Genomic DNA, 144179 nt, shown 5'->3' on the forward strand with positions numbered 1-144179 from the left:
AAATTTCTATCCGTTGCTTACGGCGTCTCTTATACTTAGTTCTCAAATTCCATCTATACCGTGTTAGACAAGATCTGCAAGCTTTAACTTCATAAAGCAATAAGGCAATGCTTGCCATTCAAGTTTGCAGGATAGATAGATATTGTTGTTCAGAATTGTCTCAGCTACCTCCCATTTTTGGCTCCTACGCGACTTTTGGGACACCCTGTATATAGTGGCATAGATACTTACAGTCCAAATAAAGTTAGTGTATTATCTGACAATATGATTCGTATTGTCGACGTTCTCTTTAGAATTAGTCAATCAGTAAGAATATTTTTGTTACAATTTTTGATGACAATTACTGGACTAGCAGTTACGTTAACGATTTAACATAACTGATCAATTTATTTGTTCTTTTCACGTTTAATTTCGAAGATATGATTAATAGCTATGCATGGTCCTTTGTGGTACCAGTGTTAATAAACATTTCGATCTTCGATTTAGATCTTCTTTGGTATCTATCGATAGGTCATATCAGATGGTTAGATAAATGTTTTTCAACACATCTAATTTCCAGTTCAAAAAGTTTTGCATTCAAGTCAGAGGCAATTGTGTTAAAAAATTGTGAATAATCTGTAGTAATAATTGTGTTAGAAATTTAATTGGTTGGAGATAACCTAACTTTATAATTAGCTTATTAGAAACTATTCTAGTTTTCATTATGCACAAATCTATTATAGAATAGAAAAAACAATTAAAGTAATATATATATATATTTAATTTGTATATTTAATACATGTTTTTAATATATAGTCGTCACGGATGTTTCAAGCGTAAAAAACACTAATTGTTTATGTAATATTATTTATATATTGTAAGAGACACTTTTAATTAATATATCTTTTGATAAGTTATTTATCAGAATTTTTGATAAACTTGAACAATACAATCGTAACACATAAAGGGAGCTTCCTAAGTCAAATTCAAGAATATTTTAAACACTTTATTGTTAATACTTAATCCACATAAATCTCATGTAACCAAATTTCACAGAAAAATAGAATATGTATCCATACGTCTTTATCATGGAACGTAACTAACTGGAATAAACAAAGACATTCGCTAATTTCCAAATTCGTTTTAATAAACGAATGTTTACTTCGTTGTATAAACATTCTATTCCAAAATATGATAATTAACCCATTAATAAATTACGACTTTTGTAATTAAGGTATTGTTCAGATACCATTCGTTATATTTCGACTATTTTGAACCTATTCTCCAGTAATTAAACACACGTGTGCTGTCTTTGATTCAGAAGGGTAGTAGTGCATATCCATTTCTAAGTCATTAACATTTATTACTAACATTCTCAGTGAACAAGTATATATTGTCGAATGCCTCTTTCACCTTAATTATAGCACGAATAATAGACCTCAAGAAATTGAATACACGTGGGGTATGGTTTTCCAAGCACCTTTCGTCGAGGGTAGTTTATTACCGGGTATCGAGTCATCGATTTCGTTGTCTAAGGTCCTTATGCCGTCAGACCTTACGTCGCCTAGATTTATGGTTATTTTTCTGGTCATCCTCAGGGGGTGAAACATGTTCTTAATCAGTGGAAACGTATTGCACGGAATAACCGTGGAGCCATATAAACGGGAGCGAGGACGTTCGCAGAAGGGTTGGCTTTGCCCGATTTCCAGCGAAACGTCGTAAATTTGGGTCAGTCTTACCTGCCGCCGTGCGATACTTAATGCAGAGAACGAAGCGGGCGTCGCTATAAAAATATTCGACGGTCGTAAAACTGTGCCTCGAGTTCTATGAATGCGTCTCCACGGAATTAAAAGGGTGGGTTTTCCTCCAGGAAGCGCAGCCGCGGACGTCGTTTATTGTCCCGGTTAATCCGCCTTAATCCCCACCGCGGCTGTAAAACATCGGGATACAGGATAATTAGGGCAACCTTTTCAACGGACAAACGCGTAAACAAGTTTTGGAAACGGATCGAGTTACACGGAGAAACTTGACGAGCTCCCGTCTAACGATTCCTGTCCGTTAGAACGACGAACGGAGAACGTTATAATTATTCGTTCCGCGTTCGTGAGTCTAATTGCGCCGATTACACGCAATTATCGGTAATTATCGCCGCGAGACGACTTCTCGCGCAAGTGTCGAGATGCGCAGAGTCGATGCTAGAGATATCAGCATCAAGATGCAACTTCCAATTTGAGTACTCATTCTAAATTCGATTTTTAGCTTGGCGAAAAAATAGTTTCGTTTCATAGGTGTTAATTTTGAAATTATAAACGATTATAAACGTTAATGAAAAACATATAATATTTGTTATCAATATGTACCTAAAGAGCAATCTACGCTTTTAAGTGATACATAAGAGTATATTATTTTACTATAATTTTAAATACTTTACATTAGATTGGTGCAAAAGTAACACCGCTTCAACTGTTAATCGTGAAATGTCATAATTCAGATAAAAATAAAGTGTACATTAGTAAAAGACGCACAATATCTGTTGCCAAAATATAGAGCGGAAACTGCGCTTTTAAATGTTAAATAATATGATTTCAATATATAAGAATTTATGACGTCTAGTAGTAAACTTGAACAATACAAAGACAGAAATTGTTTCTGTACCAATTAAAAATAAATGCTTCCTGAGTTATTCAGTTCCGAATAGTATACATGGAAGATGATGCAACACTTTGTTACGTGAGAAAATGATTGTACAGTCGTGATTTGTTTTAAAAATTTACTTTCCTGGCTTTGAGAACAAAAATAATTCATAAATAATTTCAGAGGTCTCCACTTTTGTAGTTTGTATAGAAGAGTACTTATTAGGGTTGCTTGGATAGCTATTCATACATCTAGTAGACCCATGATTATAGGATTTTGAAGAATTTAGTGACAAAAGCAAGCATGAGTTACATTCGAACGATAAAACTGTCGGTGATGATGGGGTGGAATGATAAAATGATAAGAGGTTTGGAATTGTTATTAAATGTAATGCTAAGGACACCATCCAATTCAAGCACTCGAATAATCAAAATAATAGTACAGTACCTTATAGGCAAAGTAAGAGCAGTTACAAATTATGGTGAATACTGCAATTAAATTTGTCAAAAGCAGTATAAAGTTAGATGATTTCTAATCTCTTCGTGTTGTCAATATTTAATTTCGTGTACTAAAGCCAAATACAGCATTGATTAAATAGCAAGCATATCTAATGTTTCGTTATACAATTTCGATATTAACTAAGAAGTCATAAACGTTAATTGTGATTTCATAGAAGTTCATAGTCTTCTCAAGTAGGCGTTCATGTGTATTTTGTATGTCCAATTTTGATGCGCGTAATTTTGACTTGTTCTATTCTGTTGAGGTGTCCTGTGGATGATTGTCCAAGAAAGTCATCTGACATTTCATGGATTTGTAGTATCTATTCTTTTTCCAAACGTTGTTCCACTTGAAAATAATAAAATACTAGAAAATAATAAAAATTACAAAATATGTTTTGAAATATCAATATTGTAAATATGTAGTCTATAAAATAAAAAGTTCCTCATAATTTGTTCATAACCAGGAATAGAATTTGAAGTGACCGGAATTCACGTCAGCAGTCGCGAATGTGTTAATTTTAATATCAATAACAAATTTCAAATTCCATATTTTACGTTTCTTCATAGTGTGATATCTCCGAAAGCAGTCTTCCAAACATATTCTAGGTTTATTAGAGAAAATGTCTCCTTTGGAATATACTATGCAATCTCTCTTAAAACCTTTTCTTACCGTAACAGTTTTGATAAAAACCAAAGGAAATATTTAGGTGATCTCCTTAACCTGTGGCAGCTTACAGGTATATTACGGACGAATGAAAAATAAAAATTAAAAAAGAAGAGAAACTAAAAATCGTTCGCGAGACACTGTCCCCTACCAGGATGAAGATTTTGGCAGATCTCGCAACACAAAGGCAGAAATTTCCGTCGCGTTTCGGAGTGCACGCTCCCGTCCCAATTAGTACGATTATGCCAGTCCGTCGCTAATTATAATCGTAGCGGATTTTTCGCGTCGCTTTGTCGCCGGTAAACTTCCCGCGAGAGGCGTTCACGGCACGCAAGGGATCTGGGATCAGTCCCGCGGTTCTAAAAAAGGGACTCGCATGCACAGGTGTACAAATAAATTGCGCGGGAATCCGATTGGCTCGCCTCCGGTTCTGGCTGCATCATTCTCCCTGATTGCTAAACGACGCGCGTGCAACTGGCCGCAAGCCGAGCGCAACCCGTTCACCTACGATTATGCGCGTCCGCGCAAATCAGAATCTCATTGCGCTGTCATCGGCTCGCATACACGCACCGCGCGCGACTCGTTCCTGACGACGTAATCTCCCCTGCCACGTTGCGTTTCTTTTTTTTCCGTCGATTTTCTCCTTTTCTTTTCGCGAGCACGTTCGAAATTTATGCCTCGCCGAGATTGAAATCACCAGACGTTTCAACGTGTCGTTCGGCCAATTTAACGATCATTCATCGACGCGAGCCCGCGCCGCGGCCTGCCGATGCCGGCGCGGCTATTTCGTGGTAACCCGCTTCGAAGGATGCTGACGTTGTAATTAAGTCAATGACAGTACTGTCGAGCTAGCTCGAGCGTGGCTGGCGTCGAGGAAAATTTCAAAGATTTCTCGCTTTGAGATCTCTTAGCGCGTTACTTTGTAAGTGGCGATCGAGACGAACGAGGATCATTATCGTTCTTATTACAAATGGGTGACAAAGGCCTTTCCAGCGCTGGCTCGGTTCATCGCGGTCTTTCCCAAGAATTAACATTTATGTGAGCGATTTATCAAGTAACCGACAGGTGTACAGGCTGATTCTAAAAACTGGGACAGGCTACACCTATGAACTCGAAACGGACCAAGTTCCATTTTTAACTGACTTCGAAAAAGAGGAGGTTACTCAATTCGACATGTACTTTTTTTTTTTAAGGTATGTTTGATACCGTGTGATTATTGTTAAATCACTTAAATGAATCTTAGCACGTTGTACTAGCACACGTATGTATCTACAAATATATGCAATAAGTGTGTTTGTACTAACTGCATGCGATCAAAAATAATATTGACACACACTGGATGAGATTTAATTTAAAAAAAACTGTTCATTTTTGAGATCACTTATGCTGCTAGTGTTACGGACACTGTTAGCTTCTTATGCACTTCATACGTCAAGTTCTATTTATACATTATTTTATTAAAAAAAATTCTTATCAATGTTAACACTAACCCTACCACGATCGGTCAAATGGCCGTCTTCAAGCTTTTGTATGCAGTTCTTATTTACAATACATAAACTATATACAATTGTTTCATGCATTATTTAATTTAGTACCAGGTGAAATATTTTTGCATTTAGTTAAAAAAGTGTTTTTAAGACTAGGTAGGTAGGTTTAGTGTAAATAGGATTACACATGAAATAGTCTTCTTTAACAAATTTAAAAAGCTATAATCAACTGAATATTAGTGAATATTTTAATAACTTTCGAGAAGTCATAGTAGTGACAAATATTTTTTACAGACTTTTAGCTGCAACGTCTCTCGCATGATATCTCGTATGATCTTTTCCCAAATAATTGTGTAACAACTTAAATTATAATATTTAACATAAATTCATCAGGAGTACATAGTTCTACATAGTTCTTTTGCTTTCTTCAATATATGTACTTTCTTTGATAAATTGTCTACATATTAAACTGCTTCTCGAGGACTAAAAAATATAATTATCTTTAGATTAAAAAACATCCTACATTTATTTTAATGCTTTTAGCTCACCAATTCTGTTCGTATTAAAATATGTTCCAATATATTATCGTAAACTGATAAAGAACACTCCAACGGTTGCGAATATATTAACTCTTTGGGTTTAAGTGTGTTTAATCATTTACTTAACTTTGATATTTAATTTAAAGTTTTCCATTCAGTTACCAATGCTATGAGCTAACGATAAATGTTAAATACTTAAAAACAATAATTTCTACAAGTCAAGATACATAAATAAGTTATTGTCACTGTTTCTCTGTGCAGCTTGAGTTTTATTTTTATTTTAAATCATGCGTCTCAAACGGTTGAAGTCGCGAAGCAATTTTTTTCAAATCAGTCTACGTCGCATGACACTTACATAAAAGAATGCGCCCCACCGCAGATTCGACGCAGGCCAATTTTCCATTTCGAACCATCCGAGTCTCGACGCGATGGGAAATCCCTTTCGTTCCTGCGTTTAATGTTATACTTAATCCGTGACCTGTCATCGACGACGCCTAGGACACGATCCCTTTCTCCTGATGCATACGATTTCGAGAGATTCGTTCTGCACCCCGAATGTTGCCTAACAGATGCCCTAACCTCGTAGAAAATAATCGTGGGGTGTGCAAGCACTTTGACATCGACCAAATACGAACCACTCTCATTTTATTTGCATTTCTCTACGAAGATGCGTCAAGTCTCGCAAAACGTCGTCGCTGGTCGACGAAAGAAAACGTTCGAGGAATTTTCATCGTGCGGAAACGATGCATATATAAAACCAACGTACAACAATTTAATCGCGCCATTTATTCGATAGAATAGCTGCAATTTTCTTTATCCATTGTGAAGTATTTTACTGTATAATATAAATACCGATTTGTTTTCACGAAGTCATAGATAGACGATTTGGATAAATTGTTTACTTTTAATTCATTATTAGAAATATTCATCTATGTTTCACTGCAACAAGTGTCACGTTTACCATGTAATATGGCAATGCCGAATGGTCAATTGCAATAGAAATAACATTATTCAATTGTTACTAATTGTATTTAAATTTCTAAAATCTTGTAGTTTATCGTCGTAAGTCATGTATTGTTCCTAATTTACTATTATGTAATACCGTACTTATTTAGTAAGTGTATCAACGTTTAAATTCTGTGTAATACTGTAATTTGTACTGTTTAATTTAATTATAATTTAATTGCTAATATGCTCAGTAATGAGCATGTTGCTAATAACTCTGTAGGGGGTTTAACCCTTTGCATACGAGGCCTTTTTTTCTGGTATCCAATAGCAACTCGAGATGCTTCCTTAACATCATTTCCTTCCGACAATCATTTTATCGACACTTCGAGTTCCATAGAAATTAAACCTAAATAAACATTACTGTTTATCGATTTACTGTGTCAAACCTAGTGGTGACCGAGAGTCATCTCCCAAGTGCAAAAGATTAATAGTTTAATAAAAAGAAAAGCTTCAAGTTTCCAGTGTAAGTGAAAAATAAGACGACGGTTTCAATCTTAATTGGAAGCTTAAATTATATTGAACTCTTACCTCTTCGATTGAAGTTGCTTCCAAATCACTATAAAAGTCAAATATATAAATTAACAATGTGATTAATCAAAAAGCGACTAATGTAAACTTAATGTAAACCTCTCGGTTCGTAACGGCGGTAGAATACAAGCTTCTAATAAAACTGAAACTATTAATATTTTTTTTCCAGATAAGAATTTTCTTGTCTTACTCTGGCTTCGACTGCGATTCCCACGTTCCTGTAATGCTTCCAGGAGGAAGTTGAGAGCCTCTGAGGGGGGGTCAGGCCCCGTATTTCGCAAACTTCCCCCTCGGTACAACCAGACCCAATAGGTTTGCTCCACATAGTTGAGGCTCGCCTTCGAGGTAGACCGTGAAGACGAGGGTTCCGAGAACGGTGGATGGAAACCAGCCACCAGAAGGGCGAAGGGGGCGGCCCCCCCCGGTTTGATATTTATTGCGGGGATGCGTGCCAGGCAGATATTATTATTTGTACCGCAGGCATAATTCAAGCGGGTCGTTAAAATTATTTTATTACGTGTACTACACTCGCCGCTCACAGATTCCGCGTTGTCACCCTACTGTAGGAGTCCTCTTAACGCCTTTGGAATGGAACCCTGCGAATCTCACTTCTTCTCCCCGCGACTCCTGTGAATTCTAGCTCCGTTACCCACCCGTAATTTGCCTAACGGATCCTATCTTGATCCTAATTTGAAAGAAGAACGAAAGTCAAACTGTTACTAATCAAACTGTTTACAAAAAAGAAATTATTTTCTTTTGTAGTTGAAAAAAGTCACATGCTTGTGCAAAATAACGAAATGTACGTGTAAGATATAGAATTTTGAGTACACTACTAGAAAACTTTTAGTATTTTTAACGTCATCAAAGTGACACATTTCTTTTTTACTAAATATTGAATTCGAAATGTTTAAAAATCTAAATTACGAATATTTTCAGAGAACACTGTCCTTCCTCATTGAGAAATACACAATCACGTATTGGTGCATGAAATCTCTTTATTGTATTCGACTTCAATAGGCGTCTCCCTGACAAGTGACAGCAACCTTCCATTATTAACCTCTAGCTCTGCAAGACTATCTTTTGATATAATATTCAATATACTCCGTCCAATGGCCCCCCTCGGGCTCGAAACCAAACGGAGCAACAACAGTCAAAGAATCGGAAGCGTCTCTGGAGCCGGGGAATACGATGATCGTGGTTCCTACACTCTCAGCCGTCCCTATCCAAAAATTCGATAACCAAGCGACCGAGATCTCGTTCCAGCGTCATTATTCGTGAAACACGTTCCACGGTGTGTCACAATGGAAGATGAGCATCGTGTCGGTCAACGACATGGGCGTACCTTGCCCGAAACGTTCTCCTGTCGCTCCCGTCTTCTTCGCGATGCGGACAAAGTGGCGTGACGAGTGGCTAAAAGCGAGAAAAGGACCAGGATTCTCGAGTTACGAGTGTCTCTCGCTCGCTCGTCAACTCGAGTAACTTAAAGTCGTATCAATCTCATTTATGCCAATTTCGCGTCTCGTCGAGCCCTCCGCCTAATCCATTTCTGGGGCCCGTGCCCTTGTACTCGAGCCACAGTCATTGGCGCATCGGACACGTTTTCCAGCCCAAGAATTTTCATGACAATCGAGTCGTAGATGACAGCGAACCAGGGGCAAAGCCAAGGGTCTGCCTCGTTCCGTCGTGACTAGAGGGTTGAGACTGGGGTTACCATCTCGTGATCATAAGAAAAGAGTGCACAAGACACTGTTTAACCCATTCACTGTCAACTACGAGATGTCTCGTAGTTCAAATTGATTGCAATTACTCAAGAGATGAGTTTATAGCCTTTTGAGTCAAGAATTATTACAAAAGGAGATCGTAAATTTTCTTTCGAAAACAACAAATTTAACACTTTACCAATCGGTAGCCTATTATTCAGTTCTTTTTTTAAGATTATTAACACTTTGTTATCTATTATAGAGGTAACATTTAATGCTTTCATCATTATATCAATTATGAAATATTAGATAAATGTTAATCGGAAAACGATTTTAATACAGAAAGTACAGATTGAATAATGCTGATGTTGTTGAAATAAAAAAAATATTATTGATTTTAATTTGATGTCCAAATCGGTTAAGTGTTAAACCTTTGAATTCTATTGCCACGAATGCTAAGATTATATCGACTTCGAAAATAAGATCTCTAATTTGAGATTTGAGAATTAGGTAACCTTCGCTTCAAGGACAATCATTTTATTGACACTTCGAGTTCCAAAGAAATTACAAAAATAAGTTTTTAGTATTCGAAAAACGGAGTACGAAAAAATATTAATAAAATGTTAGATATTTCGAAAACTTAACCCTCTAAGGGCCGAATTTTGTTTCTGCAAACAACTTGCAAGGCATTTACTTTGATATTTTAGGTTGATGGCGCTGCCGATCGTTATTAATATTGTTATTTGTTATCAGAGATATTATATAATTAAGACGTATACGTCATCTTGTGAAAAAACTAAAATTATTTGGTAAAATGTCGATGTATTAGCATGTGACCTGAAAGTTATACGGACCCATACAGGATTAATACAAGTAACTAATATATTAATCACATTGACATATACATTTGTGTATAGACACAAAAGATAAATACCTGATGCACTGATCGAAGATAACCATCAAAATGAATATTTCAAATACGCATTCTTTTACTTTAACAAAATACGTGGAGAATAAATGTATTTACTTAAAATGCTTAGCAAAAGTAACTACAACAACAATCACACGAAATTTTCTAAGCACAAAAGACATCTGTTTGCGTCTCTAATTGAAAAAGAGCTCCCAAAATCTGTGTTTCATGAAAAGAACTGTTCGAATGTCGAAATACAGAAGAATTTGACAAGTAGTCCCAGTTCCAGTCGCGACACGTTTCTGGCTATGCAAATCGCGGGAGAGGAATCGGCGGGTCCGATTTATTTCATGCGCCACCTCACCTCGATTGATTATTCACCGATCGAACCCGTTTGTCGACTCGATTAATCTTCTTGAAAAATGTGACGATTCCTGAGCCACTGCCGCCAGCAGTGGTAGAAGCAATCTGAAAGTTGGGGCAGGGGAGAGGAAATAATTTAGCGAGCCGCGCGCACGGACGCGCGCTAATGAGCACACGGGCCGAGATCGATGATAAATAATTACTTACTGCCCGGGTCCGCTTCTTTCGCACTCCGCGGAAATCTTTTCTGCGATCTGGCTCGAAGTTTTCGCGGTGAACGGAATATATCGCTTTTGCGCGTCTATCCGTGTCAATCTTCATGCGGAGCATGATATGTTTGCATATTTTATTCTGTTTTATACGTTTAACGATTTCATTCGCCGTATTAAAGGATAAAGTGGACTCGATAGCAAACACATACTTTTCATCTGAGTTCCATTTCATAAAGGATTCAAAGGTCACGAAGTAGCTGATATGCTTAATAAAAAAGCAAGATATACGATATTTGAGGTTTTCATGACCTGGTTCTTCACGGTTCGTACCAACTGACAGACGTTAGGCAATTTTGAATTAATATTGTTTGATATATAACATGTAATTTTATTTTGTAATTATTTTCACAGCTGCGATCAGTTTCGATATATTACATTATTTGAAATATTATGTCAAATAACAATCGATCTGTCTATGTTAAAATATTATTCGATTATAAGAGACGTTTTTCTAAAGTATGACACCCTCTTTCATCGTCGACACCAGTGGAATAGTTATTTTCTTTCGCAACAATACATATTAGATGGACCGACACCAAAATTTCTTAAGAAAGAACTTTTTGATTAAAGAGTTTTGCTCGAAACAGACTACAGCGAAGATTTCTTCAAATAAATCCTTTTGTTGTATATTGTTTTGAGGGTCATATATTTCATCAAGTTTGAAATAAAAAAGAAACAAAAACAATTCGTTGATATTGTTTTTGTTTTCGAATAACTGTATTCAAAATAACGAGACGAAATAAATTATCTCAAATGATCTTTTCTTACTTTCACTTGAATTAAAACTTTCTCAGATCTGTTAGCAGACTTCCGGGTGTAAGCCGTATTCTTTACATAAGATGCTCAAGTTTACTGGCGTTTCGTTAGCATTGCAACCAGCTTCTTCAGGTATGACGTGAATGTGCATGGCACAATATCAGTATGCCATTTGATCCCTGAAGAACCTGGTTGGATCGCTGTCGAAATGTCGGAGTATCATATCTAAAGGACACAGCTTACACCTGGAAGCTGCAGTTACCTTCAGTATATTAATTTAAAATTAAAAAAAGAAACAGATATTGTATACTCCGTATCAATTATGTTTGATTAAGCCTCTACGGGCCGATTTTTCTCTGCAGACAATTTGCAAGACATTTACTTCCATTAACTGAGATTGAAGGCAAATTAATTATTCTTTCTATTTAGACCTAGTTTTTTATGATTTCTATTTTATTTTTACACATAAATGCTCCCTCAAAATGAATATTCCTATGTGAGACTTTTCTTATGTGGTCCCTTTCCACCGTATAAACCAAATTTCCTTTAATACGGTATGAAAAATTATTTGTTATAGCTATTTACGAAGTTTCTAAATATTTGTTTTCTGCGTTTTATTTACGGGGTCTTTATTTATCGCATAAAAGCAGGTTTGACTGTAAGCTCAAATACCATTACAGTAAATTACATGCTTTATAAGTTACATTATGTAATACGACGTGGTTTGAAACGGTTGGTAACGAAATGGCTCCGAGTGCAAAGGGTTAAAGAGCAAAATCTAAAGAACCCTTTTGGATAAACTTTTACAACTATTATTTCAATAGTTTGAACATTATATCCTGTCGACTAAATTGAATAATTCGCGCCCAAGGAATTATAATTTCCTTTTAACACTTTCACTGCGGATGACGCACATGTGCGTGCTTTGCTTTTTTAGTCGGTTTAGTCGTATTTAGACAGTCAGTACGATCTAAGCATTCATGTTGGTCTGTTCTTTTGTGTTTAAGTGTTGTGGTTAGACTTTCGGAAAATTTTCTTTCTGTGTTTACCCTTATAAAATGGATAATAACCAACCGGGACCTTATTATATATAAAATAAGTTACCACAAATATATGTTTTTCAAAATAATCATATTATAACATTTGCAAGAAATTTTTCATTAAAAAAAATATCATAATTGCAGCTCTCAGTGAACGGCTACTTATTTTCGTCCGCAGCGAAAGTGTTAAGCGTTATACGGTGTTTAAGAAAACGACAAAACCGTGCAAACTAGCCGTCTAAGCCAGCCACCAGTCACTCGACCGCCTAATTTCGAATACAGAATAAATTGCTCCTCCCGAGTACGATACGCAACGCGCGCGGATCTGTGGACAAGTTTGGCACGATTCACCGAGGATCCAGGACCTCGTGGCGTACGACTCGCCGCTCGAATCGCGTCAAGGACGAGGGGTACACGCCGAGGGGTAGATACCCTCGTCAGAATCATCGTCGAGGTGACAGGTAAATACGGAGGGGCTTCTGCCAAGAATATACGTACACGTAACACATATACTCGCGGCCCAGAAGACGATCAAGGAGGGGCGGTGGGGTAGGAGGCAGGGTTGAAGTCCTTGCAAGTAAACGAGGATTAAATCCGAGACGACGGTGTCTCGTTTGTTCGAGATCGGTTGCTGTTGTGACCTAGGCGAAATCGTGCGTGTAAGGCGGACGCCGCCATTATTGTTCGGTGTCGTGGCGTGTGAGAATAGACACAGCGAAATTTCGGAGGGGTTGGTGCCACGATTTGCCTGTTGATAAGGTCAAGCCTCTGAATGACACTGGTCAACGGCACTGTGATCAGGATTCACGAACGCGAGAGCTGCGAAACGAAACTTCGAATAGCAGAGACACTGAATTTTTCATGAGTGGGGCAGGTGATTCGGCATCGAATTGGTTACTCGGTGTGGCCGTCGTCGTGGTAGTTGGTAGACGACAACGGCAAAGTGCGTAATTTTTATGAACATTTATAAGCACGATCTTCGAGACTTATTTCGTAACGTGTTTTTATCTTTGTAACTTTTTCGACGCGGTGCGCTCCGCTTTTGAGCAAATGCTAACGTCTTTCTTTGTTAACGATTTAATATGAGTTTAATGTCGTATCACCTACGTGGTTATTAACGATACACTAGATGAACGCTATAAGTAGACATGTTCAAATAATTATATTAATATGTTCACTATCGGCGCTCCATATTGAATATATGCTTGAACCCAAACGGCGTATTTATTCACTTATCACGGTATATTCAAGATCTTCTTTTGGTTTTCATATAAAATTCTCAATCTAAACAATTAAAAAGAAGAAAATACATATGTCTATATGTGTAGGAGTTAAGATGAGTGATAAAAATGTGTGTTATTTCATACATAAACTATAATTAAATTAATTTATTGATTCATAACCACTCTATCATTTGTGTGTTTCTTCTTTTCTCTTCATGTGTAGAACAGTTCATTCTCGAAACCTCACGTTATTGTGTACATTTTGTTTAAAACGATTTTACAACCATATAAAATATTATTCCGTACAATAGTAATAATAATATCATAATCAATCACCGTGGTATCAATGATGCAAAAGTCACCCTTCATTATTAGTTTTTTCATATATGACATTGGTTACAGAAGCATGAAGTTTCCGAGCAAGTTGCGCCGCAACGTTATAATTCAAGACACATTGTTCTCCAATGAAACGATCGACTATAGACGAGGCCAGAATATATAATACCAGCGAATAAACAAACCAATCGTTCATTCAAATTACACGTGGCCGTTAATTGGCAATTCTTGGAAACTGTGAGCCAAAAGCAGCCAACATTTCTTGCAAATAATATTAAATTATATAAAACCGAGGAAATGTTAGATTGTAAACAAACGGGTAAATCTAAAACAGAGGCCTGATCGATATTTTTCGTGTCCTCGTTGTGTTAAATTAAAAATGAATTTGTTCTTTCTTGTTAACTGTAATGTTGAAAATTAAATTAAATTTTTATGGAAGGTTTATCTTCTTTTTTTTATTGTTGTAATCTTGTATTTGTGTATGAAAGAAGTTCGGTCATGGGAGATAGTTAAATATTCAATCTTGGTGTACAAGTACTTTAGTCATAATTTTTTATATAACTATTAAAATTCTCCACAAAACAAATATATTTATGTATAGATATACTATACATATTTTGGAGCATATACCTATGTACATACACTTTTAAATATTGTATCTAGTTTGGTTAATAAACCCTGGAATACAAATTAAATATGTTTAATAATGTTGTTTCTCAAAAAGACTATTGTTTACATGAGAACAACACGACTAATCATTAAATACTTGAACCCTTAGAAGCCTAATATTCTAAATTAAATTTAAGAAACTATCGATGTATTTATTATTTGAACAATTTTGACAGCTGACGTTTATTTTGTTAACTTTTGTCCAAAAGAACATTATGCAATGGTAACATGCATACAGCCAAATATTAAAAACAAACCAATTGCAAGTATACAATTGGATTTAAAAGTCCGGTACCAAATTTGAAACTTGGGGCGTTTAAGGGTTAAGTTTAATCTCTTATATAACCAATATAAATAACTAAAACATCATACAATCGTAAAACGTTTAAACTATTTTCTCTAAGACTACATTAAATGTTTAGTTTATGCCAATATAGCCCGAGCGATTGACAACTTAAGAACCACCAGTACTCGCATCATTGGTAAAGTTGAGTCTCATCTATTCGCGAATATCATCGAAAATTAAACCATCAGGATGTATTATCTAGAACCATGGCGACCATTTGGTTGAAATTACATTTCATATATAATGTTAAAGGATCTACTTCCAAGTAAAATAGAAAATAGAACAATCGATCAATTACAACGTGTCTTATTTCAGTTTGTCAAAACGACACTTCTCGAAATGCGTATCGCCGTCGACGCGAACGGAATTATTACGCAGCCTAATAATTTTGCCCACCCCTGTCGAAGAGGAGAAACGGACAGTAGACGAGAAAGAAGAGCAAGATAGAGGGAACGAGAGCGCAGAGACGCGGGAAAAAGTGCGTTCACGTACGAGCAGCATCCAGCCTCTGTTTCCATCTCGCTTCCTCCGTAACGTGGGTCTTGCTCCGTCCGGCGTGAGGGGCGGAAGCCATCTGCATCGCGATGAATGCCACTAACCACCCTACGGGCACCCCTGAAAAACCCCCTTCACCTTCGTTTACAACCCCTCTGCCAAGCAGCCCAGCCGGACCCGGTGCCACGGGTTCTCAATTTGCGCCTCGACGGGACGCACGGTTACCGATTCACAGAGAGGATCATCGAGAATCGCCGAATCGCCGAATCGCTATGATCCCCATTCCGAGCAGTAAATAAGTAGCAATAAATTACTTGCGCCCAGGGGTGGTGCAAATAACAGTGCAATCTTTTGTGTCTATTGTTGAACGCGGAACATTCTTCCGTGTAGTTACAGGTATTACTGTTGCCATATTGTTCACTAGTTGAATTATCCTAAAGATCCCTTGTCGATGATAACCATGAGGGATTATCGATGCTTTAACGCTTTAGCCTTTTCACCGCTGCGTTTTGATATACTCGGCCGCCGATCACAATACTATTTTATCGGATGCCCAAGTTGAAGAAAATATCAGGCACATATATATTAGGTGGACTGGAAAATAATGTGGTTTTCGCAATTTTAAATACTACTTGTTTATCGTTCATCAACTCGTTCATTTTTATCGATCTGGCATTGAAAATTTGCTCACTAGATGACAAAAGGATGTTGATAACGAGGGTGATTACATAATTGATTATACATAGAAATTTGTTAAAGATTTGTTTGAATTTAAGATAAAAGGAATGAGATTATTTTCCAAATTACCTAATAAAATTGGTATTCATCTAGAATAATATTGTCATCTACAATAAATATTGTGCAATGATATTATAAGAATATTTTTATACAAGTATTTGCGATTTGTATGAAAATGAAATATGTTATGTATGTGCTGGGTAATTACACAACATTCCCCTTTTGTGGATAGTTTTGTAACATTTTTTATTTCTTCGTTAAATATTCATACATATTCATGAGTGCAGTTATTAATAAATAAATTGTGAAATTAGATGAACAACAATGAACAGGTTAATTATAATTAGTTTGAAAAGACTAGAATGCAATACATATACACTACAAAATAAATGAATTGCAAGCAATGATTAGTTGTCATGTCTCAATGGTAAATATTAATATGTCATTTTAACCTGCTAAAGATGACATATTGTATATAGCCTTTGAGCATTCATTTAAAATGTTGGATGCATTTTGTAGAAATTAAAATTATAATAGAATGTAAATTGGTTCCTCGTTATTTTACATTTGATGTCAATTAGAGTTAAATTCTACAAACAGTTACTCCGAAGAGAGTCCCAATCGAAGCAAAAAGCATTAAACAAATACCGTCAATAATAATTATTAGCCTATACTAGTTCACGAATAAACGAACAAAAACTACGTTAACATTTTTAACGTTGGAGGGATATCAAAATTCATTTCTTATGTTAATAATTACAATTTTGTATAGAACACAGTTTGGAAAACGCTGCATTGCGGACATACAATATATTATGCAAAGTAAAAGCACAGTAGTAACACCTGAGTAGTAAATTAATTTCTTAATAATCCATAAATAAATGTAATTGTGTCTTGTAAGAGTCTGCCACAAAAAGTGGAGATAATTTTGCTAAATTGAGTAAGAATTTTTTAAAAAATTACCGACTAAGTATCCTGGAAATGAAAGTAGAGGGAATGAATAAAGATAGATTTGTCGCGATAACAATATTTAAAAGGATGAAATTAATAAAGGCGCGAATAACCAAGTTGGTTGCGATTCGAGTCAACATCGCGTCATTGTTCTCGACATTCTTCGTCGCGTTCCCGGAGGCTTTATTACCGCGGGGCGATGATTTGCAAAATAAGCCCTTCTGTTCGTTTGACTTTCGCCAGCTTCCCAAAGTCAGCTCGGCGTTTATCAAGTGTATGAATTAAATTGCTGTTTTATTACCCATGGGGGAGCTGGGCTAGGGCCACCACCCCCTTGTTCCCCATTCGAGTTCAGACAAGATTCGGTATTCAACGTTAAACTTTAACCCCCGTGAATATCTCGGCTGTGCAAAGTGCCCTGAACTCGAGTCTAACGTACACGAAATACAATCACGTATTCGTTATTATAACACGAATTAAAGTTAAATGATAGTTTGCACAAGCATAGTTTAGTAGCGTAGACGTTTCAATCCCAGAGTTTCGCTTTTCCTCGGTACAAAGTAATATTAGTGTTCTCGAGATCATATAGAAGAATATAAAGAGCGATAGCGACGTTAAAATTATGTGAAATATCTATAAATATGTGTGTTGGAAACAATTACTAAATGGTAAGAGAAATTATGATGAAAATGTAAGTTTTGTCATGCTACATGTACATGTTATGTCAGTTACTGTAAAAAACATTATTTTGTTTATATTTTACAATATCAAGACCTCTTCGTGCAATTTTAAATAATATAATACATTCTTTCTTTTCAGGGAATAACAATGAACACCTATTACAGTTGACTTCTTTGAAAACTGGTATTTAAGTAATTGAAAGTATTAGAGAAGACGAAATTGTTAAAATTTAGAAGAATCAAATTTTATATTTACTTAAAGTATCTACTGTGTACTTACTTTATTTATAAGCCGTGGTCCTGATTTGTAACTTCAGCTAGAAGCCCTTTCCAGTTTCTTCATAGAGCTGGAACATATACAGTATTTTGTTAAAAAAATACTCTCCCCTCTATTTTCTTGAAAAGTTAAACCCTGGTAGTTTCGTCGCGTCGAGCGAAGAGGAATCGCGGGGCAACGATCACGAGGGAAATTTACGAGAGGAAAATTCGGCGAACAGTCGGAACATGGGCCTCGTCAAACGAACATTTATCCCGCGTAGGTGACTTCCGGAAATGCGACACGATTCCCGCATTATGCCGAGTACGTAGCGACGACTGTTACGAATCGCCTGGCGAGCGCCACTCTAAAACCCCTGTTGGATTCTAAACACACCCTTTACATACCGCCCACCGACCCGTGGGTGGGTTTAAGGGGTTTAAGAGGACTGCGACACGAGGGGATTTCGACTGATCGATTGTACGTCACTCGGTATATTTCTTCGACCCTTGGGTTTTATACTCCGCGAATCCCGTTGACGAAAATTAAACACTCTTTTTTCAAAAGAGGATTCAGGGATACATGGATGATTAAAAAATGATCTTGGAGTAGTGCTTTACACTAGGAGTCATCTCATTGCAAAATATTTAAATAAAAACGCGTTGCATTAAATAAGGTAGCATTATAGTTTTGATTTGTTGGATATTCAGAGCACTGCTACCTTCGTGGAGTATCTTATTTATTTATTAATAATATAAATTGATTCTGAATATTACATGTTAGAAAATAACTTGCCTTGCATTATATAATATATATTAAAAACTTAGAGATATGTATTGTATTTTATTCAAGTTGAGTTTCAATTCACAGTAACATAAACCGTCACTTATATTTTTCAGCAAACATTCCCAATGATGATTTTCTTAATCAGTACTTCTAAATTAAATTCTAATAAACTTATCATGATTCACTTGCAGTAATACATTAAGATAAAATATTTTTTAATACAGTCAGTCCCATGAGTATTCGTATTCTCTATACCTATTAAAGAAAAATGTCTAAATTAAATGATAGGTTTGGTGTTCCCAAACAAATCTAAAACTTTACACATGTCTATATTTATAATGAAAAATTTATTTGGAAATATCGTATCTATCATTTAATTTAGACAAACTTCTTTAATGAACATAGAAGGTACGAATACTTATGGGCCTGACTGTATCTATCTTTTCCACTAGGAATGTCAATTGTGCCGACACTAGAAAATAATGGAAACTTGGTACATTTTGTAAATGCATAAACTCGTGCACGGATAATAAAGTTACACGTTTTCGTATCACGCTGAGAAAGTAACCATAAATTGTTCCTGGAAAATTTTCATTTCGTCCGTCGATTCGCAGGAACAACATGTTGAAACAATTCTATCGAGCGCAAGGGGTTAAACTTGAGAGAGACGATCGCAGTAGCAACCACGCCGTGTTTATCCGGCTTTCAGTCGCTCGGTTTTGCAAACAAACACGCCCTCAGCCCTCTCGAGCGTTCATCCCTCCGCCCCTGTTTATCGCTGAATTATAGACAAAGCTCGTTTCAGTGTTTCCATCCCGAGCCGCGACATACTTAATCGCCCTATTTCGCGAAGAACGCACACATTCGCGCGCCGGTGGTGCGCGGTTTAAAAAAGCGAAGCGTCGCTGAAAGAGGACGCGACGGCGTCGATCATCAGCGTCCAAGGGGTAAATTTGAAAAAAGTTCATCCCTCCTTCTTCCTCTTTTCTGACTTCCTACCCGACAACTTTCGTCCGTCTCCGTTTCTCTGTCTTTTACCCTCGCGGTACCACGGGCAATCACGGTGCCTGCAATTTTCATGAAGTCCTCGTCGGGTCTTCGAGTTCTTGAATAATTCAGGGTCAACCCGGCGGGGGCGGGAGGGTTCGGAAAAAATGGCGCCTGCCCCCACCTCCCGTCCATCCCCTCTGGGCGCAGCGATACGCCGAAATTTTGTTGGTCGAGCACGCTGGAAAAACTCTGACGCGCCCGCGCGCGCGCACGCCACTTGTGCGATGCTTGAACGGTCCACCGCTTTAATAATTTCGTGGTACGTCGAGTAGTTGCGAGGTGGAAATAAAATAGGGAACCGACAGAGTCGCTGCTTGCTACGAAAAAATTTGTTTCCCGTTTCCTTTTCCTTTCCAGGTGCCGCATCTCTCTTTCCTCTGGCTCCGTACACCTCCTCTTCCCCCTTTCGTCAAAGAATACCTTGTTCGCTAATATTTCACCGGGGGCGAATCAAAAGTCTCGACGAGCTTTATGCAACGAACGTTCTAACGCTACGCGAAAATATAATTATCTCCGAGGAATCGTTATGTCGGCCGTTTTAATCGTTGTTAGCGTACACATACGCGAAACGATTGCTACGGACGATTGTTTAAATAACTACCGTTGGCCGAAACAGCCCCCTCCGTGGAACGTGGAAACTTTGTATTTTTTTCTCGGGTTCATTTCAAGTGCGCGCCAACACCCTCGTCCATTAACCGCTTAAGGACCACGCCCGAATATACTCGGGAGGATACTATGTGCCGAAAACCCTACTCACGAGATAACTCGGGCAAGCTTTACCTGCAGAAAAAATCACTCCTGAATATATATTCGGGTGAAAATAAATACGATTTATGGTATTGTCGCGAGCACCCTTTGGATGAATCCAATGCCTGCTGGTACTCGCGACCGGAACAAGAAGACAGCGAGAAGAAGGCGATCGGATCGATCGCCTGTCAAGCTGTCAGATTCGAGCAAGACGCCATTGAGTCCTGACGTTCCGAAACTAAGAACAGATTTAGTTACTATTGTTGACATTTGTATTGTACAAATATTATACATTAAAGTTACTCGTTGATCCTTAAAATTCTCGTTATGCCAAACATAAAACATAACAGTAAGTAGAAGCGCAGATTATAGATAGTCAACCCCTGTGTAAATTTTTGTATACTGTATGCAAGTTCTTTTAATTTTATTTTCACATATTTGTGTAAGGATTAATGTTACAAAAAGTAAACAGTATATATCAACTTTCAGTCTCATCTTTGACCCGAAATGGCTTTTATGAGGGACATATATGTTCAGTAAATAAAATTCATTCATAAAGAAAATGTATTATTTTTTCCATTATTTAATTTTTTAATGATTACTGAAGGGGTTGATCACGCTACGGGCCGAACTGTTTGCGAACCAGTCCGCAATAAAGCGATTCCCAACCACGACGAATTATCCGAGCGTCAATTGTGACCGATATCGTGGCGTCCACCGATGTAATTTATTCCGGAATCGGTATGTTCTAGTGGCCCACGCTATTAATCAAAATCAATTGGAGTTTTAGTAAAAATTGGGATAAAAAAGTGACACATTTGCATTTGATGTATTTATTAACTATTTCGACTTGATGACATTTTTGTCAAGACGAACTAGCAACACTAGAAGATTTCGGAGTACTTGACGAACTTCCTGTAGCTAACTTAAAATCATAAACACAAATTCTATATGTGGCAAACACGAATGTTTCAATATTCTACATACCGTTATATTTAAAAAAATAATAGTTATAATATTAGCCCATTCACTGCCAACTACGAGATGTCTCGTAGTAGAAATTGATTGTAATTACTCAAGGAATAGGTTTATAGCCTTTTGAGTCTCGAATTATTACAAAAGAAGATCGTGAATTTTCTTTTTAAAACAACAAATTTAATATCACTTTATATTACCAAATAATAATCAAGATTACAGATCTGTATTAAATCTTGGCGTCCAAGGTCTGGCAGTGAATGGGTTAAATTCTGAACTTCTTATACAAGTGACTTCACCTTGTAATAATGTCAAATCAAATACTCTTTTATTTAAACTGATTTCAATAGAGAGATTCATTTGTATATGGTTTCAAAACTTTAAAAACAACTTTCTGTTGCGATTGTCGAATTTGAATTAACGTTGGAGACGTTATAGCAATGGTGGTTGCTGTCAAATTTGAGACAGAATCAAATTGAAACGGTAATCTTTTATTAAACATGATTTCGGAATTAAGGTTTTTTCTTAAATAAGAGAAAAATTTACTTTTTCTCAAAGCAGAATTGAATTGAAATATCAATCCTGATTATTGTAGACCATCTTATACTTCATTTTAACGAATATCGATTTCTTTCGATCTGTTCGGCTTTAATATTAATTTTACATCTATAATAGAGTATATAAAACTCTCTAAAGGATTGCAGTTCTTCATTTTTGAAACAGATGAAGCTTTTCCAAAGCCTGGAGGATGATAATCAATCATTTCTACTGATAACGCGACGCGAATAACCCTAACAGAATGCAGAGCTAACCCTTGTATGTGAAAACAAATAACTAATTTTTAAAAAATCAAGACAAAGTAACATTCGTTCGCAAATTTCTCCAAAATTAACAATTTGTCTAAAAGTGTATCCACGAAACAGCAAAAATATTATTGCATCACTTGGATGTTTAACATATTATCACTTATCACTTACAGTTCGACTGATATTAGAATGAAAAAGTATTATTACACGTTTGACAAATAAAAACAAATAGTTTGATGTCTAGGCTATCACAAATTGAATATAAATCAATTTACCAATTATAGAATTACGAATACTGTGTATATTTTGTATATACATTAAATGCATTTGCAGATGCTGCAATAAATATTTCCGGTACTTAATAAGTGTTATATGTGAAGTTGAAATTTTCTAGTCGTCAGATTGAAAATATTGGGACCCATTGGAACGAGTTAAAGGAACGTCGAGAAAACGGTGACAAATTTCTAGTAGATACTTCTGGAACAAGACGAGGAGATTGTGTCCTGGATGACGAAGGACGCGACACCTGCTCAGCTCTTACGGATCAAGAACACTGTTATAATCCTTTTGCTACGACCATAATCCTGGCTTTACGGGCTCGCGACCAGGAACGTTCGAACGAAGGATTAACGCGTAATTAGCAGGACGAGGAGGACACGCGACGAAGACATCTACGAGTCCTTCCGCCTCATCGCCCTCTGCCGAACACGTTCCCGTCTTTGTTTATGCTGAAATCCTGATTGCCATCTTGTCACCTCTTAACCATAAGTATTCTTAATGTGATCGGTTCGTTAGCTGCTCTACGTAATTCGATTTGCAGCAGATCCTTTTACTTCCATCGCAAAATTATCTTGCGATCATTTACTTTGTTCATCCCTTATTTTCTCAGATCTGAGTTCCTTTACTATTGTCGATTATATTATATTATCATAGTAGCAAATTCTGAGAATAACCCGATGCTATGCGTTGAATCGACGATATTTAAAATTGTCTGCAAGACTATATATTGGCATGTTTTATGCACAAATACTTTCCGTTATTATACATTACAAATCGAAAAGGTATTTGTTATTTTTCAAAGAATTATCGTTGTTATTAGTATAAGTATGATAGCAGATATTAATTTCAAATATTTATTCAATAACATTGATTAATAAAATGAAGAGGAATGATGTAGGTTGTTAGAAAAGTACCGTGTACATTAACCGGCAATGCATGTATGAATAAGTTTCTAAAGCTAGTGCATACAGTTGTTTAGTATTGCCAAAAATATGTTTGAATATAGTCGATAGATTCTAAAAAAAAATCTATGTTGTAAAATGTAACTGAAATGAAATTGTATAACAAAGGGCGGTAAGGAATTAACTTCTTCCTTCATTAAAACAAGGGAATGTTAAATAATTCGCTATTACAGATCAATATGATAATTATACGAACAAAATGTAAATTTGTTACTTTCTGAACAAGTTAAGTCAGCTGTATTTTTGTTAATACAACGTTGCGTATGGTCGTTTTTAGATATAAATCTCATTACATTCAAAATAAAGTTTAAGAATTATATGAAACGTATTTGGGCAAGAGGAATCAGGAGATCAAAGTTTAAGCATATTCTAATTTTTCGACAGAACAATATCCGGATTATGGGGAGATCGAAAAGTCAACTTTACAGTAATAGGAACAGGCGACTGTTTGCCTCGAGATGGATGCGAATATTGGCAGCTAATTATACAAAGTCAGCCCCCAATCCCTTCGGGACAATCAGGTTGGCGAGGATTCGTAATAATTCCGGTCGACTGAGGTAATTGAATGGCCACCTCTCGAGCATGGGGAAGGATTAACCGGGTGGCCTGACAAAAGGATTCTTGGAATACAATAAATCACGGTAGCAATCGACATGATTACTTATTGCTGAATTCCCTACCTGCTTCGCCCAGAATTTCTGTTATTGCTATCCAAGATGTACAGAACGAAATTCAAACGGCTATAAAAACTGCTACCGAATTTTATAACCACCCGGTTTCAGAGCGTACGCTCCACCCTTTTTCCAATTTTCGGCCTGAGTCATTGGGGAAATAATTTTCGTGGAAATTCTGAGAGCCTTCATGGAGCCATTAGATGTGCAACAAGTCCGGTTGCGCACTGCCAATTTTATATAAAATTTACTTAATCAATGATAAATATTTCTTTAGTATAAAACTTTTACTTTTTGTTATTAACACATTCGCGACCGGCAGATATTTTACGTTCCTAATACCGAGTACTGACGAAAATAATAAAATTCTGAAGCTGGACATCGTAAATTTGTGTCGTTAGGGCGAATATAAGAATGACAAAATATGTTTTGAAATATCAATGTTGTAAATTTGTAGTGTATAAAATAAAAAGATATTCAGAATTTGTTCATAACCAGAAATGGAATTTGAAGTGACGTGAATTCACATGAGTGGTCTCGAATGTATTAAAAAATTCGAAAAGGTATTTTTATTTTTTTGATTTTGCATCGACGGAATTTTTTAATCTACGAAATAAATAAAAATCAGATCGAGCAAGGTCCGATGAACATCATGGCTCTTTAAACATGGAGGATTGTGTAAACTATCCCAAACAAACTGTAACAATTTTTACCAGCTTTTACTTGATCCAGGTGTAAGCAGAACTTTTCACTATTAATCAACTAATTATGAGATAAAAGTTCATAATAAAGTATTCCTTTGAAATCAGATTAAACCAAGGGCAAAATTTGTTCAGGGCACAATTCAACCTTTGTGGTAGTTAATAGCGTTTGGGTTGTTCTCAATGTTTTTTCTTACCACGTTATCCAAAATAGATCGTTTCTCATTACCAGTAACCATTTACTTTAGAAATGACCAGCTTTTGTGACACTTTACCAAGAAATCGCAAATTAAAAGCACTATACATATTTCTCCGTTAATTTGTATGGAACGTAAAAGCATATATTGTTCGTCAAACTTAGTTTTTTTCTAATGTAATGCACCTGATTTGCGTGAAATGTTTAATACTTCTAAACTATCTTTAACTCGATATGTTTATTCATCGCAGCTAGTGTAAGGTTTGTCATCGTTGATGCTCGAAATCTCGAAAACAATTGCCTTGAGAAAAAAATTCGGTCCATCGACGTGTTTTCGAACAGAATATTTTCTCCCTGACATTTTTTCTATCATATAAAATATACGATATATTTAAGGTGGTCAAGTTAGGTGAAATATCCTGTATAAAAGTGTGATCAAAAATTGAACTGCCAGGATAGTTTTAAATTAAATAGGAAATATAATAATATAACAATTATGACATGTTTTATTTGAGTTTGAAATTGGAGACTTTGGAAAACTTTTTGTAAGCAACGAATTCTCAAAATGCCTATCAATTTCGACGTGAGTGGACCTATTACACAAACCGATATAGAAGCATTGGCCTTTTAAATTCAGTAGGAAATATAATAATATAACAATTATGACATGTTTAATTTGAGTTTGAAATTGGAGACTTTGGACAACCTTTTATAAGCAACGAATGGACCTATTACACAACCCGATATAATGGCCAATCCAAAAAGAGGTCAAAGGACACCCCTCAGAGTCAAAGCGTTGCAACGACGACGCTAGCCTTCAGATAGGAAAAGATAAATGAAAATCGAGTCCTTCGACAAAAACCGATTGATCCCGGAGAGTTCGAAAGGGAGTGGGGGCGGCGGAGGTGAGAGGTCGTAGGTGAGACCTTCGAGGTTTGCTTGGAGGATGGTGGACATCGATCAGGGAACCGTCGTAAGGACGGACGTTCCTGCGTCCTGCGGAGGGGTTGATGGATGCGAGATTACAGCACCAGGGACACTCGTTGACACCCCATGATGTATCACCCGCAGCCTCCGCCTAGTAGCTCCGCTACTTACAACCGGGAATGGGGAGCAGGCCGTTCCAAAACGATGGAAAAAAGAGAAAACGTGTCTCTAGTTCCCCGCCCACAAATTAACCTCGCCCTGGATCGATCTTAATTTCGATCGTTCCTCCTGAACAGGTATCCGCCTCCTTCAGATATCAGGTAAAAGGAGGAAAATTATTGAAATGCTTAATTGGTGCAAGGTCATTAGTATGTCCGACCAAATAAGAAGATTTATTGTCTGGTAATATTTATAGTCATTTTCGGTGGTTTATTGTACAATTTTAATTAAAAAAGAATTTCTTTTTCATACTTGATGTTTATTTTGGAAGAATTCGTTGGTTAATTCTAAATTAAGACTTAGATGGACTAAAAAGAAGTTTATTTAGAGAAATTACTCGAATATAAATTTGTTATTTTTGAATTTTGTTTAAGCAATTTGCTTGATGACAGTCAAAAGTAATTTCGATATCAACAATTTAGACTGAAAGATGCAGAATTATTTGCAGAAAAAAAATACGAGACACAACGATGACAACTTCCCTAAGTGGTAAATGTACTGTATACTTAACACAACTGCAGTAATGGGATAACCCTGATAAATTGCATTAAAATACCTTCGATGGGATTAGCAAAAGAATTTACAATTAGATGGGTTGAATCACAAAGAAAACTTTCATGCTATTACATTAACCTTTTCGGTGCTCTGCGCTAGTATACTCGTCAAATTATTTTATTCTTGTCGTGCTCAAGACGAGTTAAATCGCAAGAGCTTATTGTTAACGAGTTAACTCGTTTTGAGCTCTTTCCTATTTAAAAAGCTCACGCGATTTAACTCGTGTTGGGCACGACAAGATCGCATGAGCTTTTTAAATAGGAAAGAGCTCAAAACGAGTTAACTCATTAACAATAAGCTCTTGCGATTTAACTCGTCTTGAGCACGACACGAACAAAATAATTTGACGAGTATACTCGCGCAGAGCACCGAAAAGGTTAATCTATCAGCAATCTATCACAATCTATCTGCGATCTATACTTAACACATCTACGAAAAAAGAGAAATAGAGCGCACGCTATGTGCTCCATTCGCACGAAATACAGAGTGCGTACATCAGATGCCCGACCTGCACGTTCTACCTAAAGACACTTTCGCTGGTCGGGTAACGAGTTTCGTCGGCGAGAACAAATTACAGTTTAATCCAGTGAGCCACATTACACCCCCTCGCGATATACATGGCGACCTCGTACGGGAGTATTCCCCAGGAAGAAAGGGGTGGCGAGGCCAGCGAGGGAGAGGAGGTCTTCCACTAGGAAGAGGAGGGTGTAAAAGAAACGCGAGAAAGAAGGACAGGGTAGAGGGTAGCATAGATAAGTCGGGGGTTGTCGGGGCATCTGCTTTCTTTCGTGCTTCCGGCCATCTTCTGCCACCCCTTTCGTCCTGCTTTTCGGGAGGGGGGAAAGAGGGAGAGGGTGTGGAAACGGCCCTCCGGTCCATTCTCGTCGAGACGTTGTATCGGGCCAACACGCCTAGACCCGTGACCAAGGGGTTGCGCGGATGGAGGGTAAGAGAATGTCGAGGGGGTGGCAAGAGGGGTAGGAGGGCGTCGGGAGGCAGAAGAACGTGCTGAATAGAAGATTGGAACTCTTTCTGTGGTGACGGCGCTTCTTCCGGCGGGGGTGGCTGATAGTGCCGGCTATTTCCGGTGGCCACCGTGACATTGCTATCGCCCGAGCAACGTCTACTATACCCTCGAGGCCATCCACGTTAAACGTCCTCCTCGAACGCTCACGTGTTTCCAGCCTTCCGACCCCCGTCCACCGTATTCGTATTTTTGCATCGCCGGACGTGGATTTTTGCCCGAGTTTCTTTTTACCGTTCCTCGCGGCCTGAATCTCTGCGAACATCATCGGCGAACACAGACTCTCTCGATTCTAACGTTGGACCTTTTATTATTATTGTTTCTGTTGAGAATATATATGTATCCGTTTCTTAATCATGTGTTTGTGTGGCTGGGTATGGAAGTGTATGTATATGTCTACGCGCCTTGACCTTATAATATGTATCCTTTTGTTTTAAGTCAGTCTGTCTCGTTCCGTCTGTGGGCAACGTTTTGCTGAGAATAAATATACACATATATTAAAACCGTAACAGTTTCTATTTTTTCAACCTCCTTTTTGGAACCGATCGCGACCATTGCTTTCATCGCCGAATTCTGGAATGCTAATGTCGTCACGAGTGGCGTATGTCAATCGTTTCAAGGACTCCATGTGTGTTTATTAGTCAGCGTAAAATTATTAGTATTATTTATTTATTTATTTATTGTCGCATCAGCTTGTAAGCCATTAGTCATAAAATAATTAAAATAAATACGGAATGACATATGGTTAGAATAACTATTTCTCACATCTAATAATAATTATAAATACTATTTAGCATTAAACTTATATTTCAGAAGGTTGTAGTGTCTTGTTAATTCTTGTTTATATTTTTTTGGAAATTTTTGTCCTTTGTAAATAAGATATAATTTTTGATATGCATTTCTTGCCATTTAAGCTGGTCTTCAGGTCCGATAACTTATATCAGTATTTTGTGTTCCCCTCGAAGTAATTATTCTAATATCTGTCTTGTTATTTCAAAACATATAAATACATAAAATAATTGTCTGTATAAGTTATTTTTGTATGTTCAACTGTAGACAGGGATTTTATATTATTAATTTTTCTTTCCTAATTCTGATAAAAACTACTTTTTGCAAATTTTTAACCGACTTCGAAAAGGAGGAGGTTACTCAATTCGACATGTATATATTTTTTTCCGAAAAACGATGTGCCGCGAAAAACAGGGTTGTATTCCACCCTCTTCCAAGTTAAAATGCAATGAAACAAATTTCCTGTTACTATTGTTGCATAAAATCATTAATTTAAATTTCACTTCAACTATTCTCATCATGAGTCAGCCGATACATGTAACTATGCCGTGAGTGTATCTCGCGTTGAAAAAAATAAAAGTTTCTCTAAAAGAAAAACAATCGATTAGCCTCCCCTGTAACAATAAATGAAGGGAAGCCTTGAAGCACTCGAAAATTTGAGATTTGCGATGATATCAGAAATTTTACGGCTCCCTAAACATCATTAACCGCGAGCAGAATTGGCATGAGTTAGAAGATTGTGCACAGGGGACTACGCAGAAATTGCAACAACGTGTTAATCAGATCAATGTAGGAGATAGCGTAGCAGGGATCGAAGGGTTAGATAAGGACGTTTACCAACGTTGCAATTGATCGCGAGAAAAGATAAAGATATCGCGATGTCCGTATATCCACTGACACCGGCAGCACTTCGCGGCTTATCGGTTATCGCATATCGAAGCACTCCGCAGTCCGATGAGCTCTCAGACATATCGTAACCTGGCCTGAACATCGACCCTTCGATTATGTCAGTTTGTCGCCGGTGTCCTGCGAACAAAAGAGATCGTCTCGTCCAGTATTGTCATTCTTGCGTTACATGTAATCTCCGTTAGTTCGAAGAACGTCCTCCAAAATCAAAAACTACCTTAAAAGTATCGAATACCTATCGATTCCTTAACGTACTTAAAACTAAAATAATAGGGGTTTTTATAAGTTATGCCATTATTCGATATTGTACAAAATTTGATTTAATTTAAGGTCGATACAATTATGTTGTTTTATAGGATTACCATCTTTACAGATTTATGGAACATTTTCTAGGTGGAAAAAATATCATATCGCGATAGCTATCAAAATTGCATTTGAAGAATATCTTACTCAAAAGTCACCTTCATTGTAGAAAAAAAGAATAGAAAGTTTGATGATAGAGAAAGCGCTCCGCGAGTACAAATAATACTTCCGTTTGAACGATTTCATAAATGATCTAGACAGAGCAGTAAAGAATGTTTAAATACATTGGTAATAGCTTTTTAACATATTGTAAATCTTAAGAACAAAATAATTCTTTGAGTTTTCAAAATATTGGAACGCAGGTAGTCGTCTCAAACAGTAATACAATATTTAATCGATTAAGAAGAATATTTACATAATTACTTCTACTATCATAAAACATATTTCTTTTGTAATTTAAATCTAAAAAATTATACTTTCCTTTCTGAAAGTTAAGCTTGGTTAAAATCGTTTAAATGTACTTAATACCAGTATGTATACACTGTTTTATGGTTATATTTACTTCATTGATAAGAAATGACGACATACATATATCAGTCAGGCTACGCTATGCAACTGTAATGAGCTATATCTTTAAAAATATCAGAGCTAGTAGGAAATGACACAGGGCGATGTAATGATAAAAAAAAAAAATATGCAATTATATCAGAGACTGATTCATGATCACTATCTCGATGACCGTATAGTAGTACATGCGAGACAGCACGTCTAACAATAAGTCTGTTGGTACATACAAGTAATACAATAAATTCAAAATTGAAATCACTTCTAAATTAAAAATTATTCTCTTATCATCGTTTCTATTAATCATGGTACGTTTAATCTTATATACTATTGAGTTACATGTTCACACTTCAAATAATGTTAATTAATAATTTTAATTTCAATTTCGTATTCTCAATACTTCTTTCCTCCTTTAATATCTTTGGATGTTTGTTATTCTGCTACGACTCATTCGTTCTACGAAATATAAATCGGCTGAAGAGAAAATGTACATCGAAGCGATTTACAATTAACCGAATTTACTATTCATTTAATATAATATTTCTTTTCTTTTGTATATCTTAAAATATTGTGTAAATTTGTTATTGTGCTACGACTCATTCGTTCTACAAAATATAAACCGATTGAAGAGAAAACGTACTCCAAAGCAATTTACAATTCTTGTCCAAAAATAATCTAAAGTTTCTTTATTGATCACAGACAAGAGGATTCCTTAAATATTAAATAAACTTGAATATCGATGTGGCAAAATTCGTTAAAAGAGATCTGTTGAAATGTGAAAAATATCTTTCACGAATTAATGTAGAGTTAAGTGTTTGGATTCACCAAACGGGAGCGAAAAGGGAGAGAAGCGAAAAAAGATGGAGGATGGCGGTGAAGAATATCAGAGGAGCAAAGGTGCAGAGAACGAGTGAGCAAAACATGGGGTTAGCAACGCCCCCGTCCTCCAACGTATCGCGTTCTCCAAGAGCAGATGTTCCCCGGTACTACCGAGATTCGGCGTCCACTGATTGACAGCTGAATGCCCCTGCCTAGGACTACCTGGGACTCGTGGTGTCCTTACGTCGTCTTTCCAGGTTGCGTGCACGCTCGTGCGTTTCGCTGGATGCTGTAATACCAAACCGTTAGTCCTCTCTGGGCTTTGGTTACCAGAAATCGACGAGCTGGGCTTAGTCATGGATTTGGGGCACACCCAGCATGATTCCGCGTGGTAATTGGAGTCACGTTCTCAAGCTGTTTCCCGACCAGTTCTATATTTCCGTGTTTGGAAACATACTCGCGCCGATTTACCGGGAGCCGACCTCCTTCAACCCTTTCGTACTAAATTCATTCGTGATCGTATATACTGAATTGTGATAGCAAGATGATACGGGACTTCGAAAAAATACAAAAATATAACTTTCAATTATATTTTATATTTATGCGCTCTTACTTTTTAAATGTACCTACAATATACGTTTAATATACGTTTATATGTAGGTACATTATAAGGAAAATATTATGGAAATTAGGTGTTTTAATTAAGAGTTCAATTAAGAAAAAAGGAAATAAAATAAATAAATATTTAAATAGACATTGAAATAATATATTGGGTCGATTAATTACATATTATATATGGATAATAGGTGATGTTAGGTATTGTATGTTTTATTGTATTTTAAGCATATTGATGCACAAGGTGTGATCATTTACTCGGCAAGAAAAACTGACAGTTCGGTATGAGTAAGTAGTACTCCTGTTTCATTTATGAGAAGTAGTATCATTATTAAATTTAGATTTGTACAATTCTTTTCACAATTTTATTCACGACACATTGCATTAAAGACAAGTGAATTTTGTTGATTTCCTTGTTTGTAGTAAGATAATTTTACTTGGAAGCTAAATAACAAAACATTTTTTTAATATCAAAAGACCAATGCAAGTATTGTTTTAGTAAACAATAAACACAAAAGTTCTTTAAACATATATAAAATTATGCAAATTAAATAAAAATGTCTAAAACATAAATATTTATTTTTTAAATTATTTATGTTTGTATTTTCGAATGTGTTTCAGTTAATTAATAGTACCCCAACATTGAAAAGCTCGTTTCGAAACAGAACTGTTCATCTAATTTTTCTTACAATCATAGTTCTTCTAAATTGTAATTTTTCAACGAGTAACAGATAAAAATAAGTTTACCTTTTATTCATTATTCGAAGCTTTTATCTACATAATAATTTTGTCTATCATTGCTATTAGTGATAGTCTTGTAATAGTATCAGGGGTATCCACAAGTTCTGTCGATTTTTCTCAATTTTAGAAACACCTACATCTACTGACAATAGTTTAACTGAATATAACACAACCTATATTCTATTTAAGTATATTGATATTTATCGTCCTTATTGTTAAATCTTGGAAAACACAAGGTAAACCCTGTAACAGTATTAAATTGCACTTGAAGAATATTTTATTTCTATATCACCATCATTTTACAAAAAAGGAAAACAAAGTTTCTCAGAGAGATGGACGAGGTTTGTCGATGAACGATGAACTACCTCTCAAATAAAATGAAACTACATATTTTGTACAATATAGAGAAACATCATTACTTACAAATACCCTTTATATAAAAAAGATATTTAAAGAAAACTGAGCGTGCTAACACTTGTTTTACCCACTGTAAGTCGTATAACAGAAGCGAAGAAGTTGGAACAATTACTATACGCCAGCGCCGTACAAATGTACAAGTATGTAACTCGAAGGATTTAAAGCGCCATATAAAATTTTGGTTTCATACTGCAACACACAGTACCATCGAGACTGTTTCGAGGCGATCGAAGAACCCCGCCACGGTAGATCACAGACTCAGCCCCGTTCTCAGATTCGCGCTTCGCATTTAGCTCGGAATTCAATGACGTCGGAGGGTGGCTTCCGGTGCGGTGATTCATAAGAGGCTGGCACACGATTAGCCCCTGTTTGGATCCATTTGGTATTCGACCGGCCATTAAGGACTGGTCGATACACCGGAATCGTTGAACTTGCAATCGAGTCGGTCCTGTCCTTCAATAGACTCCTCTCGTCGACGGTAATGCCTCTGCGGCCGAAGCCTTTTCATCCGACACTTTCGATAATCCGAGCCAGGAATTCCGTCGCGTCAAAAGCGAAAGACAAATTGGGAATTGATCGTGTCCCCTCCTCTCGCTTCGATGTCCCCCGTGACCCGTTGAACCTTATCGATATTCCCGCGACTCTCTTCCCATGAATTCGCGGGGAGAACAAAAGCTGCGACAAAAGAAACGAATTCGACGTTTCTCGAGCGACACAATGGAAATCACGGTTGCGGATGGATCTAAAAAGAAGTCGAAAATTGTTTGCTTTCTGTATGTTTTTTCTTTTTCGTTTTTTCCTTTATTCCTTTTTTTTTCGTCGGTGGACGGGAATCGTTGGGCCAGCTCACGACCAAAGCAAGATGCTCTTCATCCGCGGCGTTCGTTCAATGGCCGCGTTAACGAGTTACAATTGAGCCCGGTGACACCCTTCCGGAGACGGATCCTCGTCGCTGTCGACCGATCGCATGTCCTCCCTTGTCTCTTGACCCGCCATCTTGTCCCCTTTCAGAACGACCTTCGGCACGGTGGAGCGGAGAAATCGCCCTGCGACTCCAGGTAATTTCAGGTATGCGAAGGGAGAGGTGTAACGCGACACCGAGACGGCCACCGAAAGCGTTTCACTTCTTTTTTTTTTCATTTTCAGCGTTCTCCCGTTCGTACGTCTTGTTCTTTCGCCTTAATTCGTGGGATTCACCCTCTCGAGGGGCGAGGAACGATCTCGGTTCGACGACCCTCGACGATCTCGAGGCTCCTGGATCGTGGTCCCGATTGCCCGTTCGCTCGTTATTCCAGCAAAAAAGAAAAGAACGTAGCACGGTGAGACAAAGACGCTGGAAATGGAGGCGATCCGATATTTTCGCCGGTTCCAGAGCAGAGGAGATCCTTTTGGAAATCCACGGGAGGCCTTTCGTGGAAACTGCGAGCCGGCGCGGTGGGGGGAAACTGTGAATGGAGCTCGTACCTGATCCAGGAGACGAGGAGGAGCGCGTTCGCCAAACGTCCACGGAATTTATGGTCGCCGCTCGCTGAGATTCTTTCCTGCCTACCCATTTGGTAGAAACGATTTTCTTTTCTGTTAAAGGCTACCAAGGTAAATGGTCCAATTGTCGACACAGTTTTTACCGATCACCGTTTTGAATGATAGTAGAAAATGTTGCGTATTATTCTTTGTATGGATAACAATATTGTGACTGTACTGTGTACTGTAATTTAAGATGTATAGGCAATATGTTTTTCTTTTTTTTTTTCTTTATGAAACAATTTATTATGTACATAAATTTCTAAAGAATAAGTCATCGATGTAGGAGTATTCAACAATAGGTGTCAAAGTAATTGACGTATGTTGGTGTTTATTAATATTTGAATTTACTAGATTTTTCGATAATTAATTTTAAAAGAGATTTGGCATTCTATGGTTGGAAAAATTCAAGCATTTTTATTTGGAAATTTTTGTTTCATTCTTCTATTTTATTCCAGTAATCTAACACAAACAGTGTTTCTAATCTAACCTGAATCTCAACAGATTTATTGCTTATTTATATTATAGAATTATTAGTATTATTATTAAATTATATAGAATTACATTTTTTATACTAACAAGAATTATAATTCAAGTGAAAGAATAATGTCCACGCCATACAAAATTTCCTACTCTTTTTAATTGAAAATAACATATTTTAAACAAAAAATATCAAACGATACCAGGCCATTCTATATTACACAATCTTACCTCATACATGATACACGATTTCTAAATCACTATGATCTTCTTTATCACTACCAGCTACTGTTCTTATAAGGATTTCAGAACAAAATCGTCACCATTTGTTACTGATAACAAACTCATTGTTCTATGATTCCCTTCTTTGGAATTTGTATGAAACTTTGCCGGCTTCCACTAACGAATCGTAACAATAATCGACGAACAATAGATGACTAATAGACATGCAATGGTAGACCCTTCAGAAGCTCGAAAGTTCTCGAGGAATGTTTAATTCTCAAGCAACAGGCATTGTTATGTTTGGCTGTGTTTCGACATCGTGGACTCCGAATCAAAAGCTTTTCGAGGAAAAGTTTGAGAACCGGATCAGATCAGGAAGTGAAGCCGCGGGAATAAATGCGCCAGCTTATCGATGATCTCGTTGTAGGGCGAGAACGAAATGAACGGCGGCCGTAGCCAGGAATTTCATTCATGATCGTGGAGCGGTCATCTCGAAAGGACATCTCCGGACTGTGCCACCCGAGACCGACCTCGAACGAGAAAATAATCGTTGAATAAGCGGCTCCTCGAGTTTCGGCGGGTGTTCACAGGATTCCAATCGATAGACATTCGAGCCGAAAGAAAACACCTTGTTGAACGAAAAACCACAGTTATACTCCATTCGAACGAAAGTTTCTGCGTTGATCTGCAAGTTTGCGCGACGAAGTAGCCTGACGAACGAGTTCAATCGACAAATTCGGTAGAATGTCAAATAAAAAAATAAAGAAGTGTAGTTTCCAAGCACTGATCTTAATCTTGTGATTCTCCTCTGCTTTATACCTTGTTTCCGTCATCATGCTCGTATTTCATACGAGCAATTAGTAAATGGATCGTCTATATTTTTTCTTCACATATATTACATTTTTATTTAAATTTAAATGTATCATTGCAACATAATATTTGAAGAGGTCTTACAGGAGTTGGTGGAAGCTTAAAATCATAATAAACACTATCAAGGAAGAAATATCGCCCTAAACTTGTATCATTGTAACATAATATTTGAAGAGGTCTTACAGGAGTTGGTGGAAGCTTAAAATCATAATAAACACTATTAAGGAAGCAATATCGCCCTAAACTTAACCATTGTTTATTCCAAACAACTTCATAATTTAGTATTAGATTATAGTATTAGAAAAACCTTTGTATTATTAATATTTTCGTTGAGTACTGTTTATAAACATGCTTCATATTTATTGTACACGTAAATTATTTTCCTTCATTTCATTATCTACTATATTACCTACCGATGTTTAAAAATATTTTCATAACCTTTCGTTACTACTTCTTCAATATATTATGTATCACTATTCTATGTATCATTATTTATCGACGACTAAGTATGTGTATTAATGTATGACTAATCCTGATATTTTTATACACTACTGTTTACTCATGATTTTGTTACACATTACTAAGCAATGCAAGTCTATTTATCTTTGTTAGGAGATATGAACGATGTAGCGTTTCAATCCTTTAAAAAATATTGATAAGCGGTAATAGACTTGACGTTCGGTTTAAGTTATACGAGATAACTAAATTTATCGGCTGATTAAAGAATATAGACAGTAGTTACTGAGAAATACATTTTCGATGGCCTCCATTATTTTCATAATAAATATTTCCTTTATTCCCTTTAGCCATTGCACTTTGTCATCATTCGAAAATTTTAACTCGATGACTCTGAATCTTCTTTACATACAAATCGAACATACTTATCAAACATTACTCATGAAAACTCCATTTTAAAAATAAGACATATATCCACCGCTATATTTATCGTAAAATATTAATTAAATATCGTTATTATACTAATAAATGTGCAAATGTTAACTTCAAATAACCAACAAGAATTGAACAACTTCCATAATGAATGTTTCATATGAGCCGTTCACTGCACAAATTGATTAACTCCACTTTTTGAAAAATCTTAAAGTGTCAAAGCACTTAGTATAATCATAATTTTCTATATTTATAAAAATTTTCCTGAATACTAAATATTAACACCATTAAACGACCAAATTATTTTGGTCATTGAATAGTAAATAATTTATTTCTATTTAATCGCATTTTTCAACTTATTATTATTTATTTATTTATTTATTGTCCCATCAGCATGTATGCCATTAGCGACCACTGTGTATTACATTTTTATGCTTCTATAAATTACATACGCGAGTCATAAATAATTTACCCAAATAATTACTTATACTTAGGTAACAAATTCCTTACGTCTAATAATAATAATAATAATTAATAATTTAATTGTCCCGTTTATATCTGGTTTTATGTAGTTAATCGATTCGTGCAATGAACGGCTCGCGTGTTTCTCTGGTACCGTGAAACCTCGCTGCTCAAATGACGAAGTTTCAAGCCTAATTTCGTCAGTGGCAAAACATTCGTAAAATTGCGGGGATGTCGAGTTTCCGCGAGAAAGACAGCGTTCCAGCGGTCGAAAATCTGCGAAGCATGCGTCTGCAAGCGTTGCAACCCTAGTGCAACGAGTTAACGATTTTTCCCCCCACCCGGGAGAACGGAAACGAGTTCGGAACGAGTTCGAGGCCCGCGTCGACAGGTTCGTTACCGCGGTGGACCCTTTGTTTGCCAAGCGGTTATATTCTTACACGCGCAACTCTCTCCTCTTCCTTCGTGGGGAAGCCTCGTCCAGCCTCTCCTTGTTCGGCCTGAATAGGCGTGCCACGCCGCAGGACATCAGCAGCCGGCCAGGTCACAGGTGGCACTGGTGACGTCCTGCTCGTCTGTCGACGGGATCTCTTCTAATCTCAGCTCGTGAGGACGACGGGATTAGGCTCATTAACTCCTGCAGGACACCCTGCTTTCCCACGCGCTTCTCGCGCCGCAGCCTCTGTTTCCTTCTTTTTTTCCACGATGCGGACAGGATGATCGTTAAGCGTGGATTCCCGTTTGCAAATACTTTTTCACCCATTACAGCGTGGAACTGCCATGCCGTTTAAATGCAGGCCCATTTTTGAGAATTTTTAACGTGGAAACTGTGCAATATACATACACGAAAATATTCAATTTAACGAATTTTAAATTTGGAGTAACCAATTTTAACACAAATGGAAGTCTATAGTCTATAGAATTGTCTATAGTTTCGTTAGAGTATTTTTATTCGTGTAAGTGCAAAGATATAGATACGAAAGAATTTACATGAAGTTAATTTTCATTTTGTATTAGCTCCATTTGTATGTAATTTTATTTCTATGAAACTGATTGAACACCGGAGATAGAAGATGATTAAAATTCATATTCGACAAAAGCACGTGTTTGTACTTAAAACTTATATTTATCTGGTACTTCCTTTAACATCAACACCTACATTAAAATTGTTAAACAATGTTTGAATGCTTGAATGTACCTACTCGAGTGCAACGAGAGAAGTTAATTAAAACAACCTTCTACAACGAAACATTTTAGTATAACTATTACATTTGCAATATACTTCCATATGTAATAACAAACTGTATTTTAAAAGAGTGAGGTAATTTTTATAATCCCTACTGTAAATATAAACATTTAAAAAAAAGCATATTCGTATATTTCTATATCTTAGTCTATGAAAATTAATTTTTCATTTAATTTAGAGGGCTACCTTGAATTTAAGAAGAATATTAATCAAATAAAGTAATGATTTGTCCATTTCTGAGGGACATATGATATCGACTATTGACGTCGATAACGCAGACAATGATCCGATACAAATTAAAATATTTAGTTAAAAATGTCGACAGGTTACACACGATTCGGTGATTATTTAGTTTCCCTTCGAAGTATTTGATCGATGCGCAAGCATTTTGGGACAATAAAGAGTTGATACCCGTCGAATATGCCGGTATAATTTTAACCGGATCGTTTATTCCGTGTTTCGACGTTTCTCGTTTTTTTACCAACCACCCCCTGCCTCTTGCGGGCCCCGGTGATTTATCGTGCCCACAAAAACCACGCACGTGCGTGTACATCGGTATAATAACGTAATCGTGGTAGCGTCAGCAAACAAGAGAGAAATAGAAAGGGAGAGAGAGGCACGTTGTCCATCGAAAAATTTTCGTGAACACCGAAAACGCGGAATATAACGAAAATAATTCCCCATGCGACGCGCTGTCCGCCGATTATTTTATTCCCTCGCAACAGGTGAGACCACTCTTTTGGTCACAGTTTTTCTATAGTTGAACGGATAAACGAGCGATACGTTGCGGCGAACGGCTGCAAAAACATGCACACGAAAACTATCGCGGATAATATGGCCGGCGAATAATCAACCGCGATTCGGTGTAAATTCGGCCGACCCGCGGGCGAAAATGTCCCGCGTTTCGTTCCGTTCGAATTATACTCGCCGAATGCTGGCCGTTCTCTTTGTGCGAATACGAAATCGGCGAACCAACGAAACAGCTACTATGACTTCATTCGCGACCGCGTCATGGTTTCATCAATATTTTCCAAAACATGGGAACCGGTGGACCAGCGGAACTTTCATTATACAGTGAAGCATTCTTTATCTGAATAGGTCTGGTAAAAGAAATAAAAGGTGGTCCAGAAGGTGGTGTATTAGGTTCTACACTTTACTCAACCCTTTGACCGCCAGGGAACGATATATCGCTTCTAAAATACACTTGCAAACAGGGCTAAGAGCGATGTATCGCTGCTCGAAGCTGTAAGTGTTACAACTCGTTAAACACTCAATTTTGCTTTACGAAAAAGAAGGCAATATCTGATACACATTTGTGCACTTCAATTTTTCAAGTACTGCAATTCGTGTAACATATAACGGCTGATAAGTTTTTGTTAAAATATTTTTTTTATACAAATTTATTTTTTGTTCAAGTTATAACGTTACAGTTTTATTTCTTTTGGTAATAAAGGAAGTCTAACATGTTTTTAGTATTGCGTAAAAATGTCATGAACCTTAAAATAAAATTGACCGAAATATACATTTTGTTTTTGTTTATTTCTCGGATATGTATGAAAATTTCCTCTGGCATTCAAAGGGTTGATGACGTTGCAATTTTGGCAATAGGAAAAACTATTCAAGAATCTATAGAGAAATTACAACAGGCAAGCGATAAAATTTTCAGTTGAACTAAGAAATGAAAAATAAAACTAAACGAAAAAAATTAGTGCATGTAAATTTTACAAATAAAAATATTAGGAATCAGATACCACACGAAGGGCTACCTGACCAAAGTTGAAACCTCTATTGGCTTTTTTATTTTAGGTACATTTTATACTATAAGCTTATGGCACTCTCAATGAATTAACACGATTTGGGTAAAACATTGTGTATGTAAGTTTTATATTTCTATTATATCATACGATTAGATTTCGAGTAAAATAGATCCTTGGATAACAAGGGTTGCCCGTTTTAGTCTTTTGGTTTTTCTAATATGTATCTATGTATTCGTTATTAGTAATAAGTAGACTGCGGATCTTTATGCATTTATAGGAAATTTAAATGTGCAAGAACCAAGAACCAAAAAAATGCATACAATATGCAAGAATATAAAAAAGATTGAAAGTAAAGTTCATGTTATAATATTTGCAGAATAAAATAAATTCCTATTTAGGCCTGCGAAGAAAATGTTTTAAAAAATTCGTATAGATAATTAGGTTTTAGACTAAAGAATAGAATAATCATATTTTAATAAAATTTTGAGATATGTCATAGAGTGATATATAACAAACTATTGTTTATACATTTGTTTAGATTCTAAATATAATTTGAATTACAAAGAGCTATCTTACGTTACCTTTCGACGAAGTCTAACAATCGATGAAACTATGTTTTGTATGAACTCGCTTAATAAAATAATCTCGTCTCGTTTTCAAGGCAAATGAACAAACAAACGGAACAACGGAAGCCTGGCAAGAGAAACGTCCCCCGCGGGATATTCAACGAGAGAATATTTTTTCAACGACCGTCCTTAGCCAGCAGGATCGCGCGAGCAGGATCCACGATCCCAGTAAACCGTATTATCCTGGAGAAACGTAAAAGATGAACGCGCAAAGCTAGCCTAACCGCGAGCAGAACGTCTCTGATACACCTTCCGGGAGAGATTTTCTCGAAGGACGAACTCGGCCAGGGAAAAGCCTATTAGTCGCGAGGATTCTTTGAGGATCCTTGGTCTCTGGCAAGGGAATATTGAGACGGCCAGCCTAGCGAATCGCAAAATCCTGCCAACAAAGGCCGCTCGCCGTGTAGTTTCGAAAAACCGCGTCTACTTTCGTCCTCGTTGCGTTCCTCCTCCCTCGCTCCACCTTTCTTGCCATCTTTCCACCTGCTGAAGGCATAAATCATGCCCGCCGAGTCCTTCGAGGAGAGAGATCGGTTTGCAGGTGTCTCGACCGCCGAATTTCATGCCTCTCAGGTCAGCCTCGGCCTCTCCTTGCGCCCTCGATGTACCGAGCTTGTGATTTTCACAAGATCCTCGAGGAAAACCCACCCTTGGGATCGAAACTTATTGCAAGTAACCTGAAATGCAACACCCGATGACTACCTCAGCCGACTGAAGACAGTCCATCTTGAAAGGACTACAAAGAAGCTCGGAAAAATGCAACGAGTAAACTGTACGCGAAACGTGTAGAGTCTCAGCAAAATCAGATGTGAACAATCTAATTTCTAATCGCCTAATTGGTGTAAAGAAAATAGATCTCGGTAATAAATACCGAGAGGGAGGTGGAAGACTTTCTGCATCCTCCATGTCGAACGATCATATTTCTCCTGCTGAAATAAAATTTGTAACCTTTATACTGTAGCCAAGGTCATGACGTGATTAAAGGTAGACTTCTAAGAGAACTTCTACGTAGGATAGGAACGTGTCGCGTTTCCTACTGTTGTGTACAAATCAGCTTTGGTGTACCCTAAGGTAGCGTGCTAGGATCGTATATATTATTCATATACATTTCTGGCATACCAGTTACCCTTAACACGACAATAGCAACCTTTGTCGATGACATAGCTATAATGGTAGCCAATGGGACCCTACAATAACGTCCTAACACCTTCAAGAACACCTAGATCGAGTGTACCTATGAATGTCAAAATGGAGAATAAAGATACTACCGATACTACTACTACGAAGAACGAGTTCTCCGTCGTCGACATTCGGATCAAAGAATCTTACAAAGAGCGGAGTACAGAGGAAGACATTCTTAGCAATATTTTTAAACTAATATGGAATAAAAAGCAAACAATCAGTAAAAATATCTTGTATACTACTTCAACCACACCATTCTAAATTTAACTCTTTGCACTCGAGGCCTTTTTTTCTGGTATCTGTCAGTAACTCGAGATGTTTCTTAGCATTCTATTGCTATGAATTCTAAGCTATCTAGATTTGAGGATGAGGTCACCTTTACATCGCCGACAATCATTTTATTGCCACTTCGAGCTCCAAAAAAATTAAGCCTAAAGAAACATTAGGTATTGTAGATTTGCTGCGTGAAACTCAATGGTGACTGAGAGTCATCTCTCGAGTGCAAAGAGTTAATAACACTATCTCGGTCAACCGATTGAGACAACCCTAAAAATCTGTCAAAATCGATTTTCTTGAAAACGAAGCCACAGATGAAAAAATGCTGCACCGAACATTCGTCTTATTTTTTCACGTAGAATCACATCCTGCGTATCATGAATTCCGTCCCGTCCTGTATATACATATTTTTTTTTTTCACGGGAACGAATTAATTCGACATCAGGGATTTCACGTTGGAACACCGATTTTCCTTCCGGTCCGCTTCTTCGTACCTGGCGGCGAGGGGTAAAATTTCGCTTCGAAAGACGCCATTGTGGGCGAACGAAGGAACACGACGTTTCGGGGAATCCTTTGTCAAGGTGTCCCGCCGAAGATCGTCCTTTCGGCGAGCGATCGGCCGTGAGACGACGCTGGGATTACTCGTACCACCCCCTGATCGCTTCTGGCGCTCAAATTACTCGGAAATTTACCTCTCGAATCAATCTCGACGAACCTTCTCGTGGAGAGAACTTTCGCACGCGTTTTCCACAGGGCTAGCTGTTCGAAAACAGAGTCCTGGGAGCCTGTATCTGTCAGGGGGTCCCTGTATTCCTAGCCCTAGAGATTTTCATGATATTTGGAGGGAATATAAGCGACACGAAATAAGGAAACAATGAGTATTTATTTTATAAACTTTTTAAATTGTTGAACAATCTTTACATTAAAAGGTAAATGATGAAACCCGGACACTGGAATAAAGAACGATTTTAATGTATATTTAATTAACCCCAAACATTTGTGCTTATTAAGCTGGTGGGAAAATAATTTTGTTTCTTTTATTGCTAACTTTGAAATGTTATAACTCAGCTTAAATAAACCTTACAATTAAATACGAAATAAAATAAGACCATTAGAAAAAAATTATCGATGGAAAACGTAGAATATTTGTTAAGAAATAGAAATTTGTTTGAATATCAGCTAGTAATTTTGAACAGTGCAGAAATTATTTGTGTAAATTATAAAATACCACTTAATATACAGAAGTATTATATTTTAATATTCTATGACCTATTATACTTGTAGAACATACATACATTTTTTTGTATCGATCGTGTCACATAAAAAGTAAGCTTATATAACAAGCGTGTAATATGTATGTCCACTTTTTCTTAAATTTACTATTTGCTGTTTATTTATGCTGCACAAATGTAACGTATCCATTTACTGCGTGCATTTTGTATAATGAATTTCTTTGTTCATTGTATGTGCTTAAATTTATCATTTAGTTCATACAAACGTTGCGTATTGTGTTCACAATATTCGTAAAAAATTTGTTATTATATATATAAACATTAATATCGTACCAAAATTATTTACTCAATTTTAAAATAGTGTTCAACCTTAAAGTATACTGTTCCTAGAAACACCGAGGATGGCCATGGATTATGTATTGTAGTACTCTTTTGTAAATACGACAAATTGACAACTAAGAAACAACAGAAAACAGGTAGAGAAACAGAGTGCAGGCCTCTGCCATGTTTTTCTAGATAAAGAAGCTGTTAACAGCGTTCGGTTGGATGACACTAATTAAGACAAGATCTCGAGAGACGTTATCGTTCATCTGAAGCTTGAGAAGAGAAACCGTGGCCATCTAGGAAGGGACGGTCGAAAAAGTCACAGGCCGTCGATATTACGATTAATTTGCTCGTAAATTTTCACCCCAGGGAGTTCCTGGAAGTCCCGAAGGATAATTTATATGTTTTTCGGGTCGACCTGGTCCACACCTGGCACTCTCAGCAGGCGTTTACCTGAATGAACGGGCCAGACAGCGTCGCGCCATCTTTCTATCCCCTCCTGTTTTCGGCCGGTGCTTGGCGAAATTCCACCGGAAATTCTCTTCACGGAGGCGTTCCTGCGGCTGAAAACAGGCCTCTAACCCTTTCGTGGAAAACGTCTTGTTCAGTTTATGAAGGATGAAGTCGCCAGATACACAGAGAGGAACCCAACACGAGGGTGCCATTTTACCAGTCGATCCAAGACACAAAATCGATGAAACAGGTTCATGTAAAGATGTCCAAATTATTGATAACTTGACCTACCTAATTTTTATATTAAGTAATTGTGATTCTTCTTTACAATTATTTGTAGTTACACTGTCTGCATTGTTTGATAAAATATCAATGATTTTTATTCTTTTTATTCTTTACACTGTGTGCATTATTCAATAAAATATCATTGATATATCAAATTAGTAATGAAATCTTTGTATGCTTTAAATTTTAATGTTTGAGTTGTACGTAATCATTTTGTTATAAAATGGCTTGTATTTGACAGTTCGTTTCCTTATGTTGTCTGTTTGTTGTTGGATTTTGCAGCATGTGAATTTTGTTTTGGAAAACCTGAAGAGATTTTGAAATGGTTCAGTAAAATGTACATTAGTATTTTTTTAACTGATAGGACTGATCGTTCAGAGCAAAAAAATAATTGTGAGGACATCTCATAATAAGACAAGAAGAGAGTAAACATATTGCCAGGTGGTAAGGTAAAGTTATGCTTTATGTATAATTACGTTATTTAACTTGCAGGTTACAATTATATTCTGTATTCCTTAATGTGATCGGATGCAGATTTATCGATTGGGATCTTCTAAAAATTACTGTATATTGTATATTGAAACTCCTATACTAACAAATCACGCCATCTCGTTCCACCAAACAAATTTTATAATCAATTTGCTGATAAAATATATATGTGTTATTTTCTTTCATAAAATGAAACTTTACACAATATATAATATTTTGTCCACTGCAATCCCTGTTAATAATTAGAAAAAGTTGAACGCCAGCTAATATACAAAAATACAAACTGTACCATCAAAATAAACAAATATTTGTAAAACTCGTATCCATCAATGTTCTCTGGTAATTGCGCGTATATTGGTGGGGAGAAACCAATTCAAGCTCATTTGAACTCGTAAAAATAAGAATCTGATAAGATAAAAAGTTTACAAGTACCTCTTGCCGACGAGATTGAAAACGATTTACGTCCCCTTCCCTAAATCACGAAGAACTTTTAAACGAACTTCGGGTAACCTCGAAACACGAAAGCGGGTTCAACGAATCGCGCGTAACGCACCTTTCCACTCGAATTGCGCGTCCGTCGGAAAGAAAGTTCACGAGTTAGGGGTTGCAGGGCGAAGGAACAGACCTGGGCACTTTTGAAATAATTTCATTTGGAATATTATTTCGCGTAATACGTTATCTTATTTCATAATTGTTTTCATACCAGTGATCACTTTTGGAATAATATTATTTAAAATACGCAGGATATATGAAGGAACATATTGATTTATTTTATAATTAATCGAGATAATTGTGAAATTATTCTTCAAAATTATATCAAGTGAAATCCCAAGTACAAAACGGTTTCGAATTTGAAACCGATGGAGATGAAATAACAATCAATTCCGCGTTTATTAGGTATCCAAACTCAAAAAGAAATAAGCGTATTGACAATTTAGTGAGGTAAAAGGACCGACCTGTCTACGTTATATGATTGTTCGATTATAAGAGATAATTTTCTGAAGTAAAACACCTCTATTTCATTGATGCTACCAGTGAAGCGGTTATTCTTTTTACAACAATGTTAAATGGGTTCAAACAAACATCTCTTATGGATGAACTTTTTAAAGATAGAATTTTGTTCAAAGCAGACTGTTGCAAAAATGTCTTAAAACAGACTCCTTGTTGCATATCATTTTGAAGATTATTTCTTTCGCTAGAGAAATACAAATTTGTTACTTAAAATAGCTATTAGTTCAAATGAATTTGTATTACTTTTAAATAATAGCTCGAAGTAAATTATTTTAAATAGTAGTTTCTTATTTTTATTTCAATTAGAATTTCTTACCAGTTGTGGTAAGAAATACCGTATCCTCGACTCCACGTCAAGACACCTTGGAATTCCAGGCAGGACCTGGTGGAACAACTTTTCTCTCGCAATAACTCATAGAAGGGTCAGACGTTCCTCGCGCGTCAGGGACTCCTCGACGCTATTTGCCAAATCAAGTGTAAAACGTAAGGTAATTGTCGCGCGAGAGGGTCCGCTCTTTCCAACGCGGCGGAAGGGTGAGCAGACGAGCTCAGAGGGTTGAATACGATACGTCGAATGTTTATAAACTCGTCGTCATCCGATTTTCACGGTTAACGACAGACTCTGAAAATTCGATTTGCGTTCATCCGAGCGGAATGGATTCGAGCATTTTTCAAACGTCTCCCGCTACGGGCGTCGCGCACCCTTAAGCCCGCCATTCTTTTCTCGAAGACGCCATTCTGGTCACTGATTATCGACACCGATCTCGGCGTTTATCGGTGTTGATTAAGTTTATTTCCATAATGAATTAATCATAATTAAGTTCATTTTCAAAGCTTTTAAAATTAAAAAGAATTCCATTGGAATTCTCTAACTTTTTATTGGGAAATACTCACTATTCTCTTTTATACATCCAACCTTGAAACTTTTTTTTTAATTGTAATATTTATAGGTTTAAGGATCTCTCAAGAATTGGAACGATGCAATTGGTAAAGCTTATATTGAAACTGACGAACGTGGATTTTCGTTTTTTACACTTGAGTGGAATCAATGTAAAATACTTGTTCATACAACCAAAGAAATTGAACATCACGTTTGCTTTCTCTTTTCTTTTTGTAAAACCTAGATGAATGAATATTTATATGGATGTTCCTTTTATGATGATGAATGTAATAGTTATTACAGTTTTTGTGAGGAAGGTATTAGGAAGCTTGGAGGAAAACAGAAATATGTGTCAAGTGGAACAGTTAATTGGCTAATTTAATTCTGAATACAAAGTGTCTTTCACGCATTTTCAGTAATTAACGTAATAGTATGTCTTTTCGTAACAATTAGTTGCGAGCTGACGTAATACTACGTTTTCCCATATACATACATACATATGTATGTATCCAGTGAACTGATGACGTAAAACTACGTATTCTTAAATTCAGCTCCTACAACTACATATGTAAATATAAAATTAAATGCGAGAATGTAACCGTCATTTTGTCTTTATTTTGTTTAAATAAAATTAGAATCTAGCAGGTAAGAATAGGTATTCATATTTCTGTAAGTATACTAGATTTTTGTTTCTTCTGTAAGTATACTAGATTTTTGTTTCTTCTGTATTCGCTCGCTTTTGAATTGTTTAGTACCAAAATTTTATTTTGGAAAACTTAAAGAGTTGTTGAAATTGTTGAAGTAAATGTACATTATTATTTTCTTCGCCGAACGTATTGATTGTTCAGAGCAAATTATTGGGACATCTCGTAATTAGACAAGAATAGAGTTAACACATTATCACAAAGAAACATATTTAAAATAAATATTTAAATGGTAAAGTAAGTATTTTAATAAATAATGTAAATGATATCAGTTATATTAGCAGTCTCTTTATTAAAACAACGAAAATTTTAGATACCAAACCAAATTTATACAATGGTCACAATTATCAATACATAATTATTTTGTCTACAAGATTTATTCTAAGTAAACAGTTTTATGATAAAAACACAAGTTATTTGGTGTTTTACCCTAATTTTAAAGCTAAATAAGTAATGGTATCGTATTCTGTACGGCTTCAGTTTTATTTCCCTTTTAAAACGATTGCCTGTAAGAGTTAAAGAATTCAGTTATTTGTTCCACCGTGGCACCTTGTAACCGTGCAACGTGTTAATCGTCCACTGACACCCTTTGGAGTGGTCCCTGTTTGTTTACCCCCCGGGTGACGATCCTTTCCGAAAGGAGCGATTCGAAAAAAATAGAAGAAAGCCGCAGGCGCTATTTAAACGAATTTTCAATAAAAAGATCCGGTGGCCAGGTTGACTTCGACTGTTGGGGAATCAAGATCAAGAGGCAGCGAACAATCGCGCCACGTTTCTATGAAGTTCGGGGGCCGTTGAATAGAATTCGCGGATGAAAAGGACGCACGCGTGCGCTCGCGCGAGCGGGCGCGCTGCTCCTGGTCCTCTTTTCTGAAAAACAGGGCCGAGCGTCACGTTTTTCATACGGCCTTCGATAGACGGCCGTAAGTGCATTCACCGTGCAAATCGGGTTGCCTCGAGAGTGCAACAATACGCAACAGGTGAGGAGGAGATCGGTACGCGTTCAATGGCAGGTGAAGTTTCCTTTCGAAAGGAATAAGTACTCGAGGTTGTGCCGGCTCGCCCGATCCGATTGACTAAAGGAATTCCGCGCGGTGGCGCTTTCCCGCTTTTCGGTTGCATCGAATTATTTCGCACTTCCCGCAGAATTCATTTTGTGAGGCTTCTCGATGTCTAGGAAATTCTATTATCGTCATTTCGTGTTCTCATCCTATCCCTCTTGTACTTGAAATTTAGCATTTAACCATCTATGGGCCCACGTAACTTTCAGGTTATATGCTAATGTATCGATATTTCACCAAATAATTTTAATTTTCTCACAATATACTTCTCAATTGTGAAATATAATGTCCCTGATAACTATTGACAATATTGATGACGGTTGTCAGCACCATCGACTTTAAATATCAAAGTAAATGCCTTGCACGTTGTCTGCAGAAAAAAAGTTTATCCCATAGAGGGTTAACTAGGAGTGCTACTATGTATGGATGGGTTTTATTTATATTAAATTAAATAAAAAATTAAATATTAATTATATTAGATTATATAAATTTATATAAAAATATATTTGAAATAAATTGAATCTTCTAAAGCAAAAACGTAGAGAACGGTCCCTATTAATTTTGTTAATCTCCTTTAGTAATATCTACAGTAAGACAAAAAATAATATTTGTGATTTTTCTGAAATTTTTAACATTAGTTCAAATTATATAAAGGTGCATCAAATTTACAGCTAAAAGAAGAGTGTATATAAGATAATACATACAAATATATATATATATAAAACGAAAAGTAAATATTATTTGGTCAGCGTTATTAATCTGATAGATAAATGGAGACAAACTATTTTTCTTGGTCCACCATGGTTCACGAATCCCTCAATGATTTAAAAGATGTTTTTGTCGCGTGGATCAGACTATCGCCTCCAATCTCCAAATTAGACAAATTGGTCTCATTACCACGAAGGAAAACAGACTTGTGAAGAAACAAAGCGATCTGGACGGTAGAAAATAGAGATCAAAGGGCATTCGAAATGGAGATACACCTGCGCTAGGCTGTTGATGCATCGTTCCGCCGCTCGCCAACGCTAATTAACGGGCCATTAATTATCCGACATGAGGCAATTATAAAGTGGTCGCGTTTTAGTCACTCGTTGCTATTTAAGGAAGAAAACGGTTCCTTCAACAACGTTAAAATAATTCTGCACGAACGACGAAGAAATTGCAACGCGGGATAGAAGAAGTATACCTGAATATTTCGCTATTTTTACAAGTAAACAAATGAAAAAGACTAAAAGTTCAGACATTGTTCATAGATTGTCGACAGAAACTTAAATTGACCACAACATTTCGATGATGATTAATTCCTACGAACGAGGATTTTGTCGGATAAGTATGAAAAAAGGTCTAAACTCCAGGAATATGAAAAACAAGAAGGATTTGAAAAAATTCGTTTCGCGTCACGTCTCTCTATTGCGGCTTCTTCTATGTTTCCCCGGGCGCGGTTTTAAGTATGATAATTTATGATAGATGGCCATTCATGGATGGCGTCACGCTCGTCTCCAGACACGATTCTTTTTTCGTCTCCGTGACATGGATAAACAAGCGAAGAATGCAAGAAAAATCCTCTCGTCCATACGAGACGCGTAATCGATTATCTAAGAGACATGGAAAATTCATGATTTCCTTCATCGCCTCATGCGTCCCTCGATCCAAAAGAATGTCAATATATACATATATGTCGAAACGGTATAATTATTTGCTCGACCAAACAATTGCGGGAGTATTTGTATTGTTGTTTGGTAATCAAAACTTGTATGAAGTGTAAGGAATACTGTTTACTTATAGTATGCATAGTTATTGATCAAATTATTAGAGACAGTGAGGAGGATTTGTACGTCTAAGAAAATCGTGACAATGTTAGACAAAGTGTGCGCCTCTAAGTGACGTTTTAGAATTGGCAAGCTCTCTATACTGAATAATTATTCGATAACAAGCGTTAGTCAGATATTTCTCGTTGATTAGTTAATTACAAAAAATCTGTGTCTCTAATAATTAAGTCAGAGATTATACTTCGAAGACTTACAAGATAGCTGAGAATGTTTATAGACGCTTAGAAAGTATAATAAATATACATACAATAATTTTGTTTTAAGTGAGCAATGCCAACGTTGGGTGAGAAGTATGTCTCTAAGTGATATGTTAAACTTGGCAGCGTTATACACTGAATAATTCACTTGGAGAATGTCTAAGAAGAAATTATAGATCTTCAAATAAGTAAAAAATATCTCAGCATCGTATTCGTGATTTTCAAGAAATACAATGAATCTGTAGATCTATAAATGAGCGAAAAATGATTATAATTATAATTTATTAAGTGAAATCTGATAAAATTTGATCAAGCATAAAAAAAGCTGACTCAAATATAAACTGGTGTCTAGTAAACTTAAAACTAATATTTGACTATAAATTACGTGTATTGATTGATGTGTTAATAATCTAAAGACTAAAATGCTTATCTATTTATCTATACTTATATCAAGGGTTATCCAAAAGAGTCTTAAGCAGTTTGTTTTTTCATAAAACACAAATGGTATGAAATATATCCAATTCTTTTTATTTTAAATAAAAGTACGGATCCTATACAGCACAACTTTGATTTGAATTTTTATAGATTCGGATAGAGAACTGAGATTTCATTGAAGGTATGTCTCATCTTCTAAATAGTATAATATAAGCTTTATTGTTGATATTTTATATATTTTTGCATTCACGCACATCCTCATATATTTTCCCACATTTTAGCTTACTATAAGTGCATAAACATCAGCAGTTTACTGATTACCAAGCAACGATGCAAACACTTAGATCGACATGTATATTCTAACTCTCAGGGGTGCAATCTTTTGTTTATTCCCATAATCCTCGACCTTCGATACCCATTGTCCTGTTTATACATTTCATCAACACCCCGTATTAACGCTCAATTTCACCATACATCTTTCGGTGTCGTGCACCTAGAGTTGGGTAGGTCCTTATCGCTGAAAAATCAGAATCCTCTATCGGCCGCAGGATCGGCGGAATTGCATAGCAGAAGGAGGCTCACAAAGGCCAAATTAAACAGTTCCATCGGCTACGAATTCCGGCGACCCTCTCCGCGTACACCGTCATTATCTGTCCATCGTAATTCCTCCTCACCCTTTCTCGAGGATCCTCTCCCCCTTCGTAATCGGCCATGAATCGGGATGGACAAGCCCGAGGGTTGCGCGCTCTATCAAAATATACATCGCCGCGGAGGAAGCTGCGCCGGCTGGATTCGAGGACGGAAAGAGAATCCTTTGATGTGGGACCCCGGCTTGTCCTAGAAAACGGGATCGCTTCTCACGAGTCCTTTTCTTCGACCGTGGCCAGTCGACGTTTTTAGGAAATGCTGCTTTCTGTCTGGACATCGATGGCTTATTAGAGTTTGTGAAATCTTTCGAATATTACCTTACTGCGTCTATTTTTTTCTACTGTTTCGTGTATCTAATTGATGATTAAATTATTGGAGGCATCGAGGAAAAAACAAGTCTTCTAAGACTTGCTAAACAATGAAAAATATTTGATTAACAGATATAATTGAGTAATTAGGCAGTGTCGTGCTTTTAATTTTAAAACGTTAGGGACTTGTATTTTAATATTGGCTTTGCTTTTCCAAAATAAACTTTTCTTTCTTTTTCAATGTATTTAATAAAATACAGTAGCTCCATGTACTTCTCATACGTATTTCTTTCTTTTGTAGCCCTATCCTTTTGCCATTTCTCTTTACTTTATAAAGAGTCGGGAGAGAAAGGTGTGCGATACAATGTAAGTACATTCCCAGCCAAGATAAGACAATCCTGAAGAGTAAGACATATACGAGTACATAGCCACAGGGCTAAACACCGTCCTTCGCAAAGGACTTCGCCTGTTTTAAAATCACCCTTAGGACTCAAAGATCCAGAACAACCCTGGCGAACACCCACGTGTAGCGATGATAAAAACACAAGTTATTTGGTGTTTTACCCTAATTTTAAAGCTAAATAAGTAATGGTATTGTATTCTATACGGCTTCAGTTTAGAACAACGCTGGCAAACACCCGCGTATAGCGATTCTCTTCGCCCACGAGCAGAAAAATCTCGAGTAGCTCGAACCCACGAGAAACCGCGAAACAAAGCTCGAATAAAAGCGCTATCGGGAAGATCGATCGACCGAGATCCCGAGGATCTCAAGCGCTCCCTGGTTCAACAAAGAGTAGTTCCTTTAGAATTGAAGAAACAAAAAAGGCGCAAAGAGGGTCCCGTGGAAATCGATCGATCAGAAAGGGGTCCGGCACGGCTCCGGTGGGCCCCTCGAGCGACAAGTAGCGGGCGTCGGGGATGGATAAGTAGGTAGAAGAGAGGCTAGATCGGAGATCTAGCCCGATTTGTCCCGATCCTCTCGGTAATAAGCGTACAAAGGGGACCCCGTGAGGAGGAACGAGCGAAAGGGAACTGCCAACCACGTTCGGTGATAGGGTTGCCAGTTTCCCTTCTTCGAAAGCACGATCCTTTTTCAAGCTCTTGTTATTTTCATCTTTTTTGGGGGGTGTAGAAGAGGCGGTGTATCCTTTCCTGATTAATTGTGGCTAAGACTCATATCAAAATCAATTATGATAGGGATTTGGCACCTTTTATTTTGTAGAAATTGTTGTGTACAGTGTAGGTAAATATAGTAATAACGCTCGTCATAACGTCAAAATATGTATGACCTTATTTTATGAGTGGTTCACGGCCCAATAGCCTGAACAGCCTTAATCTTAATAGTCTTAATTAGCTTAGAAGAGATTATACCCCACCATTTTCTACTTTTATTATTTCTAAACAATAAAAACACCATACTCGAATTTAATTATAGTAGAGGCATCATTGTCCCAATCTCCGTTATTTGAATATTCAACCATGTACCATCATATCCCCACAGAATGTGTTCTTAAGCGATATTCTTTCCCTTACGTATTCTTTTGTGGTGGTAACAATTAATTCTCACAAGACATACAGCTACGATTACTGGTATTCTTTCAACTATTAGGTCTTCAATAAGTTGAATCGCAAAATTTTACATACATACATAGATTGCAAAAACTTGTTAGTTAATTAGTTGAAAAAAACAAAAGCTTCGTAAACTTTTAACACTTTGTTTGCGGATGACGTACATGTGCGTCCAACTGAGCCATTGCTCAGTTTTACTATTTTTCAGTTTTCACTTTTTTTGTTCGACCCTCATATTATATATATATATATAAATATACATGTCGAATTGAGTAACCTCCTCCTTTTTCGAAGTCGGTTAAATAAGTTACCACAAATAGATGTTTTTCAAAATAATCATACTAGAACATTTGTAAGAAATTTTTCATTAAAAAAAATATCATTATTGCAGCTCCCAGCGAACGGCTACTTACTTTCGTCCGCAGCGAAAGTGTTAAAAGTATTATTATAAACACAAGTTATTATCACCCATTCAAACAGATTGTCACTTTTTGTTGAAATTTTCATTTCTTTGCCTTCAAGATCATTCCAAGGTCATGGTACTAGGTCGTTAAATTTGTCTTGACACAGACTATAACACTGTTAAGTCAGAAATACAAACTGCCATTTAAAAAAATGAAGGTGACTTTGACAATACTAAGAACAAATTTTTTTTCCGAACTTATTGCAATATATACCCAACCGAATACCGATCCACATTTGTATGAAATATTTTTTTGTCAGATTATCGCAAGTACTCGAAAAATCTTGAAGTGTTACGTAGGACACCCTGTATCTTCTTTCTATCCCTCTCTCTCCCTGTCTATGTACATAGATTCATACACATAATTTAATATATAAATTAATGCATAAAATTGATAGTTTTTCTTCATGGTTGACGGAATTTCGCTTTCGGGCTTCTCACCCGAGAAAGGTACGAAAAGGACGAGGATGGAGGAATCATTCATCGTGTTTATCTCTCTCGAGTAAGTAGAGATTTCCGGAGGCTACGTGCGGCCCACCTCACACCCCGTCGCGGGGTGTCTTCTTACCTGGTGCCCCCGACCCCCACCCTCTTCCTGGTACGCGCTACCCCACCTCCGGCGATCTCTCCTTACCTATGGGAAAAATCTACATTGAGTCGATGGCGAATGAATGAGAGCAGGGGTGGTTGGTCCGCGGCGGAATCTTTTGTGATCCCGAATTCCTTTCCTCTTTCGGGTCCGTCCGCTGCAACAACGTCCTGCCACGGTGCCAGGAACGACGGGCCGGCCTTCCTGGACCGCCGCGAGCCTCTTCGCCCACGCTAACGTCGCACGGCTACCTGAATCCGCTACCCTCGGCTCTCCTCGCACGTGCAGGTACCGCGTAGAACGCGATCCGCTTTCTCACGGCAATTTCTGTGGTAACCCTGCGGCGCGGCTTCCTGCGCCCTCGTTTTCTCGCGAACTCGGCTCCTGGAAACTGTTTCCTCCTCTTGTCACCTCGCTGCGTTTTTGACTTCCTCGGCAGACTTCTTCGTCCACTTTCACTGAAAGGATTTTATGTAGGAGTGGTGGTCTGTCTGCGTCAAAGTGATATTTTTATTACGAGAGGAGGCGTTTCTTTGGAATCTGATGTATTCGAATTTTTCAGGACTGTGATTGTTGGGGAATACTTCGAAGATTTTCTTCTTCTTAAATACTACAAGGTTCTTTTAAATTTTGTTTTATTTACGTAGATCGTTCGTAAACACGAGTTAACGATTTTATATATCTGAAAATTTGTTGATCTTTGTTCTAACATTAAGTAATAAAATTTAAGTTTTACATTTAAGGATATATACCATGTATAATTAAATGTGAACTAGTCTAGACAGTATGTAATCAAATGTAAACTGTAATGTGTATATTGCTAATAACCCCATAGGGAGTTAGTAATACAAAAAAAATGAAAAAACGTATTTAAAAAGTAAATGGAATTTTTCCTGTAGATCGTCGTTCGACTTTTGAGAAATTTACAAATTTCTGGAAGTTCCGACGGTTTGAACAGTATGATGCATAAAGGGAGTAGCTATGAACAGCACGGTTCGAGTAAATGTAATTAAATTTTAAATGTATTATTCTCTAAAATAAACTGTAGCTTTCGGAATAGTAAAAGGAACAGGATGATCCTTTCTTTATAGAGTATCGATTGTCTGATCTGGCATACTTTTATTTTTATCAGTTTCTATTACGCTTGTAGAGCAAATCTTCCCTTACACGAGTCAAATTTTTCTTTATAACTCGACCACTCTGTCATCTTAAAACATGTTAAAATTATTCTCATTCGATGGTCATTGGAAGGAGACAAGACGACAAATTTTGTCCTAATTTAAATACTAAGAAACTCGCACTTCAATAATCTTTCCTTTAAATAATAATTTCAGAAAGCTTATTTTATTTTGTATTGTTACAATTAGACATATTGTTTTAACATAGAAGCTTCTGGTCTATTTAATTACCTTAAAACTCCATCGTCTTCCATTAAAAAAAATCAAAATTTTATCTATTCCGTCGTGACATGTTCATAGCGCCGAAAACTACATATGGCAACAAATGAGAATTGCTGATTAACACGAAATTACACCAGCGTAATATGGTTATGGTAGACTAATTTTAACCGAATTGTTCTTGAAAATGCACTCATGTCATTTACTATATCAATGTCATTTACATTACAACACAATTAGACATAGCACTGAATTCTCCCAGTCCATTTTATTTGATCAAATCACTACCACAACGTATTTAACTGTTACAGAATAAATATTATTGTAATATTGAGAGGTAAATGGACTTTTGAAGCAGAAGGATCGAGCGGTTTTGGGCGCGAATGAGAAGTGTTTGGGCTGATACGAGGTAGAAGTGGATGTTTGAGTTTGAGTATTGGTTAGGAGAACCTGAAGAGATTCTGAAGATATACGTCGGATTTCGTGTATAAAACGACACGTCTCACGAGTGTGTGATGTATGTTTGAAATCTTGAAAGCGCGATGTGATTGAGAATTGAGTTAACTGTAGGTCCTCAGCAATCTATAAGGGTGATGAAAGGTCCGCATTTTAAGAAAAGATTTATAGGATACGATCTTGTGTAGATTATGGAGCGTTGTCCATTGTCGGCCCACTCGAGTTATTGTCTCTTTAACGTTTACGACCTTCTGTTCGAGGTTGTCTTTAGAAAAAGTATCCATATTATTAGGAGGTTGCATTGAAAGCTACTGTTTTTTCGTATTTTTTTAACATTTATTTCAATAGTAAAGTATATAAAAGTACCACTTTTCTGGCAAAAGTTGAATTCCGCGACGAAAGAACGGTTTATCTTTCGAGCTTATCCATTCAGCAACCCAATTTTCAACTTCTTCGTAATTACGGAAATGTGTGTCTTCTAAACCATGTTGCATCGATCTGGACAAATGATAATCACTTGGAGCCAGATCTGAAGAGTAGACTGGATGAGGGAGAATCTCCCATTCGAACTCCATCGGTGTTTCTTTTACAGTTCTAGCAACATTTCGACGCTTTGATGCGATTGATGGTCGTTTTTCTATCAAATTATCGTGCAAACGCTTCAATTGTTAGCAATAACGTTCTACGGTGACTGTTTCATGTGGTTTTAACAATTCATAAAATACGATGGCTCTCACTGTCTACAGTATTCGCAGTAAAATCCACATATATATAAACAGCGGCTTCCAATGCAACCTCCTAATATAATATCTAGAAAAGACATAAAGATGATAATTGAAAAGGATAGCTAACCGTATAGAAAATAAGATTATTCGGTGTAGAAATATTGGAGTGATTCGCAGCAAGAAAGTTGCAAAAATTGTGTCGGTCAAAAATAGTAAAATAAAATTGATAATGACGTTTTAATATAGTACTAAAATACACAGTAATTTTTTATCATATTTTACTCGACGAGCAAAAATCAGTCCTCCAAACAGATTTCCAAGAAAAAAGCTCAGTACCTTAACAAAGCAAAACGAGAGCAGAATGTCTAATCCACATGAATTGTTACCACAGTAAAATGCGTCATTCTATAGAGTGTTTCACTTAATGCGGTATGATTAAACGTTTCCTATCGCTTTGACTGTAGAGATTAGATAAGCATTTTCAACTCGAAGGACTACGCAACAATGATCCCGAGGATTGGTTGCGCAATCTTTCTCTCCGCTCATTAGCTAGGTCGATCTGAAGCAATTCGCGTCACCTCGAGAGTCCAGCAAACAAACCCTCGCGGCGCAAAAACACCGTTCCGGCGGCCGTCGAAATAAATTACAGCCACGCCTTTGGGCAAATGGGCGTGTAAGCGGCCTCACCCCGGTCAAAGACTCCTCTGGAAACAGACGTACAGCATGATCGTAATTATCTATCGAGGAAGAGCCACGCTACTCCGCCCGCTTCCTCCTCTCCCTCTCGCTCCAACGTCTTTCGTTCACCTCGCGACGTGTCCGTCCAGATGGATAACGCACGAGCCTCGCTAACCACCTATCGCATAAGGAACGAAGCAGGATGAGGTGAACGCAGAGGTCGTGGATACCGCATCGTCACGTGCCTCTATTAGAAGACCGTGGAAAAGGACTTATAACTCGCGTTCAACCGCCACCTTCCCTGCGGTCCTGTCCGCGCCAGCAACCTCTCGCTGCCACTTCTCGCTCTTTACCTTTTCTGTCTTTTCACCTCTATCCACTGTTTTTCGCCGCAGGTCTCCTTTGCGTTGCACGCGTTGTCACCGTTTTTAGCGCGCTGGAGCTCGTTGGAGCGATTTTATAGTTTCACTTTAACCGTACGAAATTTCTTAATCCTTTGGCCTATAACCACGAGTGAGACTTGTGGTAACGAATTTGGGCCATAAACAATGAACACGAGTCTGACTCGTGGTACTTCGTTGGGACTACCTACCTTTCTGTTTACTATGGCTTGAGCAATCGGCAAATAGGATGTAGGCCAAGGGGTTAAACATATACACCGTGTCGCTTATCTCTGGGAACTGTGTCCATGACACCCTTTCTTGATTTTGAAGCCAAATTATCATTCTGTCTCCAAATCAAGGGCCAGAACAAATTGCTAAATAAAGTAAAAGAATTAGAAGATTATTAAATAATTTAATATTTCATTTATTTATAATACAATATAATGCTTTGGTATAAAACTTTATATTAATACGAAGTAGAGGGCTGGGGGTTGCTCATATGTGGTTTGTGTGTAAAAGTAATCTTTGTCTTATTTTTATCGAGATACAAAACTTTTACAGAATTTGTCTATTTTAATTGTCTATTTATGAGCTATATACAATCTTTATAAATAATCGTTGTAATAAAAAGCTTTTAAATTTATACATTCATCATGACTTGGATAAATTAATAAAATTCATATTCTAACTTTACACATTTATTATGATTCCTTAATTCAATTTATTTAATTCACATACTTTGTAGAAATTAATATATTTATTAGAAGTTTGTTATCAATCGATACGTAATTTACTTTAACCAGAATATGAGACTATAATTTTCAATAAGAAAGCTTCTTGCTTTATTCCAAAGAAAATTCAGAAGTGATTCACTGAGAATGTTTAATATAACTATGTGAATAATACTTTTAAATACAATTGTTTTTCCTTACGATACAGACTCGGAGCATTTTTACTTTTAATTTGTTCAATCACTGCGTCTTTTCTTCGAAATATTTGCAATCCAAATTTCTATCCAATCAATCCCCGCGCTGCTGAACCCAAACAGCGTTACGTTCTAAAGAATACAAATTGTTAAATCGTTCCATGTTTTTTCTTTGAATAATATCATCCGTTACAATCTAATTTTTTCTCCAGCGTGATAACAGTTTAGAGTTGATGAAAATAGCAAATGGTTCTGCGTTCCAAGGAGTGTTTACGTGTTTGGGGAACGGCGCGCGGCGTGAATGAAATTCAGGTCGACACGGATGTCGATTCGACGAAAGTTATTTAGGAAGAAGCAGCAATGTTTCGGTGAGACACGAGCATCGGTGCTTATAATTCCAGGGTTCCGAAAAAATCTAAAGTATCTCAGCGACGAAATATTTTTCCCAGAAGGAACCCATTTCTTCTCAAGCTTTTCTCCCCGGTACGCCGAGAAAACCGAGCGTGTTCGCTCGGATGGAGCAGGGAGAGAGGAAATATTTTTATTGGGACGATTGCGGCTGACGTACGAGGGTCCTTCGAATCTCGCAGTGTCAGGATCCATCGTGGGATCACGGCTGTTCGAGTGTCTCGATCGATTTTCCTCGTCACGAGCTCCAAGGGAAATCTGAAAGGAATCCTGGTGGAGCTTACCTCTCTCGTTTCAAACGGACCACCCTGTATCTGTCGTTCGGCTTACTCGCGTGAGAGGATAAATGGAAAATCTGCGGAACTGTTCCTGCTGAACGCTATTTCGCTATTCGTTCTTTTGGCGTGTTTTTTAATTTTTTAATTTTAATCGTTGATGATCCAAGGCTGATGTAGAAGCACCAGGAAATCAGCAATGAGTTATTTAGTAGAGTGTTAGATTAGTTGTTGATTCACAAAGAACATTGGAAGATTACCACTTCTTCTCCAACTATTGCAAATTTTTAGTTGTATTATTCATTGTACAAGCTAACGTAATCTTTCTCTACTATTTCCATTCACTATAGTGTTTTCGTGTTTGAACGTTCTTCAATCATTTGTGTTATTTAATAATACGTTTTATTTTATTTTGCAAAGGGTGTAGAGCGTACGAACACTTGGCCTATAAACTATTATATTTGAGACATCATATTATTGTCATTAATGTGATTTCTTCAATGGAGCCTTTCGTATATTATTTTTACGTGTTCAAACTACAACTTTATAGAAACTATACATTTTTCAAATATTTATTTAATAGAAACTCCCTGTTGTTTTTTCTTTTTATGGTATTTTAAAAAAACTTCAAGACAGCCCTAAAAAGAAGAAAAACATGAAGGTTGAATACTGATGTATTGTTTACGTTTCGGTCAATATGTGGTAGCCCTTTTGAAGAAACAATTGCATAGGTATATTATAAATTGTTCTGGAAGTTGTGTTTTAAAAGGAAATCATTCTGGACAAAATTAGTAAATACAACCCAAATCACGTAGCAATTTTATATATGATTATTTTTTAAAATGATAACATTATTTTTTAATGAATAACACACTATCGTTTTAGATAGATGTTTATTCCCTTTTTAACACTTTAACGACCGGTAGTTTATTAATTGTTTTTTTTTTCTAGGACAACCAAAACTTTGTTATCTATTATTGAGATAACATTTAATGCTCCTATCATTATATGAATTATGATACCTCTATATAAATATTAATCGAAAACCGATTCTAATAGATCAAATAAAGATTGAATTGTACTAATATCGTGAAAATAAAAAGTATTGAATTTAATCATATTTAAATTGTTACAGATTGGTAAAGTGTTAAGAAGACAAGCTTCTAGTCTACAATTACACAAATTGACCGAAAAAACAACAATACACTATCCTCCAAAACTGATATTTTCATCTCAATTATACCCTCGTCAAAGATTACCCTAAAAATAATAAGATGACAGGAAACTAATATACAATTTCTTTCTAAAAGACACCATCGCAAGCTATCCAAAAAATCGATAAATGCTCTCGTCCAAAATTGTTGTCTCTTTAATCTCATTTGCATCTTCATCGAAAATAGTTCGAAGAAATGTTTTATTTGGAATCCCTAATGAATGCTGGAGGAAGCCACGGTGCTTCGACGATTTCGCCGCGGAATCCACGCTCGAAGGTCCACTACGATCTCTGTTAGGACAGATTTAGACACAGCCTCCGCGTTATGCCACATTAGCGCTCCTCGGGATTCCGGTTTTTCAATACGACCAGTCATCCCCGCAGAATCGGCAGACAATGTGGCGGCAGCCCTCTTCCTCGTCACTGGACCCTCGTAAGTAGCGCGCCCTCTTTGGCTTGCCCTCCTCCCGCTCCCGGGAGCAAGCGGGAACGAGGAAGAAGCGGAAAAAAAAGGAAAAACATTGGACGTGCGTTTGCCCAAAGACTTAGTAGTCGTGGGCATTGTGTCCAGTAGCGGAGAAACTTAAGCCGAGCTTCGGTAGTACTTATCGATTTATCCCGACCGGTAGTTTGCGAATTCGTGTCCGATTCTGACGGACGCTCGAATATTCCTCGAGTCTTTCGCTGCTCGTGTCACTATTGTTTGCGTGCGTTCGTCGAGAAGCTGTATCCTTGCGGTCTCGATAATTTCAGACAATATTGAAGACACGCTGGCGATTCCGCTTGACGGATGGCTCGCTGGGAATAGGGTGGATCGGCGGCTCTTCATCTCTTTGGTACGAAAATTTCAGTTGAACAGATTTTAAACAGAAATAACTATTGCAACGGTAATTTTTCTAGAAAATAATAGCACAGTTACGTTTCGCTCTGATGCATATTCATAAATGAAATTATTGGGGGAGATTAAAACGTTCTAATAACTTTATAACATTAACAATTTTATAACATTTTAACGATTCTTTAGAAGTCTGCAGTTTAAAAATAAGTATTTGAATTTGCAATACAATGTAAATTAAGAATACGTATATAAATGTACATCAAGAAGGAATGTATAATATTATTGGAAAATATTTGCGCAAAGAGTACTTGGATTATTGGCCAAGAAAAAATTACTTGAAGTAGAATTACTTTCTGACCGACTTAAAAGTACTGGTGGTTCCAAATTTTCAACTTGAAACAAGAAATTACTGCATCTACCCACAATAAACACAATTGTATGTTGAATACAATCTACAATTAATATAATATTATTGTTTTCGTTTTCTATAAGTACACATACTTTTTGGTTATATTTGCCATGTACTTATTTCATTAGCTTGTATCACGAGTGACCGAGTTTCTTTAGGATACTGTAGATTATAATCCAGTAAGCAAGAACTATAACTATTATGCAAATCCGTACTCCTTACTAAAACATTTAAGAGCATATATGTGTTCATATAACAATTTTTTCTTACTTTTGCGTGTAGAGCACGCTGGCAACGTTTGGTCGGAAAAAACTGGGACAGCCTGTTTGTACAAATATGAACGAAATTGCGCATGAATACCATAAATTATTGTGAACAATAACATGTTCTGAAAAGTCAGACAGATTTAGTGTGTATTGTGTTTCTCTCCCTGCAAAGAACCGTAAAAACATACATAGCCAGAACGTTGATGACATCGTTATTTTTAAATGAAATTACTATTTGCGCTACCTATATAAATATTCTTTATGCCCGTTGTCAAACATTTTCGCAGGAATAAAAAACAAGACGCGCCAGTTGGTAGAGATCGTAAAACGCGAGGTAATCCCTTTGTCTTCGCTGGATGAAATCCGGAAATAATCGCGATTTCGTAGTAGAAGAAGTTAGGCGAGGAGCCACGTGAGAATCTTCCAGCAGGCCACCGTCGTCGAAATTCGAACCGCGACGCTATAAACTCCGTGGATGCAGATGTTCCTTTTAATGGGGTCGGGGAACGCCGAATCAAGTAATCGTGGCGAATCGATCTTATTGCTCTTTTTCTTTAAATATTCAATGTCACTAAAGTGTGCTACCGATAATAGAATACTGAGAGTATACATACGAGAAATACTCAGGAAAGTAATAAAACTGAGAGAAGTCTGACGTTCGTATTTTACTCAGGAAAGTAAAAAAACTGAGAGAAGTCTGACATTCTTCTTCATTCTCAAACTCGTACCATTATTTCGTACTTACCATCATTAGTGGATTTTATCGCGTTCATTTTCACCTTTAGAAGGGAAGAAGGTTGTAGAAAGGGTTCATATACCTTCATTTTGTATGTAACTTTGTACATGTTGAATAGGATGTCGAATACATTTTTCCATGTTATAATAAGATCAAAATACGCTTATTTTCTTCAACTTTATTAGAATACGACTTCAGTGTTAATGTAAACAATTCTCAATTTTACCTTTGTAACGTTAGTTTTCTCTATTTCAAATTTTTCCATAGACGAAGATATAAATTCTGAGCCTTTTTGGGTTAATTCTTTATTTTTACCAATTTCAATACAATTGTCCTGATATTTTTGTAGCTAAATAAATTCACATATTCACATATTCACGGCAGGATGTTAACGCGATTGCGTTCGTCTTAATGGTTCAAAAGAATGAAAAACGATTTTGTTTCATTTATTATGAACATGGTCATCGCATGGACTAAGGAAGAAAAATATTGAAAGAGATTTAATTCTTAATGTTCCGAAAAACATTATCATTTTTAGCATATAAAAAATATTCTAGTTCACGACATAGCCAGAGGTGCATGCAAATATGTACGCAGAATTTCCTTCTAGTGTCAAAACAATCTGTGTTTTTCATGAAAGATGATAGCTTATTTAATGTAACAAAATGGCAGACAAATATATCTGTTTAAATTAGAGTTACAAATAGTTAAATGTGAAGATAGAGAATTAATTTCTACGCCCAATATTTATCAAGCACTTTTGTAATCTGTCTGCAGAATAATAATAAGTGAAAGTTGGCTACTAAACTTTGTGCATAGGATACATTGTAATGGCCAGTAGGTTGAGACTCAGGCTGTGTACATAGATTCATTGCAATGAAGATGAGTTTAAGAACTTAGGTTAATAATTTAACGTAACCAAATAGCGTGAAAATATTTTTATTTAAACTACTGTCATAAACGATTAAATGTAAAAGCACAAAACTAATTTCTACCCATACCAACTTGCTAGAAATATTTTAAAGCTCTGAAGCAACAAAAATATACGAAAAATCTATTTTTCAACGCGAAATAAAAGAGCAATCTCTTAAGCTTCGCAGGATTACCGCCTGTTGGAGTGATAAGGATTAATTTCCTTGGAGAGCCACCAGAGGTTTGCAGTCCACGAAGAGGTATCCTTCGCGATCATTTTCAAGGCGTCGAAGCACGGTAATGAACCGGATCCCCTGAACGGACCTCCGGAAGGCCGTCATTTTATTCCGCCCGATGCAAAAGACGAACACGGTGGCGCGGGGCGGTCCGTGCAGCCGCGTCTGCGAAGGTGCGTGTAATTATGTGTGAGGATAGAGTAACATGTCGGACATTCCAGCAGCCACCGAAGTCAGAATCCACCCTCGCCAGTTGGCCCGTTGAACTGAATAGCCGGCTAATGAACGCGAAGCCTCCAGTCTGTCAGTCCTGCACGTCCACCGTGGGGAATGATCGTTGCTTCGGCCGACGATGAAACCGACCGCGACGCCGACCATGGTTTCTAGCGTCCAGTCATGGGACTGACTCATCTCGCGACCACGTTCTTAGACGCTCTTTACTTCGTCGCTACTCGATAATCTCGTCCGTAAACTGTCCATTAGATGCATAACACGTGGATGATATTTGGGAATGAAAGATGGAAAGGTTCGGTTGAACGGGGAAAGAAAGATGGGGAAGCGGGGTCTGTCCTGGGCTTGATAGATACAACATTCATCTCTAAAGTGATTTCACATCGAATACTGGTCTTGAACAGAATGTCAGGTGAATTTTAAATGTCGAGAGTGAATAAAATTCATTTTCCGCTACGGCATTCTCGCAAGAAACGTGACGTTACGCTAACACATTGCCAACAGGGTAAAATTACGCTTTAGTCGGACTGGCGTTATTCAACCAGTATGGCAAAATTAATTCCGAATGGTGTTATTCAATCGGTATGGTACAATTACGATTTATTCATATTTATGTTTCCTAAGTTAAAAGTATGTATTATGTTTATTGATGAGGTTTGTTGTGGGAATATCAAATGTAAATAAATTTCGATGAGAGTGCAGGAAAAATAATACGAAATTAGTTGTCTTGATCTTTAATGTTCTCCATCTTCTTCGTAAAGAAGAGGTGATGAACACGAAATGATGGTTTATATTATAGTATTTAAATTTTTTTTAGTGTAATATTCTAGTCTGGCAAAGTAGTTTGTGGCGATTCTGTACCGTTACGACGTGTGCGATAACAGTTTTACAGTTTGGAATAACCTTTTCGTGTTTCTTTATTATTAGTGTAGTTCTGTTCTAGAAATGTACTCTACGAATGTACTGGCAATGAGGTTTACGCCTATAACTATTGGGGCCTGAGAACCACTAAACTGAAGTAATCCATCTTTAGACTACCAATGCTAAGGGTGCGATGATAGAAATGACTAGCCACGTCTTTGTTATTCGATTCACCGAGACAGGCACCGAAATATCCTCTTTAATTGTAGCCGTAAGGACGTTTGTTCTAGGACATTTCCTTCTCGACGAAGCCTAACATAACAACAAGACAAACGATTGTGGTGAGAGTACAAGTGTAGTTCCGCACAGAACACTAAAAATTGTGGAAGCAATCAAATGCTCGTAAATGCTCATTACACCAAATCATTGAACTTTGTCTTTCCACCCCCTGTCTAGACTAAGAAATGGCTGGTTGTAATAACTAGCCTTCTCTTCGTTATTCAATTCATCAAAGTACACTGCCGCTCAAAAGTATGTGAACTTACTTAATTGAAATAAGTATCGAAATAAAGTTACGAATCTATAATATCAATGAATATCACTTATGTTTCTATATTTAGTTTGTATCGCATTAGAGAATATATTTTATATAATGTTTCATCAGTAATAAGAAAAAAGGAATTGAATTTTCTTTTCATTAATCTATCCACCGTGTGCCCTTAACATTTCTGTTAGTAATCCTGACACAGAAGCTATTAATTTTAGCTAAGTAGTAATTTCTTCGTTGTATCCGAAGTAATATTACTCCCTCTACTTTTTAATATTTCATTACAAACGTTGTCCAAATGATGTTTCTAAATGATTCCATAGTCTCTATACGAGACTTAACATCCCACTCAAAACTTTAATATTATTAATCCTTTGCACTCGGATGCTTCTTCTGAGGGAACATCGTAAGTCCAGACAAGCTTTATACGGAACAAACGTATGGGAGCGTAAAATTTGTAAAAGTGTATGATGCCTTGAAGGTTTCCATTCAAATATCACGAAAAATCAAATCAAAATATGATGCATGTATTAAGATATACATATATAACAAATATGAGCTTGTGTTAAATAGAAAAAGAATGTGTGAATAGTCTACACCTTCAAAAAGCGACAAAGAGCATTTGCATAAGAAAGTAAGATGTGCGAACATACTTTGTATGATATGGTGCAATTTGTGAAGATAAACAAGGAAACAAAAGCACTACTTTAAAGGAAGCGTGGAGCACAAAAGAAAACTTAAACAAAATAATCCAGCTACTTAAAGATGCACATACATGGACCAACATCTAACATTGGAGAAAACCTCATAAGAAATTGTCACTAATAACCAAATGTTGATGCGACGTAAAATATGTAACAAACAAAAAAGGTCCATCCTAAAAGACAGAATAAAGTATATAATACGACATGATTCCTGTTTGCACATCCTGTAACAAACTTGCTCCGAGTGTAAAGGGTTAAATGTTACCAAATACACATCCAAACCAGAATATGGTCACAAACAATTTTCTAGCAATAATTCACGGTGTATTCATTGAACGTGGAAAGTGTCCACATATTTATGAACAGGGATGTAGGTACCAGAATCCCTTATTTAACCCAAATCTCTCGCGTTGCACGTTTGTTCTCGGATATTTTTTTACGACATGAAACCAACGCAAACATCATGCGGTATGCCCTTCGTCGAGGTATCGCCGGAAGATCATTGATCTCGCGCTCAACGACTCGCTCTGGAAACAGCCCCGAAAACTGGCGTCGTCATTTTCCTCCATCCGCCGAAACACGGTGAACCGGAGTCAGCGTCGACGCCGCTCTCGATTCTCTGGCAGAAACCATCTCGTCGGACAGAATGGGACGTGTATATCGGGTAGGTACAATTTCAATTTCGCTATCTCCCCCCTGGAGTTGGTTCCAGGACTCACGTTGGAAGGGGAGAGGCAACCAGGACGCGGGAGGAGGCCAGAGAGGGTGGGCGAAGGAGGGTGTAAGATTCGACGTTAGATAGGCGAGAGTTAGGCCCGCGTCACCCGGCTTCTCCTTCTCGGCTGTCACTCAAATCCTTCCTCCCTTTTCACCTCGAACCCTCCGAGTTCTCCAGCCCGTTGCCCGACGTCACCCCCTTCGGCCACCCCCCCACCTCTCTCTTTCTCGCGAGCGTGTTTCTCCTGCGAGGGCTACCCCCGCGGACTCAGTAATTGAATTTCACGAGTTGGTTACCCAAACCCCCGGGATCCCAGCCCCATCCCGTGGGCGTCTCTCGTTCACGGGGGAGAGGAGGGTTGCGTCGACGTCGCTGGATGTCGCCGATGCCGGTTCTGCTTGTGCGGCAGGGGTCTGCCAACCCACTCGATGCCCGCTTAACGTCGTATCACAACATTGATTACGACACCGAGACGATTGCCCCGAGAATGGCTCTTGCTTTTCCTGGCTTTTGCCTCGAATCGCGAGGTTGAAACGTCTGGAGGGTCCGCGAGCTGTTTCAGGGGCGCTAAGTGTCATACCGAACGGGCTTTGAGTTTAAATTTTTGTATTACGGGGTCCTACACAAATTTAACGCGACAGAGTCGTATTACTAGATTCGTAAGAAATTAATGGTGGATTTGGAAGTTTTGAACTTTGACGCTTGGCTTTGGGATAACAGTTCACTTTATTCTATGTATTTACGTTCCGTTATTATGCTGATAGGTTTGCTTTTGTTTTTACTGTTAATTTGTGGTCACTTCGAGTTATTTAATTCGCAATGGATAAGCAAGTTTGTGTAATATTTTTGTATGAATATAAACTGAGTCATAAAGCTGCAACTGCGACTCGTTATATCAACGATGCATTTGGAGAAGATGCCGTAAATGAACGCACGGTGCAGCGTTGGTTAACAAAATTTCGAAGTATAATAACTTAGTATTATTTGATTTATAAAATATAAAATACCTATTTTTTCACCCTGCCGACTAGACCTAATCCGTTAAAGGAACTGAGGATTTCAACTGTTTAATTTATTTATCACATTTTTTTTATACCTCTTATTTGGCTGTCGTAACAACGCAAGTTATGATAATGTGTGCCTACCTCAAAATAGTCTTTACTCAATCTATGATGTATAATTAACAATCTTGAGCTCAATACTTCCGAATGTAACGTTATTGTTTTTGTCTAGAAAAGAATGTAATTATACATCATAATTATGTTCTTTACTGTCTATCTCTAACCAGTGTAAATACTATAAGAGACCTCGACGTTTCATTTATCCCATCTGTTTTATTTTATGGCCATAGGTATAGAATAGCGGGGAAAGCTCCTAATCTTCCTATTGCTTAATGTACGCTCGAGAACTCAATACAAATCTCAATAAACATTTCAATACTTATGTACTTTGAATGACCATTTAATATAGCACACGCAAGTAACCAAGAAGCAATTTCTCCTTAAATAATGAAATAAAATTCGTGCAACAGAGGAATGAAAATTCTTGGTCCTATAGCAATACAAAATCTACAGGTTTCACGACGAGTGTAAGAATCAGGTGATTGAAAATCAATACAGGAAAGGGACATGGGAAATCATATTTGCGATTTATTTGATTATAACATCTTTATTATCAAGTGTTAAGTCAGTGTGACATTTTTTAGACATACACCCATACTATTTGTAAATGATTTCCAATTATAAAAAACGGAATCACTGTATGAAATCATTGACGTAAGTGGTGGGATTAACGGAGACGATCAAAGATTCGCGAGAGCAGTCGATTTTCCAGGAAATGGAGCCACTTTTCAAGGCCTCAGGAGTGGCGTAAACTTCGAAACGGCCGGGCCACCCTCTGTTCACGCTTTTTCGCGTTCATAAATATTTACTAGGACGCGAAGAAGAACGAGCGCAGGATCCTTGCAGCGGCGAGACACGGCAGCCCCGGCATTCTCTCTGGATTTAATGAACCGCACTGATTTTTCACGGGCGCAAACCGAAGGGGGGTAGCCCTCCTCGGGAGCTGTTTGTATCCATCTCCCGTCGATCTCTCTTCCTTCTCCCCCCTTTTGTTTCGTTGGCTGTCCTCCCTTCTGTCTTTCGGTTGAGCCCCCTTTCCCGGTTCCGTGCCACGATACGTCGAATTCGAGGTTTTTCGCCCGACTCTTCCCGACCGATAATAATTTTAAAAGGGGAACGCCCGAAGGCCCTCGAGGTGTCGACCCGCCGAAGACGAATTATCGCCGCGTGACGCGTACTCTTATTTATGATCCCCAGGACTCGTCCCTCCACCCTGTATCATCCTTCCTCTCCCTGCTTTCGCCGGGGGCGGACGAAAATGTTCGACGACTCGCGGATTCGCGGTGATACCTATCGCGACACCACCCTATCGCGCTCACCTGGGTTAGATAAATCATCGCCGCCTCGGCTCGTTGAATCTTTGATAGAAGGGTCGCGTAGTTACTACCCCCTCCCTGCTGTGCAGCAGGGTTAGATCAAAATTAATCTGCTAGTCGGTGCGAGAGATATCGCGATTTCATATTCGTCTAGATACATTGTGAATAATATAATTTTACATATTCCTGACTGTCGTTTTCGATTTTAAACAATTTCAAATAATTTACGGTGGGTGTAGGAAATATACGTTCACTGACCAATTTCGAATCTGACTTTATGGAATGATAGTATATTGACTAATTTCGTGCAAATAATGAATATGTAGAATAGATACGCGATCTCTGGAATAGTTATAGTCCGAAAAAAGTAGTTATTTATATAATTTACATAATTAACAGAGAATGAGAAAAAATCACAAAAATATAAGTGTTTGCATAGTTCATATTATAAATATGGTAGTATATTGACTAATTGTGTATAAATAATTAATATATAGAATATTTTCTCGGGTGTCTCTGGAATAGATACAGTGGGAAAAAGTACTTATTTATATAATTTACATAATTAAAACAGAATGAGACAAAAATTACAGAGACATAAGTAATTATATAGCTCATGTACAAATTGTTTATAGAATAGTTTATAACGTAAACACATCGTGTTACTACTTCATATGTATGATTGGTATGCTCATTATGTTTGGAAACGTAGTCGCCATAAGTATTATTCAAACTTTGGAATTATACAAAATTATCATTGAAAAATGGAATGAAAATGTTCGGAACTTTCTATTGGAAAAAACGGAAATTATTATTACTGTGCATAATCAGTGTAGAAATATTCATATTGTTACGTACATACACGTATGTACTGCACTGTTAGTACTGTGCACCTATGACACGCGCAAATGTGGAAATTAAGTAAGTCGTTTGTAGAAGAATAGAAATTTGTATCAATGAAAATTAGGTACCGCGTGAAATCAAAGTAAAATGAAGACAAACATATTCAGAAGCCATGAAAAATTAAAGTTACGCAAGATTATGTGTTGGATAATCTAATTCTATTGTCAAAGATCGACTGGTCTTGGACGTATCCCGACGCGAGGGAGGAAAATGCGTCGTCGCGTTGGCACCTATCGACAAAATCGACGACAGCGAAGGAATCGGGCAGCGAAAATACGAAAGGGGTAGGAAAGATAGCGGCGCTGACAATTGGGGCAACGGTGTGATCCGATATTGCGACGGCAACCGTGCGCCACTTCAGGGCGGATCTGGTTGGTCAATCAGCAGTGCATTGTACGTAACGAACCTCCGCACTCGGCCGAGTTTAATGCCCGTACGTGGACCTTCGTGAACGTGTGTGCGCGTGGGTTATTAAATATGACGAGAAGGAAGGCCCGCGGGGCCGAGGGCGGCCTTCTCCCAGCTTCCTGAACGTCGACGTTTGACGTCGAGATTGTCGTTTAACGTTCTCCTGGCAGGCTCTCGGATTCGTGACTCTCTGCAATTTTTATTTCTACTTTTTCCTGTTCTTGTCTTTACGAGGACAGTGGAATCCTTGGAAGTTCGATAGGCTTTCCAACGAAAACAACTGGGAGCTTGAAGTAAAAAATTACATGAGCTTCTTGATCATACATATGAATAACTCAACGAAGATTGTTGCGGGCTGAAAGTTTCTTAAAAATATCAAATGGAATGTATTCATTTGTGAGGATGAGGTAAATATTTTAATGTTTCATCAATATTTTGTTCAATCTAATGTTTTTAGAAAAAATTATCCTTTGCGTCGTAGCTTGGATCCTATTTGGTGTACTCTGAATATATTTTCTAATTCTCAATTCTTTGTCGTAATATAAAATCTTAGCCATTGCTATTGATGGTTTTATCGTTAAATGCTTAATGGCATTCCTTGCAGAAAAAACTCAATGTTTAGCAAAGTAACCGCTAAGGATACTTTTTTAATTAATTTGTGAAATGTATCTATTTTCAATATAAGTAGACTTAATTTTGCCAGTCGCTGTATTTCTTTCGAAATCACTTTTCACTGAAGATCATTTTTGATTTAGTTGTCATTCGAATTTATTTATATAAATAAAGATACATTAAGTTTTTAGAGGATGAATTCATAGATCTAGAGTCAAATAGAATAAAATTTGAACGCTTTGTATTAGATAAGAAAAAAAATTCTAAATTTATTAAACATTTATTAAAAGTTTTTTCATCATTATCTGACTCAACCAGCCTTGACAATGATTTCTCTGACTAAAAAAGACAAATAAATTAAATATCACGACAAGATTATGTAAACCCATTAAACATTTTGCATATAGAAGTATCACTTGTAAGTTATGACTATTGAAAACATAATATGAGACGGCTATTGGCATCTATCTAATATCGCAGCCATATTTTTTCGTTAATGATTCACTGATTAAATTGTATAAATACTTGTTATTTTAAGTAATCTTCTTCTTTCAACTTTTTAATCTTATGTTACATGTTTTTATGTTATAATGTAATATAAATATGTATATATAATAATATAATTTAATATAAAATATAATGTATAAAAAGTATTCTTAATGGGGTTAATGTTTTGTCAAACATTAACTTTTTTCTGTAAGGAATGTTGTTAAATATTTAAGAATGAAACCATCAGAAGCAATGACTAAAATTTTGTGTTATCACATAATTTTGTGTATATTATGTTTTATATTGATTCACTCGTTTTTGCGCCATAAGAATTCTATTATTCTTAAGAAATATATGTATTTATTAAATTTTCATTACATTTTTTCCCATACATTTATCAACGTTCATACATCATTGGTCAAAGCATCTACGTATTAATAGTAGATAAAGTTCTGCTCTTCTTATACTTTTCTTTACCATTGAATCTTAGCAAAAGACCCATTCTGAGTGTATTTGAATTTATAAAAATTAAGCAATTAATTCGTAGATTCGGTTAATGATTCTACGCTGCTGTTTTGTCCGTTCAATAAGCCAAATTTCTGAATTGTACGTTTAGAATCTCATTGAAAAAATTTGATGCATCAAACCGACGGTTAGCTCTTTAAAGTTAAACACTGCCCCGCGGGAACTCCATTAATTTTTTCAAATGGACTTTCTCGAATACACCACTTTTATAACGAACGGCTCGTGCGTACTTTTCATACGGACGAAATAAAAACGTTATCATCATTATTCCACATCTGATTTTCATTTTAAAACGTCGAGTGGTCACGATAAAAGTTCACGAAATTGCTCCGAAGTCAGTCGGTATGAAAGCAGGATCTCTCGGTTCTCTGGACTACGTTAGACATATCCTGAAAACCGAACGATTCAAGATAAACCCCTTTCGGCCATAGAAAACCGGGCTCACTTATCTTGCTCCGTGTAAACCGATGAATGCCGGAGATTATTTACCGGTGGATCTCCGTTTTTCGAGCTAAACAAAGACAAGAGAAGGGCAAGAAGCGTGGGAGGGATATTTTTCGCTAGCCGCTGGACAGAACGATGCGATTCGGCGGCGCTGTCGATGAACCGAGCGACCGGAGGGGTGGCGGTGTATCGTGGCGCGGAACGTGCATAAATTTGGACGGTAGCGTCTCATAGCGAGGCGGATGGTGCTCGAAAGCGGTGAAGTGGACCTCTTGGTAACGGCGAGCACTTATTCGCTTGCTCGCTCACTCGCCAATCCAAATGAATTGGATAATTTGATCAGCTCGTTGCTGGCCCTTTGTTGCCTCCTGGGAACTTTGAATGGTCCGTTCGAGCGTCGTCCCTCTCTTTTTCGCTGGCTACCGTCCCGTTCATCACTGCTTCACGACTGACCCAGCCACGGTTTCTCTCTTGTCTTTTCGATTCTTTCCCTTTCATTTCCCTCTCACCCCCGGCCGTTTCAACCTCACCGATCTCTTGCCTCTCCCCTTGTAGATATCAACGGGCCAAGAGAAGATCGCGGCTGAATAAAGAAAGCGCCGCTTCTCCGATTCGGCTCGAACACCGACGCTGAATCGCGATTGGCAGCCGCGTCGTGGAAAGGGACTGCTCAACGAACATTTCGGGGAATTGAAATAATAATTCGTCGGAAGGGCGGGCGAGGGCTTCAATAGGAAAGATCGCTCGGTCCGCTCGACTCCGCGATTCGCGGCCCCGACGCTCCTCGGACCAACACGACCGAGAAACCGCACTCGGAAACGAAATTGAAAAGACCAGTTCCGACCGCGTAATTGTTCCCACGAGGAACCAGACATACGAGGCTCAGACGATCATGCGTGTGTTGTTCGTTCACCTCTCCCCCAAGGAGACGTCGCTGTTAATTGCCTTTCTTCGATTCGTGACGCTCTTTCTTGAATCGTGTTGAGATGTAAGAGAGTTTCCAGAAAGTCGCAAGAAAAGCTGTCTCGAGAACGCAAGAAATTGCATACACGCGGGTTGAGACGCGAGAAAGAGCGCCAAGAGAAAGGAGCTTTACACTGGTCGCGAAGAAAAGCATCATTCACCGCGTGTAATTTGGCTATTCGAAGATCAAAATTTCGACTCGCGTTAAGAGAGCGGAATAAAACCGACGAATATGATAATACGGCGCTGGAATCGCGTGGAAAATAAATTAAGCAAAGCTTTTCAGCCAATTGATCTAAAAGATGAAGCCCCTGGTCGTTGGCGGAGGGATTTTAAATGCCGGCACGCGAACGTATCCCTTCGTCTCGTGCTCTGAATACCGCTTACATCCTGTTTTTCCTCTTGAATCGTTCACATGATCACAATAATGATAATGGGAACCGAAGTAATTCAACGTCTTTCCAAGCATCAAGTTTATTAGAACCCTTTCGCCTGTATTATTTCAGATCTTCTCGGCGATAAAAAATATTTGTTCGAAAATTCTATATGAAAGTGAGAGGAAACATAATATATCAGAGAATATTTAATGAGGTGGTTGCAGTATATTGGTAGTAGAACGTACGAGTGAAGTAAATTATAATTTTGATAATACAATATGTTGTATTTTTATAAAAACCGATGGGTTTGCGTGGTCTTATGAAGCAGTTGTTTGACGTAATCGGTTTATCGTTCGAAACCGACATGAAAATACGAGATTATCTTCAATTTATATAATGAAAACGGACATGTGTTATGTACATGCTAACATAACATAGATCGATACCTCCGACTGAAGTTTATTCTCATTTTCTAGATCATTTTGTCATTTCATGGAAGTTATATGAAATATATCAAGAAATTGTCAAAATGACGTATATCATTCTGTACAACAGGAACAGAACAATAAGAAGTATTAGTCTGTTATAAATAATAATAATTTACTCTCTATCATTGAAGTAAATGAAATAAAATATGGAAATCTATGTTTTGCGTTTCAAATTTCAAATTTCAATTTTTTGTTCAATTTAAACATTTGCCACTTAGCAGGAAATTTTTAACAACTTTCAACAACATTTTTTCTGCTAATGATACTATGTTTACGGCACACAATGACTACATTTATCCGATAATTAAAAATCTTTCAGTCATGCCACTTTTATTGCGTGGATGCAATACGATGCAGCTTCAGAAAATTGAAAAAATAATACATATTTTTACCTGTCTCAATGGGAATTCCCCTATTAAATGCGAAGATCTGTTATATTGGATACATCGCATTACAGGACCGCCTCTTGGCACAATAGATTGCGAAGAAAACACTACGTAATACTTGATAATACTCCATATCACAGTAACAACGTTGCAATAACTTACTCCGTTACGAAGAGAAAGAAAAATAATAAAAATGATAATACGGTTTTACTATGCACAGATACACGATACTTGTACAAAAACTATACAATGGGAAAGCTGTTGATATTATGTCTGTTAACGCATGTATATGCCAAAGTTAACATTAATTATTTAAATATTCTGAAAGTTTCTTTCGCGAGTTGCACTCAATTATTTTATGTGGTCTTGTTTATATAAATAAACAATCTAATTTCATAAATATTCATGTTGTAACAGTAATGGAGCAAAATGAATTGTGCACAATTCAGTAATGTAACATAAAACATAAACTATTGTGCGTGTATTACTTATTAATAAAGCGAAAGAAACTTTTGGGACAACCTAATAGATACGTTTTACAACAAAACTGCAGGTGATTTGGTCCCCTAATGATTACTTCTCGATACCATCAAGTCTTACATGGCTAAAATTGTACCTGTGGGAAGCTTTGAAAATATAGTGCACCACACAAGAGTTAATTTGCGACAAGAATCCGACGAAAGAGTCATTGATACAATCCCTGAATTGAAGGCAGATAGGCATGAGATTCCTATGGTTTTGAATTGAACCATCCAAACGATGTAAAGCTCGCGAAGGTATCTTGAAATGAAAAAGTAAACGCAAGCATTTCCCTTTGTACCGAAGCCAGACGTACGAGCCGCGACGGCCATGCGTTCATTCAGCCACCCTAAAGCGGCCGCTGTTAATTACTCTTTCTTCGATACACGACGGCCTTTCTTGAATCGTATAGAGATACAAACGGGCTTCCAGAAAGTTGTAAGAAGAGCTGTCTCGAGAACGCAAGAAATAGCTTACGCACGAGTCGCGACATGAGAAAGAGTAGCAAGCAACGCTTTTCAGCCAATTGATCCAAAAGATTAAGTCCCCAGTCGCCGGGGAAGGGATTTTAAATGCCGCACACGAACACATCCCTTCGTCTCGAATCTGAATAGAATTCTGAATAGAATAGGCTCGAGAAATAATAGATACATCTGTATGTTAAACTCGATTCTCTTTAATTTGTTTCAATATTTGTATTACTTTAGTCTTAATGTCACTTTAATCCAAATCCTTTTGTATACAAAGAATAAAAAGAAGTACCATATAAATTTTGTAGATAAACGATAAGTTGAAAAATTTATTTCCCATTTCAATATTTAACGTATAATATAATTTCAAGTATGATATAAATTATTTGTTAAATTATTCTGGCTCTCTTCGATAATGTACAAATTCATTATACGACGATATTTCAAATATTTACAGTAGACCTTCGATTGTCTGAAGTAATCAGGGGACATGGGTATTCAGATAAGGGAATTTTCCGATAATAGATTATTATGTGTTTTTTTTTATCGCGATCTTTATATGTGTATTTCAAAAGCAGAATGTAAATATTTATAATAAAAATCACAAATACTGAAATCAAATTCAGTTTTTGGAAAGATTACAGGTCCAGATAGTGGTAATCAGGTTCGTCTACTTTCTGTTAACTGCCGAAAAATTGAATTGTCTAAAGTGTCATTTTTCAAGGCTATTACATTTTTCCGACTAGTAGAAGCCGATTGCAAGTACTTCTCGGTATCATATTCCGCTTTTTACTGTCTGTAATTGTTGACCTAACAGTAACACTTTTCGTTAATGTAGTTGTATTTTCACCACTCCCAAATTCTTTAATTATTTCTAATTTTGTTGGTATTGAAATAGCTACAAAAAGTGTTGGGACAGAGGGATCAAATAATAAAGAACACGGTTAATGGAGGTTCGGATAATCGAGATTCTGCGGTATCCCTAATACAAATCTACAGTAGAATCTTAATTAATGCCGGGATTCGGGGCTGAAAATTACTGCAACAATAAAGATAACCAATCCGATAAGTAGTAACCCTATTTATCAGCGTGCCCCCACTACTTATGATCCACGCGTAGCGTCTCCAGCCTCACTTGTTGCTTAGCGACCATCCCCTCTACCTATCGACGTGAAATGAACGGGGCTATCATTCAATAATCGAGGTTTCCTCGTATTAAAAATGCGTGGTAGTAACGTACTTCCACGTCTGCTACACATAAAATGTAAACCCTTCTTGGATGAACGACGCACTTTCTCCAATCCAGAAAGTGACAAGAAAAGCTGTCTCGAGAACACATACACGCGAGGTAAGATACAAGAAGGCGAACTTTACGCGAAGTTACACAAATAAGCGTCATTCAGCGGATTATCTTAACCCGTCTAAGATCAAAATTTCGACTCGCAGCAATGCACGAGAATAAAATCGATGAATATGATAATACGGAGTCGGAGTCGGGAAGAAAAAAAATGAAGCAACGCTTTTCAGCCAATTGATCCAAGAGATCAAGCTCCCTCAGTCGTCGGTGGATTTTAAATGCCGCACGCGAACATATCCCTTCATCTCGACCCGCGGCCTGAATAGACCCGGCGCTTGCATCCTGAAAGGAATCCGCAAGATGAATCCGCGAAGTCAAGACAGCCGACCCATTTAGCCGTGGAAAAAGAAAATATTGTCGAGTCCGCGGCTACCGTCGTCGGGGCTATCTTCAACGCCACATTCACGTGGTCTGGGTAAGAGGCGATATTATTTTTTTCCACCGTTTTCCTCCCCCGAGCACCCCTTCGCCGCTCTGGCCAGGAAATATACGAGCGTCGAAATATTATTCGGACGATCGCTTCTTCGTGGCTGGATGACGTCTCTACAAGCTTCCTCTTGGGTTCCTTCCGCTTTTTGTTCTCGCTGTTCCTCTTTCTCGACGCCGGAGAGACTAGAGGAGAATCCTCATGGCCGCGGGCGCGTAAGAATTTCGGTGGCCGTCGGTCGAATCTCCGCGAGTCGAAAGGGTTGAGAGATATAGGGGAGGAAACGTAGAAGAAAAGGATAGGGGAATATAAAAATGACTGTAAGACATTTTTCGGAAGGTCTATCAACACTGTCGTATTGGGATCACTAGGACACTCGTCACTAATTTCAGATGTTTTATGGTTGAAAACTAGAGATCACGGTTTTGAACGGATATTAAAATACACGGGTACACGGAACACGTGTACTGTGTATTAAGAAATTAAGAATACGGCTAATTTTAATACACGGATTAAAACACGGATCCATTAATTACTCGTGTACCCGGGTATTTCTATACACGTCAAGTTGGGATCTCTATTGAAAACCATTCTGGTTTCGTTTTTTACTTTTAAATGTAAGCAAACGAAAGCGAGCGAGCATGGATACATTTTGCGTTTGATTACACTATTCGTTGAGCTACGAGATTGTGTTAACGTTTGATTACATTGATTGCTGAGCCATAAGATCAGTTTTGCGTTAATAATAAATTAGTTTTGCCTTTCCTGTATTTTAGTAAGTCGGTTTTCAACCACTGTCGTTCAATCTATGATTGAGGACCTGTAAGTTTTTAATCCAAGTAGGTTCTATATTTTCATGCAAAATTATCTTTGACTTTTGAGAGAATGCGTCATTTTCCTAAATTATTGTATGAAGCATTGGCGCCATTAAGGGGGTAGGGTCAAGTAAAATTCAAAATTTTGACCTCTTTTTTTTGTTTAGAAAATTAGTTTACCATCTGGAGAATGTGTTCCGACCATTTCAGCTAAAACTTCGAAGTCTAAGTGTACCTACAGAGTCATTAAAGTGGTGCGCTCCAAACGGTACACGAAGGACTATTTTTAGATCCGGAAACTTTAAACGCGTTTTTCTCAAAACACAAAATTTCGCGTACCGTGCAATGTAGCTTAGAGATTTCTCAGCCGATTCCTATGAAAATGGCACAAAATAGTCCTTAAACTATCCCCCTTTGCATCAACCTAAAGGTTTTTATAAAAATTGAAATAAACAATGTTTTTAATCATTTTTTTTATAACAAGATTTTTTTAACGTGGCGTGAAATTTTTAATTTAAAATGTTTGTTTTCAAATCTAGGTTGATGCAAAGCGTGTTACTATATTTTAGCAAAAAATTGGTGGATTTCTGATTTCAAATAATTAGAGTGACCTGTGCGTTGCACGGCGCATTCTCGAGAAGCCAACTTCAAACAGCTGCTGTTCATTCGTTTATGAATATTTTTACATAAAAAAAATTATATAGATTGTCTTGATGCTATAAATTAACAAGTAATTAGTTGTAAATAAATATATATTACGCACTCTTCAAAAATAATTCGCGAAAATCGGTTGTTTACTTGACCCTTCTCTCTTAAGTTTCATCCTTTGAATATACGAAGTAATTTTTGCATAGTTTTTGCATTGTTGGCTGGAGGGATTCACCGGTATGGCTCTCTGAGGTCCTCTTGGCTGCGTGGATCTTAAATTTTCGAGGTAAAGGTGATTGAAGGTTAATAATTCATTTGTCTATTCGTAAATCTAAATAAGGAGATAGGATAAATAATTGTTTCCCATTGGTTTGGGCTAAATACGCTTAACCTTCGATTTATATTTCGTTTCTAAGGAGTTTTCGAAGAACGGATACCAAAAAATAAAAACTGTCGAAAGCGAAAATTTATGCCGTGCACATGTTTGTTCACTTTTTAGTATCGTTTGTTCATTAACAGTGATACTCAATTTGGCAAAGTAAATTCCTCCATTTTTTGTACACAAACAACATTTATATTATAATAACTGGGGCATTAAATCTTTAGGTAGCAAAAAAGTGGATATTGTGCTCCATCTGAACGAAAATTTTTGAAACTTTATATTTAATGACTAACGATAAATAACTATTGTTTTTGTAGCATATTCATAATTCCACTGAAACAAAAAAATAAGTACAAAGTAAAAGTTATGTCTATAGAAACCAAAATTAAAATGTATTATATTGTATATATGTATTGTAAATGTATGTATTTATAACTTCATGAATGAATTGATATTTTTTAATTTTTAATTTGTAGTTTGTTTTATTTTACAGATAATTAAATTAATTAAATTAAATATATGCCTGAAGTTTTCGGAATTTAATCTTTTTTTTATTTAAACAGAATATACTATCAATTTCTAGCTTCTTAGACATGGTAGGATAGACAACTTTGTATCGGCTCCGCTGGCACTACAACCTACAAGATAAATAATTTTCAGTTTCTACCAATTGTTAATCACATAAGTTCAATCGTTCGAAATGTAACAAAGGTCAGTTAGATTAATCCTGAAACTTTTAAACTCTTTTGAACTCACTGACAACAGTTTGTTGAACTATGCTAAGGCTTTATTTTCATGGCAATTTTGTCTACTAATGAGATACACAACTGTGGTACAGCAAGTGCGAATTAAGGCAACCCATTGCATGTTAATTTTAGTATGGCAGATTAAAAAGGTAATAAAGGAAACCAATTAAAAACTTTCAAATAAAGTTAAGCCTGAATATGAGTCTGGACCTTGAACTTTCAATACTTAAGCTTCCTCTTTTTCTGTACCTGACACCCCTGAAGAAGATTAGTGAATTGATGTCGACCAACTGGACTTCGTTTCTATTAAATTCTCACAGTTTACTTTACATTACAAATAAATATGAAACTCGTCGAAAAAATCCTGGTTACTATAATTAGAAATGTAACTAAATTACCGCAAATCAAACAAATTTCTAGCTTTGAATTTCTTCTGTTCCGATTACGAATACATCGTCACCCAACTCGGATTTTGTATTGGCAGCAATCTCAACGATCTTTAGATTCTATACTCAAGCATCGAAATATTATTCGGACGATCGCTTCTCCGTGGCTGGCTGACGACTCTTCCCAGGTTCCTCCCAGCTTCCTTCCGCTTTTTGTTCACGCTGTTCCTTTTTCTGGACGTCGGAGAGGCTTCCTTATGGCCGCGGGCTCGTAAGACTCTCGGTGGCCGTCGCTCGCGTTAAAAGGAGACGCGTTCGAAATGGAAGAACGGCGGAGAAAGCGAGAGAAACGTAGCTGGTTCGTTGACGAATTCATCAAAAACGTTTCGCTGTAATAGTGCCCGTGATTACTGGGCGGACAGAGAGCGCGGTGGCTGGGAAATTAAAAAAAGAAAAAAGAAAGAAGAGGAGATCGAGGAGAGACAGAGAGGCACCTCTCCTCTGTGGCCGGAAGGTGAGTCCCCCGGCGAAGGGAAAAGGTGGAGATGATTAAAATGAATTCTACGGAGACGGGGACCGTTCGCGGCACTTTTTCCCATAGTATTCTTCGAGAGGCATCCCGTGGCTGGCGACGTTCGATGATATTTCGGTCGTCCCCCCCCCCCCCTTCTGAATAGGGATCGATCGACAAGGGGGCCGTTCCGGGGATTGAGGAAGCGTAGATTTGTCGCGCGTCGCGAGAACGGATCGCGGATTCATCTTGAAACTGACGAAGAATAGCACTTGATACGTGTCTCACAGCGCCATTTTCTGATGAAACGGCGACAAGAAAAAAGAAGACCAGACGCTTCACCGCCGTTCCGTAATTCATTCTCGTCGATTCATCGCGCGAGACCCCTTCGATCTACGTGGTCGATGAACTTTTAATCACTGGTGGTTCCGGCTATCTACGCTAACATTAATATTCGAACACTTCGCGATTTTTATTTTGTCGCTTTATAACTCTCTCTATGACGAGGACTATAGTATCAAATTCTCTTATTGTTAGTATATCGGAGCCAATATATCAGCTTTTTCATTTTCGATAAAATTATTAGCATACATATTGTACAAGGGAGTAATTTCAATGAAACGAATAATGGTAGTAAGGTATATTTGCGTTAAACAGGAATATGCATGTTTAAACATGATTCGTCGCAGATATGTATAAATATTCAAAGGAATATGACTTGAATTCACTTGTTTTTTTATGCAGTTACTCTTAAAAAGTAACTTATTTTACGTTTTTTTTTGTTAAATATTATTTCGTGATTATGTTATATTATATAGAGAGAAACCATCCAACACAAAATTAACCAAGTATGATTTTACTGTTAAGATAACCACTACTGTGAAGAGCTGACGTACCGTTTATGTTTTCCTCAATAAAAGAATGTATCATTCGATGTTTTTCTGATTTATTCGTCTAAGTGTATCTGTCTTAAGAAGTGTATCTTCAAGAAGTATGCATGCACGTTCTCTGTTACAATCAAATCAGCTCTCGTAATAGATATAATTTGAGAAAGCATAGTTTAATTTATAGAAATGTTTGAACCTTTAATTTAGATCATCTTCTATATGCAAACATCTATTGTCAATACCTAGAAGTACGCAAGTAAGCAACTAAATTGTATATCAAGAACATAACGTGAATAAACAAATATGTAGATGAGAATACTTTGCTATTGATAGTGAATTATTATCAGTTAGTCGAAAAAGATAAATGAATAAAAGCGTAATACGTGAAAAATTTGAGAAGTTTCCTCATGAAATATCGTATATTAAGAAATAATGTTCCATAATTCATCCCATTTCATCCTATCCACCTAAAGATCAATCTCATCCTGAAATATCTCTTCTTTCGTAATACAATGCTATGTCATTCTTGACGAATATCAGCTTGTGTTCTTTCATATTCCTCGTAAACATCACTGACAACCATTAGGTTCACGCAGAGCCACGAGGTACCTTCGCGGATATCTATGTATATACAACATAAATAACGAAGCTCAAATCCAAATAAATTATTCGACTCTACTATCGCACGTATCACTTCGTTCGTGTAACATAATTTTCATGTGTATTCGCAAACACAAACGAGAAATATACGATGAATGAACAAGTAATTTATATTAAAATACTAATACCTTCTGCTTCCAAAAAATGTATTTAACTCGCAACTGAAATTAATTGTAAAAAAGAACAATACAAAATAAAAAACACTTTATTAGAATAAAAAAGGAAATCTCCAAAAATTTCATAAATACATAAATATTGGAGTTTCAGGTGTACAAGATAGAACAATTGATGTTTACTCTTTTTTAATTACATGTACCCGATCGGTTGCTGACCTGGAAGTGACCCAAATAACAGATGGATTTTCGTCGAATTGTCACATGACCGACAGCGAATCGTGATTACGAACCAAAAACGAGCGTTACGAGTATTAATGCAACATTCCTGCGTTCCTCCCTCCCCCGCTGATGGCAAAGATCGCTCTGTCCCGTTTTATTTCCGTTTTAATTTTTTTCGTTCGGCGAGCGGGCTCGGGCAAAGAGGAGCAGAGCATATTTCTGAACGCAGCGGGACGTATTACCCAGCCGCTCGTCCGATAATGTGTTTCTGATTGCCGGCGCGTCTAGATTTCGCCCACACCGGAGCCCCTACGCGACGTAAATCCACCTTCGCGAAATATTACGTCCTTGGATCCCCAAGCAGGCTCTCCCCAACCAAGCCGTTTCAATTTTTTTCTTAATCGCGGTTTTCGTTGCCCCTAGACGTTCACCGATCGACTCGAACACCTTCCGTTTCTAATCGCGAGCTATGTTTGCTTCCCATCTAAACTTTCGGTCCAATTCCTCGAGCAAATAACGCCAACGATCGATTCAAGGATACGCTTCTGGAGAAAAAGATAGCGCACGTGCGCTATCATTAGGTTGAAGGATAGATCGAGAATTCTCTAAATGCGACGAATAATACATCAACATCAGCTCGTAGTTTAAATACTACGTATCGGGTGTGGGGATTAATTACGTGCCTTCCTGTGATAAATTTAACATTTATTCAAAAAAGAAAGAAGGAGAAAGAGAGAAGATGCAATTGTAAAACCAAATGTCGAAGCAATCTGTGTGATTCATTACTACGATGGTTGGTACATTTATGTAACAAAATGGCAGGTAAATATTTCTGTTTAAATCAGAGTTATAGATAATTAAATATGAAGGCAAAGGATTAATTTCTACGCCTAAGAATTGTCAAGTACATACACTTACTGTAATCTGTTAAAAGAACAACAGTAAGCAAAATTTGAGACTACACCTAATAATAACAAACTAGAGTTAATGCTTCTGTTAAAATTTAGAGATTTACGTAAGGGTAAATAAATTACGTGCCCTCTATATGTGGCATGTCCAATTTTACACTCCTGAACAAAAAGATAATGATATACAGGGAGTCCCATAAGTATTCGTAGCCTTTATGTCTATTGAAGAAATTTGTCTAAATTAAATAACATGTGTGAAAACAAATTTCACACTATAAATGTGTACATGAATGAACTTTACATATGTATATATTTACAATGAAACATTTATTTAAAAACATCAAACCTATCACTTAATTTAGACATATTTCTTCAATAGACATACAGGATACAAATACTTACAAGACTGACTGTATGAACATTAGCTCTAATCTACTATGCAACTACAAACTAAAGCTAACGTTTTCGTTTAGATTTAAAGATTTGCGTGAGAATAAAGACATTCTGTGCACTGCGTATATTGCACGTCTTATTTTACTCTCCTGGACAAAAAGATAGCACATGTGTGCTACTATTATGTTCTCAAGGAAAAAATCAGAATCCTATAAATACGATGAATGATACATGAACATCAACTCGTAGTGATGTACTATATAACTACAGACTAAAGCTTTCTTGTCCTTTCTCGTATTTATCGACAAAAATCGCGAAATAGACGATGGCTATATGATATCACACTTAAGTTTCCATTCTGATTTCTTAGTCTCTTTTTGTGTTTAAAGTTGGATAGACATAGTGTTTCAATAGACAATCCATCTTAGTACTATTTCATGTATTCATATTTCAAAAATGGGACGCCGAACGAAATTAAACAAAGAGGAAATTCAAGTAATTTTGACATTGAGGAAACAAAATATATCAGTTTCGAAAATTGTCAAGTCTGTGGAGAGAAGCCGAATAGTTATTTACAGCTCATCGAAAGATATGAATAATTATGGTACGAAGAAAAGCAGTAAACAACCTCTAGCGATTTCTATAGGTGTATAACATAGTGTAACAAAATATCGAAGCATTTTTCGTAGAATATTAATAACAAAATTTGTTTTATCGTGGTGAATAGCTTCAAATACATTTAACGAAAGCATAAATACCAGGAAACAAAGTAATAATTGGTATATATATATAACTTATATATATAACTTTATATCTATGACTGATGCTATTATCGATTTAATATTATTATTAAATTCATCGAAATTGGAGCAGATATTAAATGAACATAATAAAAATCATAATGATAATACTGGATGTACCAAATCTAACGTTCCTTTATTAATAATAATTAAACGTCATTGTTTCAATATATCGTACATACATCTATCGATTAAAGTAATCTGACGAACACAATCTATAAGCAATTATTATTACATAATTACCAATAAACCGTATTTTGATAATGAATCTATACTTAATACTAAATATAGAAAGTATAAATGGATATGCAATTTCTATTTAAATAATAATAAATCTATAAAAAATTTCTATTTCAATCTGATGTATGCAAATAATAAAGATGACCTGCGTGTGACCCATGTGTTGCGACATGTGCTAACCAAGATGTTGCAGAGTGTTTCGACCGTATTAATAATTAAATACCATCTGTCATAGTGTCTTCATCCATGGAAACATATCGACAACTTAATTCGTGCGTTCAGAAAGAAATGATCGAAGAAAAAGAACTTCCCTTTCTCCCGGAGTAAGGTTGCTTCCTTCCGAATTCTCATCCACCATTCCCCGCCGTTCGAAGCGTTTGACGGAATTCTGGATCAAATCAGTCATTCGAGATCGCGCGCAGAATCTAGCCCGATGACTTTGACAGATTCCCCTAATTACCCGTCCGCATATCCGAGCGAAAGCAGAGCGGATAATCGCGCACGGAATCGTCGTAAATAATTTCTCTCCAGGCTCGACACGATGTTTAATAATAATATTGTTTAATACGGCTCTTTGAGGGGCAGCTTATTGACGAAAGGTGGTGCACGCCGTCGCTGGCACGAATTCACCGCGGGGAATGGCGTCATTATTCCACGACGCGTCGAAGCGGCCGTTTTTAATGAGATCCTACAATATTTAAGGCGACTCTCGAGAGATTTTACGCCATCGCGTTGTCACCGTGAAACACGTTGAACGTGTCACAACCGTGTCCGCTGACGATCGATGCGAGAGATATTTTCCCTCCGACGCTGCAGCGTCCCAAATACCGACGCCTTCGTCCGCGACGGCATTCGAAATCGTTTCGTCGAAACGACCGTCCGCTCGCAAATAACCGAACAACCACGCTATCGGACCAGTTTACTTCGAATTCGCACGCAGTGAGTCAAAATCACGAATATGTAACTATAAGGAAAGTCTGTGGTTTTGTTTTTTGAAATATTTTGCTAGCGATGATTCCAAAAAGTTTCCGCATTAATAATTTTGTTTGTGCTGCAATAATCGAAAAATTATAGAGAAAAGTTGCGAAATTGGGTTTGCTTATACAATTTTTTTTTTTTTTTAATAGAGGCTATACGTGCCATCGACTGCAAGGTCATTAGCGACGAGCATATTCCACATTTTGTGGTACATGTCTATCAAATAATCTATTCATAATATTTTATACGTGATTTTTAGATGTGGAGGCCAAGTTTGGGTTCAGTTTATATTTTCGTCTTTCTGTATCGTATCTTATTTTAGAGTGGCCCGTTCTAAGTTTGGTTATGATTATTCTTTTCTGCTCAAGTTGTGCGGTATAATTTTTTTAATATTAACGATATAATAAAATTTTCAGTGGCTAAAGATTCTTTGATCATCATGCATAAAATTACAATGAAAAACATTTTTTAATTTACGAAAAAATATAAACAATGATGATTCAGAAAAGGAGCTCCAATTTCTTACATTGATCCCGTAGAGAATCTATTAACTCAATCACTACAGTATTCAACGAATCCTTCAAGTACATGGTTAATTTTGTCCAGAGCAAAGTCGAATATCTCACAACTTAATTAGTGTAATAGAACCTCATAATATGAATACGGTAAACTATGGTGTAAAACTGATCCCATGAATTTCAATTTTTCGAGCCAAGGTAGAACATACTCTAAATGTTGTAACCTAGTGTACATTTCGTGAGACTATAACAAAACAATTATCAACGTTGATACGCTTTTGCGACGATTTATTTAAATAATACATAATACTCTTTTACTAAATGTTTGCGATTGGCGCCGCTTCGCTACTTACTGTACGTCATCGCAAGCAAAAACAGATCAGTGGCATCGGTTCGTTCCAAGTCCCCGCATGATCAATACATATGTACAGACGAGTCCGCGTCTACAAGTCGGATTGATCGTTAGAGGTACGTTTGATACATAACTAGAGGAATATCGAGGCTCAGAGGAGAATCGAGGACGATGGATGTCTAGAGACGTAACAAATTATCGGTTATTAATAACACGCTTAGTCTGCTCGTGCTTGGCCACGTTTCCGTCTCGCATCTTTCCTTGCGCGAGACGAGTTCGGTTAACCCCCTCGTGCCCATCGTATTGTTTTCGATACAAACCAGTTTCTGGCAATTTATACTACAAGTACGTTATCAACCGTTAGTTATCATTGCATGAATTCCAATAGAGCCTCCCGTATTCGCACTAATTGCGAGAGAAAAGTGATCGGATAAGGGAATTTTCAGATAATACAACAATCACATTTTTTAATACGAAATTTAAATTTATTCAAATAGAAAAAATGTACAATTTGTGTCAGTATTTAAGAATCTCGTATTCCTTTACTGCTAAATCACATAACTTCTTCAACTTGAGTGACTGTGGATAGAGTTACATTCTTTTTGTACTTCACATCACTGTAGCTCCTTCACAAATGCCACGAATGCTTCGGCACATCCTCGTCATTAGTTTTGTTTACTTTACCAGCCGTTGAAAAATTTATGTTTTTATTTTATATATTCATTAATTTATTCATTAATTAGAAAAAAAATGTTTACATAGTTCGGTTAATGGGGGCTCTACTAAACTTGTTAAGATCGGTATACAGACGATTTTTTAAACTGATGATAAATCAATCTTGAAACTAATCTGCAAGATATATTTTATTTTCGCAATCTCATTATACCTGTCACAAAATAGATTGACGAGCACTAGAAAAAGAAAATAATATTGACTGCGTCTTGACGTGTGTACGGTCATCTACAGGGTGGTCATCTTCTTGTATGACTTTTTTCTGTTTCTACATTAAACGACGCCCTTTTCTTTGAAAAAAATGTTGAATGTCAATTTTAATACGTTTTAATTATTGAAGAATTAGTCTTCTCTAACGTTAGTTCAATTTCTCTATAAATATTACTACAAATGTCATCGATTCTCATGATTTCTATGTTGATTCGCGGTACAACCACAGTTTATAAATCTAATAATAACTTCAGTAATCAAACATGAGTTCGAAGGACGTTCAAATATCAACGATAAACGACTTTTTTCAAATAAAAACATGTTAAATACAATATAATCTCACATTATTTTTAATCTAACGGTTACTGGCACTTAGTGGTACCATCATCTTGGAAATCTCGTTTAACATTGGAGAAAGTGATCACCTCTATTTTTCAGGTGCAATAGTTAAATCCCATTTTAAATACTGAGATGATCCTCCTTCACCTGTATCTATCAGGAAATTCTGAACTCCAAACGGAAGCAAGCCGACTACGGAATTACTTTTTTTGGAATTGCAAGAGTAATTTGTCTTTTATACACCAGGAAGTTTTAAGAGCAACGGAGCTGACCAACCAGAGTCCCGTATTCGAAAGCTACAGATGGGCAGGTAAGAATGCCAAACGATTAAATCGGCGTTTTCGAGCTCGATCGACTTTTTGACGCGTTCGATATGGGCACCGCGCGTAATTTAAATACTCGATGATTGATGGCGCAGTCTAGTTGGATAATGGTCACCTACGTACGCGATTTACATCTCGCCGGTTTTCAGGCACGTCTGTCAAGGTCAGAGTTCCAAGCACTCGGCAACGAATCGATTAATAATGCCTCGTCGGCTGTGCCGGTCTTAACGCGTACGCTATTCCTTCCCTCTCTATATATAGAGCTAGAAACCGATGAGGATCACGGATGAACAAGGCTGCCGCTGCGAGACGGTGCTTGCTTTGATTTCGCCGCCGGAAGACCTACACCTTCGATCGCGTGCAGGTGTCTGATGGACCTATGGTTCATTTTCCATGGATATGACGAGACGTTGGTGACGACACTTTCGGTGGAATTAACATGTGACTTCCACGCAGGTTTTCCATGGCCTCGACGCTTGCTTAACTCCGTGGACTGCACGTGCTACGCAAGTCGAAAGCTTTTTTGTTCCAGAATTGAAAATGTACGCGTTGACACTCGAGACTCTTCGCAAGATGTGACAGAACAAATTTTACAAGCTTTTTGTATTCTCTATCAAACGTGTAAAGAAATGTCTGTTGACACATTTTCTAAGGAATATTCCACTCACGAAAACTAAATAAAAAATACCGAAAGAATTGAGTATATACTAAATAAAAGCAAAGCAAACTGTCTGAGAATGTAAGCAATATTTTGTTGCATTTCACAACTCATAATGTTTAAAGTTCCTGTATATGTATATAATTTTACAAAAACGATTAACCTCATATGTGGTTAGGTCATAAAGTTCTTTGCGCATTTCCATGCGACACCTCTGACTCGTGCTTTTCATATTCACACGTTATCGTAGACTAATATGTTAATAAACAATATAATTGTCTAGGATGTTTCTAGAGTCTGGACACAGGAAATATTATATCAGCTAATAAATGTCACACTTGGAAAATTTTCCTTATTTCCTGTGTCCAAACTTTAGGGACATCCTGTGTATGTACATCTGTATATCATCTGTTAATAAGCAGAATTATTGTTCCCTGAAAATATCTACAAAAAGAATTCTTGGTTCGCTGGTCACGCGTATATCGAAACATTTGTCAGCGCAGGAGATTAACCCATTCACGGCCAGACAAATTTAAAGCGTTTTGTCTTGGGCGCCAAGATTTAATACAGATCTGTAATCTAGGTTATTATTTTATTAATACAAAGTGATATTAAATTTGTTGTTTTCAAACGAAAATTGACGATCTTCTTTTGCAATAATTCGTGACTAAAAATGCTAAGGTAATTTAGTCGTCCAACTGTTAGCTCTTTCTAATGAAACTGTCGCCGAGTGCAAAGTGATAACTGTGAGACTAAGTGTTAAGTTGAAAAATAAACCGAAATTGTTGTACTCACCGTTCTATACAGGTGGATCCAATTCTCGTTACCTGAGAACAAACAAAAATCCGCAGATTAGAAAGATTAGAAAGATACGTTAAAAGCTCTTAACTAGAAAATCCTTTATTCTAACAAACATGTTATCACGGTAGATATCGACAGGTGTAGAAGGAGGGGCAGCAGGAGGAATAATGAGCAAATTACAGCAATTTATTAATTTATGAGTGATGTCCACAGCGTTGCCGGCACATTCTATCCAGATAGGAAAATTTAGCATCAGTTATGAGTGATAAAAATGTCGTGCGTGGTTCGACCTAAAAGTTGAAAAGGTTGAAGTATTAAGAAATCGTAGACGGTAATAGCAACAAGGAATTGCAAGGTTACGGTGTCCTCTCGCGGAAGGGTATACGTTAAATATCGTGTCAGGGTCCCCTGAAACATTCATTAACGGGTGGCCAGCCGAGATCCACTTTCCTCGGTGCACCCTATTCGCAGAGGCAAACCACTCGAGCCCCTCCATCGTACGGGGGTCCCTTCTTACGTAATCCGTCTGTTAAAATATCAATCTCAACGTTTCACTCTTTGCACAGCATTCCGTGCAGGGGTGGCCCCGATCCTCACCCTCTTCACTGTCTGGACGAGGTCATCAAAGATGCAGCAGCAATCAGCGGAGCTAGTCGAGCGGACGGGCAAGCAGAGAACCGACAACCGACCTGGACCCCAGGGATGCACGCGGGATTTTCTTTGAGCATCTAAATCGATCCCTCCGCCGGAGGAAAATATATTCGGCCGTCGGCCAGCCCTTTCGGTCGCGAGCTTGCTCTCTGCGACGAAAACATTTCGAGCCCACGTGAATCCACGGTTGGACTCGACTCTGCAATTATGCCCTAACGACAGGGGGAAAATCCGCACTGACAGTTCCTTGAACGCGAATAGCTTCCTTGTTTACCTCCATAGCCTTCCTTTGGAACTTCTCTGGGATCGTTGATCTACAACATCTTATGTTGTTGACTGCTCGTGGGATATTAACCCTTTACATTGAAGAGATTCTGCTTCTATGGATAATTTTAAGCCTTTGCGGAGGGCGTATATATACGCCTTCGAGGAATAGGCTCAAAGGAATGTTTATATTCGGTAAATCAATTTTTAAAAAATATCAGCTTGTAGGGGATGATGAGTCGAAACACTTTTATATTTACAGTTTATTCATAGGATGCTTTGTTTCGAAAATAAAAATTGAAATGGACGTCTCAATGCTAACAACCAAAGAATATACTATTATAACTCTAACGTAATACAGTATTATCATTAATATAAGTTCTAATGTTAATGTATGTAAGTTAAAAAGAACATATATACCATCAGGTACAAATTGCGAGGTACACAACTGTATGCTGTTATTAACCTAACCTTGATCACATACTCTGGCGTACATACACAGTATTTAAAAAGAAAATCGTAGATTTGTTCCCAAAATTTGAGAGAATCGCATTTACCGATATGATTATTTTCGACGTTGATATAATACCATTAACATTCTCCTGTACAGTCTCGGTGCGATAGTCAAGCTATTGACACGGGACGTCTTACGTTTGTCACGTTGCTTGACTTCTCTAAAGCTTTCGACATGTTTGATCATGAACTGCTGATTACCAAACTCCAAGCTATTGGCTTGTCGTCACTGTCTACCTTGTGGTTATGTTCATACCTAACTAATCTCATACAGTAGGTGATGACCAACGTCAGTACTCCTCAATTCCCATCCGTTGGCTCGATTACGAATGGAGTACTGCAATGATCCATACAGAGCCACTTAGGGGCCCGTGCATCTCATCTTTTGCAAGCGTATTGTACGTTAAATGAAATCTCTGCTTACGTAATACGACTTATTTTTGGAAGAAAAAGTATTATTATTGCATATAATTCAGAATGTCGTTAAATTCATCAAGGTCCGCCTTATAGGTGACGTTGCTAATCGTTTGGTGAACAGTCTCCAATTATTCGAAAGCTTATTAATATCTAACTAACCGAACAGTAATACTTCTTCTTGTAGCAAAAATATCACCTTCTTTTTTTTATCTTTCTTGTACCACATTACATGATTTTTGTATACATTTGTATGTCTATAACTGATAGAATTCCTTGTTCCAAGTTGAAAAATCGGATTAATAGTCTTAAATCGAGGGTCGGAAAGAAATTTTATTCCAAGTAGTCTTTTTTTGTCTAAGAATTCATATCTTCCTTGAGGACACAGTCACAATGATATTAGACATTCTTTTAAGGCTTTCACATATTATAAATTATAAATTTAATTATATTTGCAAACATACTTCTGAAAAATCTTTAAAATATTATAAGACACAACATGAAGTTATTAAAATGTTTTAATCTATTAACAAACTAAAATCTAAGTATAGCTCCATAAAGTCTAAGGATTAATCTTCTAATAACTTCATCGATAAAATGCGTCAGGGCAAAAAGTAATTGTGCTGCTCTGTTTGATAAAAATTGCTGTTGCAATTATACTACCCAATTAATTCCAATATACCACCATGTTCATGATTTTTTTCGAGGTGGTACATAAGCAAAAAGCTATTTTGTGATGGATTCATATTTATTGAAGGGTAGTAATTATATTTGAATTCATTGACAGACTTTTAAAACAATTGGATACATGATTTACCTAAATTTTGCTTTCATTAATATACATGCCCTTATCAACGTACACAGTGGCAAATACTCGAGGCATTTTAGCTACCAATTATTCCAAAGTGTCAGCTTTGACTGTCTTCCATTTCTTTCACAGTATATCCCACAGATGATTTTTAGTCATAATTTATTCTTCTCCTTTTGTGGAGATCGTATACTGTTTTGTAGTAAATATCGTTGCCTGGGAAGTTATGAATATCGAATATTTCACGACAACTATGTATATGCTGATATAATTTGAATGAGAACAGTCATCCTTTACAATAATAGTGTGTCTTATATACATATGTATGACCATCATTAATTATGTTCGTCTTTCTTTGGAAAGGTTCCTAATGTAATGGCGTGTTGAAATTCATGGCCGGTAGTGTATAACAGTTCTTGCCTGGTGGTTCAATGAATTGCTAATGAATTTGTACTCCAAAATTTTTAATCCAAATTAATAATGCGAATTGCTCAAATATCACCGTCACACAGAAGCCGTCCGATCGAACCTCGTTGTGCTCGAGAACACCCCACGGGACGATTTACGGCGTCTTTAATAAATCCTTCGGAAGCCATCAAAGTACTAACGATGATCGGCTTTTCGATGGATTGGTAGTCATTAGTGGATCTTACTATGTATCTGTACGAAATATTTCAATCATTATTTCTATTCTTCTTGACATTACTTTGCCTTACAGAACACCTTAGTTTGCGTTATCGTGACTCTGTACATTACATTTTCGTTAGTGTTGCTTTTTGTACACGTCTGTTGTACGCTAGGATACCTCAGGGTTGGTAAGGCTGTACTGTAGCTGCGTATGCGCATGTTGCAGCCCCCGAGGGCGCACCTTATGATTTCCACCAAAAATCGTCCCCCAGTCAAAGGGTTAACAGGCAACGTTCCGTCGCGCAGGGTCGTCGTTGAAATCACTGCCTGTCGCCACCCCCTCGATCGCTGGCACCCAATCCTCCCACCCTGCGAACGCCGCGGGAGGGGACGGGGTACGAGGGCAAGCGCTCTATTAAAAATGCAATATTCTCGTTAATCCGCACCGGTATGTGGTACCGGCTAATTAGCGAGTACGGAGGACAGGGATGCATACATACGCGCAACTCCCCGTTGTCATGCAAATACCTCATGGTGGCCGCATGAAACACGCCCATTCAACGTACGCTCGTGTGGACCGCGACCGCGCGCTCGCGGCCGTATGCCCATTATATTCGACACGTATTAATAACGAAACAAATATTGCTTATCGAATATTAAATTTTGTCGGTGTCTCTGGCATCGCGACGCATTGTGAAACACGAGATTCGAACCGTGAAATCGGATTTCGAATTGAATGTGCTTCTGTGGTGGGTGGTAACGTCGTATTATACGCCACCCTGTAGAAGGAAATTTGGAAATTCTTACGTCGACTTTGGATAATGATAACTAAACGCAAAGAGTTCTATAATGACGGATAGCATGATAGGACATATTATTTTTATATGATTGAATATTACGAATGCTTATTTACACAACTGTCGTCTGTTATTATTGCAAAACCTACTAGTTTATTATGGGAAAGTGTCTAAGAGCCAAAATACGATTTTTTAATTGTATATCAATTTTAAATAGATTGTAATCTGCACTTGTTGTAACAGGACTTATTACAGAAATGAGGATGTACCTTAAGATATGTCGTAGAACTTCTTTAACCACGTGAAAGGTCAAAAATGCAATCCCAATTTATTTTCTCTAATATCTCACCTTAAGGATAAACGTCTCTCATTCATATTAAAAAGTCTTATCACCCAAATGTAGGTGACACGACCTTTAACATTAAGACTACCATGCCAGTCAATTTTATCCATGTATTTTAAACTTATTCGTAAAATCATTCAAACTATTAACAGTAGTTTTACTACAATTTTTGGGGACAATTATCGTAACAGAGAATTAATATGATTGATAAATCAATATGCTCCACCTCCCTCTAATTACAAAAATATAATTGGATCCATGGTAGATATGTGTTGTCTCTAGTAGTATAATACCAAAGTACACGTTTCCGCAAACTTCTAATTTTTTCGTGTCCCTCGTTTTCCGCTAAAGGTGGTCCGCATTTTATAGACCATTATTGTCTAATGAGAATAAATACCTGGACACAGTGAAAAAAGTTCAAAATCACGATTTATCCGATAAGAGCATCGTCGTTCAAGGGTCCACGACAACCAATGAAAGAATCATCGTTTCACGATACTTCCAGGACATTCAGTAGATACGCGTGCAGCGGTGCTCGTACGTGGCTGCGAGGGACGGTTGAGTCCGGGGGTGGGTTATATCAATAAGCATCGAACGGCCACGGAGGACGGCAGGGAGCTGTTGATTAAGAGCGAGCACAATGAGGAGATATCCTCCGAGAAGGGAATGCGTCTGCGATGGATCCCCACGAGGGGACTCCCTCTGGATCCCTCCTTCCACCAGCGCCTCCCTCGGCGTGTCTCTGCTCGATCTGATCTCTAGCCAGCATGAGAGGACTGTTAGACGCCGATTACTGCCGATCCCGGCCAGTACAATGGCCTCGTCCCTGTCGTCGAACGGCCTGACTGGGTCACCTTGTCGCGTGACAGAACGAGGATTCAGTTGTTCGAGCGGAAGTTGTACCTGCATTCTATGGAAAGCATGGGTTGCAATGGTTACGTCCATTCACGGTAGAGAGGCGGTACTCCCGCACAACTATAGCCGAGTAGAGGATTACTGAAATTCTTCAAGAATTGCGGATGGGCCTGGGAATTCTATCGTCAATTGGCTAGTTTTATCTGGATCGACTCTAATTGGCCAGCAGAAAAAAAGCGAGGATATTGGTTAATTGAACTCGAATCGACCTGGTCGGAATATTCTCTGGATCAGTGGTTCTCCAACCGTCTGTAACTATTGGTTTTTTGGAACATATTCTCCAACTACCACGCAAAGAGTACTTGGCAACATATTAAAAAAAAAAAGCTCCATTGTAAAGACGATTTTTTTATCTTTCTAGATTTACGGCAGAATTTTGAAGAAAGAAAACCTTGATGTACAAAAATTGAATTACTTAATCTGTTTGCTAGACAAACATAAACATCAACGTGGTGCTCACAGGTTTCAGAAATAATAATTTGAATAAGACACTTGAATTGAATGTTCCCCCTACATCGATGTCGAGGAAACTAACCCTCTCTTTCTTTCCCACTTTATCGAGTTCATATATTCGAAGTATGTAACGATGTTTAGTCTTATTTAGATACTTTCTTTAAGCTACAATTTGTATTCAGCGTCTTACTGTTTATACCCCAACCATACAGCGCGTGTGCAAGAGAACACGACATTCGAACGGACGACAGTTAGTTTTGTGTTGCCGAGTAAGCAAGAGTGCTAAGTGTGGTACATTACTCTGTGGCTGAACTCATCAATTAATAATAAGTATCTGTATCAATTATTCCGTAACTTGTGTGCCTCTTCTGAATTTTATTCCCTTTAACTCATTCGCGAATACACGTGCCAAACTACTATTTAACAACACTTCCTTCTCGATATAGTTACACACAAACAACAATATGCGTCTGGCAACAACCCGTTTACAATGAAACTCACTCATCATTTGCAGTCAGCGTGTTAAATCCCGCTTCGAATACAATTAATTCGCTAAGTTAATATCGCAAAATGAAGCAAGGAACTCGTGAATCATACGACGCTGAATCCCACGAGCTCGATGTCATCAGGCGCCACGCGTTACAGAGTCGATTTCCCTTCGAAATTCCTGCCAACAAAGTAGAATCGCGGATACCGACACGGTTCCCGAATGCGTGGTCCAAGTTGACCCAGCATTTCGGTCGAATGGACAGTTGACGCGGCCCTGAAGAATTCTCCCAACGGCAAGATGAATGAGAGAAGAAGAGGGCACGTTCGCGGCGGCAAGTTGCAGGCCCCTAAATTAACAGTAATGAAAATTGGTTATCAGTCGAAGCGACATCCTGCAGACCGAACAGTGTTACCAGCACTGGAGCGCGTAATATCCCATTGAGGACGAGCGGACGGCGAGCACGGTACTGGGATTCGGGTGCACGGGAAGCGGATCACGTTGACACAAAGCGGCCGTAATCCGTTTATCTTCTCTCCGGGCACTCTGCGCCCACGTGTTACGCTTCGCGTTATTCGAGGATGGCCCTGCCGTCAGCCTCTGGCTCTCTCCTCTGCCGCCCCTACGCTCCGACCACCCACCACCTACCACCCGCAGCCTCCGCACCCTTTGCACCCTCGTTGTTCTCGTTTGATGCTCGCTACTCTGTCACAGAAACGGCCAGGATCTGTACGCTGAAGAGTCATCGATACCAGTCACTGATCCCGTTCGAGGAGAGATCTCATTTCGTCGGGACATTGACACACGCGGACACGCTCCAAATCGCCTGGAGATTATTGCCACGACCCGGATCAGTTCTCCCGGTAAGGAATCGAACGGTTACGGAATCATCAACGCTGTTCCCAAAGAGGCTTCTTGTTCTTTTGCATTAAGAGCCTATAAAAGGTGTCGTCGATGGGCGATAGACTTTACCAGAAATAAAACAAATATAGGAGCCAAGAGCGATTGGCTAGCAGGAAAAAAGTGAGGATATTAGCTAATTGAACTCGAATCGAGCTGGTCGGAATATTCTCTGGATCCAAAATTCCTTACAACTGCTCAAGACTAGAGTTTAAACGAGAACTCTAAGAAGCCTCGTGGAAATGTAAAAATGGAGAGCTATGGTTTTCTCATACTCTTTCCTAGTCGGCCCAATAGAGGGTCCGTTAGAAAAAGAACCCCCACTAGTGGTACTCGTACTAATAATCAATTATTAGACGCCGTTTGTTGTTCTACAAATAAACTGGTGATAATTCTTTTGCATACTTTCTTCGACGATAGTTTATGAAATGTGCGACCTATATGAATCGGAGAACGAAGAGAGAGTTCGTTATTAGAAGTCTAGTTTGTTGTCAGTTTTCGTTAAAATTAATTAAAAATTTTTCATATGTGTACAATACATTTTAGGATATTTTTTATATTTGCAAAAATACTGTTTTCTTTTTACTAAAAGTATAAATTGTATGAAGAAATCGAAATCATCTTCATGCGATCTTTTTTAATATATTTCCCCTACTTCATGGAATAACAATATTGATAATGAATGAAACAGACATAACCGTATTAACATTCTGTACCCATTCCACTCGATGTAACACAGAATATTGTAAGTACGTAACTTTGAAAGAAATTAAGCAGGGCAGTTGTAAACTCAACAAAATCTTGTTCATACAAGAAATTTCCAAAGACTACGTCAGTTACTGTGGCTGTAAAGAAAGATCATTGAAAATTTCCTCGACACTGGTAAAAATGGAGAAGTCTCTTCTTAACATCGGACATTTTGTACAAAAACCGTTTCACCGAACTCGCATCGACTCGCAAGTTGCGAGTGGCAAGCGACAGTCGTCCGTTCGGCGACTCGTCCACGAAATATATTCTACCCACGCGGCGCGCGTCTCCGGCTGAATCCCCTTCGACATCTTTCTGAAAGGCCCACGAGGAATGTCCTTCGCGACACGTATTCCTCTTGAGTAATGACGCGGCCCCGAAGAAGGAATGCAGAAGGAGGTGTCTTTCACCGGGGATTTCATTGGTTTCGAACACAGCCAGCCTCCCCTTTCCTGTCGCCGTTTCCAACCTGAAAACGGCTTAACGAATGACGACGAGTCGTCACGCGTTTTGTCTCGTACCGCGGAACACATTTGTCTCGAGACCGGTTGCCGGATGGTTTTGAATCCCGTTGGGATCTTCGCGCGCATATATAACCTGGACGCCGCGGATCGCCCTTCTCCATCTCTTTCTACCACGAGCTACGCCTCTAGCTTCGTCTTCCTCTGGACAGAGAAATTCTCCGTCTGTTTCTCTTTTCATCGCGGTCCTCGGCCCGCCAGGATTCGGCTTGACGCGCGGCTGAAAGACGCCCGCTCCTCACAAAGGACTCCCTAATATATTACGCTTATTAATGTCCCGTCCTCGTCTATCTTTCCGCCACCCTCCTCGAGGATCCTCCTCGAATACGCAGCGAAAATATCCTGGTTGATGATAGAACGAGCAGCGCGATAGATGAGGGGAAAGAAAGTAGTACGAGACTGGTTGGATTTTTAGAAGTTCGATCTATCTTGGTTTCTGTGTCTGATTCTAACCCTCAAGGACTCCTCCCAAGCACAAGAGTAGCTAGCGTTGTAGTCCGAGTACTTCTCTCAAGTACGTGAACAATGACTGGAATGAAGAATCACGACATGCATATTTCTGTTTTACTCGAAAGTTTTTTAATTAAACTTGAATTCTCTACCTTCTCTCCTTGTCGCGCTAGTCATATTATATGCAAAAGGAATATATTTCTTATTATTCTCGCTGGTGTGTCGTCAGGCGATTTTTAAACGATTTTAGGATATCGTGGATGTCGGAGGGTTTAAAGAATTGGAATTCACCGGGGTTCGGAGATGATTCGAAGGATCTTAACGTTTATGATGTGAGTTTAATCGTGTCTTTATTTTAAGTCTGCCGATTTACAAAGTGTTACCGTTTTTATAGTCTTGATTATTAAACCGCCATACATGGTCATGCTGCAGGCGCGAGTGCTGCTAACTTGTCCTCGTGAGTCCTCGATGCAAAATATGTCGCTTTATTTTTGACCTAATTGAGTCATGATCTATGTATGTTGCAATTCGTGCATCTGGGCACATCATAACAAATGTGAATTTGATTGGATCTAGTTATGAATTCAATATTTTCAAAATACTCTTTGAGGAATGAAGTTAGTAATTCGCAAGGAGTGCTTCCTAATTTAGTCATAGATCGACTAAATGCAGGCGATGGCGTGTTTCGCAGAATTCAGGCTTCACGAAATATATTTTACGCGGAATTCAGGTTCACGGAATTAATTCTACACAGGATTCGTCGTAAACTGTTTACTATCACGAAACTTGCAATGCAAATTACGAACAAATTGTATGTATAAGTTCAATTCATGACATGCATATTCGCGACCGGCAGATGTTTTACTTTTCTAATACCGAGTATTGACGAAAATAATAAAATTCTGAAGCTAGACATCGCTGGAAATTTGTATCGTTCAAGCGAAGATAAAAATTACAAAATATGTTTTCAAATATGAATGTTGTAAATACGTAGTATATAAAATAAAAAGATTTTTGTAATTTGGAATGGAAACCAGAAATAGAATTTGAAATGACGTGAATGAAGTGAATTCACATCAGCGGTTGGGAATGTGTTAATGTAAGTAACAAAACAGCATTCAAGAAACATGTTTTTACGTTTCGGTTAATAGTTTTCATATAACGCGTTTAGATTTAACTTGTTAACAGACCAGGACCTCGACGTTGAACGTTGGTATCAGACGACAGGACCGCGCGAATTCGATTCCGCGCTGAGCTCAAACCAAGGAACAAGGGGTTGACGAAAAACCAACGCGAGCTCGTCCAGGATCCTTGCAGATTGGTCCATTCAGTTGGAGGCAACAAAAAATTGACGGCTTGGCATGGCCCATTCGATTTCTCGAATCGTGCGTTTCTCTTCTCGGCGTGCGTTGTTCGCGATTAATTGGACGACCGAATTGTTGTTTCGTTCAGCGTTGAATGGCTCCGCTCGATTTTTTTCTCCGCCAGGTCTGTACGCGTGTGGGTGTTTGTTTTTTAAGTGCCTACACGGCGCCGTGTGTCTGCGCCGTTTATATATACATATAGTTGTTGTTTTTTTTTTATTTCGCTTTCGCACGTTTTTCACCCCCTCCGGGGCCACTCTCGACGAAATTTCGCCAGGACCAGCCAGTCAGCCAGTCAACCAGCCACCCAGCCGGGTGAAATCTTTTATCGTTCACCCAAAGAGCCGACTGGGCACTCATCTCTCCAAATTCCTCTCTCCTTGCGGCTTTTTCTCGCTCTTTCTCTTCATTCTTCCCCTTTTCTTCGACTCCTTTTCTCCACCCCTTAGTGGTGGCGCCACGTGGATTTTCAATGCGGGCCGAACGCATAATGCACAAAAGTCGACTCATTCAGGCCACGGAAGTCGCTCGAGTTTAAACAAACGCCATCCAGTCACCACCCTCCCCCACCTTTCCTTTCCTTTCCCAGTTTCCTTCGTTCTTTCTCACTGGTTATTTCCCGCTCGAGCAGTCGCGCCCTGCACGCGAAAATACCAGGTTAATCTTCGCGGAGTTCGCTCGGCCGCATTGTAACCGGGAAGGCGACCGAAGGCGGCCATTATTTACTACGGAACAATAACACCCGTGGATGATTTTCATGCGTGCCGCTTAATACCCTCGCCACCGTCTCGATTTTCATCGAGAAAATAATTCGAGTCGCCGATCAATCGCCATTCGAATCGCCGCGAAACGGAAATTCAATGCCCAGCCTCGTTGTAGACGATCGCTGAAAGAGGTCTGCGCCGTGTACGAAAGAAGACTTGTTTTCCAGAGCGGAACAACTCTCATCTTCCCCGACAATTTACAAACAATGCGCTTCCAGCAGCCCGCGCCCGACGACCTTGTATTGTTCCCACGAAAATCTGCACACTGCCATCCACGATGTAGAAAACGACCCTCTTCGATCGTGCTCGAAATCTGCCAGACTGAGGATGGACTAAATATTGCCAACACCTGTACGCTCTGATAATGTTACGCCGTGGGGTATCGTGATTCATAACTAATATTCCTCTATTAACAACTAGCTGCACCCCGCGGTTTCACCCGCGTGGAACACTATTCTTATTCACGTAGGCGCAATAATTGCTGTAGTGTTTATGTAATTATGTAGTTAGGTGCTTCATAACAGCTGAACGCATTTAACTGGATGTAGAGATAGATTTTTAAATGTAAATGTTAACGGCGAAGTCGGTCGTATGACGAATGACCTATAATTCATTTCTCTGTGAGTATTTTCATTTTTCATTATTTCTTAAACTATGCGACCAAATAACATGCTGTACAGGGCAAATTTTATCTTTATGAAATTTTTCAGATGATAAAACGATTCTTTTTTATAAAGATTAACATATTACAAGGATCATTACCTTTACTTTTTTAATTTCACCTTATAGTTTTCAATTCATTTTTTAACATAAGAAACTTTATTGTGGTTTAAATATTAAAGCTATATTTAAATATTAAAGGTATATTGTGTCACTGACTTTGTTTTAGATCTATTAATAACCAATATTTTTGTAACACAATATTTACATGTACATGTAACCATTTAGGTAGCGTACGCCGATGAAATAGCCAAGCAACGCGTTTCTTCCCATTTGATTTACGCATTATGAGATTTCGAATTGACTTTACCTTTTTATAATATTAGTATAGAAAACAACAATATTGTCTTGGAACAATTTAAATACATATATCAGAAATTGTATTCTATACTAGTTGTATTTCCCGAATCGCGAATACAGCGAATCGCTGGCCATGATTAAATATATTTGGTGCTCGTAAGAATATACTACATTTTTCTTGGGTGTTTTATCTATTCTTCTGCTTTGGTTTGGGCGTGTGTACGTAAAATTTATTTGTTTTTTGTTGTAATTCTTATATTATGTCTTTGTCGACGATGACTCCTTCTCTGTAACATCTGAACTTGACTCATGTGCACTTTACTTTGGAGTTCTCGATTAATTTACTATTAATTAACTTGCTACATTATTCGGTTACAGAAAAATTGAGATAGCACCTACAGCTATGTTAACTCTGAATTTTTTACATTAGGGATAAATATCTAATATCATTTAACTACTATTACATTTTTCAGTATTATTGAAACTGTTCATTTAGAAAACATACTTTACATCTAGGATACAAATGCATCTTAGACCTTGGATTTTCTACAAAACATGAGAGTAAAGCACAAGACCAAAACAACTGCGAGCTCGGTAGTAAGCGAAGATGAAAAGGAGTCTCAGAGATCGAGGAAAAATCTAAAACCCTGGTCAGCAGAAGGGGGTTAGCAACCCTGTGGCCGAGACTAGGCTGCAAGAGTGGTGGCTAAGCGGAGCTAATCTCACGGACGTTCTCTCTGTCCGCGTGTTTCGAGTTGTACGCTGGGTGGCGGTTTGTATGGGTGTATTTGTTTCGCGGTATGGTGCACCATGGATAACAATGGCGGCTTGGATCAAGTCGGCGGCCTTTTTGAAGGCAGGTGCCCCCTCTTTTTTTTCCATAGGTCGGCTTTCTTTTTCCACAGCCACCCTCTTCCGCTCAGTTCCTTCCCTCGATTCATCTCCGTTCCTCGTCGGTCATCCTCTCTTCGTCTCGCGCCGGGAGATTTCGCTAATAAGCAACACTGGCAGCCCTAAGCTCCGAAAAACCGGGTACGATTATCGATTTATCTGCCAGCAGCCTTTCCGTCAGCTTACGTTCGGTAAGAGGACGATACTTCTCGTCGCGAAAGAGTGATCGGGAAGGATTAGGGACTTGGTCTTTTGGCGCCCAACCGTCGCCACGGACAGCGCTAATCGACTGGTGATTCTTCCAGCTGTGACGCTATTTGCTGGTACTAATTAGTCTCTTTACCGTCTGGGAGAATGAGGATTTCGAAACTGTGGAACCCAGGATATTGTTTCTCAGTATCTTGCTGCGCGTCGAATCGTTTCCGGGATACGAGATGAGAGATCAAACATTTTACTTCGGGGAAGACTAATTATACACATAATATAAAATTAGACACATAATAATATAAATATAATCTTTTCGTTAGACTATGTTAATTTATGTATGCTTGTAATTAGTTAATCATAATTTAAAGATTGAGAAAAGGCTCGTATAATATAACAAATTCCCAAAGCTTTCTCGTGATCATTCTCAGAATTTATAAATCTAAGTAAAAGTTTCTTACAATAAGTGTTGATTTAAATTTCCTTCTTCCAAGAAGAGAAACCTCTTCTTTTGACTTAAATGTGTTAGACCTAAACTATTTGTTGCATCAAGTTGTCTGGAAAGTCTATATTGATTTATAGTAGGTGGTACAGATCTGAATATATCGGAATGGTTGAAAACAAATAACATGTATACATCCCTTAAAAGTTGAAAGGTTGTAAAACAAAATTCAAACGTGCCTTTGAATTTTTCTTAAAAATTGCAACGAACTTCCTGGACAAGCCAATATAATATTTTTAAAACGTATCAGAAGATCACTTGAGCTTATCAGAACCAAATGTGTATGTCCAACGCGTAAGTGCTAATAAAGTGTGGAACCCAACCGAGGAACTTGGGACTCAGGACGCTAGTGGGATCTGTTGGGATCGAGATGTTAGGATCCTCGAGGAGCGTGGGCCGTGGACTGTGGTCGATCCTCCCACGCATGGGATCACGCATGCGTCGAGCCTCCCTTAAAACAATGCGCCGACCAATCTCGTAAGGTAAAGCGGCTCTTGTCCCATTGGCTGGCTCCTTCGAGTGGATCTTTTTTCAACGCGGCCACCATTCCACTCTCTCCGATCCCATGGAGTCCCACTTGCTCGATGAACTTTGGGATTCTTTGCTTTCCTTCTCATCCATTACGACTCGCAAACTTATTCTCGAGGTCTGATCATTTACTCGCGGTCCACACGGTGACAAGCTAAGAAATTTCGTCGAGTCACGTGGATCTTGTGCAAAACCAAAACAAGACTTTAGAACAGAAGTGGTTGCAAAAAGTAGAACGATGTTCTCTTTCCTTTTAACGATATCTCGAGTAACGTCGTCGACAATGTCGATAATTTCTATCGGATTGTGAACAATTTACAAATATATCTTCACCTTTTAATATTGCGGCATAGTGTATGCAGCTTTGTCTACAAGTGTCTTTATTATTGTTATTACTTATTACAAAGGAGACGAGCCTTTAAATATCTAAGAATAATGATACTGTATACAGATAGACTGTTAAACAAGAAATGTAATGATCAAGAAATGAGAAAATGGAACTTGTCAACTACTGAACTGCGATTAATGTTGCTCTTAAATATCTTGTAAACAATTAAGGAATCAGATTTTTTCTTTCGATCAACTGAAGTATCCATAATTGCATAATTGCATCGAAATAGATTCCTAGTGGTGATTGTTTTATGGGTTGTTACCTAAGTTACCATAGATTACCCTTTAATTTTCATTGCACAATTTTTGTTCTTTAAAGAGATTCAACATCATTGTACCTTGACTCAGGCTGTCACTGATTATTATTATTGAGATCCTTACATATACATATATATCAATAAAAAGATCACCGAGTGTGCCGCTGTACGACATCTCGATACACCTGATCTCTTTGTCTCTCTTCTTTATAAATAAAGATTATTAGTTATTACAACCCTATTCGATTTTTCCCAAACCCCTAACAATTATATGTTCACCTTTTTCCTACGATCTTTGTTTCTGGAAGAGTCGTAACATTACTACATTACTGTAAAATATTGTGTTCCTGGATTTTTTCGGAATCAATAAAATTGACGTCTACTTTATCAAAGTGGTTTTGCGTCGATGAGGAGGAACCGCGTATCGCAGGAGCTTCGTTTGAGCGCGAGAGTCCGGGAACTAATCGATATCTTCGGGGTCGAACGATGAATTTTAATTTCTCCCCGTTGGTTCCCCTATTCGGAATGCATAAACAGTGGTGTTTGCTGTTCCCGGTAATGGAAGGCCGGCGGGCGGGCTTGATTGCGTCGGCGAACGTGAAAAATTTACAAGAGGGCCAGTTTAGACACGGTTCCCTTTGCCGCTCGCGTTACGTGGAAAATTCGAACTTCGACCAAAGCGCGATAATGTGGAAACTGAAAGGTAGCAGCGGGTTCGTTGATTGAAATTGCACGTACTTGGGGCGCGATGTGAATTTCGGTAGAGCGCTTTTAAATCTCAACCAAATTTCTATCAAGCCGTGTTAAATCCCGCAAAGGATTTAAATTCGGTAGAAATGTCAATAATATGTGAAATTACTAAAATCATCTCGAATATGCTTCTCATATTTGGAATCCACTACAAATTTGTCATAGTGAAATGATTGAGAGTGTTCAACCAATTTCTTAAGGTACGTCTCTTATAAGATCGGTAGACCTATGGATATGGCATGTCGCATTTATGACAACATGCTGTGGACTATGCAAATACTCATTCTTAAGCAGCGTCGAACTATAGGCGACCTCATGCTGGTTTTTAAAATTATTAATCGAAAAATTTAATGTCCTAAAATACTGGATTTCAGAGAAGGCTACTTAGAAACAATAATATCCACTTCTCAGCATCAGTGACCATTTATTCAATCATGGTTCGTCTCTAAATTGAGAAAGAAGAGTCGAGTACAAATTCACTCTTTGTTCCCCCTCACTGTTCTAATTTTGAAACTTTTCTGGCGACTGTCAGGTGACGACAAATAGTGGTAGTAATCGATTGAAGTTCATTGCAGATTTTTCGATAGTTACAATGGGAATTTGTTCTACTACGACTCGTAACTTGTAACTGATCTTCATCGAACTTTCTGATCTTTCTACGCAAGACTCATCATAAACGTGTAGTTCCCAAATTAAAATTTATTTAAACCATCGTTGACACTAATTATCTTCTTCCCGTATAATTAACAATTTTTTGTAGCCATTATTGCTGTACTTTCTGCCTTAGTTCAACTACTACAGCATAATACGACAAATATACTCTTTTTTCATTTCCATTTTACTCTTCATCATTTTCATTAATCTGTTCGAAAGTTGATAATAAACTACGTACACATCGATCTTATATTTCCCTTGATAGCTATTTTCTACTTTAATTGTTACCCGTAACTGTGAAAATCCCAACAGTACACAAAATTATCATTGAAAATGCCGATTACTAGAAAATTAGGATTGCAAATTATCACATTGAAAGAAACTGTTCAGCTACGGTGCTGGCACAAATTAACTCCACCATTTTCTAACCACAGTCTATGAATCGACCAACCAAACTCCAACCACCTTATGAATATTTCTGACCTACTGCGACTTGGCGAAATGCAGAATGAAGCGTCAGACCCTGAATCATCGTCGAGAAGCAAGAGAAGAGAGCAGACGTGGTGGCCGCAAGTGGAGGTTCCCCTCTGCGAAACGTTTTACCGAAGGTAATGGCCGTGCCGGAAGCGAGATGACGCGTGACCCCAGACGGATGCATTAGACGCACTTCCGGCGGTGCGACGCCCGGCGCCCTCGTTCATCCGTGAAACCCAGCCGCTGCATCCCGCCTATCACGAGTCCTTCTAATGCGTTATTCGCGTGAATGTATCCTGAAATCCTGACGCGCTTTGGGGTTCGTCAGATTGTTTCGACCTTCAAGTAATTTGGAACTCCAAAAAAACCAAAATTAAAGAATTCAAGGTTCCACCTAATGAACGATGCAGTTTCACAAAAATTAGTCAAAAGTTAGGTGTGGTACTCGGGAATCGTTAGATTGTTTCGACCTTCAAGTAATTTGGAACTCCAAAAAAAAAAACAAAACGACAGAATTCAAGGTTCCACCCAATATACGATGGAGTTTCACAAAAATTAGTCAAAAGGTGTGGTACTATTGAGTCAATAAGTCTCTTTGATTCTGGGACAAGTATAAAAAAAAAACGTCTTTTTGTAATCTAACGAAGAACTTTAAAAGAGAAACTTTAATTTCTGTTTTTTATAAAACCTTGCAGATTTATAGAGTTTGCAAATACAAGTCAATCTATATTTATCTTTAAACATTGTAACTGAAGTTTAAGCTTTGGTAGATAGTTTCATCCCTTAATTAATCATTACCTGTATTTTGTCGTATCTTTTATCCGTCAACACATTTTCAGCGATACCAATATCATATGGCATAAGGTTCTTGGCTGATTTATTCTTCAAGTTTTTTTTTCTTTATAGGATATAAAGATATGTAAAGATTAGGATTATTTATAGGATATCTTTTTTCTTTAGGATGATATCTTTAAATTGTACCTACCTATATGTAAGTATAGAAACTACAATCGCGCAATTTGTACATGTATAAATTTTATTGAGAAATATGTAATATAAATACTGTAAAACGTAATTATTGTCCAAAATGTTGTCCAGAATGTTCCTGCCAATTTTTAAGAAAAATTCAAAGGCACATTTGAATTTTGATATATGTTTATGGAATTACATAGGTACCATGTTGTTCCACAATCTTTCCAATCTTTTTAGGGATTTATACATGTTATGTGCTTTCAATCATTTCGATATATTCAGACCTGTATTTACCACCTTCCAAAACAGACATGGATTTTCCAATCAACCCAATATAAAAGCGTTTTGTAATCTCATATATTATTATTGCATTATATAATTACTTTATAGGATTTGAAAGTTGTATAGCTGTAATAAATCTCACATGAGCTTTCAAATGCTAATTAATAAAAAGAAACATCTTGATTCATTGAAGAATTCTCAATAGGTTTGATAAAACAATGGAGTCCCAAAACATTACATATTTCTTATTGTACTCGTTTCGTACTATCTCGATACTATCTCGGTACTTTTTTCACTTGCAGTTCGCTATGATAAACTGTAGAAGTTTCAATTACCGTACAGGTTGATTAGAGCACTAGGTTTTCTTTTCAAATGGGATATGTAAGAATCCGTTTTCTTGGTGTCGAGTAATTACTTAAACTGTTGCAAAAGGTAGAGTATGTAACTGAAAGTTTCACGATGAATCCCGAGGAGCCGCCCCCGTTACACAACGCACGCTTCACGGTCTAAGCGGCTGTCGAGCGAATTCTTGCACGGTGCGGCGGGACGCTTTGTTCGACAACTAGCTAGAGGCGACGCTATCGAAAGACGGGTTTGCACGGTGGGATCGATCTTCCCTCTCTTTCCCCTCTGTCTCGCTCCCACCGTTGACGCGGCCGCTCATCCTACGGGAGAGGAAATGAAATCCCGTCCGGGACGCGATTCTCGCGACGTTTGTCCCGTTATTAGATCAACGGTACTCCGAGAGCTACCGCCTCGAGAGAGTACTCCCCGTGGCCGTGGGATACGTCTTTCGCATTTCAAAGCATGCCCGCCTTTCCGGCCTTCCGATACTTCCTGCGAAAATCGCTCAGCCTCCGCCAACGCTTTCACTGTAATCAATCGAGGCATGCTAGAACACGGGCCGCATTAACCCTCTGTAGGCCGAATATGTTTTCAAAACAACACAAAAACTTATGTAACATATAATCACCAATTATAAATCTTTATACTAGCGGTCATTAATTTCGATACACCACCGCATTTGTGATTTTTCCAAAGTGGGACGCAAGTAAAACTCTGTTGTGTGGTAGATTCATATTTTATTGGAGTGAGATTGGAGATTAAGATCAATGAAAATTCAATTTAACATTTGTTAGGGTTGTGCTTACCACATTCTAGAATAATAAACCCTTTGACCGCTGGACGATTTTTGCTGAAAATTCTAAGAGGTGTGAATTTTCAAAAAATATCACCTTATACGGAATGATAAGATGGAACTTTTTTATATTTACAGTTCATTCATAGGACGTTTAGTTTCAGAGATAAAAATTGAAAACTTAGAAGACCTTTTTCCTGAAATTCAATTTTTCCAACGAACTTCGAACTTTTCAATTTTTATTTTCGAAACTATGCATCCTATGAATAAACTGTAAATATAAAAAAGTTTCGTGATCATCCCCTATAAGCTGATATATTTTTTTTAATTGATGTAACGAATATAAACATTTCTCTGAGCCCATTCCTTGAGGAGGTATGTATACGCCTTTCACAGTCAAAGGGTTAAATAATACATAGACAATATCATTTATGTACATACTTGTGTAAACACTCAAGAATTAATACAATATTAATGTTAATTAATCATAAGAAACAAATAACCTTCTATGAATAAAAATTATGCAGTGTGAACGATATACACAGATATAGTGACGCGCATGGCTAGTCCATGAAGCTCTAAATCTAAAAATTCATCTCTGTGTATTAATCTTCAAAACAGTCAATTCTCTGGACGTTGAAACAATTTCGTTTGGGGGAAAGCTCCGTATCTGAACTGAATTCACATAATTCATTGTAATCTGCCATATCAAGGGAATTTTTAATTCCAGTAATTTACTGCGCAAACCGAGTGGGCGGAAACGAAAGACGAAATTTATGTATTACCTTTCACATGAAGCTTTTATACGTGAAAATTTCAGATTTATTGAACTAATAATTTATAGACATTTACTTCTGATTAAATGCACTACACACTACTGAACGCTGAGAAGTATTAATCATAATTCAGATCAATCGTACTTAAATGTCTAATAAAGCAGACCCTATAGTTTCGATCAACGAACAAGTGATGTCCAATCTTTGTTAAATAATATTCATAGAATAGTAATATTTTCAAACAATTATACTGAGTCTCCGATGAAAAGGAGATCATTTTAATATTTTTATTATTTTTAACAGAAACTTTCATTGCTTACAAATAATATAAAGTTACAAAGGAGATATACTATTGTGATAATTTAGTTTCCTTTTGGGTAGAACTACGAAGAAGATTGAGCGGTCAATGTCATTATTTTAAATCAAATTTTTAGTTATTTCTATGATAGATTTTAATGGAAGGATGTATTTTGTGATTTCAAAGTTCTCAGATATTGAAGTACAGTGTGGTATTTTGGTAGCTATTGAGAATTTCGTACAAATTCTGTAAGTAACAGCTCTTTCCACTAATCTGAATGCCGATGATATTAAAATTGCCTGTTTTTGATAGAATACTCTTGCACAGATTACAGATATGACCGCAATTGGAAAAGCATTGGTCTCCATTCTTGTCTAAATATAAATTGTTATCGAAGAAGACACAATGTAGATTCTTGAAGATTGCAGCATATAAAGTGGGTCACCCTATGCTGCGTTGTAGTCTAAGATTGCTACCCAATGCTACAAACATACATGTATGTGTATATGTAGATTCACAGCTGGTTATACGTTAATCCTGTTTTTATTTAAGATTGTAAATGATTCTTTTATTACCGCATCTTTTTCGGATTTACGTAAGCTTTGCATACTGCTGATACTATAAGAAAAACACCTGTGTTCTGCAATATTACGAATTAGGTAGAGTCTTGCAAATCAAAATAAACGACTAATTAGAGATTTAATTTTTTTTACTACATTTTGTATAGATGTATAGATTTCTTCAATGAATCGAACGTGCCATTGCTCGTCGAAGTAAATAAATAATAATATATAACCATTCACGTATTTAGCATGTCGTATCTAGTTAACGTCATATATGAATCGCACTAATTACTCTATAGGTATACATCGATTCAAAACATATAAAAAAAGGGAGATCTCATTACGCAGATCTCAGTTCTTCGACTGGACTAATATAGTTTTGCTGTTTATTATATTTACATTCATAGTGTATGTATATTCACTTATTGTCTAACGTAATTAATAAATTCGAAACTGCTTCTCAGTAGAAGATTGCAATGACGGTGTCGTTAAATCTGTAAATGTATCATTAGCGCATACATTCGCACATTTTATCTGACCACTTATACGTCTTTTAGAAATATTTTGAAAATATCTCGTGTAGTTTGTTACCCACAAAAATAGAAAAAAATAAACTTTACCACTGTGATAGTTACCATTTGGTTTTGTGGATCGACGATTTCAAGTCTTACTTTGACAACTGTTATAATATTATTAGTAATGCGTAATGAATTAAATTCTTTATTTATGTCACATTATATTAATTTTTCATGAATTTTAAAAGAGTTTCATTTAACCCTCTGTAATTTCACACATCAATTATGTACAGTTCTGACCTCTACTTTAATTCTATTATCAATGTATATCTATTGGGGTTAGAATACAATGAAATGGTCTACAACCAATCTGATTGCTACAACTGTCTGGCAACTTCTCACACCTGGGCGAGTATAAAAGAAAATGTATGCATACAATAACACTAAAATGGTCTTACTTCCATTTTCTTTTTAGGAAAAGTCGGGCACTACTTAGCAAGTTCAAAAATCGATAAATGTGTATAGTCATATTCATTTCCCTATCAACAATTCACTGTTTATTTCGCCTCTTAACGGTGTAAATGATTGAATCTAATGCCATTTAAGAAAACTCCGCTAAAAGAAAAGGTTCTAATTGATCGATTCGTGTTATTTAACAAGAGATCGACAATCATGGGACGCGTAAAACTCATCCGTCCGTAATGGATTAAAGCGAGCGTGACAATTTTTTTCTTTGCCCACTGTATATTTCGAAACAAATACTAGCAGCGTCTAACACGTTCCTCAATATGTTCGCTGCACCGTGCGACGCGGTCCCGAGAACGATTTTCGCGGGCGTAGAAACCGCCCTGAAACGTCGGCGCACATTTACCACCTGCATCGGGCCGAATTAATAGTTCGCTCCGCCGCGAAACCCGTAAATAATGCCTCCTGACAGCCGGAGCCGAACGTCGATGAATAACGAGCCGCGGAACCTTCGACTTTGAATTCCTCTTCTCTCTTTTTCCTGCGAGAGCGCGCGCTCCCGCCCCGGACCGGACCACACGCGCGTTCCCGCGACGTGCGGAAGACAACCGACTCGTATATAATCTTTTATGCGCCTGCGAAACAGAGGACGCGAACGAGCCTTCGAAGAGGAAAAGCGAAAAATACCGCGACTGGGAAAACTGGCGCGTGGGAGAGAGGCGGGTGAAGGAAATGAGTGAAAAGACCAAAGTGGAAGCGAGACAGGAGGGAAAACGCCGAGACACGCGTACGTGTGAGCCTGTGTGCAGCTGCGCGGAAAACAATGCTCGTCTCCGACGAACTCCTCCGCGTGAACGCCGAGCCCGATGCATCGATAACCGGAAACGGCGGGATGCACGACGAAAAAAAGCGTCGAGAAACTTGCGAGCGTGTGCGAGAACGTGTTCGCGGCTGCGTCGAGCACCAGACGCGTACGCGCGTTGTGAATGTTTGAGGAGACATCGCGTCGCTCTCCCGCCCCGTCTTCCCTTCCGTCTACGTCCCCGAGGCGCGGACGTTATCTCGATTTTTCACGTGGACGTTCGCGGACACGTGTTCGCGCGTCGCGTTTCCGATCGATGTCGGGCGTCCCGTCGCGCGTCGTGCTGGGTTCTTCAAATTTCCGCGGATTCGTCCACGGGTCGGAGAAAAGTTTGCTGTAATGGAGATTTGGGATATTTGTCATCGTTGGTATTAATTCTGTTAGTATAAGCAGTCTCTGGCCATCGAATTAGGATCATTTGCAATTTTCAATATTTTTTATGGTTTTATAATAATACCAAGATTCATTAAACGTTAGGATGTTATACACAAGTATTCGTTGTCCCGTAAGTATTCGTACCTTGTATCTTCAATGAAGAAGTTTGTCCAAACTAAATGACAGATGTAATGTTTCCAAATAAATTTTTCGTTGTAAATATTGTGCGTGAATAAACTTTACACGTGTATATATTTATAACGAAACATTGATTTGAAAACATTAAACTTATCATTGGACTGCGGATCTTTATGCAAGAACCTCCGAAATGCAAACAATATGGAAGAATATAAAAAAGATTGAAAGTAAAGTTCATGTTATAATATTTGTAAAATAAAATAAATTCCTATTTAGGTTCAATTTTTTTAGGTATGTTCGCGAAGATGTTATTTTGTATAAAGATTCGCAGTCTACTTGTCATTTAATTTATAGAAATTTCTTCAATAGACATAGAAGTTACGAATACTTACGCGACTGACTGTACATGTGAGTATTTTGTGTTACTCAATGTACTATAACTTACAGCACGCATTTAGAAAATGATTACTGCGCATATTTGATGAGATGTTGGATGTTGCAGTGATAAACTCATTTATAATCTATATCATTGATAAGTTGGCAGACAATAGAAAACCTGTCCTGAAACGTTTGCATTTATAAAAACTAGGTCTTCCTTTAACGAAATCGTGGATGGATCAACGAATTGAAGTGGTAATTGTATTCTGTTGATCTCAAAAATGAAATGAAAACCTTAAATCCAAAGTCTTAAGAAATATCTTGAGATGAGCTTGCTTGATTTAAGATAGCATTATTAACCGAATATTCGGACGATAATAACTTGCTTCTTAACCAGTCGTCTGTGACATCCTTTCTCAGAGCGTGCACCTATGTGTGTCGCGAGAATCAAGCTGCGACAGGTATAGTCGTCAAACAGAGTAATATTGCATCGCAAAGACTATATATTAAATCGTCCCAAAAATCTATGCCACTTATACTTCTGCTACCCAAATTAATATGTAAAACATACTCTTCAATAACCAATGGTAACTAAATTTTACGCATGACGAGTATACTTTCTTTTTTTAATTACTTTGTTTAAGGTCACATCAACTACATGGTTATTAGTGACCACGTTAATATCTACAACTCAAATTGCAATTTATTCATTATTTCATACATCGTTAATATACCTACTAGTTTGAGAAATTTGTTTCTATTGTTGAGAATCGTCTGCATATTATTTAAAAGTTTGTTTAACTGTGAGAGGTTCGTCACAAAAGGTGCATGATGGTGGCTGCGATTTCGTTATTTTGTAACAATGGGTAAGATTTGTGTGGCCAATTCTCAATTTTGTTATTGTCACTTGTGGTCTTCTATTTGGTACGGTCGACGATTATACTTGTCATGACACAAAATATTGCCAAGTAAACTCGTCCATGATTGACGGTCCATCACAGCTGCCTGGTTAAGATATCAAATGTAAAATAAACTACTATTACGGTAAAAACAGTGATAAATATTATTTATACTCCTTAAAATCCTTTATCCTCTCCACAGTGTAGATAATTAACTCTCTCAATTGGCGCATTTATCCAACTGCAGCATATCACGAATGTTTACCACGGAACATACTCGAAAATTCCGTGGTTGACTGTAGAATGTTGAAAATCGAGGAGACGATGTAGATCCAGACGAGGAAGAAAACAAATAGCGAAAGCAAGATACAGCGAAGAGAATGCAAGCGGCGTGCCAAGGTTAGGCCGACACGCAGGAAGAGGAAGGGAGACGAGCAGAAGAAAAGTGAATGATGGGAGTATAATGACGGAGCCTTCTCCTAATTCCAGTCGTTCTCTCCCTTTGCCTCGAACGCGTTCGGCACCTTTGGAGCGAGATGGAGGAACTCACGTGGCGAAGAATAGGGTGAACGAGCCATCGCGAGTCGAAGGAGATGGAAAATGAGAGGATCAGAAGCTCCAGGAGAACGGGGGAGTATCTTCTCCCTTTCTGTCTTCTGCCCTCTTTCCTCCTGCTCCCTTCGTTCTTCTATTCTTCGCCGCTCCCGTCAGGGATTAATAACGGCCTGCCATTGTTGCCATGGCAACTCTCGAAGCGTTAAAAACTCCGCGGCCCTAACCCTGATCGTTTGTTTAAAGTTTCACGGCGAAAGGGTTGGCAGTCACCCTTTCGAACGATCCTCTGCCGGACCGATGACTCTTGGAGTCGTTAACGTTCCTGGTTGACGACGATGACCGCGAATCTTATCCGAGGTGGCGATCTATCGATCGCGGAAGTTCATGATCCTCGACTGTTCCAGTGCTATCGAATGGAGGAGGGTTGAGAAATTAAGTCTGCTGACCTGTTCCAGGATGTATCCCCTGATGTTATTTGTGTATGGCTTACAATGCTCAAGATTAAAATTGAACGAGGACTTCAAGTAACCCACCTCGATGAATCGGAAAATGAAGAGAGAGCTAATTTATCCTACATTGGATTTCCTGACTTTGGCCTTCGATGGAAAGTAGAGCATGTTCAGAAATGGTTCCTGGAGCTAAGGAAGTGTAGTTACTTTTCGGCTGAGCTACTCTTGAGTTACTCGTGCACGGTACATACAGTACGTATCGCGTAGATGTGCTTCCCTAGTATTGTTTACTATAACTTCATCAGTTGGGAAAACCCAAGTTTTTTAACATCAGTTCTCCTAGCTTTGGCCTTCGATAGAAAGTAGACCATATTTAGAAGGACCCCTGGATCCTGGAGATATAGCTAATATTCGACTAACCTGGGTGCAACGAACTAATTTCGATGGAAATGTCTGCCTTTCACGGAGTAATGGTACTTGGAGATAATGATCGAGGATGCGTTTAACTTGGAAAGAAGAGTAGAATTGGAGAACAACTCCAAGGAGTTCTAAAGATGGAAGCAAGATCATTATATAGACGAATGACGTTACATTATCGAATAGAAAATCGTTAACAGTAACTGTGATATAAAGTAAACAATAGAGTAATACAAAATGAAATCGTTATATTACTATAATTATCCTTAATATCTTGTTTTGTATAATTGACTAACCTCACTTCATGAAATGAAATTTCGATAAAATGATTTTACGAAAGTACGCTCACCGAAGGGATGAAAAAGTTTCACTTTCAAGGCACGGAATTCCACGCTATATATAAAGAAACATTGTACATCAAGTTTCGTTCGAATCGAATCATTTCGAATTTTCGCATTTTTGTCCGCCATATTAGACCCGCCATTTTGAATTTCTAAAGGTAGACCTATAAGCAAAAGGTAGAAGTTTTTAACATATGTAACCTTGAAGGGTTGAGTGACAATTTCATGACGTTCAAACGACTTAATACTAAAATCAACGAAACGTGAAATCACCTACAATTGAAACCTAACTCTAAATTAGAACAATATGATCTTCAGTGCACTACATTGTTGATGTGCCAGATAGGCTCGCTTCAAGGAGTTAAAACATTGCCAGTGCTTGTGAGATAATTTTGATATGCGATAACGAGTTCCTATACCCAGTAACGCATACTTATCGCAATTATCTTGATACGCAAGGAATGAAACGAAAGTCGAGCATCGGACAGTCCCCGAAGCGAATTACAGATTCTGACGGGCTCGGGAACCACGTGTTCCTGTCTGCGACGAGACGATGGACGAACGATAGAATAAGATTCAATGATCGTGGGGGCGATCCCGCGCAACGATCCTGTGTAGTGGGTCGTGCCTAGCATAACTAGATCACGTCAAGATAAAGTCTGCCGTAAATAGAGTTTGTTGTTTGCCGGGTCACGAGGGTCTACGAGAGAAGAGAGAGTATATATAAGAAGACGGTGCAGTGAGGGGGGGTGGAGAGAAGGGGAGAAGAGAGTCCTGGTGGAAGGACGCGGGTGCGTGAGAGTAGGACGACGTACGGTGGAACGGGGCTGATCAATATTCATGGCCCGCCCGTGGGGTGGTTCCAGGCCAGTCAGCGGAGGGTGGATTTATGCGAATCCTTCCTTCCGACTCACCCTGCAAGAACGAACCCTTTTTCTTTGGTATCGCGTTTCCTTTGAGCTGCGCGAAAGGAGCGGGCCAGCTTCCGTTAAGGTCACCCAACGTTAACGCTCCTTTCGCTGTTTTTGTGCGCCACGAGATAATTACTGTAAATGGCTGTCTACCGAAGATTAATATTTTGGGGGGGCTAACCGAGGAGGGACGGTTCCCTAACTCAGAAATTCGGAAATCGTCGGCGAAAACTCTTCCTGTATCTGGAAGTCAACGTCTCGCTAGCTACGAGGGTTCTCACCTGCGTAAGCTAAAAGCAGTATTTGAATGATAGGTAACGGATAAAATTGGCGTATAATAATTTTTTAACAACGTTTATTTGTCTGAACATAAAAATTTCTGGATATTTATCGTGAAATATTTAATTGTATGAATGGGATTGAGAATAACAGAGGACAACGAAGTGACATCTATAACATAGTTTTGAGTAGTTGAACTGAATTAACGTAAATACTGTTTAATTTCTAATTATCTATTTGCAATTTCAATGAATTTTAAAAGGTTTTATGTTGATAGTGTTAAAATACTTTCTTGATGTTCGTCGATCCAGTTTCTGAGTTTACTCTAAAATTTGTGTGGATATTTCAATAATATGTTCGCTTGACTAAATATTCTTTTACTTTTGAATTGTTTAATCAATCGTTTCATATTTTTATTATATTATACTTGAAGAAAACCTAGTAGTCAAAACGTCACGAATATAGAATTAACCCTCTATTGGAAGAATTTTATTTTATATACTTGCGAATTAAATATTCTCTTTAAACAACAAATGACTGAATGTGCAAGGTTATTAGACGTCCCCATTAGAAAAAATTGTTAGAAACGTCAGTTGCGACACTCGCACCGCGTGACCGTTTATTATAAACCATAACTCAACAGCAATAATAACAACAGCGTAATACAATATAATTAACAGTTCTCGGACAATACAGTTATGTTAACAATTCGTCTTCCAGTCTGAATCTGATAATTTGACAGTTCCACCTGCAACTGTTCTTTCTAAACATGGCAACTCCTGACGCCACTCGACAGAGGCCACAGAGGTGTCTTCGTGGTTCCACAACAATATTATACCTACGTCAATTCCGTACCTAAAATTTCCTTTGTGGAACATATCTTTTTTATCAAGTTCGCTTACTTTTTTCGAATAATATACGATTCCCATGTCAAATTTATCTTTTCCTAAACTCACACATGAAAAAGAAAAATGAATTCATGAGAAATTCTTGGACCGGGGAAAATAAAACTGTTGCCCGCAACAGAAAAAGACAGAGAGACAGAAAAAAGAGACAGAGTAAGAAAAAAAACAACGACTTCTATGAAATCGCAATCGTATCTTCTGCCATAGTGGCTAGCGTGCACTTAACTTTATGCACTTCTGCCAATCTCGAATGGACACTGTAGAGAGCTAGACGCCCACATAGGCGTCGCCTAACACGAAACTCAGTGTGTCTTTGTCGTCGCTCATTCTTCGACGGAGTTTCGTGAGTTTTCACTGCAGTGATTCTTTACAATCGCGTTGAAAATATTTTGTAACAATGACTACGAATTTGTATTTCTTATTGCTTTTAAAATTATTACTGCAATTGCGAAAGTCATTATTATACAGCGGATCTTTATGCAAAAAAAAATCTTCGCGAACATGCTTACAAAAATTGAACCTAAATAGGAATTTATTTTATTCTGCACTTATTATAACATGAACTTTACTTTCACTCGTTTTTATATTCTTGCATATTGTTTCGCATTTTGTAGGTTCTTGCACATTCAAATTTCCTATAAACGCATAAAGATCCGCTCTAGTCATTATAAACTAAATGTAGTTTAAATCCACGGGTATAAACTTCCTGTACTTTATTGTATTAATTTTAAATTATTCTTCTTTTAGAAGAGTCAATATAAAATGGTGAAAATTAACACTCGAAATGATTATTCTTTCCAATGCTAATAGTGTTTAAGTGTTTTCCAAAGAGATCTGTAGGATTTTGTTTTTATGTTTAATTTTACGAATACTTAGACGACATTATCTTCCACGTTTAATTGTAATCGTGTGTAGGTACTTTCATTTAGATTACAAAAATCGGAGACATTCTATGTCGCTTTAATTAAAAACAAAATCTTAAAGCCACTTTTGAAAAACCCTTTACACATCTATAATTATTCTATAAATGTCAGTGCCAGGAAGATTTTCTTGTATAGATTTTAATATCGAAAATGCATTCAGCTAGCATAAGCAACACTTCGAAGAAGACAGTCTGTTCTCGTAAATGAAGCTGATAGTAACTGCTTGCAAAGTATTTAATTTATGTATGCTTTAGAAATCAATATTTGATCTTTTATTCTCGATGATGTGTATCAAATCATAATTTCTATTGGACTACATGTGAAGGCCAATCCATCAATGTGACTAAGCATCTTGAACTATGAAATTGTAATGATTACCTCTATAGTTGTACGAGAATGAGTGATATATCATGTCTTCGCAAAGTTCGATTAAAATTGTCAATGAAAGCGAGCTGCGCAGTGTATACATATAAAAAGTAAAGTTATTACATTCCACAGAAGTATTAATTTTGTTAGAGTATTCCTTCGTGTTATTTACACTTACGGATATGTGTCTCGCAGTAAATTATGAGATTTACACGTAATATTATCATCTATGAGTATAAACTTCCTATACTTTATTATATTAATTATAACTTATTCTTCTTTTAGAAGAGACAATATAAAATGAGTCAATATAAAGTGTTTTCCAAAGAGGGTTGCAGGATGTATACGTAACAGCCTTTACACTTTTCAGGATTTTCAACCACTTTGAAGTGTACTGTAACTCCAAAGAGGTTAGGCATCCTCATCCAATCTGAACAGCCAGTTGAATCAACAATGTTTCTTTTCGTGATTGATAACCATTGCTCTAACTCGTCCCGTGAGCGCGCATAGAATAACACTCCAATACAAGTCGTGAGTTCAGAAACCTTCACAAATGGTAACTACTCTAAATTATACCACGAGCTGAAAAAGATCAAGAATCCGATCCACGAGTTGAAAAAGACGAAGACCACTGTTCCAGCGGTTCACCTCCTCCATCGTTGATGGAGCCAGCGGGTCGCTGCGACGACGGTAGCTTATCCAGGAATAACACTAAACATCCGAAATGAAGTAGGGTCGGCTGGTTACGATCCAGATTGGTAGACGTCGTGCAAGGCGAACGATTCGAGGCGGGAACCGACGCAAGGGGAACCGCGACATCGCGCGAGCGAGGCACCGAGAGGGAAAGAGAGGAGCGGGTTGCATCCACAGACGTATGCACACATGTGCATCGGCGGGAACGTAGGCGAGCCCATACGAGAAGGTAGTTCAGTTCCGGTCCGGGCCATTAGTTGATGAGCTACCTCGTTTCCATCCCCTCTCGCGGCCCACGGTGGCGGCAACCAGCCCTCTCTCTCCTAACCCCGACCGACGTTCCACCTACACTCACACCACCTACGGGAGGCCCTGAAAAGCTCGCGTGGCATTGTGTGATCTATTATTGCCCTCCTGGACTTACATGTTTCGATGCAGCGGCAGCGAACTCAGCCAGCCAGCCAGCCAGCCAGCCAACCACCCAACCAGTCAGCCAGACGAACGAACGAACGAACTGACGGACGTACCGACAGACACGTACGGGGGAAAATCGACCTCCCCGCTAGCCGGCACACCACTTCGTCGATTCCAACAGGCAGAGAGACCGTTCCCCGCACACCCGCCACGCTCCTGCCGTCGAAATCCGGCCGTCGTGTATCGTGAAAACGCGGAATCCGAGAGCGAAGTCGTAACAGGGCCCCCGGAGCTGGTTCCACGTAGCCAGCCAGCCACCGGAGCACTCTTTTATTCGCGGCTCGTTGGAAGGGAGACCGCGGTTTCGCGGGTACTCGCTTCCCGATTTTCGTGGTTCCTCTCCCAGCCTGCGTCTATCGCTGATGGGATCGTCACCTAATTGTGATGGATCCGCCGCGCCGCGCCGCACCGCACCGCGCTTTTGACGCTTCAGCAGCGGGGTTGCTCCATTTCGCGCCGATGCACCTTTCTTTGACGGACGGGTCAAGGGTGGCTTTCGTAGTGCGCTGGGATTCGCGTTCCCGGGGCCACGTCCGTCATTCGCTGTCTCGTTTTGGGCGAGAGCAGATGCGGACAAGGAATTATTTCGATGCATCGATTTTTCGAGCGATGATCCATGACAGGTGGAACATCCTCGACGCTCTTGTTTCGTATAAAACTGGTGGATTTGTAATTGACGATGACGAAGGTAATCGAGGTATATGAATATAAATCGAGCTGATACTCTTATAACTAGACTGCGGATGTGTTTGTATTCATGAGAAATGAAAATATGAGAAAATTCGTGCCACTTATACTTCTGCTGCTCAAATGAACCCTTTGCGATCCGAACAATTTGGCTATATGCATGTAGTCAACTTCAATAAATTAAAAAAAATAAGTTCCTCAGTGGTAACAGATATTTATCAATTATACTTGTTTATGTTGCAATTGCATAGCAACATTTAAGGCACAATAATAGCAATAATAATAATCTATAATAATAGATTAATAATAATAATAATAATATCAATAATAATAATAATAATCTTGGATATATTCTGTCATATCGCTGGATAATTATTGTTTTTATTGATATTTCTTTCCAGAGGTCCTGTAACTTCCGCCACATGTCTTCCTTGCTTTTTGGTAGCATGACTTTTACCTTTTTATCCAGGTCATCCCATAATAATTGGATCGAAACCCGATGATTGTGCTTGCCACATAATTCTATTGATGATATCAGTTTGTTATTATTCGTTCAAGTATCCGTGACACAATTTTGACGTGCATTTAGAGTCATTATTTTCTTGGAAAACAAAATCTTTTGATCACCAATGTTCTTCCTAACGGAATGCTAAGACCTCCCAATATATGTTGGTACCTTTCTTTCATCCGTTCCATTCATCCAACATCCGTTCACCAATGCTGCGGCGAACAAATGATCGTCTGTTCGAGCCAAAGATCCCAAATTTCGATTCGTCAGTATAGAGAACTTTTACTTCCAATCTTTGTCTAGCTAATTTTCATGTTTTCTTACCAAAAGTAGACATTTCTGCCTATTTCCAGGTTATTCGTTTAAAGAATAGTCATAAAGCAATTCTCTGGTTTCCAAGGGCAGAGAAAAAGTTCGAAACCTATATCGTTCGAATACTTATGAATGGTATATTTTAAGAACGACTGTGACTGAATTTTCAACGTCTTATTTTACAAGAAAGTGCAAGACTCGTGGTACGGAAGTACGCAAGCGATATGCTTCACTATTGTACAAGCGGATCCAAGTTAAATAAGAATGTTTCTTTTTAATTCTTTGGGGTTAGGTAGGTTAAAAATTGTCCCACATTTTGCTTAACTTTTATACATGTTGGGATTATGGAATCAATTTATTATGATTACTTATACTATTTTCGAAACTGAGTACATAATGAAATTATAATTTTGTTCAGCTTAAGTTTTATTTACCTTTTAAATTATGTGCTTCAACTCAGAGTTTAACTTGTTTCCCTGAAAATATACTAAACGAGTGATTCTACATACCTAGTAGTCAACAGTAGCATGTACGAGTCGTTCTCATATATCTAACTGGCGTTTCTATGAATTTGAATCTTGGCTCCAGATGACATTAGTTGTTTTTCGAAGTTTTGCCTCAAGTAAAAACATTGTCTCGCTCTTTTCAACGTCGCGGCGGAAGAGAAACAACAGACATCCCCATGGAAATTCGGGGCCCCGTATCATTCCCACCTTTCGCGGTTCAATGTACTTTTCGAGATCCATTTATAGATTAAAACAGGTTAGCCTGGATCTGCAGCGTCGAAACCACTTGAAACCGCTTGGTCGCGCACGCCTCCATCCGGTGAAGAGATACACGCTGGTGGCTCCGACGACAGAGCTTTCCAGAGCGGCGCACGGTACTTCCGGTCGCCGGCGGTTCTTAGTGCTCGGAGAAGCGATAAGCGCATAAATGCAAACACGGACGTAGCCTACCAGTCAGGATGGATGCATGATCCCGCGGCACAAAGTCGTGGAAAAAGAGAAAAAAGGGCCAGGCGGCGGAGGGACAGGGAAAGAGAAAGCGGCAGGAAGGCATTCAGTGCATTCACGGGGAAGAACTCTGCACGAACGAGCGAGCCCGTGAATGAACCGAGTCCCGACCCGGCGAACCACCCCCTAACCACCCTCGAAACCACCCTATCTCGGGCATTATCGTTATTAAACACCTCGAAGGGCTGCCGCCGTAGGATATCCTCCGAGTTTCAGGATCCGTACCCGACCCGGCGCGTCTCTTGCCATTCGCCGAGCACGTCCTCTGCGGTTTCGTGGAAATAATCTACGTAGACAATTTGCAGGGAAGCAATGTTTGCAAAGCTTAACTATCGATGTCTATTCTATCATTCTTTTTCTTTGCTTATTCATACATGTATACGCGTATTTCATGCAAAGAAACATATCCTATTAGACTAATCGCTAAATAAATCAGGATTTAATTTACATGATTGTTAAGGAACAATATCCGATGTATCAATAATGCATATTTCACATATGAAGATTTTGATCCGTCACATAAGTTCTTATAAAAATAAAACCTTATTAATTTACAATTCCTCACACATGTGTGATGTTACCGTTACTGCGCAGAAGTGCGGCAGTTAAAGTGTTAATGGATGGTCTTTGTTCCCTCGAAAAAAATAAAATTTGTTCAGGGTGATACTTTCGAACAACTTCCTTTCGTATAAAAATCATGAAAACACATTATATGCGCCAGGTTCTTTCACGACGAACCCAAGGAGTGGTAAATTCGGCCCAACGATTTTAACACACCCTGTATTTACCCGAAGAAATAGAGCGGGGACTCTCGAGGCTCGAAATCCTATCTTGCCACTCAAGACACTCGCCATTGTTTCGAAGAAGGCCGGTCCGCTCCGCGCGCACTAAAACCAACCCCCTTAGCCGTGGCATCGGCGAAAAGCCGGATGATGTACTGCGGCCCCAGCCCCTTAATTACTGCCGCGTGCAAATTGGAAGGAAAAATTAATCGCAGAAATGACTTAGAGCCCGTCGGTACGGGGGGATGGACGACGAAGGGAGGCTGGGGTAGAGGGTGGATGAGGAAGCGCACCCGAGGGTCGCACAAAGGGGATGAAAGGAAGTCCGGGGCAATTAGAATGATGCCCTTTGCACGGTCTTCCTCGCTCAACCTCACCCACTGCTTCCACCCTCGCCGTACCACCCACCACCCTTCTATCCACCCCATAGAAAAATCATAGACCGATCTTCCGTCCGCTGAGCAGGAAAGGAAAGCGAAGATTCGATGATTACGAACCGATGAAAAGTATAGCGGACCAGCTGATCAATCCATATCTGACAGTTCATATTTTGTATATCAATATCTGAATCTACCAACTGGTCCAGCGTCTGTTGTTTAATATTTAAATATGTCCTTTGTATTTTAAATTTTATTCAAAGAATCAATTTGCATTTTCGTATGAATATTTTGAATTAGTCAAAAACAATTCGTATTCTTTATGACAAATGTGTCCTATTAGAATTTTAATGGTAAAAAGAAGAAACACATTCGTTTATAGAATGATGTAAGTACACCGAAGACAATTCAATTTTTAAGTGATATTACTTCATATGTATATCATATGAAATGTAATAGATTCTACTAATAGAGATACTATATCTATATAATACCAGCATATTGTTCGTTTACAGAATTTTAAATTGTATGATATATTTATAATTTTTTCTAATGCAAGAGTACCTGAAGAAGAATATAAAAGTATTAGATTATATTAAGAGTTGTCTGCATTACATCAGAACATTCTGATTATAAAGTTATTTTGTAACAATATATCTGAAATATATATCAATATATTTCAAAACATATCAAAAATATTAAGAGGAAAGAAAGTCACCAAATTTTCTTATTGGTTTCGTCATGGATTATTTCATTCTTTATCTTAACCATATATGAATTATTTCATTCTATTTCTTAAAAGTATATTTACATACTTAAGAGTAAGTGTATATATTTTAAATGAACATACCCTTTGTATTTGTGACAAAAATGAATCCTATTCATGAAATAACATTTATAATAAATAACAATGCTACTAATAAAAATTTAATAAAGAGAAAGTCCACGAGGGGATAGAACGCAATATTTTTCTACACTTTCCTCTGTCAGCGTGTCCATGTTCGGACAAAAAGCCCTAAAATTCCGCGAACGAGCCGATACAACGAACGATCATGCGTGGAAAGTGGCGACAGGGTAGACGACCGAGGAAAGGGGGTGGTGGATGGACATTTAATCTCGATTTCGGGGTCGACCGCCGATCGACGTCACCCTCGTCGCCAAGAGAAGGCCTCTGTCATATCTACGAGGGATGATTCGACGTGACAGCTCTCCCCAGAGGGTTGCGTTGCTCTGCTAGCAACACCGCTACCGCCACCCCCTCTCCCAGCATAGAAAAGGCGGCACGCAGCACACTGCCCTAGGCGGCAATATACGTCGTGACGTTCGCGGATTCTTCGCGTACCACCCTCCCGCCCCATGTGGCTACCCTTCGACGTATGAGGTTTAATGACGTATAAACTATGCGCCCGGATTAGCAACGCGGTTATGCCCGGGGTAGTTTCACCCTACCGGGCGCTATAAGACGCGTATATAGGGCTACTCGTGGCCACGTTGATGGACAAAGGGTGAACCGCACCCCTTGGACACTCTCTTCCGCGCGCGTATCTGTCGTTTCGTCGACGATCGTTGAGCACGTTGTTATCATCGAAATTAACGACGAAGAAGTCGGTGTCGTTGATTTAAGGGGACGTCAAACTGTAACGGTTCTAAAAAAGAGGTATTTTCAGAAATTTGTATAAAGGTATATATGATCAGCTGATTTTAAGCTTTGATTATATTTTATTGAATATTTGAAGGAACAAAAATCAGAGTTACTCGATTCGGCAATCGTATGCAATCGAGCACTGAGCAAATAAAACTAGTGTTCAGTGGGCAGTTTTGTGACCACTGTGTGTATTTTATATCAAATAATAAAAAATTATCTTAGACTCTATTAGATAATTATGGTTTGTCTACATCAAGAAAATGGAAAATTTTCTTTTTATAATAATTATATTATAAAATTTATTTTTATGACACGTTATTTCAGAGTAGTTTACATTTCAACATAGAATATCATTACCCGTAAACGGTAGTTCTTTAGATACACATTAATAACATTTTTATTTCACGTGGCTTCTTATATTTATCGACTTTTAATAAAATATTCCAGTACCATATTTTCGAGACGTCAAAGCTATAAATATATAAGAAAACGCAATATCTATAATTTGTTAAAAGTGCTAAACTAGAATACACCCTTAATATCTGCAACCTCCCACCCGTCCTATATTGAAACGTTGAGGATACAATGACGAAATTCGGGAGGCAGATTTTTTTCGTTGCGTAGCCATGTTGCCAGAGACACGCTCTTTGATTTCAAACTAGAAACTGAACGCGAAAAATCCGCAGCGCGCTACGCGACAAGGCTTTTTCCTCCGGTCGAGAAGACAACGAAAGCGAAATATGGAAAACGCGAACCCGAAACAAAACCCTGAATGGATAGATACCTGTCGAACGCACGTGCAACCCGCTAGAGAAAAAAAAATGTAAAGAAACTGAGTGCAGCTCGTGCATGACGGGGTGGTTAATATATCACTGAAAGCTCCGGGAAACGTGTATGCGATGTACACGGCATTTATCTTCGCTCGATACTCGAGGGAAGGAGCAAGAAATTTTCAATTGAAGACCTTGGTTACGGTTTGTCAGTGGCGATGAGTTTCATTAAACCTTTGACTACAATGGACCACATGCATCCATCCAAAATAGGATACCGATGTAAACTATGAATGTATACGGGTCATTGCACGCCAAATCGATCACTTGTTTTAGTCGATGTCTCAGATTTTGTTCCAAATGAAATATATTGTAGTTTACGTAAAATTAGGGGTGGTTTAAGTCATCATTTTGCTCACTTCGAAACCGTTGGAGAAATACAAGCCTTCGGATATTGCGATTTTTACCCATTTTCGTGAAAATGGGTTGTACATTTAAATTGTTTTCTCTGGAACTGTTCATCCTATTAACCAGCTTCTTTTTTTCATTTTAATCGGGAAGGATGAATATTGCCGAATATATTTTTATTCAGTTGAAAACTAATTTTAACAATATTGAACATTTTAAATACATTTTTATTTTGCAAAATTCAGCTTGAGGTCACGTTTTTAAAAATGCGAGATAATTACTATCGTACTCCTTGGTGTATTCTCTATAAAATAGTCTCATAATAGTGAATCGCACAGCCCGTCTATCTGATGCGGTACGAGGCGGCTGTCTTTAATATTTTATTACGACGCTAATCGAAAGAACATCAGAATGAAACCTAGCTATTTTGTAAAGAAAACTTCAAGGAATGCAATGATAATTTTCTCGGATTATTAAAAACCTGACCTCGAGGTGTTATTTCCAAAATAAAAATTTATTTATAATTTTTAATATTGCAAAAATCAGATTTGCTTCAAATAAAAATATATTCAGGAAGAACAATCCCTACCGATTAAAATAAAAAAACAGTAGGTCAATAGGATGAACAGTTCCAGAGGAAAAAATTCAAATGTACAACCCAATTTCACGAAAATGGGCAAAAATCGCAATATTTGAAGGCTTGTATTTCTCAAACGGTTTCGAAACGATCAAAATGATGACTTAAACCATCCCTAATTTCACGTAAACTACTATATATTTCATTTGGAAGAAAATCTGAGACCCATACATGTAGATATACACATGGGTTTGTCGATCTATTTGATCTCCAGTTCGAAACACAATTATCAATGCTTCTCCCTTTTTTTAGTTTTATTTATTAAGTTCAAATATTTGGATTCATTCATTTTCAAGTTAAGATATGATTTACATTTTAATGTTTTTAGTTAAATAATTATGCGGATTGTTTCAACCAAGAGTGTTCAGTACTCCAAGCGTTTCAAGGAGATCATTTTCGCAAGTCCACCACTTTCTAATTTCTTGGATATTGAAAAACTTCTATGTAAGCCTATACCCATAGGTATCTAGTTTAAGAAAATTTTTGGTTCGTTGATTTCAAATATACCCTGTGATAACAAAACTGTCAACTATATACCAGTTTTCAGTGCTCACTTGCATACACTATCGAACCGAGAAACGAGAGTGAGAGTAAAAACAATATGATTATGTTGTCCATGTTTATAACAATATGAGATCGGTTTTTGTTAATATACATGTTCAATAAAACGTAATAACAGCTTGCCGATAACTCATCATATAGTTTCTACATAAACAATCTCTGAAAACATCTCTTTTCTAGGAGCTCCTGCAGTGTCGTGGTTCCTTAAGGAGAATCCTTATCAACCACGCTTTTCGTACCATTTCTTGTTAAATTCGGAGAGGATGATGTTGGTCGCCGACGACGAATCCTGGACACTCTCGTGTGACAGCAATTTTTTATATCGGTGACAGGGTCAGGTTATTGAATCAACGCCTTTGTAGACACACCATGACCACACCATGAGACACGAAGCAGTAGGACGACCGGTAAAGAGCCATGGGACCGTGACTGCACGAGACGACCATGGCATTCAATGTATGTACTCACGCCGCGGCTCATTGTACCCCACTTGACTTTGTTGTCGGGGCCCTTTTGTGCCGTTTCGTTCTCTCCTGCTCGCTCTCTTTATCCCCCGCAGTCGTAACCGTTCTGTTTTCCCGGAGTCTCTGCTCCTCCCTGCTGCCCCCATCTCGCCCCCGCTCGCTCTCTTCCATGCACGCTTTTACTTTTTACTCTCACTCTCGAACACACGGGCTTTCTTTGTCCGGCTAATTATCCGTGTTTTGTGCCCGTTAACCATCGGCGAGATTTCTCGAACCCGTCGCCGAATCTCGCGCCGAGGGGGTGGTTGGGGGAACGGGAAGGGGCTGGATGCACCCCGCGATCGTGGCTCGGGCCGACAACAATCGGACTTTGTTTTCTAGTTAAGCAGCTCGGCGTCGTGGGGTAGGTTGGGAACTCGTTGCTGTTCGATCGCAACGCGCAACCACAATGATTCGCGGCAGGAGTTGGCTCGGCCGTTGGAATTCGAGCTTCGACGATAAAGCGTTCACATTTTATCCCTTTGCACTTCAAGAATTTCGCGTAATATCAACCACTCGCAACGTCAGAGCAATGGACGCATATGTGCGTTTGTCAAACTATCTGATCTCCTCTTTGGGAATATAATTATCGGTGGTCTTCATATTTTTTTTTTTGTTATGTTTATTCAAATCAAATATTTAGATTCATTAATTTTGAGGGTAAGTTAGAAGCGACAGTCTTTGGTTATCTTAGACTTCGTTAAATCTCGAAATGTTCGTAGCGATATTGGTTAACTGGTAAACTGGTACACTTTGAAATAGAGTAATAAGGCACTTTGCTTCCACGACTCTCTAATAATGGTAGATGAAGGTTTAGTCGGTTAAAATGTTAGCTTTCTGTAACGAAACTATAGTCGACTGCAAAAATGTTAAGATATGTTTTCCTTTTTGCTGTTTTTCATAGAATAATTAATTAAAAAAGAATTCCGTCTTTAGCAAGTACAACCACTATACCCTCACCGTCCACATGAATTGCTTTAGTCAAGAGTATTTAGCACTCAAATTTATTTAATTGCAAGTATTAGTTCCAGTATTATATTTTTAAATTTATTTAATTCCAGAATAAATTCCAGTATCTACCAACAGGTTGTCTATTTACAATGATCATATTAGGAAACAGATGACTTTTTAGTAACAATATATGGAACTTAATGTCAATCTAAATTAATATATGTTAATGCAGAAATCCTCTTCTAAACTACAGACTGTTTTTAAATCTGTAGCCGACGTGTCAAGGTTTCAAGATGTTGAAACCTGATATGTTCTTTTCTATTACTATATGTGTACTTATATATTCCTTATATGTACTTTATATTCCTGTGCTTTTAAATTACATACATAACTTATACAGTAGAGGAGCCATTTTGGAGAACTTATGTCATATATAAGGTGTCTAATAATCTATACGGTACGTATTATTATAATATGCATACATACACGATATGTAACACGAAATAAAATGTTCCAACAATTATTTGGATGGTAGACGTAGCAAGGTGTAATGGAGATTAGTGTCCAACTGAATTCTCAAAACAGTATACATATTATAATAGGATTTCCCTTAGATTCTGAATATTGAAACAAAATTTGGTCACAAAAGTAAGAGAACACATGTATAAACTTGGTTTCATTTAACATAAAAAAGTTCAATTTATTCTATATCACTTGTATTTTAAGGGATATGAGACTTTCATGGAGTAGGTTTTCATGTTTGATATTAACTGAGGCTTCCAGATCCAAACCGTGTACTTTGAGTAAACACTTCGGTTTTGGCAACAATGCAGCTTCTTTAGGAATCAAAAGACACTGATGTTGATATCTTTGGAGCTAATGGCACTGCTGGCGAAGCGTCGGAGTATTTGACTCAAAGGGCAGTGCTTATGCTTAGGAGTCGCGGTTAATACCACCTATGGTTTCTTTTCGTTTCCAGAAAATAGAATTTTAGCTACTGCATGAATGTATGAAGATATTTTTGAGGTATGGATTACTAATGAAACTGACACGATTAGGTATTAATAACCATGAAGAACCGGGCTAACCCTTTCGATTCCTAGTGACGACTCCTAGTGTCCTGGGATATTTCTGAATGCCTATTAACAACATAATTAACATGTTAAAAAAAATGAACATCATTTACGCTGGGGCAAATTGTCCATCCTTATCTAACGACAGCTTTCGATATGTTGTCAACTCCTCGATTAATATTAGGTTGTGCCAAAAGTTTCTTTCGCTTTATTAATAAGTAATACATGCACAATATTTTATGTTTTATGTTACATTAGTGAATTGTGCACGATTCATTTTGCTCCATTACTGTTACAACATGAATATCTATGAAATTAGATTGTCTATTTATATAAACACGACCACGTAAAATAATTGAGTGCAACTCGCGAAAGAAACTTTCGAGACAACCTAATACAATTCATTTTTAAAACAAAACCGAATAGAATCCAAATAGAAATCAGCCGGGTCGAAATGTTTAAGCCTGAAATATCATACTAGGAAACTACGTCAATCGCTGCATCCTCTTTCCTTTGTTCCGGGCCAATTTTAATCCTCAATCTTTCGTAATAGTTTGCAGCGGCGTTATCAACAGCGCCGGGGGCCGTCTCTTTCGAGTTTTCTTTTTTTTTTTTCTTTTCACGAAACTCACCGCGCCGTTTCCCGAGGCAGCTGATAGCGGCGTTATCGGCCGCGTTGGCGAAAAAAAGAAGCCGCGAGAGACGTCGACTGAAACGTCAGGGTCTATTAACGCCATTTCGCAGTCACGGTGTCCGCATAAAAGCCCCGATTCGATAATCCGCACCGTGTCACCGATGCATTAAATTACGCACATAGGAATAACGCGGCGGGCTGATAAGTGTCTCGCGCGAACAGGCTTGAGGTAGAACAATCGCGCGCTATCGCGAGCGATTCTTCCGACTCGGGACGAGTCTTTTTCGACGAACGAAAAAACGTCTGGACGGGTCTTTTTGTGTGGCTCAAATTCGCTAGAAGAGCCGCGCACCGTAACCCGACCGGCGTACAGTGCCACAGATCCCGAAAAAACGCGATAAAAGCCCCTCATGCTGTCACTTCATTGTTTTTCATTATTAAAACAGCGTGTCGCGGGAAAGAGGAGTTTTGGCTGGTAGAATTTTAATTTTAAGTTGAAAGTTTTGTTAGAGTACAATTAATCTTTCCAGAGGAGTAGGGATTATTACTAGTGTTTTGGAGTTTCATTTTATTTTTTATTTATTAATTATATGGTGAAAGGTTCGTTAGAGTGAAATTAATCCCTCCAGAGAAGTCAGTTTTATTACTAGTGCGCTAATGTTTCCTTTTTTTTTAACAATTTAAAGAATTTTAATTATATTTTGAAAATTCTGTTTTACATGTGCTTCGGTGGTTCCATTTTTTTATAAACTTCGTCTGATTACGAAACGCCATCTTCTCGTCATGAAATCTATGATCTGGATGGATCATTGACTATGTAATTTGTATGCACTTTTCTTACTAAATTTTTCTAGCAAATAAGGGTTTCTTTATTGACATGTTAGGAAGATTAAATTCCTTTTCATAGTTATTTTTAGTTATTCTGTATTCAATTCTAGCCTGTTATATATAATGTAATATAATATAATTACAATTTGAGTTACTAGTTGGCCACCTTTTTTAATTTTTACATTTGTTCCGAATTATTTAAAGTAGGAAGCTGTCCTAATGATAAAACTAATTGATTAGAAAATACGCCTTTTCCTTCAATCCGACAAATGGACCCATATCACTGGAAGATAATTTTAAGTAAAATTATAGAGAAAACACAACAAATTTTCTGCTACGCTTTTACATAGTACAGTAGAGACTCTCGTATCCGAACAAATAGGAAGACAAAAGTCGCCGGTTAGTGGGATTTTCGGATAATAGAACAGTTACTTCCTTTCGCATTAAATATCATTTATTCAAGTAGAAATGAACAAAATTGAGTTTCTTTCAACATCTAAGGGTCCCATTACTTTTTACCCCCTAAGTCACATAAATTTTGTATTCTAAGCAGCTGAGTAGAATTACATTTCCGCTGTGCCTCAAACCGTAGAAGTCCTTTTTCAAATGACTCAAATGCTTCGACATGAGAAGGCACGTTTTGCAAATAACAGAACATACGGATAATAGAACATCCGTATATTAAGGGTTTTGGATAATGGGGGTACAGATACCGGAGTCTCTACTGTAATTAAATTACAAGTCAATTTCTGCGAGGGCCAGAAACTGAAGCTTCGTTAGCGCTAGATCTCCCTATGATTTGTCCCAACTGCATCACTCAGAGGCATACTTCTCAGCCGCCAAAATAAAATTTATGCAGTCCCTAGATAACTGATAGAATATTGTAACGTACAGTCTGAAATCCGTACGACGAAATTGATGAATTGATTTTCTTTCCGCGTTTCTGACGACTCAAGCTACTCTGCAGCATTAGTTTCGACCCTCTGTCGGATGGTTTGACGCGAGTCAACGAAAACGCTTCGTGCTCGTCCTTTTTTTCTACCTGTCGCTGCCGATTTTTAATAGAAAAACTCGGTGGCAGCGCGGCGGGAATATAAATTATAAAGTAACGCTTGAGGAGCGCGCGTTAAGCCCGTTCCCGCGTGAATCCGGAGTGATGGATAGAACGTCGAGATATTTCGAAAAGAGCGGAAAGGGGGAAGGGAAGGAGAGAGAGAGAGAGGGGGGGTAGGTAGAGAAGCCGAGCGAAAGGACTGATTCAGAGGATTGTCGAGAGAGATCGCCGCCGGTCAAGCTCGACAATCCTGATAAATGAAAGAAGCAAATGCCGAATTCGGATTCCCAATAAGGGTGGTCGATGTCAAGCGACGTGGAACGACTGGATGGAAATGAGGGTGGAAAAGAGTGGACGCAAGAGGTGGCTTTAACCCCATGACGTCGTCGTCTGCCGGTGACGATCTGGATCTATATTTCTCTCCCTTCGCGTCTGGCCTTCCGCGTTATTTCGTACACGAATATTTCATCGACCGTATTCAGCGACCTCGGACCTTCTGCAACGTTTTCTATCTCTTTGTCATCTTACGGCATTCTCGCTGTTTCGTGACTTTCCCATGAACGATGTCATCATTGTACCAGGAACGTTCGCGCGATTGGGAACAAATTACATCGTTCTTCGTATGATACACAAACTCTATTGTAAATGGATTTATTAACTGTTAACGATACGACGCTACCAATTTTTGAGCTTTGTATAATATATTCGTTTAACTTGATGGTAGCAATCCACGCTATTACATATATTCCCTTTAATATATTTGCATTAACTCAGATCCAACTGAATATTTAGATTTAAGTAGTTACACGTTGAAGATATACAATATTTGTGTTCTTTCTATGTTGATTTCTATGGATATGTTCTAATAGTTTGTGCTTGTAGTGCATAAATATTTGTTACTTTTAAAATACAGAAATATTTTCATTTCATTCACAAGTTGATTCCGTATTAAAAAATAGTACTGTATCTGAAGTAATCCTTTGTATGTACGGAGTATAACGGTGTGGATATTTTCTGTCCCCCATAGGTGTTCATTTAAAAATGGGAGAAAGATTTATATTTCTGAATGTATTTTTTATTCGTCTAAATAGAGTATTTTTGTTAATTGAAAAGTGCCAAAATGATGGTATTTTGAATTTTATTTTCGTTTCTCATTTAATAATAAATACTCTTTGTTTGTATCCCGAGAACTATGTAATCGGTAATAAAATTTATATAGCTATCAATGGATAAACAATGTCTCGGATGTTTATCCATGTCGAACATAGATGAAAAAACGAATTATCTCCACCTATTGTTCGCATTGCTAAATATTCTTAATTGCTAGTTTATAAGAATTCTAAATTCCTCAATCAGTTTGCCTCCGAGCAGTTCTATATAATTCTTCCAGTATTCACATTTTTAACAATATAACGATTTCAGTTCCAGGCCAAGAATATTCCATTTGTAATAGACAATTAGAGAAGCTTTACTTCACAGCGATGAAAATCCTCTTTTCCCGCTAAATACCGCACGTACTTCGCGCGGTATGATAATATTAGCGTGTTTCAGGAAATATGGCGCAATTCAGAATTTCATTTTGTTTAATCATAATTATCACGCAAAATAGTTTCAAGCTTGATGGTCTGTTATCTCCTGTATTCGTTCTGAAAGCGATTGTATTTCTCTGGGTCATTCTTATCGAATCACCCCTTGCTCAACAAGTGCGTCATTTGCGGAGGCTCTAGGTGTATTTACAGTGGGTGAATTATACTTTTGATTATAAAGTTATATATATTTTTGTGGTAACGGTGAAAAGGGATCGAAACTACGACTTTTTTCGCAACTTATTTAGAAAATAAACAAGATATATAAGAAGATAATCAGATGTAGGATGTATTTTTCTGGTCATCGCTTAAAGAATTTTCCAGTAATGTATGGATGCTATATTTTATTTTAATTTATCATTTGATCATTTTTAAATTTCAGGAAACGGGTGATTAAAATTGGTTATTTTGTGGGTCATCCTAATACTTCTTATACGCGCACAGTATTAAAGATTAGTATTATTTATGTAACTTTAGAATGATAGCTTCTGCAAAGTTGGTTTACTGAGTCACTTGAGATTCTCCCTTCTTTTAAACTCGATTACATTACAATTAGATGAATTTTTGGTTTCCATGAGAACAGAATAAAGCTGTTTGTTTAATAAAAAGTATACATATATTTTTTCTTATGATAGATAGAAGTACAGAAAGGATAGAATATACATGAAGAACTACATAGTACAAATAAACTGTTATTTTATAAAATTAATGTTACAAAAGGTATACAAAACACAATTACTTCTAAGTGAAATTAGTTTTTGTGGTACATCGTAACAGACTACTATTTATAATTACTAATTTGTACATAAAATACACTATAACATTCAAATTTCATTTTTAGTTATTTATTAACGAAACAGCTAGTCAAAAAGTTTAATTAAAATTCGGTAGAAATTTATGATTGAGAGAAACTAAATTAGCTTTAAATAATAATAGTCACTAAACCTTAGAACTCCTCCTTATACTGTAGGAATCAAGGACTAAGTGTTTGTTACGTTTACGGCCTAAATCTATGCATATATACAGGCAAATTGTTCTCTATTTTTTAAAACGTCTAATCTGCCGTAACTCCTTAAACAATCCGCGAGCCCGCAAAGGACTCGAGAGTGCGAACAAGGATTGACGAGTGAACTCCCTGTTCGCCAGGCGTCAAAAACTGTTACAAAGCGTCCGAAACGGAACAGGAGTTACGAACCTCCAGCAAGTGTAACAACAACAACGTTAACAATAATAGCAACAACCCCGTGAACATCCGGCGGTGATCCAAAACGCATATTCGCCGCTTCCGGGCTAACTTCCACTCCCCCGTTTTCCTGCCGCGTTACATCAAGCTGGCGGGGTTGCTCGCGTTTCCGCCCTCTCTCTCGCTCTCGTTCTTTCTCTTTCTCTCTCGCCCTTCTACAGTCTTTATTCTACCCCCTCTTTCTCTCTCTATGGACGCTCTCGGATTCTCTGTTTTTGCCAGTGCTCGTCTCCGTTCGGCTGGATGCAATCAATAAGACATTCGTGACGCGACGGTTATGGCTGATGGGGACGTGAGCACAGGGGCCAACGGGCAGCCCCATGAATATCTTTCGATAGATTGCACATCGGCCTCGTTCACCCCCGATGCGTCGCGATGCGTCGATCCCGCGCTGGGGATCGAGACGGGCCGAGGGTGGACGATGTTCACCCACGCGTCCACTGCGGTTAACTTTCCTCCTTCTCTCTCTTTTTTTTTTCTCTCCGCCCCGTTTTCACCCTCGTTCGGGCATCTTCCTCTTATATTTCTTCTCCGTCGCGTGTGTTATTTAGTCGACGGGTTTATTCTGCCGAACAACACCGGCGAATGATATTCCTTCTTGCTCGCTTTTTCCAATACGACTCCCTGCGTCGGCAACGTTCAGTTTTGCGTATCAGATTGATGCGTACCAAATATCATCTCCAGTTCAACTTCAAAGATATTTGAATTGTTAAAAAATTCGTTACAATGGTGAAACCAATAAATTTCTGAAGCGATGAGGCGCAGAGCTTTAAAAGGATTTTGAAAGGTGGAGTTAGAATGATAATGTGAAGAGGATTCAAAGAAAAATCATTAGGTATTCAATTCCCAATTCAGAGTTGAATTTTCAGATAAAACTAGTTGAATAATAAGTAGGGTAGTGATTTACCAACATGGTACTAAAAAGAGGGTCTGGTAGAGCTCAGCAAGATTTTGCTGAAATTAGGGAAAAGAGTAGGGTTGCAGAAAAGTTACAACCCTCTGTGAGAATCCAAAATTGTGTAATTCAGATAAATAAAAAATAGGGCAATGTTAAGTGTTACTATTAAGTGGTAGATTTGGTACTACGTAGAAAAAGGGATTTTGCTACGACTTAGCAACAATTTTCTGAAATCGTCGAGAAGGGTAGACTTGCAGAAAAGTTATAACCTTCTGTGAGAATTCAAAATTTTGTAATTTAGCAATCAACAGGTAACAATCGCTTTATGTCAAACGCTTCTATGAAGTTTAACGAAGTAATGTATGTAACAGAGCAACGAACACTAAACAACACAGGGCTGTATCCGTGATGTGGAATTAGGTTGCAAAACTGTGGCCACTATAAAATTTTGATTGAAAAGTTGACACAATATCGGTAAAACTAATAATGGGTCGAAGTTAAGGAAGAAGCAATAGGTGTTTCGAAAGCAGGATAAATTGTAGAAGATAATGGAGACAATGAAGACAAACTATTCTGTTAGAAGAAAGAATCTCGTTGGGCACTTGCTATTTCATGAAGGAGAAAATTTTAAAAATCGAGAAATGAGGACTTTCAGTAAAATCATTCGATAGGCCAATTCAGCAGATGTTGACGTCTTTCAACTGCGTAATTTGTTTGGTATATTTCAGATGAGACATTCTGAAATCATCGTGTACACCGAAAATAACACATAATAAATCATCCAGTGATATTGTCCAGTTACCGCGTACACCGAAAACAAAACGTTCCTGAAGATTTGCTGTAGCTCGGCCATATTTAAATATTGTATATCCTAACAAAACAACTTATGTATTAAGTTCAATACGTATACTGTAAAATCACAGTTCGTTTTGGATACAAATATGTATTTAAATCTTGAATTGTTGTCATAACAACTGCATGTACCCCCTTTCACTAGAATATACCATATAGAAAAAGGAAAATATGAGAGACTCATAAGAGAGACTCAATTCTTCGTAGCGAAACCAATAAATTTTTAATGTTGCGAGATACAGAGCTCCACAAGGAGTTTAAAGGAAAACGAAGATCGAAAGATAGCGCGAAGTGAATTTAAGAAAGTAACACTCGCGAGACAGTAATAAGTCCATATTTCACGATTGGCCAAGAAGGTTCGACGTATTCCTCGCGTCACAGGCACACCGTCTATCGTTTCTTGCATCCTTGAGCGAGTCGATCGGATATTCCGTCGGCGACGCGTCTTTTGTCCGACGAAGAGAAGTCGCACGTAAGCCTGACCGTGGAAACAGACGGACGGGCCGCGTCCGTGGAAACGGGGAGTAAAAAAGGGACGATACGAATAAGGTGGCAAGGGGGGAGGTGTGGTGGCGGGTTGCAGGGGGGCGGGAAGGTGGCAGACGACGCGTCGTTACGCGACGGAATACCATTATCCGGATAATGGGCCGGCAATTAGCTCGGCGGCGTGCATAAATCTTCGCGTGAAAGGACAGGATGCCCGGTATTTAAATAAATAAGTAGCCTCATTGTCCGGCCACGGGCGTCATCGGGTCACGCTGGAAGCGTGAAGAAGGGAAAAAAAAATGCTAATCAGTCCGAAAACTCCGCGACCCCAGGGCCCGCACGGTGCGTGTACCGAGTCCGTGACGGTGAGGAACGCAGAGAAAGCGAGGTAGACGTCTTTCGACAGCGAGGAACGAGGAAGAGGCGAAAGGTTGCGCTCGGATGCTGGGTAGTTTAAGGGAGACGACCGTCGACGACCGGCTTTCGACCGTTTAACGAGGACAAATTCCGCGTGGAAGCGTCGCCAGACCCCCCGGCCGCGTCGCTCTTGAATCGCTGAAGGATCGCCCGTGGAAACTCTACGATTCCGTGTTTCCCTCCATATGCATGCGTTCGTGTGCATTTTTGTGGACAGTTGAAAGCAACGGGAATCGAGGTGTATGCATTATTAATGTTGAACGGCCCTCGAACTTCGGGCTCTGACGCGCGACGAATCGGGTGAAAAGGTATCCTCGGATCGCGGGGGTTGCCAGCAATCGCGGAGACGACGAAGATGGTAATTGGAGAACGACGGTGATTCCGCCCCGACTCCGTGTTCCCTGGTTCGCTTTCTATGGAATTCGATACTGTATATCAATGTTTTCCGAATTAACTAACCGAACCCCGAAAAGAGTGGAGGCTCAGAATTTGGGGAGAGCGCGAAAGTAAATTTGAAATAGAAGAATGTGAACTTCAACGTTTTCTTGCATTAAGGGCGGAGATATATTTAGGCGGATGAACAAGGCAATATTTATGATTTCTTTAAGAAAACGATTTGCTATTTCTGAAACTTTGCATATTAGTTTACTATACATTATTGTAATTTTTGAATTTTTATCGATGTTAAAAGGTGATCAATGATGTAATGTTATGGAGTGTATGATTTAATATAGACGTATGCATGCATGTATGTATGTAGAGTAAGGATATTGTCTCAAGCAGTGTGTTTCTCGACTTTGCTTCTTTGTTTTGTTTGTCTTTGTTTGTCTTTGTTTGTCTGTATGGCTGCCGGAATAGAATGTACTTACATTGTTCCCATAGCCACGTTTCTTGTATATTGCGTACACTGGGTATAGTATAATTTGTCGTATAAACAAACTCAGTTTTTAATCATTTATTTTACCGATACTGTGTTCATTTTTCAATGAAGATTTCATAGTGGTCACTGGTTTAGAACACAATTGCACATCACGAATACAGCCCTGCGTTGTTTGGGGTTTGTCACTCCGTGTTACATACAGTACTTCGTTGAACTTCACAAAAGCGTTTGACATAAAGCGATCGCTACCTGTTGATTACTAAATTATAGAATTTAGGTTTCTCATCGAGGTCTATAACTTTGCTGCAACTCTACTTTTCTCGAAGATTTCAGCACATCGTTGCTAAGATGTGTTAAAATCTCTTTTTCTACGTAGTACAAAGTCGATGAACCACGACGGGCCTCTAGAATCTTTTCTTAATTTTCAATTACTTAACATTGCCCTATTTGTTATTTATCTAACTTTATTTGAAAACTCAGCAGCAACGAATTTTTAATATCTATTATATAAATGTTGCTCCATTTTAAACTGTATTAAAGAAATCATAAAGACATCTATTTGGATTTGGTTCATATTTCTGAAGGATGAGTATAATAATGTTAGAGTGCGTGTGGCGTGAAAAAAAGGACTGCAAAATGTGAGAATGCGTGTGATTAGGCCACGCCCAATGTTTAGAATAAAGATAAAAGGCGAAAACGACTGGGTGAAAGACAACCAAGAGACCGACAGTAGATCGACCGTCGATCTGAATGTAGCAACCAAAAAGCATCGTTTCAAAACCTCTTCTTCTTATTTCAATTAAATACTTTTGTTTCGTTTAATTATATCTTTATTTACATCCCTTCATCCTGATTAAGTAAACAGAAATAGAGAAATTTTTCATTCTCAATGATCGATATTAAATTATATTTAAAGAACATTAATTTAATTTTAGCATTGACAGTTTGCCAAAAGTATTCTTTAGTGGAGGAGAAAAAAAGTTCTCTATGGTTCCGTAATTTCTACCGTTCTAAACCAGAATCCCCTTCGTTCTTGCGTGACCTTGGAATGCTTATTAGAACACGTCAATTTACATTCGCAACAGGTGTCACGCGCAGACTGACGTAAACTAATGAACAATAGAGCGTCTATATATTTTCACGGGTATATTGGGATTTCTGTTCACAGTTACGGGAATTTCATTGAAAGGGGGATGATAGTACTGTTGCGTGACTGTTATGGTGCGGGCCATCGTCGAAAATAGAATCGATGACGCACGGGGAGCGTTAGATCAACGAAAAGGTCTCTATTCCGAAACAAATTTGCAATAAATGCTGCTAAATGTACGTCACTGCGAACGATGATTAAGCGAAATCCTTCGGTCGTTACGGCCTCGGGAAACAACCAGGAAAACAGGTGACAAGTGTTCCGATTCCGACCGAACGTTCAAATCGATCGACGACGATGACGCTCATTACATCAAAACGTCGCGATTACGCTCTGTTCATAGAGAAAAAAAAAAACTCCAATGGGCAACACATTCGTCAAAGGAACTTCCCATGGCCCGGCAAAAGCGCTCGACTAACCGCGACTGCGCTGAAAAAGATCTCCAAAGCTCGACGTGTACAAAATACATACTTTTCAAAGACTTCGCTATTGAAAAAATTGATTCATGTATTTATAAATTTATACTTAATTGGGTCCAAGGAAATTAGCTGTTGGACTCTGGCTTATCGAAGAATCCATGAACAAGATAGAACGAAACGCCAGCTTAATTTATAAAGTTTTTTGAATTTATATCGAACCATAAATCAATAAATTTCATGAATGTTCCTGATGGACTTATTTTTATGTACTTTTAATCCTTTGATTCCCATGGAACGAACATTTCTCGTGGAATACAATTCAGAAAACAGAAATAACTTCTAATTTCTTTCATATTTTAATAAAATTAAATATTCTCGGTTACTTTTCGATACAGTATGAAGTCAATGAAGAGACATTACTTAAATTAAGGTAATCATGCGTCGATCGATTTGTAATATATCACGTGGCAGAGCAAGTTGTATGTAGTAAGGCACCTAAGTTAATTTGCACGAACCATTAGGTAATTAAATTATTGAAATTATTAAGAAAGGTATACTGCGTGTACAAAGTTGTAAGAACTCGCTACAAAATTAAATTGGAAAAAGCCACCCCTATTATATAAACGTATAACGAGTTACAATGTTACTATATTAGATGGGGCTGCTGGGAGGAGTTGCGTGAATGAAATTAATATTTTCGGGAATGACCAAAAAGGGGGTAAAATTTTGATTTATCGACAGTTGGAAGATTTACATGTAACAGTGATTCACTCCGCTAGGAATCCCTAAACGAAATGTTATTATATTTCTAAACCCTGAATTTATTACTATGCATACACGTCAAAAACGTAATTGCACTTTCGAAATGAATTTGTAAAATTCCGAGGACCTATTTTATTCTATTCCGGATTCTATTCCGACCTCTTCTTGTCAATAAATAATGTTACAATTAAAACTGTTCGTATAAAATTTTTGCTTCATTCACAAAACGAATAATGGTCTCTGAATATCCACGAACCATCGGATTTGTCTCATTACTGTCCGAGTCCTCTGTAAACAACCTGGTAGACAGGTGGCGAGTGTTCCGATTCCGACTGAACGACCAACAAATCAACAACGATGACGCTCATTACATCGAAACGTCGCGATCACACCCCGCACGCAGGTAAAACCCTGTCAATGGGCAACGGATTCGTCAAACGATCTTCCCATGGCCCGGCAAAAGCGCTCGACAAACCGCGGCTGCGCTAAAAAAGATCTCCAAAGCTCGACGTGCACAAAATACTTTTCAATGAGTTCGCTATTGAAAAGAATGGTTCTTGGTATATATCGCGGACATTGATTTCTAAACGGGCTGTACCCCAAACG

At 37.9% G+C, this 144179-nt stretch overlaps 2 long non-coding RNA genes across 2 annotated transcripts; one reads left to right on the forward strand and one right to left on the reverse strand.

The window, feature by feature from the left end:
• Positions 1-18121: 18121 nt before the first annotated feature.
• Positions 18122-110057, reverse strand: LOC128889511 (uncharacterized). The gene is made up of 3 exons (XR_008460461.1): positions 109836-110057; positions 91473-91504; positions 18122-18165 (listed from the first exon to the last, which is right to left on the reverse strand). It is a non-coding gene; the product is annotated as an uncharacterized LOC128889511 (long non-coding RNA).
• LOC128889510 (uncharacterized) lies at positions 86856-91302 on the forward strand. Its single transcript, XR_008460460.1, has 3 exons — positions 86856-87506; positions 89796-90006; positions 90169-91302. It is a non-coding gene; the product is annotated as an uncharacterized LOC128889510 (long non-coding RNA).
• Positions 110058-144179: the final 34122 nt, after the last annotated feature.

Source organism: Hylaeus anthracinus, unplaced genomic scaffold, assembly GCF_026225885.1.
Source record: "Hylaeus anthracinus isolate JK02 unplaced genomic scaffold, UHH_iyHylAnth1.0_haploid 11997, whole genome shotgun sequence".
Taxonomy (NCBI): domain Eukaryota; kingdom Metazoa; phylum Arthropoda; class Insecta; order Hymenoptera; family Colletidae; genus Hylaeus; species Hylaeus anthracinus.